This window comes from Tyto alba, unplaced genomic scaffold, assembly GCF_018691265.1.
Source record: "Tyto alba isolate M040663 unplaced genomic scaffold, T.alba_DEE_v4.0 Super-Scaffold_14, whole genome shotgun sequence".
Classification (NCBI taxonomy): domain Eukaryota; kingdom Metazoa; phylum Chordata; class Aves; order Strigiformes; family Tytonidae; genus Tyto; species Tyto alba.
In genome coordinates this window covers 58,971,148-59,093,043 of record NW_024881276.1, presented here as the reverse complement: position 1 = coordinate 59,093,043, position 121,896 = coordinate 58,971,148, and the positions used below count along the sequence as shown (strand labels likewise).

Genomic DNA, 121,896 nt, shown 5'->3' with positions numbered 1-121,896 from the left:
TTTGCATTACATGAGGCTGTGAGGCAGAGTACTGAACAGAGTGAGGCAGGCCCAGGGCAGGCTGTTCGGGTCTGGATGATCACCAAGAAACACATGGAAGCAGTAAAAAGTGCCACCAGAGTTTAGACTGTCTGGAAGCACAGAGATCTAAAACCAGGCTGACATCAGGTGCCAGTAAAATTAAGACACAAGGTAGCTTAATTTCCAACAGCTACTTCTGAAGCCCAAAGTATTTTAGTAATATGGGTTAATTCAGCTGGAGAAAATTTACTCCTAAACCAGTAATACAGAATTTTGAAAAAAATTTTTTTCTTCATGTTTTTAAGCATAGTGTAAAAAGATGATGACAACATTGAAGGCTGAAGAATGAGCCTGAACTGGGGGGCGTGAGGGGTGGAAGTGGATGGGGTAAACAGGTCAGTGATCATGTTTTGACTGGGTGAAATCTGGGTTAGGCATATTACTACCGGCCCCTGTTTTCCCCAGTGCAATGGGATGACAGAAAATGGTAGCACAATAATACAGCCCTTTCTAAAAAAGGCCACGGAGCCAGACTGCTAACCATATTTAGCACTACTAAATTACAATTGGCACCAGCAAGCCTTGGTTGTCACCTCCTGACATTTTGTGCAGCCCTAAAAATGAAAACACAGTTGCCTGCACTGTTTCAAGCGATGAGAGTCACTGGGGACTCTCAGATAGGGAAAGAAAGATAAGGCAAAGGCAACAAGTTCATCGTGACTTAGGATCTCAGAGCCACCACCACCACAGCCAAAAGATGTTGTTCTCTGTTTCTGAGGTTGTGAAAAGTGGTCACGTACAGCAGCAGGGTCACAAGAGGTGTCTTGGCAGCCAGACAGGGTAAGCACCCACCAATCTGCACCCCTGAACCTCACTGACACGTAGTAGTACCCATATGTCTGTACTCGCCATGGGTAGGAAATGCTCACCGTGGAACTCATGAAACTCGCCATGAAACGCTGTGATGGCTCCGTGCTGAGGGTAAAATGTGACCACTCTCTTTGGCTTCCTCAGGTTTGGCTGAGGAAGGGTGACACTGGGGGCTGCACTCTCCAAGCTTCCCCCCAGTGGCTGGTAGAGCCCTTTCACTGCGCAGTGGAGGGGCCAGGGCTGGGGAGTCTCCTGGGGGTCCCTGGGGGACGGGCAGGCAGACCTGCCTGGCTGCTCAGCTCTGGGCCATTCCCGCTCTCTTTCTGCCCACCTCTGCCCAGGCCGATTGGAAACCCACCAGTGCTGTCTGCAACAGTTGGTGACGATGGGAGTCAGGGGGCACAGTGACAATTCCAACAGGAGAAATCATAAACTGCTGTGGGTACCAAGGGGAGTTCAGTCATAAAGGGCAAACCTCCATCAGACAGCAGCAGGGAGTGGGGTTGATCTTTTCCTCTCATGCAGGGAGTATTGTTGGTTCTGCTTCTCATATCTTCCCTGTGAAGCATCACTCCAGAACTGACAGTGTTAATGCAGTGGAAGAGACTCCTCTGTAAGCTGAGCTACACAGTCACATGCACAGGTTTTATTTTTAACATCCCCAAACTACTTGATGTTTCTGCCTGGGCTTGCTCCGTGTCCTCCCATTCTCTCTATGCTTGCAGTTCTCCCTTACCCACCTTACTTCAACCCTGCTGAGCTCAACCAGGAGAGCAAGTGTTTGGTACACAAACAGGGACTCTATGATTAAGGTAAGGCTTTGTAAGTAGAGTTGGAGTCTTTATTGGTCAAACCTTATGCAATGCAGTGGTTACTGTAATGAGCTATGAAAATCAAGACGTCTTCAAAACAGCCTTAGTAATTAGGATGAAGTAGAATAATCAGACACAAGATGTCTTAAATGACACCCTGAAACAGAAGCAGCTGGTAACTGTAAACGCTTCTATGACATGCTCTTCTAAAAAAACCACCCTCCATAATATAGTCAGTTGATTAGCCATAGTCTGCAGCACTGTATCTGGGGTTTTAAAAAACTACAATTCTGATTCTAAGATGGGAGCTTCAGTAGCAGGACAGATGATAAATCAAAAATTCAGTTTCTTTACTTTTCAAGAAACTCTGAGAAAAGTAAGACAAGGAGATACAGTAAGGGTCAGAGGAGAGGCAAGAGCAATCTTCTGACAAAAATGCTAAAAACTTAAAATCTGGTGAGTTTTGTAGATTCAAACTGCAAACTGTGTGTTTGTAAGCCAGACTGAATAATAAGATGATAAAGTAAGAATCACAAGTGTTAGAGATATTACTGTACCATTTAGAGTTGTGGCTGCTTAGTAATTTTTATTCAGGAATCTTTTCTCTTTTGTTTTTATGACTTAGACCTCGATGAATAGCTCTGAAATTCTCTGTGCAGGACATCTGCCCTGGGCTGCTTTTCTTTCATTTTGCTTAAAACCATTCACTTTATTATCTCAAGAAGTTTTCAGAAAAGTATGTTAATGAGATTGTTACCAGGGCGTAAATTAGAACCCAAGCCCAAAGAAAAAAACAGTTCGAACCATTCTTTATTCTTTCCTCAAACTGCAACTAAGCTGGAGCCTGTTAGTTTAAAGCACTTGCTGAACTCAAACCAAAACCAAACTCATTTCCCAGTTATCGGTACAAAGTGAGAGCCTGCCTGCCTGTGTCTCTACCAAGGACAGCACAGGGACCCCTCCCGTGCACGAGGAGCAGCAAAGCAGCTCCATGCCACAGCCTCCCCCTTCTCCCTGTCCTGCCTGCTTCCCACGAGACTACCCAACATGTCCAGCACAAGATCCTGCTGCTGGGCTGCCCTGCACCGTACTGCCGGCCCAGGGGGGCACTTCAGCACCTGCAGCCTTTGGGTGGGTTTGTCTCAGGTGAGCTATGGCCACGTTGCACCAAGTAGGGAAGAGCAAGAGATATTGCTGATCCGGGTCTCACAGTGGGGAGTGCAGTGTGGGGTTTCTACCAGCAGTGCCCTGTGTTACCCATGCCTCGCTACTCTGAATTCTCTCCTCCCGTAAGAGCATTAGTGCGTTGCACTGGAAAGAAATCACACGAGCAAGTTTCGGTGCCACTTTACTGCCTGTATGAAGCACGGATTTACCAGGCGAGGGGGGGCGGGCCTGATGGTGTGTCAGGTTCTCTTGAGCCCCATGGTCCTGCATGCCAGGTTTAGGGAGCTGAAGAGATGCTGATGTGCTGCTGTGAGAACCTGAGCAGCAAGCATGCTCTGGAAGAAAAGCGAGGAATGTGGCTTGCAGTCTTTGCCAGACTGATGCACTATACTGTGGACCTACTGTATCCCTGTCATTTTAAAGCTTTTTTTTTTTTTTTTTTCAGTATAAAGCAATTCCAACCCGTTCAGTAACTCTGAACTAGTAGCTTTTGCCATGAAAAAGCACAGCCTTGGCCAGCTGATCCTCAGCTAGAAAATACAGGGAGTAGCTCCCTTAATTGTCACAGCTTCATCCTTCCATCTTTGGGTTCAGTTGTCTCATGGAAAATCTTTTCACCCCGCATGCCTTCCACTGAGCATTTGGGGTTCACCAGAAGAATTGCCCTGGAATCAAAGTGCCCCTATAAAATCCGTGTGAACTTGTTCAAGGTCTGAGCCTCAAAGAAACTATGTCTTGTACATGCTCACTAGAAGGTTATTAGTGTTATTAATGAAGATTTAATCTATACATTTTATTCTCCCTTTCCACCTACCCTGAGCTGTACCATTTTCACTGAACTCACTTAAACCTTGGTTGGCAACATGTATATGCAAGATCAGTCTGAAGGGCAACTGCAGAGCAGGTGAACCACAGAGGACAGCAGCCAGTTTTGCCTAACACCGAGGCGGTCACTTGAGCTGTAGCTGTCCCTGCTGTGGGCATTCAGATGTGGGGCTTCACTCACTTAGGGGTCACCATGGTTCCAGATGGTAGCATTCTTGGATTTGCTTTTTATTTGGTACTGAAGGACAGGACTTCAGAAAACTTAGGCTCCCAAGACTCATGTACAAATACGGTACAGTATGGTTTCCAATGGCATAGTGTTTTCTTCCTCAGCTCCAAGAAATAAATATCTGTTTAGCAAAAAGACATCCAAGCCTGGTTTCTTGCTTAGGTTGTTAAGTACATAGTGACTGAGGAAGAGCGCTGCATGAAAAGAGAATAAAATCTCTAGTTTAAGGAGAATTAGATGCTTTCCTAGAAAATGTGATTCTACAGCTGGCTCTGCCAGGGGTTTTGTGTGAGAAGCATGCAAATGCAAGTGAAACATCGGAATGTGAGCACCTCTATGCTTGGTGTATATATATTTATTTATCTAAAATATTCTATTTATTTTCATCTTTCTATACTTTAATTCTACACTTGCTAAATAGTATCTTTTAACCTCAAGTGCAGCTCTAGTACTGCAAAGATAAATTCAGTATTGGTCGTGAACCCCCTCAGATATTAAGATAGTAAATATATTGAAAAACCCTGCAAGGAAATTAATAGCTATGTATTCACCTCAGGATTTAAATATTATGATAAAAATTAGATAAACACCATATACAGGGTAACAAGGCTTAAAAGAAATAGAGAATATCTCCTATCTGCCTTACACACTTCACCAAAAGTATTCACATTCCCTGAAAATATTTTCCTGCTGTAACATTATATATAACTTTAACATTCTTGGCTCCAGCATTTGGATGCAAACTTCCCTGAGATTTTTTAAGAGCTCCTTATCATGTTGTAAATCTTAGAAAGATTGTCTTATGTTCATTTTCAATCTCATCTCAGGGGCACTCTTTAAGGTAATTATCTGGGGCTTCTGGTGGCCTCTTTTGACGTTTCTTTAAAGTGGGAGGCATCCCTTGATTCTGTGCGAAGAGCTCAGATATGATGTATAACCTCAGTATGTCATATGATTAGTCACATATAGCAAATTCCAAATAAGAAAACAGTTGTATTGTTTCGGCTCATTGATTGCAACTGAATGAAATATATATTTACTGAAAATAAAATGTAATTGGTTTATAAACAGTAAGTTACTGTCACCGAACAAATCTGCTCCAGACACAAACATAACTGCAGTTAAAATAGCAGCTGTATATTTTTAAACCTTACTTGATTTGCTGTCATGACAGTCTAAAAATAAAGATTTACCAAAGTGGACAGACTGTGGACTGCAATTTGCATCCTTTTCTTTCCACAGTAGCTTGAACATGATTCAAGTAAGCATTTCTGTTTTGATTTTTTTTCTAACCTAGCTCTTAGGAAATTTTGCAAGTTGCAGGGAAGCAAGAAGCGTACAGGTTTAGAGAAATCTTTAATCACCTGACATACCTGTGTGTCACCTGCCTCTGAATGTTATGTATCAAACTTACTGAGGCAAGAATTTGTTAACTTTCTGTTCAGGGGTTTGAAAGTTGTAATATGTGTACTGACAATAATACCATCAACTAAACCACAGAGCTAACTAGATCATCAGTTAAAATACAGGACTCCTGATTACTGGCATGTCAGAATAGAACAAGCATTCAAACGGTGATAAATATCAGAAAAATTCTCTCTTGCTTCTTCCTGTCCTTTAGCTTCACAGATTTCATAAAGAGAAGAGAGGCATAGAAATAATTTGTCTGAAAATAACAGCATATACAAGTTAGAGATAAGGTAAACACAACTTAAAAATACCTGAATAATGATGAAGACTGATTCTGGATCTGAATGGTCTGATATGTTCACTTTTCATAAACAAAGCATATATTTTCTTTCTCTACATGTGATTTGGAAGGGGTTCATTTCAGCATCCATCAGTGTGAAGGCAAGCTCCTCTCCTTTGCGGAAACTTTGCAATCAGCCCTTTCTGTATTTTGGAGAACCATAAGGCCTGTCCCTCTAATTTATCAGTTATTGCTGTCTGAGAGTTACTTTTTCAGTGGAAAGTATTGTTCACACATTCATGTTTTCATTGCAGCGTAATGTACCCAGCCTTCCTCTGACCTTATGCAAGTCATAGCTGGGACTATTTTTAGAGATTATATTTGCAGCAAAATGTTACAAGAATGAGAGCAGCAAGGATCCTGCCAATGTGAAATAAATCCATCTGTATCTCCTGTTTCTCTGAGCCGCATAAAAGTAGATGTACCTAAACAGTCTAAAGCAGGACAGATCCCACCCTAAACCACATGTATTTAAGGGCTGGGTGTGGCTGGAGCCACCCTGGCCAGCACCCTGGTGTCACCCCTGTGCAGAAGCCAGTGCTTCCCAAGATAAGGCAGGGAATATTCTAATGGGTAGTCATGAAATACTGGGTTTCTGCATTTCTGTCTTGAGCTCTTTCCATGCAAACAAAGGTGAAGGTGCATGAGCATTATACTTCAGAGTGTAAGTTTGTCCCTGGGTAAAGGGACCACCAAGGACATGTTCCTTTACTCTGCAGGACCGAGGGGGAATCAGGTTGATTCATTAGGAGGTGTAAACAGGTATTGGTCAGCATTGGCAGTTGCAAGGGATGGACCGCAGATTTGTTGAGCAATTAATGCACATCAAATTCAAACACGAGCGTGTGGTCTTTAGTGACTGCAGGAACCCCACAAGCATTGCCTTCCCCAGACAACTTTCCTTCTCCGCTGTTGTTCATGACTTCCATTGCTGGCGTGGGAAAGTGTGAAAGAAGAGAAGTTAAAACGGTGCCTTCAAGAAGGAGAGGGGAAGCAGCTTCACATAGCGTCTCTTCCCCTTGAGCCGGGGCCTCCTTCCTCTGCAGCACAGTTCTCTGCAGGGCTAGGTCACTTAAGCCTGGGGTTGCAAAAGCACTCACATCTAAGTAAATATACACTACTGTATTTTCTTTAACCGTAGGAAAAAAATGGAGTCTAAATTATTTTACTAACAATGTCTATTTTTTCCCAGAGCCAGATAAGAGTCTGCTGGGTCTGTGGTAGTTCCTGCTGCATAGAAAAGTGTGGAGGGAAGACTTTTCAAAATTCTTTTTCTCATTTTCACCGAAAAAAGAAAGTGCCTTGAGTCCTGTTTGGAAACAGAACTCCAGTTCCTCCTTATCATTAGCTTTCTCCCTTCAGCAAAGATTCACAGTAGGCTGAACCAAGTTGGGATGCAGCCCCTACAGCATGGAGTAGAAAGTCAAGAGTTTTCTACTGCAGCAGTTCTTCTTTGGGACAAGTTACTGATATCAGTTGAAGGTATCCAGGGAAGCAGCTCCAAGTAGTGACTGAGTACCATCTAGTTCTCTAATCCAACAACTGCATATGAGGGGGGAGGACCACAGGGGGTCCTACATGTTCCCCCTAAACAGCATCTCCTACAGATATTGTTGAAGTAGACCGCTGGGCTGGGTGAACCACTGGTCTGACCCAGAACGTAATTTCTTAGATTTTTTACAACAGAAGGGATGCCTCACACTAATCACCATCTCTATGTACTTGCTCAGACTCCGTGCCTCTGTCTTCCCATTTTTAGGTAGGATTAGCAGCTATTGCTGGGAATTATTGCAGGGGTAGAGATATTATAAGCAAGAGGAACTGGGAACTTTGGGAAGCAGGCCTCATAAATGCATGATTTTTACATTTAACTGATTTAATTGATTTACTGGGAAAGAATTAAAAACACAGTAATGAAACCAAAGCCAGTGGTTCATTGCAACACAAAGCTAGTAATCTGGTAGTGACAACTTTTTATATAGGGATCTTCGGACATCATGTTCTTGTACTTCTGATTGCTGCTTTTGGACCTCAGGAAAATTCATATCAAAGGTTTTTAATGGAAGGAGAGGAAAAAATTATATATGTTTTGAAACTACATTAATATGGAAGTGAGAGAACGGAAATGCAGTCTTCCTTAAAACATTTAACCTGTTTATATAACAAAGCTGGTTGAAATTTCTGAAACATTTTGTTTGCCAACCTCAGCTTGTTCTTTTAATCCAGTCTGTCAGTTGCAAAACATTAAATTCATGGAGCTGTCTGGTGGCAGCTGAATTTATGAAACAGAGACTGGTATTGTTTATTACTTGTTGCCTTGTACCACTTTCTCTATTTTCTGGCCCCTAGTGGTGTCACTAACACCTTCAGAAATTGAATCTAAAATATGATCAGCTCAGGATCACCTGTTCAGTTCCAGATAGTGTTTGACACTGACTTGTCAGAAGTACATAGGGTGAACTGAAAAAGTAGAGCAGTGGTGACAGTTTTTTATAGGATCATGCTCTAAAACAGATCCCAAAGGAAGAAAAATGGATCCTTTCTCAAAGAGACCCCTTGTAAAAGGAATGCTCGGGCTGACTTCTCCCCTGCACCATCACAGGAAGGGAAAAGCTCTGTTGAGGTTACACCTTTGTCACTCCGCTCCTGCCCTAACTGCACACATTCCTGTCTACTCAGCACTCACCGGTGACAGCAAGGGGAAGAAAGATGAAAGGCAGTTTGTAAAAAAAAAAAGTATAGGAAAATCGATTGAACTGAGTGAGTATAATTTTGCAACAAGCCTCCACTGCACTCTGGAGTTTCTCTCCAAAACACAGACCAAGGCATCACCTTGTTCCAGGTTTTGACACCTGAAAGTAGATGTAGCAAATAACCCACCTGAAGGAAAGTGCCCCACAGTCTTTGTTCCACGACATGCAGGCATCACCTAGGAGTGTAAGGGTAAATCAGGAAAGCAAAGTAAAGTAGGCCAAGCAAATTAGCCTTTACCCAGGCTGTTTGCCACACTGGAAACTGGGATCAAAAAGATAATCCACACTCTCAGCTTTGCTGGTGTAGAGCAAAGAGAGGTTCATTTGTGCAACGTTCGTATCTTTATGGGCGGGTGACAAGACACATAGGCCAAACAACCAGCTAATTTTTCTAGAGAGGAAAAAGAAATGTCATCTTTCCTACTGAAACAGTGTTGGGGAAGTGGGAATCTTCCTCACTGTGCCTCTGGCAGTCTTGATTTCAGCAGCTTGGTATAGATAGACCCAGTGTAAATATTGGGACAGAAAACAGCTCACTCCCAAACCCTGGCTGCCTCTGCTGAGTAAGGACCTTTTCTATATCCATGCTGCTATCAGGCAGCACTGTACTGCAGGGATCAGTGCTGATACATGACTGTATGGAGCTGGCAGTCACCTTCCCACAGCCTTATTCCTGCTAGAAGTGCATGTGAGCACCCAATGCGCAGAAACCAAGCACGAGCACGAAGAGTCTGGGGCCATCCCTGCTCCTTCAGGCAATAACTCTTGTATTCTTGTCTTTGCTACACACAGCACCGGGCTCAGAAAGCTCCCCCTGGGCAGCACAGGCACTGTGAGAGATGTTTCAGCCGGCACTGCCGCACGCCACTTGAGCCCTCCATCTCCTGCCTGGTGATCAGCTGCCACCTTCACTGCGGGGCCACCTTCCACATGTGCAAGGAGGAGGAGCACCAATTGCTCTGTCCCTTAGAGCAGGTGTCCTGCCTCAACTCAGCCTACGGCTGCCCTTTCTCCATGGCCCGCTTTAAGCTGGCGAAGCACCTCCAGGTCTGTCCAGCCAGTGTTGTCTGCTGCTCGATGGAGTGGAATCGCTGGCCAAACGTGGATTCGGACACAACCCTCCACAAGAACATTATGAAGGAGAGCTTGAATGAAGAGTGTCTGGACACAGCCTTGGCACTCAGAGACCAGAAGATACTTTTCAGGACTTTGAAAATAGCTGACTTGTTTCCAGAGTGGAGGAAAAAGGTTGAAGTTGAAGAGCTAATGGACGAAGCCATGGGTGGGGAAGAAGGTGCTGTGGGAGGAGTAGCCTGTGGTTCCCAAGAAAGCAACAACCAGTTGTCTGAGCTCAGCCAACGTGAGCGTGAAGATTTGGCAAAGGACAAAGAGGGAATGGATCTGGGGAGTTACAAAACCTGGGAGAATATTTTCAGCAAAGAGCTCCTGTCTTGCAAGGTAACAGGCTCAGCAGCCAACACGGGACAAAAGACGCAGGAGGCTTCCAAGAAAACACCGTCAGCTCCTTGTGCTGCCAGCTCCACAGAGAAGGCAAAGGAAGTACCTGATGGTGCAGTAGAGGCAAAAGACCAAAATCCTGAACAAGTAAAACCAAATACAGAGATGACAGGACTGGCTCCCTGGCAAGAAGGGGTCCTGGAGAGACTGAAGAAGGAAGTTGGTGTAGGTGATTACAACATGTATCTGGTACATCATGGGGGAATGCTCATCCGTTTTGGCCAGCTAGCTGCTTGCACTCCCAGAGAGAAAGACTTTGTCTATGGGAACTTGGAAGCTCAGGAGGTGAAGACTGTCTACACTTTCAAAGTGCCAGTTAGTTACTGTGGCAAAAGAGCACGACTGGGAGATGCACTGGGCCACAAGATGCCAACTTCAGACAAGTCAGTGGATACCTCAGAATTGGGAATAAACCTAGAAGAACTACCTAAGGCAAATATAGTTAAGGCCACACTGCTGTGTGCACTGGAAAAAGAGCTGAAAGGCCATGAGATCTCTGAAGCAAGGGGTATCGATGGACTCTTTATGGATTTTGCAACACAGACATACAGTTTTCCTCTAGAGCCGTTCTCCCCCAATGCTGTTCTAGCAGATATTTTGGATGAAGAAAACCCACCAGAACTCCACGTGGAACTCTACACTGAATGTGTAACCAGAAGACACAACAAAAGCAGTTCAGCTTTCACATTCACTTGCAGTCATTTCTTCAGGAGGGATGAGTTTCCGTCTCACTTCAAGAATGTGCACGCTGATATCCAGTCATGTCTGGATGGATGGTTCCAGCATCGCTGCCCACTGGCCTACTTGGGGTGTACTTTTGTTCAAAATCACTTCCGCCCTGATGGACTTAAGGCCAAGGTTATATACAGCAAACCTCTCAAGACATTTGCTATTAAGCCAGAGGTGGACACCCTCCTTGCTGAATCAGGGAAGTGCAATTCCACAGTGGCTAATCGAGGGAAAAATAAGGATTTGCTGAGCAGCCTCCCAGTGGAACTGCTCAAGTACATTGCAGGGTTCCTGGACAGCTTCAGTTTATCTCAGCTATCACAAGTGTCAGTGCTGATGAGGGACATCTGTGCCACTCTTCTTCAAGAGAGGGGAATGGTCCTGCTCATCTGGGAGAAGAAAAGATATTCCCATGGTGGTACTTCGTGGAAAGCTCGCAAAAAGGCAAGTGACTGTGACACTGGGAAAAAGACAGACATGGGCTCTCTCCAGATAAAACACAAGCATAACAAGGGATGCTGCATATAAGCATGCAGATATGGGGAAGATTCATGACGTTGTGAATCTGAGCTATGGTTGTCAGGGGTCAGGGCAGTAAAATGCAGTACATCTAGCAAAGGTAGGAAGGTGTAAATAGACATCTGATCAACTGAAAGTCCTCACCTGAGCTCATCTTGGGTAACCTGTCTGCATGTGCACTGTTTTTAGGTACCAGGAGCTGAGAATTCCTGGTATTTAAGGGTTACACGTGGATTTTTTAAGAACTTGAAGTTCATACTTTGTTCTTTACAAGCTGATCTAGAGTATGTCAAAACCAAAATATGCTTCAGAATGCCAGAAAGGTAAAGAACAAGGAAATGTAGCTGTGAAAGGAGCTCAGGTGTTCACATCAACCCCTGAGGGCTTTCATGATTAGTAGTTCACAGGACTACCATGAGTGTCTGACTCGGGCTGTGACCGCCTGAGGGAGCAGCATGAGGATAGGAAACCTTCTGCAAAACTGATCTTCCACTGTTTGTGCTGGAAAATTACCACCCTTATTGGCTGTTTAGGTAGTCTGAAAGAAATATGTAATCACAGTTCAGTCTAAGTCTTAGTTGAACAATAGTTATTACAGGTTTTTTTCTGCTCCAACATAAAACCGTTTGAAAGAATAACATGAGGGACTCCAGCATGATCAAGCAGACAAGACAGAGATCTAGGAACAAATAATGAGAGATCTAGGGAAGACTCCCAGAAATTATCTAAGGTCCTGGCTTTCAAGCAGACCCCTGAAGATCTCCACCTGTTGATTTTTATCAAATGGAAGCTTAGCAGTTTACAAGTCTTTGTTAAGTACTTTTGAAAGTACTCTTTATTAAAAGAAAACATGAAGCATGGTAAATTCAAAATCTATGTAACGCAGTTTGGTGGCTGCAGGTTGAATTAGCCCAATCCAAAACAGGAATTAGCCACTGAAATAATTTACTAGAGGATGTGTCTTCCTTCAGTAAAAAGAAGAAATTCCAGCTGAGCAATCATATAGCAATTAACTTCAGTTATTGTGGTGCAATTTCAAACCAGCAGCATTGATTTTTAGGACTGTCTAACCCTTTTCAAGCTAGCTCACTGTACCAGCCACACAGGAATCTTGTTTCCAAGGCACAGACTCTGCTTGAAAACATTCTGTTTGTAATTAGTCTGAATTTTTTGACTACCGTGTATAATAGCTATGATTACTTAGAACTAAGACAGGGTCAGGTAATCTTAAGCATAGCACACCCGTATACTCTCCTTCTTCCACAGGAAGAAACATTTTTAGGGAGAAGAAATCTACTATGACTTTAAAAATTCAGTCGATTTAATAGTATACAGCAAACATTAAGGTGACTCAATCACAGTCTTACCACTACATGCTAGTATATCACTAAATGGTACATGGTGTCACTGCAAACAGAATCAGAAAATTTTAACTCCACATTCTGTTTTTTACAAGCTTGTACGTCCTCTAGGAATAACTTTAACCTTAGATTTCCCAGGCTTGTGCTGGGGTGGGGTGAATAACAGCAGTGTTGTAATGTTAATTACTTTGAAGCTGCTGATAGATGCTTTGGAAGGTCTTTATGAAGTCAGGTTTCTTTGAGATATGTATCACACAAGCATGCTGTAGCCATTTAGCTTTATAAACATCTTGGATCACACTGTACATGTGATGGAGTTTTCTGTAGAGGTGTGGTGGTCAGGCGTCCTGGATTTCCTCATGCTCTGCACCGGATTGACACCAAAAACCGTAGAAGGATACTTCCCAATTGAAAATGGCAGGTGATGATTAAAGCAGCAAAACCAGCAAGTACAAGGTACATAACAATACAGACCCTATTTTCACTTGTTATGCCAGCCCTGCACAATCAGAAGTTCACTAGCCTGTCGAGTACAAGCAACGTACACTCACTATGAATATATAGAGTTTCTTAAAATCCTCTTCTAGCTTTACCAACATTCCCGTTTTCTCTCCCCTTTCCCGTGTTAGATCTGGCAATTCAGCAGCCTGTTCTCCAGAGTTAACAAATGGCAGCGCAACGACGTCGCATGCATGTCGGAGCACCTGAAGAACTGTCCCTTCTACCAAGTGGATCACAAGAAGGACCCCGTGCTGCTGACAGGCATGTGCGAATCTCAAGAGCAGACCCAAAAGACTTTGGTTTCTACTTTCAAGCACAGAGTCTGAAGAACCTGCTTCCTCTCCACCATGTTCCTTTCATGGCCCTTGAGAAGATCTCAGAATTTGGGTGCAAAGATTGTTGCTTCCAACTCTCCTTTGGACATACAAAACTGGTTTCTCCCCAGCCACGTTTGAAACATCCTGCATATTTCATTTTTTTTCCTGCATTAATTTAGTTGTTAAAACTTCATCCACTGCTCACTGATATCACGTGCTTTCTGTTTATATTTCTGTTCCTTGCTTAATACAGCATCCCGAAGAAAGCAATAAGGATCTTGTTTGAAAACAGCATCTTCGCAACCTTGAAGGTAGGCTGCCATTCCTGTACCATGTCCCTGAGAGAAGCAAGAGCAGTTAATGTAACTAGCTTAACTAGGTCTGAAACACTTTAGTTTTGGCTGGAAAGCCAAGTTCTAGGAGCACAGGTAGATGCCCTCCTGCCTGGCAGACCTAGGGACTGCTAATCTGTTCCGAGACATGGGCAAAAGGACCCCCCAAAATTAAGTGAATTAATCAGAACTGTGGTGAGGACTCAGGAATTTACTGCACAGCTACAGACCATCATTTAGGATCCCAATTCAGGCAAGCGTGCCTAATTGAGTACGAGCCTGAAGCTGAGCTAATGGGAGCGTTCAAACCAAACCAAGGCAAACTAATTTGCTCTTTGTTAGAAATAAACAAGTAGCAAACAGTTTTATGGGCTCAACTGATTTTTCATATTTTTCAGTTAATAAGTTTCTCTGGTTTATTTAAAAATCCATTAAAGCCATCAAAGAATATTTGAAGTCATTTTTAGAATGCCTTACCTACTCAGTTTTGCAGTTGTAAATTGCAAATTGCAATTGTAAGCAACTGTAAACAATACGTCAAAGAAATGTTATTCTTTTCTGTAAAAGAAAAGGCATTCAGCAAACCATTCAGTAACAGTGTGGAAAATGTTTGCTTCACTTAAATGGGCTGGAGTATAAGATTTTTTTCTTTTTTTTACAGGGCAGAAGAGTGGTTAGGATTTAGTTTATTTTTTAATAAATACACTAATTTAAGAACAGAATGTGCTTGTTGAGGCAATAGATGAGAGGAAGTGGGCACGGTCCCAACAGCGTCTGTCTTATTACACTATTTAAACACATTTCAGAGGCGCTGCTTAGAAATGCCATGGTTGTGGTGGTGGGTGGGATTCCTCTGAAATGGCTATAAACCGATTTGACAGCTTACAGCCGCTGCACAGCCACAGCTGCACCAACTCACACCCTTTCCTTTTTTAAGCTCGTAGCAAGAAGTGCGATCTCAGGACATGAGGTCTGGCTTCATCTCACCGTCTCAGGCAGGAGGACCTTGGCGGGAGCTGGGACATCTGATGGCCTGGACCACCGCTCTCCTCGCCTGGGCTGGCCAGGTGAAAACTGGCCCAGGTGGATGGACATACGTCACACTTGCCATCCCCAGTCTCAGTGCAGATCTGGGGTGAGCCAGCTATGCGAGAAGGAGCCCTCTCTTACCGAGAAAGGTTGCTGATGAACCTGAGCTGAGTGCTCGGTAATGGAAGGCATGAATTAGGTGGAGACTGAAACCATGCTAAGTGCAGCTTGTCCTTGTCTATAGTTGCAGCTTAAGTGGTCCCTGTGAGATTCATAACCATACAAGCGTGTTTTTCTTCTCCAGACTCACACCCTCAGGAGTGTGTCATATGAGCAGTGGAGACAGTGGATTGGACCCAGGAGCAGGAGTAGCAGCAGTTACCTTTTTTTTTTTTTTTTTTTAATGCTATTCTGTTTTTTGTCCCTAGCAGTCCTTTCTGGGAAGTCTCATAATGCTTTACACACTAGAATAAACTTGTCTGTGCAAGTATCCTGCAGAAAACACAACAGGTACATCCCAGTTTTATTCAGAGGAAACTGAAGCAAATGAACACAGGGAACGTGAGCTGGGCCAGGAGGAGCAGTTGAAGCTGGGTGCTCTGATCCTTCATCCTGTGGCTTAAGCCACTGTGCAGATCCAAACTGGCCATCCTTTAAAGTTGCCTACAGAAACTAATCTGTCCTCAAAACATCCCATATAAGATAAATCACCCCATATTATCACTCTGCTTTACACAAGGAAGTTGACAAAGGTGAGAACATACAGTCAGACTTCCTGGACTGGTCTCTACATCAGGGCCTCATCCTTCACATATCACGTACTTGATTTTGAAAGATGCTGAGCACCCAACTGTAGCTGCAGACCATGGTAGCTGCAAATGCACGTCCAAAAATCAGCTGCCAGTATATATGCTGTATACTAAAAATGGAGCCACTCAAAATTATGGATAATTTGGGGAGGGGAAAAAAAGAGATGCTTAAATAATAGGGTCTCAGAGTAAGTCAGTGTACTAAGACCAGAATAAGAGACCATGAAAAAGTTCAACTTGTGAAATGTCTCACCTGATCAGCCACTTAGCTGCTGTAAATTGGTGTAGCTGCCCTGAAACTGTGGCTTATGTTAGGTATGAATTGGGCTCGCTTTACCTTTAGTGCCAGTGTCACCGGCACTGCTGCTATTCCTCTTCTGGCTTCCTTCTGTTGATGCCAGAGGATTTTGTTCTTGGTATCTCCCCGCTCCAGGAGATCGCATGACTTCATTTCTAGCCTTATTACCAATGATCCTGCTTCTTCCCTGTGCAGGAGAGGTGCTAGAGTCAGACTACAGGGAAGATGCAACCTTTGCAAGAGCGGTGGTTAGGGTGCAGGTCAGAGATAGGAATGTTACAACCTCTACCTCTTGGGATCAGACTGGGTGTACATATAGTGTGTAGGAGACTGGATCATTTTCCTTCTGGTATTGTTATAGGGTGCACTGGAGAGACATGGGCTGTTAATTCACAGAGGGAGAAAGAGACAAATTCCCCCCTGTCGATATATATGTATACTTCTGTAAAGTGCAAATTTGGTCAAGTAAACTTCAGCATATACAGTGGGAGCTGAAAATCCATAGTCATCTTCAGGTTAGTCTGGTTAACCTGGCCCTGCAAGAGAGAAAGCTGTACAGGGAAGTGGACATCACCCTCATACCAGTGCATACCCATCTGGCAAATGCCAGCTGGTAGCCACCTCATACTTCAACTCACATTTAACACTAGTGGAGAGCTGTGGGCTGGTGTCAGTTTAATTAATCAGAGTATGTATGCCAAACTGGGTCAATGTTGATGGTCCTGCTTGGTAGCAGAGTCAGCAGAAGACTGCAAGAGAGCTGCAAAGAACCGAAATTGCCTGCTCTATTCATCTTGCTGAGGACAACACTGGCTTAGATAAAAGCCAAGAGGCTTCAATTCGGTTTCAGCAAATCCTTAGGCTCCTAGTTTAAGCTCGAAAATTGACCAATGGAAAGTCCTAAATTTCAGCTTGAGGGATTTGATTAGAAGAAACTGGGCTTTTGATGTTTCTCAAAACAGGTCATTTGCTGTGGCAGGATCTGAATCAGAAAAGGGGACCCAAGTCCTGAGGTTGCTCTCAGTCCAGATCACACACTCCAGACCTTCATGGCTTTGATCCTATTTGTGCTGCCCCCATGTCTTGGGCAGGGCAAGAGCAATACTCCCCATACTCCAGGCAGACGTGTTTTGCAGTGTTTCCACTTGTTGGAAGAATGGGAACAGAAATGATGGCACTGTGGAAATCAGAATGGTCAGAGCAGGGCAAAAAGGCTTGGAAAAGAGAGCAGAAAGATTGGAAACAGGGAAGGTAGCAGGTTTGGATAGAGGAGACATACCTGATTGTAGGTGTCATGGGAAGAGGCAAGTGGAGAATGGTAAAAGGGCACACCAATGAGGGGAAGTGGGATGTGAAAGAGGTGATACAGCTGTAAATGTCTTAGGAAGAAACGGTTCAGACACTAGGAGAATATGAGTGACATTTAGGAGAGCAGAGACATAAGGGGAATGGAGAGTTTCTTTCATTTGGTTTCTACTGATGAAGTAAGATATTTGAATGAGCCTGGTGAAAACAGTGAAATGCAGATTCTGTTATGAATTGTAATTTATATGGTGGGCCTCACCCTGTGGCACAGCCTCTGTTCTGGGTTAGAGTATTCAGCCAGTGGATTGTTGAAATGTGAGCTGAGAGGCCATGGTGGAACCACAAAGAGTCACAAATTTTGATGCTCCTGTACACTCACCATTTGCTGCCAACAACAGACTTTCTGGATAAATACTTCTCCTTGAGGAAGGGGCTGGAAATTCCCAGTGTTATACAGTAACATGGGGCAGATGATAAAACTGAAAGGGTGAAAGAGTAGGTCACCTGCTGACATGTACTGTAAGTCTGGGCTGGAGGGAGAAATTATTTGCAAGGCCTCCAACTCCCAAAACTGAGTGAGCATAGATGAGGTGAAGTTTATCTCAACAGTGTTATTTTGCAAAACTCTGTAACTCCTTGTTGCTTTCTTAAGAATAAAAATTACCATGGCTTTAAAAAATCCAGCAAAATCCAAGTCTTAGCTTGTTTTCTTAGTTTCATCACATTAATGTTTGCTTTGCTTTCAGATCAGCTGTGGTAGTTCCTGTACGTTCATATTCCTTACGCTCCATTCCTCTGCTCCACTATTCACTATAATTTTCCTGGTTGAAGACTATTATTTGTCTTTATTATTTATATTTATTTCATATCAATTTTAACAATTATGCATCCTTTTTGCATAGCCACTTTCTTCTTCGTGGTTCAGTTATTTACTTATATGTAAAACTTTCTCTTTTTTCAAAAATCTGCTTTCCAGATTGATGTTACATTATATCTACAAACATTTGAAGATGAGTTTCCTTTGCTGATTGCTCTCCTTACTCTTCACCTTGTGGCTATTCATCCAGGTAGCTACAGAGGGATTTTTGCTTCTTTACTTATGTTGCAAGTTCCACAGCCGCTGTTGCATCTCTCTCAGAAATTCTGGACATCTTTCACATCCAGTTTCCTTACCACTACAGTCCATGTTAAAGAGTCTTCTTAATTCCATGGGTTTTAATTTCTTTTAAAACAAAACCTGCATGCACTGTACATGCCTGTTCTTATTTAGCTACCTGCTCAATTTATACATAAGGAAATTATGATCACATGCTCCAAATTTATTTTTGATGCCACCTGCTCTATGATTTAACTGCTATTTACAACTAACTAATCTTTTGTAGGTTCAGTGATGGTTTTGTGAAGGAATCTGTCATCTGTCATATTGAGAATTAAAGGCCTAAAGGCCATTATGATCATGAGAGATTATTCTCTGGTCCATAACTCTGAAGCACAGGGCTCACTGGGATTTCTCTCTTTTAATATTAGCTCTCTCCCAACATGAACTTGAGCGGTTCACAGCTGACGCTGAGCTGCACCAGAGAAAAGCCTCTTTTAACTTTCTGAGTTTCATGTAAGCAACCTGCAATATCATTAATGTAATGCACTATTTTTATCTTCCTTTCTATCAGTCCTGAACAGCAGAATATTTTCATAGCAGGTATGACTGCTCTTCTACCCTATTTCTGTTACTTGCATGATAGCTTGTTTACACCCCATATTAGTTGCTCATATTTCTTTCCTACCAATAACTGGAATGTAGTTACAAAGATAATGGAGCCAAAGTATTCTCAGCAGTGGCAGATGATATAACAAGGGGCAATGACAACAAGCTGAAGGTTCAGGCTAAACTTCAGGAATTACTTTTTTACCAGAAGGGTAATGCAGCACTGAAACAGGCACCCGGAAAGGCAGCAGTATCTCCCCGCCCTGAGGGTTTCCAAACGGTCAGACAAAATCATGGTGACCTGACTGAGACACAGGCTGGATCAGAGACCTCCAGAGGTCTCCTCCCACCATCACTTCTCTGATTCCACAGCATCAGCCAAGATTCCCTGTAGCACACAGGCATCTGCCTCTCTGGCCTCACCTACTTCCCTTAGCTGAACTAAGTAGCTCTTTGGCTACCAGTATTGTCTGCTACTGCTTATCTCATCACAATTAATATATTCTTTTCCCTTGTGTCTAGGCCTCTGCCCATCAATACCTCCTTATCTGTCATCACATAGTTATTTAACTGGTTTTCACCTCCCTGTGTAGGAAAACAGATCCGCAGCCCTCTCCCAGCAGTTGCAGCGTCACTGGATGGCTCTCTTGAACATGATACCTGCACAGCAGTTATATTTACTAGCTAGCTTGGTAAATTGCACAACTTTTTACCAAGCTGTTCATTTAGCCAGGCTGATCCACTGTGCAATGGATTGCAGCTCTGGAGAATGGAAGAGAGCCCCAGCTTTAGCAGACACCTGGAGGGATTTGACTACAGAGAACAGTCAAGAGTGGCTTACTGCTCTGCGAAACAAAGTCTGCCACAAGGACTGTGATGGAGCCTCTCCGCAGGCCACACTCATTTTGCAGCCGCAGCACAGGCTGCAGACCTCCCCCAGCTCCTCTGAATAAACAGCTTATGGGCAAATCTGCTGAAGTGCAGTTTTGGCTCCACTGGAGCAGGTAGAGAAACAAATCAGAGAACAGAGCCTTGGCTTAGCAGACACCGCTGCTGCATTTGCCTGGGGTGAAGGAGTTGCACAGACGCTTGTACTCTGCTTCATTGCCCTCTGAGAGCACAGGTAATGCCAGGTAATAACATATAAGGCATGGGGAGTCAAGGTGCGTGCATCTCAGATTGAAGGGGGATGCAGGGGCCCACAGGGTGTGTTGGTAGGTGTGTGATATTACCCTGGTGAGGCATTGGGAGAGCTAGTCAGAGCAGCTGGCCACATCTGAAAGCTCATTTATGCTCCCAAGCATAACTTCAGCAGGAAGAGTTAGTGTTTCTTGAGAGGCTTTTCCAAAAAGGACTGAAGTGGTGAGGGAGGATGGAATTGGAATGCAAGGGGTAAGTCTGTATCAAGAACACGCATCTGGCCAGAACAAGGTGCTTCTTGGGCTGGGTGTCAGGCATTTGTACTGGAAGAGCTGTGGCTGGGGGGTTATCATGGTTTCCTGCGGGTGGGTATACACGATTATAGTAGGCCACAGCAAAGGTGAGTTGTGTTACTGCAGGGCTAGCAAGACTGCGAAGAGAGGAACAGACCAGCAGAGAAGCAACCATTTTCTCTCCATGTATCTGAAAGACAGGGAAAAAGGCAGCAGCTGAAATACCATCAGAGCTCATCCATTTCCTCTCTCACACAGCTTGGCTTTTTTCCCATGATGTTTTTTCCCACGAAGCCAAGCTGACTTGGCACCACACACTGCAAGCCTCATGGGGTCTGGCTCACTCCACCACAGAGCAACCAGCTTCTTTGCAGTTGAAGAAGGCTTCACAGGAGATAAAAATAACCAAAAGAAACAAACCAGCTTCAATCTCCAAGTCTTTCACTAAGACAGTCTTCTAAAAAGCACGCAGACAGAGAGGTGACTGCTTCCAGAGGCTGCTTGGCAGGTCTGGAGGAGATGAGCTTGCATGCAGAAGCATGGTAGCAAAGCACGGCGGATCCTCTATTGACTTAAAGAGTGACCCAGCAAAAGCAGCCCAGCCACAGGTTTGGGGATGCTCCTCGACTGCAGCTGATCGCACTCCGGTTCCCTGCCGCCTCAGGCCTCCTTTGTAAAGCAAGAGTTAAGGGTTGGGTTTGTTTTGGTTTCTGCTTTGCCAGAGCGAAAGTGAAATGAAGCAGCAGCCAGCATGTTTGCTTCCCACAAGGGCTCCAGAGTTTGGGAGCGAGCGGGCAGCAGCTGCAGGGCCTGAGGGGCCTGAGAGCCCAGGAGCTCCTGCAGGGCCTGTGGGGCCTGAGGGGCCTGAGGGCCCAGGAGCTCCTGCAGGGCCTGTGGGGCCTGAGGGGCCTGAGAGCCCAGGAGCTCCTGCAGGGCCTGTGGGGCCTGAGGGGCCTGAGAGCCCAGGAGCTCCTGCAGGGCCTGTGGGGCCTGAGGGGCCTGAGGGCTGGGGAGCTCCTGTGGGGCCTGAGGGCCGGGGAGCGCCTGCGGGGCCTGAGGGGCCTGAGGGCCCAGGAGCTCCTGCAGGGCCTGAGGGGCCTGAGGGGCCTGAGGGCCCAGGAGCTCCTGCAGGGCCTGAGGGGCCTGAGGGTCAGGGAGCACCTGTGGGGCCTGAGGGCTGAGGGGCGGCTGCGGGGCTGGACGGCCGGGGGCCGCGGCTCCTGTGCAGGGCCTTGCTAGCCCTGGCAGTGGGTGAGCGGCGGGGTGGCTGGGGCTCCTCCTGGGCTCACCCCCTCCCCATACCCACACACCTTCAGTGAAGGTCTCCCAGTGAAAACTAGGGTCTCCCTAAAGGTTAATGCTGTTGCCAGAGGGTTGGGGTGCAGGGCTAGAGGGGTCCACTACCAGCAGGGCTGGGAGAACAACCCCGAAGTGGCAGCCAAGCCCCCAAGCCTCCTGATTATTTTTCCCCCATCCCAGAGAAACTCATACACTCTCCTTTGCTTGCAGCGAGGTTTATGCATTCAACCAGCTCTTTTCCCTCCCTACAGGGCCAGCGCAAGCACTCACACCAGCGCCTCCGTTCCGCAGGATGGATATTGCCCTGGGCTGCTCCTACGTGGGGAAAGATGTAAGAGGCTTGCTGCGTGCCTTTGTCAGCTCATCCTACGAGTATCCTGCTACCCTTGTATTGAGGGGAATCAGCGTCAGAGATGATGGGAACTTGGATGATGTAACTGAGTATAAAGTCCCACAGGAAAATCCTGACTCCTCCCATTGTCTTTAAAGCATCAGGTGTGTGAGAGAGCTGGGGTGGGAGAGCTGCTGCTGAGATTTGGACCACTCACATGCACAAGATTTTTCTTTAACTGAGTTTAGACAATTTTTGAATGGCCACAAAAGCTTCATGCATCATTTCCTGAATTCATCAGTTGGGACTTCAATAAAGGAACTTTGTGGAAGATGTTAGCAAACCCTGTTGAGGCACCTCTCTCCTAGATTATCCTAGATTGTGTATCTCTTGGGAAATACTTTGTCAAAAAACCCTCAGGAATTATTCCACTATATAGTATTATTGCACCCATAAAGAACATCTTTAGCCATGCAGATGTTTTTTGCTAGCAGGAAACATGGTGGTGAGTGGGCATGAAGCAGAGCTGTCCTGCTCAGAAGGCCAACCGTGTGTGGCTTGGCTCTCCTTACTTCACTCATGGGTTCCAACCTGCAGTCCAGCCTCTTGTAGCCCTTGATTTGTGCGTAACTTTGCAAACAGAGTCAAGCAAAGGTCTGAGCCTGTACTTCACTATGGACTTGTTAGCTGCCTGCAGTGCTTATCTGTGAGCACGTGCTCCAGTACAAGCTTATTCAAGGCTCTCAGACATTTTCAGAGAGAAAGCTGAAGGCTCAGCAGGATCAATTAGCCTGGGTCCATGCTCTCCAACTGGTGTGGATGGACTGGGCATGGGCGAGTTCAAGCACAGTATAGCCAGGCTATTGTCAGGTATTGCAGACATGGAGTTAATTTCCAATTATGTCCATGAAAAGCGTATAGATCACTAGGATACTTACACCTATGCTTAAGCCCATGCTGTGATCTAAGGCACAGACACAGTATGTCTCTACAACCAGCCACTCCTGCCTTCCTGCCACCCTTTCTTTCCTTACCTGGGATGCTTCAGTGTCCCCTTTGTTTCTGGATTCAGGCTTAAAAAAGAATAAACATTGCAGGTCTTTAGTGTGCATTTCACGTACACAGCTTGCTTTCTTGAGCTAGCTAAAGGAAATCTGTTCTGTTTATTCTCCTTTCTTAACAGCTTCCTTTGCCCAGCATGAACTCTATGAATTCTGGCAGGATAAAACACAACGAATGGACTGAGGGATGTAAGATAGTCGTGACAAACCTCTCATAGCCCTTGCAGGCCTTCATCTATTAAGCCTAGCTTGGCATTTCTGGGCTCTGACTGACCCCCACAGTGGATGATGCTTCTCCAAAATATGTGTCTCATCATCTTGCACTTTCTTTCCCCTTTTGGGTTCGGATGGTTAAACCTTTTCCTCTATCCCCACAGCCCAGTCGGTATCCATCCCACACGCGCAGTCCCTGCTGCACGCGGACTGTGATGGGGAGGAGGTGAGCTGTGAGATGTCCCTATGCAGGTCCCAGCAGGCCATCAACGCGCCCTGCCATACCTCCTGGCTCACGGCCACCCTGCGGCTATCCAGCAGCATCAGTATTGCCCTGGTGCTCAGAGGACTCCACTGCAGCAGCTGGGAGGCAGAGAAGGAGCACAATGCAACACTGCACCCAAAGCTGAGGATACCTATGAGCAAGGAGGGGACACTGCTGACCACAGGTGACCAGGTGGCCTGGGGTGCCCCCACAGCCCTGAGGGACATGAGGGGAGCCTGCCTCCCCAAGAGTTCCATGCCCAACCTCACACCAGGACCTGAGGACTGACGGGAGTTGATCCTTAGGCAAAAAGGGGTCATGCATGTTGCCCCTCAGCCTGCCTCTTCTCAGGGTTTCCCATGCCCCATCCCCTGAGGATGACAAGCACCTTCAAGACCATGATGTGCACTTGGTGTCCACCTGTCTCCCTGCCCCGCTAACCCCACCAGGGGCTGACTTCCTCCAGCTTTTCAGTCCACATGGTCCCTGCGCCATCAATCAGGGTGCCCGTGCCTGCCTCCTCCTCCTCCAGGTGGGGAGTTTGCTGCCAGCCCTTCCCACAGAGGGGTGTCTTCTTTAACCACATCTGTTTAACAATCTGCTTGCCTGTGTTTCTGTCTCTAGTTGAATTTTAGTCGTCTTCACACAACACTTCCCTGCACACACGTCTTGGCGGCTCAGTCACCCTTGACTGCCACTTTGAATTGGCTCCCAGGTCTCCTCTGTCCTCCCTGGAGTGGAGGAGGCAGCACCGAGGCAGCAGCCGTAGCCTTTTCCAGTACCAGGTGGGGAGTACAGGCCCAGAAGTGCAGCCAAAAGTCCACGTGGATGTGGTGGAGCTGCTGGGGAGTGGAGACACATCGCTTAGCCTGCAAGGAGTGAACGTGGGAGATGAAGGGGCATACATCTGTCTGGTGTCCTCCCTGCTGCACCAGACCCAGCACATCATCCAGCAGCATGTGGCCAGTGAGGAAGGGAAATGCCTGGGGGCAACAGGAATTCCATGTCCCCAGGCATTGAAACTTTGCCCTACACCCTTATCCCATTGCTCCCAACACTTACCGTCACAGCAGCTCATCTTGTCGCCCCTGTGGACAGGGACTTTCGTACTCTGCTAACAATAAGTCAATTCCCTGTTTATCTCCCCCACAGCCTCCAAGAGTTCATGTCATTCCATCAGTGGTGTCATTTGAGAGAGATGTGATGTCCACTCTGACCTGAAACATTGCTGGCTATTACCCCCTGGATGTCTCGGTGATCTGGACAGAGAAGACTCCTGAAGGTGACACAGAAATCCCTCTCTCAAATGTACGTTTCTCCAGCCATGGGAAAAGCCAAGATGGCACCTACAGCATCGCCTCCTACCTCGGCATCAGCTCAGCCACAGCGCAGGCTCCAAACACCTACAGCTGCCGTGTTTCACACGTAGCCCTGGCAGAGCCCATCCCTGTGAGCGCCCATCTTAAGGCACCAGGTAGCTGTCAGGGGCAGAAGGGCGGGTTCTCCATCCTGCCCAGACCTCCTCCCACCGCATCTACCCACCACGGGGGTCAAAACCTCTTCAGTCACACCACATGTGCCTGTTTCTCCATGCTTTCCTTCTGGTGTCCTCTCACACTCATCCTCTCCTCTCTATCCTCCTCTTTCCTTTCTCTTTCACTTCCTCAGCTTTTATCTCACTCCCTGAAGCTTTTGGGGAGCAAGTATCTCGTTTGCTTCAGGGGAAAAGAGATTTTATGACTGAAAGTGGAGCAACAGAGCAAAAGTTTGTAGCATGGACCCTGCTGGACAGGCACAAAAGTTTGGACCCTGCTGGACAGGCACAAGCCATGCGCCAAGGAGTTACATGTCCAGCTGGACTTGATGTTCAGCTGGAGAGCGATGCTGCTCAAGAACCACAGCAAAAAATCTTTCCCCTCATTGGAGCTTTTGGGTTTCTCACTTTCCTTACTGATGGGAGATTGCTCCTGTGCCTCCTCCTGACCCAGGAGGGAAAAGCAAGCAATACTGCAGTTTAACAAGTTACAACACATCGGTCCAGCCAGTATAACTGGCCCTGGGTCTGTGTGGCTTTAGCTCACGTGTGTTGTGTCACATCTGTGTACCTGACGAGAGCATGCACATGGTCAGTTGCTGGGGGAGCTCCTTTAACTGTGACAATTCTCTGGCTGTTCAGCTGCTCCAGCCAACTGATCCTCTTCTTCCTCTGCAGAGCAAACAGGATCGGAAGGACTGGTGGGGGTTTTCATTGCTACTGTCATTTTCATCATTGTCCTCTTCATTGTGCTCAGGAGAGGAGCAGGTAGGTGTTTAAAATGCTGAGCCACTTCCCTCATGTGCAAGATGCAGCAAGGAGCATCTTCCTCTCCCCTGCACCCCCCATGCAGGATAAATAGAGGTCAGGATATCCCAGGATCCTGGAGGGAGAGATGGGGAGCAGATGATCTTGGAGACTCATTTCTGGTGGAAGGTGGCATGAGGTGATGTTTTGCACCACTTTGATTTTCTTGCATCTTCTTTTTTGTTTTTTTTTGTTTTTTCTCTTCCCTTTTCAGCGAAACCAAAGTCAAAGCAACTTTGTAGGACTTCAGAATAGAGTAAATCCTTGTCACCCACCTGCAGTCCTTTGTCTCCCATCCCTTGACACATCCTGCTCGGGAGAGCCAGCCCTGTCCAAATATTAACAAACAGAGCTATTGGTCACTATGGGAGGGGTAGGGATGCCCTTGGTGGAGGAGCTGAGTGACCATTCAGAGGTGGACTCACAGAAGAGCATGTCTTTATCTTGGAAGGGCAACATCAATACCCTCAGCTCTTTGCTGGGATGCTGCATTACAGGCAGCATGCACACATTTTTAGAAATGCCTTTTCTCCAGCTTCAGGGAAAATTAAATTGTGTATAGATGAGTGTATGACTGTATATATGCATGCGTGTATACAGATATGTATATGTATATGTACATGTTTTAAGTAGGTATACAACATTTACACATATATGTTGATATGTATCTGTACATGTATATAGGTACATTTGGTTAGTGCCTATGAGGCAGGTCTTTAAGCAAGATATTTATGTATATGTGTGTTTTAACTGTGAAGTCAGGCAAATATGTAGGCAAAATCTGTACTTCAGAATCCCCAAACAGAGAAAGTTATGGGTTAAACTGATCACAAATCAAGCAATCGGGAAAATATTACTCTCCAGGAGAAAGTTACAATGAAAATTTTAATAGAAATGTCACTGCTAAAAGTTTACAAGATCTGTGCTTTTGTAGTTGTGGAAAAGACAGATGTGGTTAAATGCTTTTCCTGCCTAACAAGGAGTTTGAAGGTAACACTTTGCATATAACCAACAGGGGGAAAAAAAAGCAGAAGGAAGGTGTGGATGGAAAGGAGGCATATGGCACCCAATAAAAGTGAGAATTGATGAAACATACAAGGTGATAAGCAGTGTTCAAAATAATGTGGAAAAACTGGATTGCTGCAAGTGCTAATGTCACTTGGAGTTTTTTCAAAATACACTGAAAACCAAGAAATTCTAGCAACAGCCCAGGCTCTTACTGGGTGGGTATACGTAAAACTGTTGATACAGAAGATTTTTGATAGAGCCTTTTTGATAGAGAGAAGATAGTTGTTTGTATACAGAATGAAACACTTGTGTATTCATGCTACATAAGGATGGTAAACAACTTCCTAATCTATTTGAGAACTAAGGAAGGTTTTAATGGTATCTATTAAGCATAAGTATGTTCAGATTGGTATCCAATAAAATTTGCATCTCAGAATCATAAAGACTTATCTGAGGAGACACCTGGCTCAATGGAGTTAGATATTTAAAAATCCTGACATACTAGAGAAATCCCCAGATCTTGGAAGAGTGTGTTGTGCCATTGTTCACAGAGAAAGCAAGATGACACCAACAACTGTTAGATGGTTCTATAGTAATAATCACAGGTAAGAGAGTGTGAAGTTACTACAGGTTAGCTAACAAAGGCTTCAACAATGAAAATAACATTAATACTTTAGTATCTTCTTAAAAAAAAAAAAAAGTTGTGAGAAATAAACCTGACAATTCCTTGATGAAATAATGCATTTGGTTGATAAAAGCACTGGTGCAGATTTAACAAACCAAGAAATTTGTAAATTCTGAACAAAACAAAATAGTGTATCATAATTTGCATTATATGGACTAATTACTAGCTAACAGACAAAAGAGACGTGGCTAGCTAACAGGCAGAGAGTCCTTCAGATCAACACAAGTCACCTGGCCAGCTGAACACACTCAAACAAGATAAGATGCTCAGTAATGCAAGTGGAATCTCCTCAGGTACTGGACCACCACGCTGCCTCAATGCCGTTGATCCACAAATCTCTGTCAGTTGCTTGACCTGTGGGAATACGTAAGAGTGACCATGGGCAGAATATAACTGCTGGTAGAGGCAATTTTTGCTTGTATCCTTTCCTCTTAATTTTTGATGTGTTACCGGTCAATACGTATTTTTAGTTCCAATAGTTGTCTTCTGTCTGTGCACCTCTCACACCACTCTGTGGAGTCCAGCCGACTGCGTGGCTCCGTGACCGGTGAGCGGGTGGGCAGAGCCCCACATGGAGGGGGAAACCTCCTGGGACTCGGGAAGGGGAGCTCCAAGGGACCCTGGGTGTCAATACTGTTCCCCTCGGTCCCAGAGACTGCTACTCTGGAACAGGACTCACAGAAGCTTTTTGTAGTGCCTGCTGGATTCAAAGACACCCCCAGATAACGGGTGCAGCCAGGACAAGCTGTCAAGAGCAAGAACCTCCTTGGCGACCACTGGAGAAATCACTGTCACATGGGACTGACAACGTCAGGCTGGAAGCCCAGCAAAGCCTGAAGCTGTAATACCTGTTGGCAGTGAAGGCACCCACACTTTTTTTTTTATTATGTTGAAGACTTGGAGGTGGTTCAGAGCAAAAGTATGGGATTAGTTAGAAACGTCAGAAAATGCCTTACAGGGGACACTTTGAGGCATTACTCTGGTCTTACTAAACCAATATCTCTCGACCACACCACAGCAAATACAGAGTACTGGTGGCACCGTAACCTGCAGAGATGGGCACAGGGGGAACCAACAGCTGCAAGTTACATTCAGGCATGTTCAGAGTAGAATAAGACATAATATACTCAACAGTGAGGACGATTGTCCTGGTCATCTGCCAGTAGAAATGGTAGACTATCTCTCAAGGGCTTCAAATAAAGGCCAGGTTACTTTTTTCAAGCTGTCCTTTAATAATAATTAAAAAATTAATGTCATCAGTTAAAAGAGCCACTGGGTAAAATTCCAAGGCCTGTGTTACACATGAAGTGAGAGCTAGTGGTTTGCCTGCCTTTTTGGCCCATAAACCGACATAATGGAAAGAAAAATAATGGAGAGATGGAAGAAATGCATTAGGAATATCTATATTCCTCATAAGGAGAAATACACCGTGGCACTTGATTTTATTTGACTACCTGCTCTCTTATGCTCCCCACTGGAGTTGCTATGGGGAGTCCACAATTACTATGTCCTTGAAGGTCTCAAGCTGAATTTTAACCACAAAACCAAGTAAAGCATACAGCCTAAAGCAGAAAAAGTAATACTTACTGATAAACAAAGTGACCTTGTGTTTAACAACAGTGTTCGTTATATTTTAAATATAAAACACTTATTACAGAAACTGCCACTAAGAGACTAAAAGTCCATCAGAGAGAAACTGGAGCGCATTAGAAAGACACAGATAAATAATACTGTATGTTCTGCGCCTCTGGGAGATAGCCGTGCTGCCTTCCAAGGTCAAATGTGCCGTGGCCAAGTGCCACATGGCATCACTGCCTGGGCACGTGAATTGAGAATCAGGAATCCAGTCATCATCCGATTAGCTGCTAGGCAGACCAACCCATTAAGGTATACAGGGTCAATACAAATAAGTATTTCATGTAGGTGTTTTAAACTAGTTCTTTAGGAGGATTGTTTGATCTAAGGCATGAAATTTTACATGGGTTTTGTCAACCTGCAGAAGTTCTTTGCACTTCAGTCAAAATATTTAGGGGCTGTGGCCACATTGTATCGTGGATATGGACAAGCCAAACTTCGAATGTGGTATTGAAGGAACAGTCACTTTGCAAACAGTAAAGCCAAGCACAAGATTATAATTTCTACATAAATTCCCTAAATTTGATTATGCTTCTGCTCATTCAGATTAAACTAGCAAAATAGATCCAGCAGTCTAAATACATTGGTTTAGATGCAGTTGATGAACATAGCTGGAGCTCAGCTGGTACGTGCCTCAAAGAGAACATGCATTAACCTGAAGTATTTAAATAAACTGCCTTTGCTTCAACTTCACATTTTATCATAATCACACATTCTACGGCGCTTCCAAAGCAACTGTGGACATCGCTTCTCTAGCGCTGGTACTGCGGCACAGGCACCTTGTTCAGGCAAAGCCTTTTTCTGGAACACGACAGACACGTTACGTGAGAGGCCACTCTTGACCCTGAAGGCCGGTGTGCAGGCCCTCTCCAGCCACCCAGCCGCTACCCACATGCCACTGGAATTCAATGTACGTGGCCCCGTCGCAAGGCACCACAGTAAGGAGAGGGTTAGCAAGGATTCCTTTTTAACCCATAGCCATGTCATTCTTGAAACGTTTGGAAATGACATTTCTGAAAGTGTCAGAAGTCCTGAGAGCCATGATCAGCCTAACATGTAATTGCCAGGTTCATCGCAGATCAGACTGGGATGAGTTCTTCTTTTATGCCTGAAGGGTTACAACGATACAGCTCCCTACAGCAGGGAAAGCTGTCCTTCAGAAAGTTTGTTCCCACCTTGGTACCATATGCTCAGGCTGAGAACCTCCAAAATCCACCTGTCACCCTCAGCCTCTTGCAGACTCACTGTGAAGTGTCTAATGCATAGGAATCATTCAAAGCTAAAACTCCTATAGTCCACCAGGCAATGATAGACTGTAACTCATTCAAGCCTAGCATGCAACAGGAAACAGATTTCCACACTGACCTTACACACAATAGTAAACTTTCCCACATCTCCCCCTTCTTGGTCAATGAACTGCAAGGAACCACCACAATCTGCTTTGTAAGGGTGGACGGGGACAAAGCATCAGGGTGAGCATTCGTGATCTCTGACTGTACATTTCTTCCAGATCAGAAGCTTGAAGCAGCACGCTCCATTGCAAGAACTTGGCGTCACAGCCCTCGCTTGGATCAGCACAGTGAGCAGCCGGTGGGTCACACGTGTACACAGTAAGATGACTCTCACATGGCTGCAGCTTCTTGAAAGCCCACGGACATCAGGTGGCTCTTCTCATTAGCTGGATACCTCGTTCCATAGAGGTCATCTCAGCTATACAACGGCTGCTTCTCCTCCCTAGCACTGCCTGCAAGAACACTGCCCCCGGGCTTTTCTCTGTGAAGAGTATGAAATGCTGACCAAAGACACGTCTTCGGTAGTACTGCATGTTTGCTTTTCTTAGTATCGGCAATCTGCTGCAGTGATCACTTTCTCTGACCTGTCCTTCATCTGGACTTCACCAACACAAGCAGTGATAAGATACAATGGGTAATGAAGCTCCTGCAACATTCCGCACTCTCTCCCTCTCAACAAAACAAAACAAAAGAACACCCAAAGAGAAAGGAGAAAGAAGAAAAGGGGAAAGAGAAAACAGAAAAAGATTGGGCTTTTCTTTTCTCAAAGCCTCCAGCTCTATTACAACCACCCCCTAACTGGTATCCCAGACAAAAGCATGGGACACGTGCTTCCCTCTAGAGCATGATGCGTCACACTAAGTCAGCCCGGCTCCTACCCACTACTACAACATGCTCCTCCTCCCACATCAGCTGAAAATTTAGTTTCTCCAGGCACACAGAATGGTGGGTTCCCATGTATCTCCTTCAATGAGTGATGAGCAGATGCTGGAAAATGGCAGATGCCCCCCTGGATGAAAAATTAACTGAGAAGCTCAAAAAGCTGATCTGGAGTAGAGAGGGCTGATTTCAGCCTCCAGGACCAGCAGCAGTTTCCAGCAGTTCCTGGTGAGGAGAGACAACAGAGAAATTAGGACCATCCCCACCCATGTCCCCATGTAGACGCAATTGGTTGCAGCATTGGGAGCTCCTTCTGCTCCTGAATCAGGTGAGGAGAAAGCAGGGGGCCACCACCAGCAACTTCATTTCTGGCGCTGACACAAGCACACCCCTCTGTCACTGCTGCTGTCCCCTTCACCAGTAGCTGGGTCGAGGTGCCTGGACCACAATACCCATTATGTCCTACAGCAAGAGCCAACCACTCCGCGGGTCCCCGCCGGCTCTGACGCTACCAGGCAGCACCGATCCAAGCATGCACCCAAAGCCTCAAGAGGTAGACCACAGCACACACCTCCCTTGGGCTGGCAGGTGACAGCATAGATTTCCTAACCCGCTGGGGACATAAGCATCATGGAGTGGTGTGCCAGGATCAGGCATTCTTCTAGTTCCTCCAGACTCTCTTAGACTCTAGCTGTAACTGTCACTGAAATTGAGAATGAGAACTCCTTAACGCTGGGTTTAGCATTAATGAGCAGTCACTACTTTATTCGGCCAGGGACATGAGGGAATCTTTCCACCTAACGTCCACTGTATGTTACAATAGTCAAAGCTTATACCACTCTGTTACATACCTATTCATCAAATTTCCTAAAACTCATTATCATATTTACATGATTATTACACATGCAGTTCAAGTCTCTGAGGGGCTTCCATGGGGGTTGTTGATGGTCTCTAGCAGTCTCTGGTGCTCTTTGGAGGGGAGCCTTTCTTGAACTTTGTCTATACTTTGGAACTGACCTTTCTTTGGTTTATGTCTGCACTTTCTTATCTCCCGCCTAGCTTCAGCTAGTTCATTATTTTTCAGAGGGCCTTAATCTTCAAGGACAAGAACTTCTGATTAGGGGTCTCCCAATTTGCACACGGAGCCTCTCCATTTATGCGTTTCCCGGGAGGTGGGTATCACGCTTGCCTAGCTCAAGGACCTCTGTGCAATGGACAACATGTTGCAGGTGTTTGACTGATTGCTTAAATTCTTATGGTACCCTAAACAATTTTTTTTTCTTCACCCATTTTCCAACATACTTACCTCTCATCTTTTTATTTATGGTGTCTTCATCTGAAACCCAAACAAGTCCCAGAACCTCTTCTACCACCTGTCCCTGACCGAACTGGCCACCTGCAGCTCCAGGAAGAGGATATTTGATTGCAGGGGTGTTCCTGGTCATTGCACAGCCTGTTTCTACTTCCTTATGCTGTTACAACTCTATGCAGAGGATCACGGGGCATCATCCACCACCAGGTACCCTCAGATAGCTTCAGAAAACACTGGGTACTGTTGCAGATGCTGTGCTCTGTAACTCCTCTTAAGCTTCTGGTTTATGTTTTCATCTTACCCTCTCCCGCCACTTTCCTCATTCCTCACCATAAGCATTTGATTTCTCTCTGATTTCTCTTCCTCTAGCCTACTCCTCTGTCCTTCTCAGGGAGAGCTCAAGATTAACAGGGCAAACGTCATACTTCTAATTAATACTCTTCCAGACTTCAAACACTTTCGGGTCAGGGATTTCCTGACTGGATGTGGTTTCTGTGGTTTAGTCACCCTCTGTAGATTTCTTTCCCATGAAGCTGTCCATTCTCCCCTTGAGCCCATATAAAGTCGTTAAAAATTTGCATCACATTCACTACCTTCCCTTCCTTGGGTACCACAGTGGTGGTAAGCATGGGTTACACACTGCTCGGAGCAGTTCAGCTATTTTATTCTTGAGTTCCTTTAAGTCTCTTGGATAAATGCCATTGCTCCCAGCAAGTTGGTACTGTTTGCTTTCTCAGTGTGTTGAACAGCCTTTTCCACATCTGCTTCAATTTCAAACGTGTTCATTGGTGAACCCCACCCTGCTGAAGAATGGTTTCTGCCACAATGACCTTGTCACTCAACACTTAACACAGATGCAGAGATTTCTGCAACGGCCTTATCTCCCTATGCACTTCTCTCATAGCCTGATAACCAAATTGTCCTTCAGAACAGCTGTCAGGTTCCTGATATGTTTCAAGAAATATCTAATATTAGTTTTGAATCCTTTTGCTAGTTGTTCCTTGAAGCTTTGTTTGACCTGACTTACGGTCTTTCTACATGCAACGAGACGAGGTTTACATCCTTCTGTACTTCTCCCACCGTAGACAACTTCAGGTTTTTTTGATAGATTCTTTTTGTGACTTCCCTTACCTCACTGAACAATGGTTTCTGTACTCCAAATAAAAGGTGTTCATCCCATTTTTCATGAGCATGCTCAGTTAGTAAGGATGGCAAAGGGTGACAGAAAGTGAATTCAGATGATTAAGATGAAAATATAAAATGGGTGGCACTTTTGGACAGGCAGAAGAAATCAGTTGTGGTAGGTATTGGTATAGACCATCAGTACTGGGCAACGGGTCAAAACAACAAAGGCTGCCAAAGCAGAATGAGAGGAAGAGAAGTGGCTGGAAAACAACAAGAGGTAAAGGGCAGGGTGTTAGCAGCAGTGAAGACATCAGATGGGAAAACAGGATTATGACCCAGAGCGTTGGGATGTTATACTGAGAGGAGGAGTGAGAAGTGAGAGGGAACAGTGGCATTGCCTCAACAGGTATGGTTGAGGTAGTGATGTAGTGTTACGAGAGGTGGCAGAAGGGATGACAGTGAAGAGTAGTGACAGGGGACTGTATGGTACAGTAACAGTGATATAGTGGGTCAAAGCAATGACTGCCAGTGAAGCAGGGCAGCGCTGGACAGTGCTGATGGACAGCCAAGGAGAAGTCCAGATACCTTGGGCCAACGATGACAAGGTGCAGCAAAGGAAGGGAAAATGACTGCAAAGGCAAGAAAGGCAGTATGTCATCGTTTTCAGAGTTTGTGGACTAAGTTCAGACTCCAGTGCTGCTAACTGTCTGGCATGAGTCATCCTCTGGGAGATAAGTAACTCGCCAGCATGTACTTCAGTGTCACTAGGCAATGCAGACCTTCCCACCACAACCAGGCACGGTTTGTGGGGAAGTAGGCCACAATTTTATTCTCTTTCTGAGTCCATTCACTGATGGTTTTTCCATTCATCTCCTTCTCCTTCCCCTGTTTTCAACAGTATTTTTTACCATTTTCTTTTCCTCTTTTCCAAATGCTTCTAAAGTCATGGGTATGCTTAGTATTGATTCCTTTATGAATTGCTGTTTTTCTCTTCTCTTATACTTTTGTATATACCCAAATGATAGTCACACACCTGCCCTCCCATAAAATACCATCAACGTCTTATTAAGTCCTTAGCATGAAAGATCAATTGCCTCAGCTGATAAATATGCACAGCCTCATACCAGGAGGTACGCTGCAAATACTTTGAGATCCTTTACTGGCAGGGGATTTGGAAGGCAAAATGCCCTCGACTGTTTAGTGGAACATTTTTCAAGCCACAGGGGAAGATTCTTTCTCTCAAAAAACCCCAGCAAAATCTACCACCACCCCAACCCTGTGTGAAGAAAATCCCTTCCTGACCCCAAAATTTGCCCAAGAATATAAACTTCTTGATATGTGAGATGTATCTGAAACAGTTTCAGTCTCGATATAGAGTTAAATGAAGAGGTGACAGAATGGGACAGTGACTATAATGAAGAAATCTCACTCTTCTCAGTATCTCTAAAGTGGTCAAATGGCCTGAGTAAGATTCATATTTTGTAGGCCAACATCTTCTGCTTAAAAGAAATGATGAAAAGCAGAAAAAAAAAAAAATATCAAGCTACATCTTGAAAAACAATTAAGTTCTTTGCCTCATGAACCATTCCAGAGCTTCACGTCACTGCCAGCCTTCTGAGATCTTCTGAGAATTCATAGTGCCTGGGAAGGCACAAGCAATGGAACGAACTGAATGCATCTGAACACTTAAAAAGGAGATGGAAAAGCGGGGTGATGCCTTCTGCTCCACCTTTTGAGAAGGGTGTGGTGGGAAGTGTTCCCTCAAGCCATTTGGCTATGACATCTGGCTTTACCCATAAAAGAAATGGGATTTATGGATTAACTTCTCTTCTTAAGGGCTTAATTCTGTGTGGATTCTCTTTGTGAGGGCGTAACTTCTAGTTTATATTCTAGAGGAGAGGATCACCATCACCAGAGCAGAGCCAAGAAGCAGAAGCAACATGAAACCACTGAGGTGGGAGTGACTGAGGGGGGCACCTGGAGAATTACGTGGGGCAGTGTCAAAACTGGAGGTAAACATCAGCTAGGTTGTCCTAATGTCAGCTCTAGCAAAGCTCCAGGTGTGCAGCAGTGAGCATCTACGTCTCTCAAGCAAATGCCTGCTGTGCTGTGACGGGTGCTGCGTTGGGCTCAGCGGGTGAGCAGGCCTAACCCTGTGATCTCTGTTGGCCGGTGGAGCAGCAGGTGTTGGAAGAAAAACTGGTCTGAGTTAGTTGCATCTGCCTTGAATTTCCAGGAACACGCAGGAGAGATCACAAAAGGGGTGGGGACACAGGCCTGGGAAGTCAGGTGGTTGTGATAGTAGTTATATTGTTAGGGGTGGAATGAGGAAATTAAAGATTTCAGCTGGGGAGAACAGAGAGGAAGAAAATCAAAGAGGCTCCATCTTAATCTCCCCAATCAAAAGCAGCCAGAGGACTCACTGGTTTTGACATCCAGTCCCATAGCTTTGCTCTCTGCCGTTTCAGCTTGGACTGCACACCAAGCTTCCAGACAGGCATTAGTCTTAGCTTAGCTACACCAGTGGACAGGATTTTTCATCTGGCCAGTTCCACAGTTGATCCTATTGCAATAGGACTGGATTGAGGAAATGGCCTCAAGTTGCACCAGGGAAGGTTTAGATTGGATATTAGGAAAAATTTCTTCACCAAAACGGTTGCCAAGCATTGGAACAGGCTGGCCAGGGAAGTGGTTGAGTCACCATCCCTAGAGGTATTTACAGGATGTGTAGGTGTGGCACTTAGGGACATGGTTTAGTGGTGGACTTGGCAGTGCTAGGTTAATGATTGGACTCGATGATCTTAAAGGTCTTTTCCAACCTAAATGATTCTGTGATCTAAGGAGCTGTCAATGTGGTTGAGTGATCCTACATGGGACGCTGAGTTTAGGGAATATGTAGCAGAGGTATAGGTTGAAGGCCCAGTTTCAGTGCCTGGTGATTTTCTCATGAAGGACAGGTAGCAGCAAAGGTGGCAACTCACTGAGACACAAAATGGTATGGCTAACGTACCATAGGGTCTGGGTCACTGGGCTGCTTCAGCACTCAGACTGCTTCAGCATTTGCAGGAAGCGATATCCCTCATCCCACAAGACAGACAACAGATGGGAGTCAGCTACATTTTTCAGGAGCTAATTCATATTTTCTAGATGAGGCAGAGCATGAGTACCCACTAGCCAGGCTCTCCTCCAGGCTTCGTACTGCATTGCAGCACACAAACAGCAATGAAAGAGGATCCATCGGGGTCTTCTGGGGTCCACACGTTAACTTCATTCTCTTAGGAAGAAAGACTGGGTTCCCTCCACACAGTTTCCAGCAGGATTTGCTCAGTCCTACAACACTGTTTTCATGAGCTCTACCCTGTAGTCTCCCACCTCTCATTCTGTAAGACAGGGATAACACACGCTGCTTCAGTCTTCCCGCAGGGCTCCCTTTTGCATCACCAGAACTGCTCTCTGCAGCCACTCTGTTCCCGCAAGGTAAAAATGGAGAAAAACACTGAAAAGCAGCCTCCTCAGAACACAAAGGAGTGGGAGTGTGTGACATGCTCTTGCTGTTGTAGTATCGCTGGTTATTTGGGACAGACAACACTGCTGCATGGCAAGTTACATCAGCAGAAAGGGAGAAGGCATTCAACAGCCCATTAGATGGGTTTGCAAATCCCTGATGGCTCTTAAATAGTGATCCTTTAGAGATCACCACCTCTGCTTCAAGCGAGTCCATGAGTCCTGGGTAAATAACTCCCAGCTGAAGAGCAACAGCAGTACAAAGTGTAGCCTCACCTCTACCCATCTTTATCAGCTGCTAGGCTAGTGCTTCTTTGTCCAAACACTTCAGTTAAACTTATAGCACCATCTGTTTTGTTATTCCTTGACTGTTTGGGTTCCTAGTTTTAATGCAAAAAAAAAAAAAAAAAAAAAAAAAAAAAAAATCAGCTGTAGCTAATTCAGAAATAATCACTAGCTTCTACCTTGCAGCAGAAGGAAAACACAATTGCATGTATGGATATACAAAAGAACTAAACTGAGCGAAGGTCTTCCAAGCAATTCAAAAACGTGCATAATTTGTTACACTTGGAATCCAGACCAGACAGGGAGAGACTTTCTTTTTTCCCACCACAGTAGCAGTGTGTTGTAAAAAGTTTGTTCTATTTTAAAATGTTGTGTGAACCACAGATCATTATCACATTCCTACCTGGGCAGATGACAGACATAGCTGGTAAGGAAACATTTCAAATTTGATGCCATAAAAAAAGATTCATGTTTACTCAAAGGCTGCTCAGTAGCAATAAAAAGCAATCATGCATTCAGCTTGTGAAGATATAAACATACAGAAGCACTGCCCCGAACAACAGGACGCTTCCCATTTCAAAAGAGAAGGGCCTAGTGACAGGCATCTGAAGGAAAAGGATCTTTTTAGTATAAAGCTCCCTGGATTTAACATGTTGTTAGAGGTGAAGTAAATACTGTGAATCAAAACTTGCAAAAATGTTTTGTAGTGTCTGATGGAAGATCTTTCATCCTAACGCAAGACTCGGGATTTCAGAAGAACGTTTATCCCATAATTGCTGAGCCTGAATGGGGGTGGGGGAAATAACCATCAGTGTTAAAACCAGTTCAATCAGGTGTGACTCACCTTGATAGGTCAATACATCAAATAGATATCCAGATAATTTTGGATGGGCAAACTGCTCAGAAGACTCCTGTGGTGAGGGAAGTTCAAGACAGGAGGGTATCTAATCACCTAGATTATCAACAGGAGTGGCTTTTGCAAACTACACTAACCATTCCATGTCACTATCTTCTGTTACACTGAAGTGTGCCTGAGGAAAATGGTACCATTTATGGCTGACGGTCTTGGTCAGAAGGTGGTCGCTCATTGGGAAAAAAATAGAACAAAAGCCGGGAAGATGTAAGTAATCAAAAAACCCTGAAGAGTTAGCAAATTCTGATGTTCCGCAAATGGAGACTGACAACTGAGAAGACAACTGGACATTTACTGTTTGCATGGTTCCTAAAGTATTTGGGGAATCAAGTGGTAATTGTGGTTGTAGAAATGTTAAAAATAAATTTTTGGTTCTTTTGTGACTTGGCAATCAATCTGCAGCACATCTGTGTGACCAGGGGAACGTAAGGACTTTTACAAAGCCATGGCCAAAGTGTAATATTCACATGACTGAAGGGACTGGAAGTCACCTCAGGGCTGATATGTGCTCTGAGGTGTGCCACAATGGCAGGTAACAGCAGTCTGAGCAGCCTACCAGCAGGAGAATGAGGGAAAGGGGAATTGCTTAGATCATGTCTGACATGGCAGCTGGAAACAGCACGAGAGCCAGCACGTGGTTTTTCAGTTCTTCGGGGAAAAAAATACAACATATGGAAAAAGTCTTCCAAAAAGTAAAAGGAATATGTACCTAGGTGTGCATATATATATGATGTACATCACTGATACACATTTAAGTATAAAACATGCAATACATGCACCCACACTCTAATTATCTGCTATTCTTGTCCGAACTAACAAAGGTAAAATGTTGACCCAAACTTTGGAAATTGTCAGCCGTGAGAAAATGCTGAGAAACTTGCTTTAGACTGTCATTCGGATACAGCAAATCAGTCCAGATGTTTGAGGTTTTAGTAATGCCTCAAGTCAAAAGAAATCAAAAAACATAAATTACCTTTGTCTCATACCCAGCAAAAAGGACTGTGTTTCTGAACTCATTTGCAAAGATCAGTTGAAGACAGTTTAAAATGTTTTTACCTATTGTGGAAATCAGAGAAGTCCGAACTATCAGTGCTACCAAATTTGGCTGCAGTTGCTTTGTGGGTGCTGTTAAGTTAAATGAATATAAACCGGGCGTTTTCACGGGCAAAATAATTTTTGTCATTCCAGTAACACAGAGGCACAAATCCAGGGAGAGTCTGTTAGGATGGTCAGTTAATGTAAGTGAGTAATTTCAGGGTAATGTAAGTCAAACAAGTTATAAACGTGCTCTCTGTGAAGTGACCTGTAGCTATATAGGTTACACTGGTAACTGTAAGTGCTGATGCTGTATAATTGTTAGCACCTCTGTGTATGTTCGCAGAGTTTAAGCCATAGGCTACAAGGCTGGTTCAAAAGTTAGATGTGCATCTTCAGGGATTCTCCAGGTCAACCTGAGTGCATAAAACACACCAACAGCACAAGTAAAAAGAGCTCACATCCCTCTGCTAAATGGCATCTCCTCCGGCACTGCCCCAGGTAGGGTATGGAGCTGCACGGCCTGTCAGTCCGACCCAGAAGGGCATTTCTAACGCTTCGGGGAAGCTGCTCTGTAACAGGCATTTGATACACTATTAGTTCCTTCCCCCATCCCTCCCACTTCTTGCAATTCATCTTCGATGAAAGTTCAAAATAGATTACTTGAGATATAATTAAGTTTAGAACTGCAGAAGAAATCATGCTTTTGCTCTGCATTGCTTTTTGTCACGGGACAGAGCTAGAGGAAAGCTCCAAGTTGTGGCTGTAGGTTTGTAACAAGCAGCTGTCATGAGATGGTTCCTGACATGCTGCCACTTAACTGCCAGCCTCAAAAGGGTACTGTTTGCCATTTTCAAGCATGGTATTTTGCAATATGAAGAGGTAAAAGTGGCTGTGTATTTTGAGTCATTAAACAAACCACTGCTAACTCTAAAGATCAAAATTCTGTGACAGATGACTCTGAACAAGGACTGATCTGAAGGGGGTACTCATAAAGAATGAAGTGAAAACCTCAGAGCTGGTTTGAGAGAAAATAATTTGGAGAAACGACTGGGCAAGAGATTCCACTGTTATAAAGGCAGGGGGGCGTTAGGGACCCCTCCTGGTCGTGTTCGGCTGTGGGTGTTCATTTCCACGGTCTGAGGAAATGCCGCAAGGCTTTGGGTAACGCCGGGCAGCCTTGATTTCCCAGGCACCGATCAGTGGGACGTGTCTCCACTTACGGCGGGGCCACGCCGTCCTGGACACGAAAGCTTTCTTCAGTTAATTAACCAGCAAATGCAATGCTACCTCATGCGTGTCACCGAGCCGCCCCCCGTCTCCTGTGCCCCAGCCCCGTCCCTCTTGCAGATCTCAGCCCAGGCTCTCTCCACCTGCCTCGGCTTTGCCCTTGAAAAGCACAATTTGGCGATTAAAGCCACGTACGAGCCCCCACCGCCGAGGTGCGTGTGCCCCATCCGTGGGTAGGGCAGGGTCCGGGGTTGGGGGGGTGGGAGGGGGGTGGTCCCTGCCGGCGACCCGCTGCCCTTGGGCCAAGCGCTGCCAACTTTCTTTCTGCATCGCCTCTGCTCGCTGGGACGCCGTGTCCCCGCCGGGGGGTAGGTTGGGAGGAGGGACAGGCTGTTCCGCAACCGTACCTGGCCGGGGCAGGGCTCCCCTCAGCCAGGACCGGGGGGGGGGGGGGGGGGGGGGGGGGCGCCCTGCTGCCGCCTTGACCTTCGCCGGCGCTGCCAAAAGTCACCGCCCCGACGCGTCCCGGGTCCCTCGGCCGCCTCTGCCCGGCCGCGGACACTTGAGAGTTGAAAGAGGCTTTTCTTCCCCGGGAGCGGCGCCGGGGGGGAAGGGGCAGGGGCCGGAGGAGGAAGGAGGGGCGGGCGGGGAGAGGCTGGCAGGGCAGGAGCCGGGCGGGGTGCCGGCTCGAACTGGAAAGGAACCGGTCGCAGCCTTAACCGGGGAGACTGCGGGAGAGCCGGCAGCGCTCGGGGAGAGCACAGCGGCCCCGGCCCCGGCTCCGGCCCCGGTCCCGGTCCCGGCCCCGGCCCCGGTCCCGGCCCCGGTATCGGTCCCGGCCCCGGCCCCAGCAGCCGCCCCCCGCCATGGGCACGGCGCCCCCCGTCAGTGCCGCGGCCCCGGCGGGGCGGGCGGGGGGGGAGGCGCAGGTGTGGGAGGGCAGCGGGGGGGACGCGGGGACTGTTCGGGGGGGGGGAGGATCTTCCCCGCTCCCCCTCCCCCCCCTCCGGTCACCAGTGGGTGGGGAAGACTTAGGGTCGGGGGGAGAGTGTGCGTGGGCGCTGGGGAGCTGCAGCCTGGGATGAGGGGGGGGTGGGGGGGTGAAGCGGGGGTGAAAGCACCAAGTTTTTGGGAAGCCAGCGATGCAGAGACAGTTTATGCACCAGGCACAGCTTCCCAGAGCCACAGCCTTGCAGGGCTACCCCCTAATTCTGAGTTTGTGCCGTAGGGTGGGTCTGTGAAGACGGGGAAGATGCCAGAAGGGAAGAAAACGGGGCAGTGTAAGCACGAAGAGGAGCAGCAGCAGAAAGAAGAGGAGCGGGAGGGTCTCATCGAATTCTACGGTTCCTACCAGGAGTTATTCCAGTTCTTCTGCAGCAACACGACCATCCACGGGGCTATCCGCCTGGTGTGCTCCAAAAAGAATAAAATGAAGACAGCCTTCTGGTCCGTCCTCTTCTTTCTCACCTTCGGCTTAATGTACTGGCAGTTTGGGATCCTCTACAGGGAGTACTTCAGCTACCCTGTGAACCTCAACCTCAACCTTAACTCCGACAGGCTGACTTTCCCAGCTGTGACGCTGTGCACCCTCAATCCATACAGGTAAGAAATAGCCTCCCAGAGCTGTCAACTGCCTTGACTTTTGTGGGCGTAGGATAAAAGCATGTGCTCTTGTTCTCCTCAGGGTCCATGACTGTCCCCTCCTGTAGCAGTGCCAGTGGAAAGGGCACTTTTCACATGCCTTTGCTGCTGCAGGGCACTCACAGTAAGGCAGCTCCACTATGTGCTGTAAACTGCCACAGGGCAAAAGCAGATTTGCTTCTCTCCTGTAAGGGTGGTAGCCTCCAGCAAGGGATTGCATTTGCAGCTGGCAGCACGAATGTCCTGAATCACCCCGGCAAGCTTTGCCTCGTGTCTTATTCAGAGCTGTTTATGCGCAGCCAGCCCTAAACCTGCAGGCTTCTCTGTCCCCCCCGTATAGATACAGTGCCATCCGGAAGAAGCTGGACGAACTGGACCAAATCACCCATCAGACGCTGCTAGACCTTTATGACTACAACATGTCTCTGGCACGAAGTGACTGGTCCACAGTGTCCACGCAAAAGCGTAGCTCAAGGAGCCTGCTCCATCATGTTCAGCGCCATCCGCTGCGAAGGCAGAAGCGGGATAACTTAGTCAACTTGCCAGAGAACAGTCCCTCAGTAGACAAGAACGACTGGAAAATTGGCTTTGTTCTGGTGAGATCCCTAGATATCCTGTGTCCTACCCACTCTGGTCTCTGCCTGGTTACTTCTGTCTTATTAGATCCTTGGCCATGCCTTTCCCTGCGTGGAATTCTGATTAATCTGCACTAGCTTTTGCTAATGACACGTGAAGGTAGAGCTGAATCCTTTGCCCAATGCGATTCTGCTCCCTAAATCCTGTCTCTGTCCATGTGGGCCCCAGGAGACTTGTCCACATCAATGCCCATCTTTTCCTAGGTAGTGCAGGGAAACCTCATCCTTCCTGAAGGCTGCATCAGCCTTGCAGTTGCCTTTGGAGAGCCAGTTATTAACATCAACCGCAGTGTTGCCCAATAACAGCAAAGAAGAAAGTGTTGGATGGTTGTGGGCCAAGTGAAATGTGGTCATGGTTGAATTTGCTCCTAGGTAGCAGCTTCTTCGCCCTAGGGTATCTGTTTGCATTTAAAACGGCACTAAAGGACTGAAGTTGATTGCTTGCCAGTTAACTGGAGTTCCCACAGGATCACAAATGTTTTTCTCTGGACACACCCTGAAGGAAGGGCTCCCCACACAAGAATTTGAACTTTCTGGTTTTATACCACATATGTGCAGCAGATTACCCCGCACACCTCGCTGTGACTTGCTGCCTCCTGGGTTTTACTCAGCCTTGCTCATGCACCTGGTGTCTCCCTTCCACTGAGGAGCTGCCCTGGGTTTGCTTTCCACGTCCTACTGATCACCTTTTGGTCAAGCGCAAGAGCCTCGCAGAGCTCTTCTACCACTCCCTTGGGTGCATCTCCTGCCTCCGCTGAGCGAGCACAGCTAATCCACGGGCACAGCCTCGCCTCCTGGACAAGACTTCTCTGACATGGCTGGTTTTCTCCTTTCTCTTCTTAACAGTGCAGCGAAAACAACAAGGACTGTTTCCATCAGGCGTACTCCTCAGGGGTGGATGCCGTGCGGGAATGGTACAGCTTTCACTATATCAACATCCTGGCGCAGATGCCTGACGCGAAAGCCCTGGATGAGTCCGACTTTGAGAATTTCATCTATGCTTGCCGCTTCAACGAAGCAACATGTGACAAGGCGTAAGTGGTGGAAAGATCCCACTGAGTCTTCCTGGAAACATCCCTGGTTTGTGCCTGGGTCCGAGGGGAATCGAGAAACCCATATTAGAAAACCTCTTTCCCAAGTTGGGATCACTCCTTGTTCAGTTCCCATTGTCTCAGATGAAGTTTCCTGAGTCTTTCCCGTGGGTTGTGCTCACCAGGGCCACAGTTTCTGTCACCTGAAACTATGGACCTCAGGGGATGGTTTCACCTTTTCCTGGGTTTTACACAAATGAAATAGTTATACTGGTACAAACCCCGAGGGTGGATACAGATGCACAGTGTAGAAGTCTCTTTATTCTTTCTACTCTATACAGTGGTAAAGTGGTACACATCAACCCACACACAGGAGAAGAGAAAGTTGTAAAGACAGTAAAAAGACAGTAAAAAACTATCCCACTTCTCTCCTGCCATCATTGGTCAAAACCCCCCAAAGATGTAGTGGAATGAAACTCATCAGCAAGGGAGGAAAAGGGGTAGGAAGAGCTAATTGTTTTGTCAATATTAGGAAGGTAATACAGTAGTTGGTAGTACTGCTAAAAGCCATTTGGGCTTTCAAGAGTTAGCAGTATGAAAAACCTGGTGTAAAAACCTGTCCAGCTCCAGGACATTTTTTACAACACATTTTAATTGCTTTTCCCCTTCAGGTGAGTTTACATACAAATACTGGCCATCTGCTATAAGTCTCTCTCTGTGCAGGTGATAAAAACAGAGTCGTTCCTTTCAGAAAGCCCTTCCCCTTGGTCTCACAGCCCTTCTCACCACAAGTGAATGTTTCTGTTCCCCTCTCAGGAATTATACCCACTTCCATCATCCCTTGTATGGGAACTGCTATACCTTTAACGACAACAGCAGCAGCCTGTGGACATCCTCGCTGCCTGGGATCAATAATGGTGGGTGAGAGGCACTCTTTGGTGAGTAAGGAGAACAGCTCAGCTCTCTTTTCCCTAGGAGTTACGGGCACCTTGCTCTGCCTAACGCTGGTGGTGGCAGATCGCAGCCCTGCTCCGTCTCGCTCGAGCTCTGTTTTCACCCGCGGGGAGATGGCTGTCTCACGGGCACAGCTGCCCCTCGCTGCTGCCCCACTGAGCTCTTTCCCATCAGTGCCTGATCCTTATGTTTGTTGCTCTCTCTGGACCTGTGCTGGCCCTTCCTGAAGTCCCCTGTTCAGCTGTAGTGTTGTGCTCCCGAGAGCCTGGTCTTTACCTCCTCCTTCCCCATTTTCCTCTTTCCAGCAACTGACCTGCTTGTGTTCCAAACCCCCTGAAATTTCTCTAGGCCAAATCTTCGTGTTTTTCTTCCATCTGGCTCTGAGTCTCTCCATGAAATCTCTCTCAATTCCCAGTTCTTTTTCTAAGCCACAGTGAAGAAATCCAGTTTTCTCTGGCCTCTCCTGAAGCCTCCGATTTTGTCTCTGGCCTCCTTCCAGCCACCCTCCATTGCTGCCCAGCGTTGGTACAGCCCTTGTTGATGTTTCTCTTCCTTTACCTCTTGCGGGCTCCTAACCATTCTGCTCCCTCTCCCCTCCCACATGATGGCCAGCCATGACCTCCCTTGCTCTCTGATGTTTCCTCAGGTCTCTCTCTGGTGGTACGCACTGAACAGAATGATTTCATCCCTCTGTTGTCCACGGTAACAGGAGCCAGGGTCATGGTCCACGATCAGAATGAGCCAGCCTTCATGGATGATGGGGGTTTCAATGTGCGTCCTGGTATCGAGACCTCCATCAGCATGAGAAAGGTGAGGAAGCAGCAGGGCTAAGAGCTGTGGATGTGAGCTCATGGGGGAGGGTTAGCTTGGTGGATAGATACCGACGGGTTGTCATGGGCCCAGTGTGTGGTTAAGGGAGGGGATTAATCACATGGAGTGAAGGGGGTGGAAGAAGAGCAGCTTACTGGACTAGACGAGAAGCACTTGGCTGCAGTTTTTCAGTGAACAATGAAATGGAGGGAAGCAGGGGGTGCTGGCATCCCAAGGAAAGCATAAAGAGCAGATGCTGATGGACAAGCAGCGTGTGGCATGGAAGCGTAGAAAGAGAACAGCAACGTGCCAGTCGTTTTTTGTAATGACTGTTTGGCATTTTAGGAGATGACTGTGCGTCTTGGGGGCAGTTACAGTGATTGCACAGAGGATGGCAGTGACGTGCCAGTGCAAAATCTGTACTCATCCCGCTACACCGAACAGGTAACTCATTATCATTGGTCCTGTGCTGGCTTGTTTCCCTGCTTTCCTGAAATGCTTCAGATCCCTAACAGCCATGCTTGTCCGTGGCCTCTGTTAATAGTATGATGTGATACAGGCGGCAGTGGGGTTGGTTCCCTTGTTCAGCCTCTTCTACCTCATATGCTTCCCAGGTCTGCATTCGCTCCTGTTTTCAGCTCAACATGGTAGAGCGCTGTGGCTGTGCATATTACTTCTATCCCTTACCTGCTGGGGCAGAGTACTGTGATTACACAAAGCACATAGCCTGGGGTAAGTGGACGGAAGGAATAGTAAAGCTCACGCCCACCTGAACCTGTTTGGTCCACCTCATGTCCCCCCACATCTCCTCATTGTCTTCAGTGAGCTTCCTGGTGTGGAACACCCAAGACTAGAATTGTCTGGGATGGTTAGTCCCTCTGACCTTGTGGAAGGAAACTTTCTCTGGATTCCCCTCGCTGTCACACATCACCTTTTGTGTACAGATACCGTGAGCTTACCTGGATTTACTTTTTCTGCTGCTTAGGCTACTGCTATTACAAACTCCTGGCTGAATTCAAAGCTGATGTTCTGGGCTGTTTCCATAAATGTCGGAAACCTTGCAAGTAAGTTTGGTCAGGCAGACTAGAAACTCTTTATTCCTTGAGGTGTTGGAAAGCATTCACAGATGAAGGGTAAAAGCTTGGGTCAATAGCTGAGCTGCAACTAGAAATCATATTTCTCCCATCAGGGAGCCGAAATGGCATAGGAGCATCAGTGCTGGCTTGGGGGTGAGCTCAGTGGGAGGTGGGCAGAGCTTCAGAATGGGAGGGAGTTTCCAGCTGTGCCTGGGGATTGAGACCTGGTCTTGTGGCTCCTACAGCTTCAACAGCTAACACGGCCTCTTGTCTTCCAGAATGACAGAATACCAGCTGTCAGCTGGGTACTCCCGCTGGCCTTCTGCTGTCTCAGAGGTAAGGAGGGGGTGTCCTGCCTCCCCAACACTGCTCTCACCCAGTTTAGTCCTTTCTCAACTGGTACTAAATCTACAGGGTATGAATGTGATCTTGTAACACAATTCATTGCACTTTCATTTCAGGACTGGGTTTTTTACATGCTTTCACAACAGAACAAATACAATATCACATCCAAGAGGTGAGAGCCCCTAAACAGAGCTTGCATCCAAACCAGCAACTATCCCTGCGGCACGTGTGTGTGTTGGGAGGTCAGAGTTAAGATTAAATCTCTGATGGGAAGAGATTAGGCAGGGGACCCACGGACAAGGACAGTAGATTTGAGTCAGAGTAGAGATAAACTGAGACTTCAACAAGGACTGGGAATCCAAGTGAGGAATCTGAAAAGGGTCAGACGCTAATATGAAAATAGTAAGCCCAGGTGGCTGCTGTGTGTTCCGGAGTGACAGCAGGTGCTCGTGGAAGAGTGGGAAGGAGAGCCATGCAGGAGCTTGTATTTAGCCAATGTAGGACGCCACAAACACTGGGTTTCACAGCGCAGTCTGAGAAGCACACTGCAAGTAGCAAAGACTGTATTTAGTGCAGAATGAAGGAACTGCAGAGATGGGGAAAAGCCTCTGGGTGGTATACGTGGGAGGAGGATGGGGAGCAGAAGGGGACAGAAAAGACAATTACGCTTGAAGAAATGCGGGCATTGCAGATTTGGGGGTGCTGAGCCCCATCTTTCATTTACAGGAATGGAGTTGCCAAAGTGAATATCTTTTTTGAGGAGTGGAACTATAAGACCAACGGGGAATCTCCAGCCTTCACGGTACACACTTTACTGCCATGTCCTCTCTAGCCGCCCGTTCTCCCACACTGTCCCTCTGTATTGGCGAGCGCTTGCTCCAGCAGCATTGCTGGCTATCGAGTCTCTGCTGGGGCAGAGTGGGAGGAACCCCTCAACGCCCCGGGGGGCACTGCTAGTGGGAGCAAGGGCTCAAAAAAAGCCTGTCCTCACTGCCTTTCCTCTGTCTCTTGCAGGTAGTGACTCTGCTCTCCCAACTTGGGAACCAGTGGAGCCTCTGGTTTGGATCTTCTGTCCTGTCTGTGATGGAGCTTGCAGAGCTGATTCTGGATTTCATCGTCATCACCTTTATCTTGGCCTTACGCTGGTTCCGTTCTCGGCAGCAGCTCTCCCCACCGGGACCCCCTCCAAATAGCCATGGTGACACTGCTTTCCAAGGCAACGCACCGGGTCTCAGTGCTCCACACCGCTTCACTGTTGAGGCTGTAGTGACCATGCTGCCATCCTACAACAGCCTGGAACCACGTGGGCCAAGCAGGGATGGTGAGGTGGGACATGAGTGAGGCAGAGGCTTATTCCACAGTTTGGATAGGTGGCAAGTGGAGCAAAGGCTGCACACTTTCTCTGTGGGACCTGCATTTCCTTCTTTCTGGGGTGCTCTACCTGGACCATAGCAGAAGACTGCACTGTGGTTGGCCTGGGTTCGTTGCTTTTACTACTGTAGGTGAATCCTTTGGTCTCATAAAATACTACTGCTCTGGGCATCACCAGGGTGAGAGTTGATCTAGTATGGTGGAGATGTCCACTTGGTTTCCTTACACTCCTTGCATGTGCACACCTACACATGCATGCATGCTTTCTTTTCCCTTCAACAAGGATGCTGCCACAGTTCTGGTCTGGTGTTAATTAAAAAGGTTTGGCAGGCATGACTGGCCTTCTCTGTGGTATGACATGGCACAGTGCTGTGGTTTGAGTTCAGAGGGCAACTGAGCACCATGCAGCCTCTTGCTCACTCCTTTCCCCCCAGCACTGGGAAGGAGAAAATAAGCACAGGCTTGGGATTCAAGATAACAACAGGGAGGGATGACTCAGCTGTGATGGTCACAGGCAAAAGACAGACTCGGCCAATAAAAAAATAATGTAAATTTAATACAGACACTAACAACACCACCACTCGACAGACAGAGTAGGACAGTGAAAAGCATTGCCACATGTTGAGAACACCTTCCCCCCACCCCTCCCTTCTTCCCAAGCTCAGCTCTGCTCCCAGTATCTCTCTCTGCTCCCTGCAGCAGCACAGGGGGCAAGGAATGGGGGGTGCAGTCAGCATTGCTGCTTCTTCCACCTTCATGGGGAGGAGAACTTCTCCCTGCTCCAGTGTGGTCCCCCTCTCACAGGAGACAGTCCTCCACAAACTTTTCTCTGACTTGAGTCCCTCCCACAGGCCGCAGTGTTTCCCTAGCTGCTCTGTCATGGGACACCAACTTTCTCTGATTTGAGTCCCTCCCACAGGATGCAGCCCTTCCTGAGCTGCTCCAGTGTGAGACACCCCCGCATATCACAATCCTCCCAGCACCAAATTACAACAACAGGGACTGCTTCTTCCCACAGGATCCCAGCCTCCTTTGGGCACGATCACCCAAGATGGCATGGGGCCTCCCACAGACTGTATGTCAGCATCTGCTCCCCCAGAGACCTCCGTGGCTGGGGGAAGCCCTGCCATCTCACCACAGGATTCAGGGGGATCTATGCTCTGGCAACCCCACCCCTGCTTTCCTCTTCCGTTCTTCGCCCGACCTTACTGTTCACACAGATGTCTCAATTCCTCCTCACAACTCCAACCCCTCCTCCCAGGTCCCTTCTTAAATACGTTATCACAGAGGCGCAGCTGACTGGCTCGGCCTTGGTGCAGAGACGGGTCTGACTTGGAGCCAGAGGAGCTTTGAGAAGCTTCTCAGAGGGGCCACCGCTGTAGCCCCCCTTCCTTGCTACCAAAAACCCCACCACTCACTCGAACCCAGGACAGACAGGAATGGAATCTCAGCCGGAGTAGAAGTCTCCCACCAGGCTGAGCTTTCTTAAGCTTTCCCCAAGGTTGGAAACTGATTGCCCTTTCCTAGTTCTTAATGTCCAGCTCTGATCCCAAGACCAAGCCACCCACCCTCTCCTCCCCCTGAGGAGAGGCTATTTGTATAGCCTTGAGAGATGACAGCCACTGATATAATCTCAATCTATAATTATGCACAATACTCTGGGGAGGTGGTGGATGCTTGCTCTCATCCTTAGGTCAGGACAAAACACCTCTGGTAGAAGGAGGTCTCCCTTTTTATGCTGCCTATGTGGCTCTGGTAGATCTTAGCTCTATAGCAGCCTCCTTCCTTGGGATATACCACACAGGTATGTTGAAGCATTTGACTGTTTGCCAGAGTGTTCAGGATAAACCAATCTCTCTATAGAAGAACTATGGAAACAAAGGGGCTATGTACCCCCCACACCCTCAAAAACATCCCGAGCAGTATCTCTGCTGCCATGAGATCCTGCAAAAGAGGAGCGAAATAGCACAGGCCATGCAGTGTCCACTCAGCCCCACGCATCCCCTTCTCTGGTTCACCCACAGAGGGTCTGCTGAGGATTGTGAAGCAAAGAAGTACTGCAGGCTTTAGCCTAAGATCCTTTCAGGGAAAGCTTTAGCCTATTGATCTCACGGGCAAGCAAGGCCAGGGAAAAGATGGTCCTCATCCCAGGAACTCATTTGGGGACCTTCGCATAAGAGCACACATCTTAATTTCTTGCAGTAAACTTGCCATATTATTTTTTACAAATACTCAGATTTCTGCTGCAATGGTGTTTACGCAGTGCTTTATGTGGTATCAGGAGAGCAAGGCTGATGTCTTTAACAAACAGGATTATCCACTTAACCAGACACACACAGGTACCAGAATGCAAGCATATAGTTTAGGCAAAGACCTGTGGTACCATGCACCCAATCACATTGCAAACAGCCTCTTTTGAATGTAAAACTAGTTAATCATAACCAAAGAAAAACTTCAGATATTTAAAAAATTAAGGTAGATGCACTGACCTTAGGAAGGTGGAGGATTTTACTGCACTGTGCAGACTGTTGCCTAATTCTTTCAAGATGTTAAACACATGCTTCTTGTACTGCTCTTGCCTTGATTACCTAAATGCACTTTTCACTTCCCAGCAGAGAGTGATCTTCTTTCTCCTCACAGATGCGAACATTATATTCTTTTATTACACAAATATTCATGGTTTTTCAAACTCTATCCCAGTGCTCAGCTGATGCCCCTTGTTTGAAAGAGGATATGTCATCTCTCTGCTGGGAACAGAAGCGATTCCGGGAATGTCCTTCAGCAACAGGGGCAGCCTGGCAGAAGGGACAGGCACTTATAGGTGTTGGAACACATATTGCCCCTGGCAGGCTCCCACTAGGAAAAAAAAAAAATCAGAACTTCTACAAACACCAAAAAAAAAAATAAATAAATAAAAAAAAAATCCACTTTCTGTGTTTATGGGATATTTTAAATGAAGTAAAAACCTGACACTGGACACATAAAGCTGTTTGCTTCACAAAAGCACCTTCAAATCAAGAAAGGAGAAGGAGCAGGTGAAAAATCTAAAACAGTCTCTGTATATCATAAATGTACGATGATTCATGCAGTGAGCATAATCTTTGCTGAATATCCAGAGTAAGACACAATTCTTCACATCACATGGAACCTTGTGATAACCGTAACACCGATGTGACCCACTGCATCACACCTAGTTAAGTGGGTAATTAAAGGAAGATTAATCAGAGGCATAACTACTTGGAACATTAAATTCTATTCAATGCCATAAAGAAATATAGCTGCAGAAGAAGGTGATGTATTCCCTAGCTTGCCCAGTATTATCTCTCTCTGCTGTAAAAGCGTTAAAATGCAAAAAAATGAGCTTGGACTGCGGAACTCAAAGTAATGGTTCCATTCTGGGTAGTTGTAAATCAAGAGTTAAAAGCCTGTACAAACACAAAGCTGTTATACAAGTTGGTAAATAGATTAGCCCTCTCTGTCCTGAGGATCAGTGCAAAAATTGCCGTCTTGGGAGAAATCAGGTGATGCTCCCAGGAACATCCCTACACTTCTTCCAGGCTGACAAGACCACAAATCACCAGCTCAACAGATGTACAGTGAGCTTGGTCTGACTGAAAACAAGAGGAGAGCCCAGCAGGGCTGGAACGAGAGGCCAGAACATGGAGTGTTTCACTGAGAATGTGAAATATTAGAGAAAAGGGAAGAAAGTGTGTGTTTAGAGGGATTTGTAGGTCAGCAAAAGGGGAATTAAAAGAACGAGGTGAATTTGCACAAGAGGAGAAAGTTGAGGGGATGTAAGTGCTCAGTAGTCACGGGTATGTTAGAGGCATAGCCCAGCTATTTGGAAGACACAGAAAACATGCAAGGAGCAGCTGTAGGTCATCGGACACTGAAGAAAAATCAAGTTGTGTCTTTTTGGACTGGGAGCATCTGTCATGTAGGGGGAAGGCAGAGAAGTAGCAATGCAAGTGCTTGAAGGAAGAAAAATTAATTTTGTGGATAAATTGGAGTATTAGAGTGGTTTTCAAGGAGTATGCAGTAGAGAAGGGGGTAGTTCCACATGCTTGAGGAGAAGAACAAGGATGAGAAAAAGGTTTATACACTGGGGAAATTATAGAGGAAGAAGAGGGATGAGTGTTTAGGAGCTTAAAAACAATAGCAAAGGATTTGGGTAAGTGTTTGGTACTGCTGAATTACAAGGAAAGAGAGGTGAGCTGTTTTGGGTTGTAGAACAACCTGCAGAGATAGAGTACAAAGGGCCTGTTGTCTGTGGGACCATGACAGTGGTAGACATTTGCAATCTGATTGAGGGTTAAGAGCATTTGGAAGTGATGTGCTAGCAAAGAAAAGGGATACAGACAGTCTGGGAAATGTAGTGACACTGAAGTTGGTGTGCTCCAACTGTGAGATCAGATGAATCTGGAGGACCCAATAACCTCTACAGAAATTTGGAGTGTAGTGGGACTGGGGAAATGGAAAGATGTACTAGAAGAAAGAATGGGTCAGCCTATCCAGGAAGGAGGATAACTAGGCACAGGATGGTTGGGAAGGCAGGGAACACAAGGACAGAGTGCCACAAGCAGGCATACACCGTTATCGGCTGAAAACTTCTTCCTTAAGTGTGACAGTCACAATTTCGCAGATACCAAAATTGTTTTTTTCCATAAGAATTAAGGTAATAGAGGAAATGCGTGGAAGTACAACCTAAGCATCCAGAGAAGCTAGAAAAATGACAAAACCACCACTTCAGAAAATGAGCAGTACACTTAGAATTAAACTCTGCTTGCTGGAGTGCTCAGAGAAGCTGGACAGATAGGTGCAGAGTTTCCCTGCACAGACTTAGATCAAACCTAGAAGAAATTTAAGGATTAGCAGGCTTTTGGGTCAAGTTCAATAAAATCTGTGACAGAGATGTGCTACATCAAGAAATAAAAAGGGCAGCGGTGCTGTTAGTGAAAGGGCAGAGGGGAACCACAGAGATGAGGAACACACCAGAGGGACGGCTGTGCTCAGTCTTGTTCTTTATACTTAGCAAATAAGGGTGTTCTGAATCACTGTCTCTGGCAGAAAAAATAAGTCAAATATTATCTGAAGTATGGAGGCTGAAGTGCAACTTTATTTTGGCCTGTAAACAGGGAAAGTTTTGTGAAGAAATCTAGTTACTTCTTTCAAGAGCAAGTACTGCGGGTAACCTGGAAGAAACAAGTGGGTTAATTCCTGTATCCAGACACAGCTGTTGCCTGTTTTGTAAAACCTATATCCTTATCTGTTACATCTCTCAGTGTAATTATTTGCTTAGAGGTCAGAACAAAGGTAAAACCTCTGTACTTCCTTATGATTGCCTCTATTCACCAAGTTAAGGCTGCCAACACCAGTGGGTATGTCAGAACAGGGACCTCTCTCACTTCACTGGGAAATTAAGTAAGTGTTGATGCTCCATTCCAACTATAAAGAAAAATCTTCTGTCTTCCCCATCATTCAGTTACTCTCCAGCTGAGGCAAGAAAACAAACCCCTCCCATTCCACTGGTAAGAACATGTAGCCTACTTTGATCAGTGCACAGAAATGCCAGGAAAGGCCAAAGCAAGACCTCGGGCATACAGAAACATGAAGGCTTAAGATATATCCATAGAAGAGCGGTATATTTGAGGCTTTTCCCTCACCAAATCTAAGTGTTGGGATGAAGCACTATATATGGGAGCTGCCTGCTTACAGGCAGAGCCTGAATTTCTAATTGAACATTATGAAGAACTACTCTGCCAAAGCCTCAGCCTTGCTTTTAGTGCACATTTAAAGCCATCTTTTGTCCAGGACTCTGCAGGAGCAAGAGAGATGCTGATGCTTTAAAGGGTGGCACCTCAGAAGGCGAGCTCCCGGTAGAACATGCCTTTCAACACCTACCAGAGGGTTTATGGTTAGACATGCAACTCTTTGCAAACATGCACAAGATGACTCATGAGTTGGGGACAACCCTGGGGCAATTTTCAGCGGCATGTTCAGCCCCAGCTCTGTGCTCCAGAACAGCCGGCCAGCTTTGGAAAGTGAGCACTCAAGTGCCCAGGTTTAGCTAGGGACACAAGGTATAGTTCGAGTCTGGAAACACATCTAAAAGTTTTTCCTACTCCCCCCTACACAAACAAGGCTGAGAACCAACAGGAAGACAACACACAACCTGGCAGGAATTGCAGCATGACTAGTTCATTCAGGTTGTGCAGGCCTGATCTGTGGTGAAGTTTCAACTACATGCTGCTTTAACCCACCAGCCAGTCCAGACACCCTCCTCTCCCAGGAAGGCTTTCATCTTTTGAAAGAATTAGCTTATCTGCACTGCTCCAAATTAACCATTGAACATACACCGTTCTGGTGTGATTTTGGTACCGTTTAAGACTGGACAAAGACTGATCATAAGGGAACCACAAGCCACAGCTTGTAACAGCAGGGGCAGGTAAGGGCACAAATACTTCATTTAAAAATAAGTCTGCACTGAACAAAGTTCCATCATTTATTTTTAATGAGTTTCAAGTGTACAGTGAAGCAAAACAAGGGGGCACTTACCTTTATTCCAAGTCACACTCCAAGATATGCTGTGAACAGCATCCTACTCTTGGAGGTCTTCATTTAGATCATGAACATATGTCCCAAGAACAATGGAGAATTGTTTTCTGGGTTTAAGGATCTGAGGATAGGTTATTGAAACACAAAGGCAGCACAGACTGAGGAAGAAGAGCTACCAGTAACACATCCTCCCATTTAGGGGACTACCTCCCCGTGCATTGCACAGTGGCTGGAAGTAGAGTTGGCTTGGGGATCCTCTTCCCACAGCTGCTGGTTCATACATCTTGTTACAGACTTACCACAGAGTCAGTCCAGCACACTGTTCCAGTACAACTGAAACAGCCATCATTGCAATGGAAAACCAGCCACTGCTCCGAAGGCCAGAACTTCAGGTGTATGTGTAGAGTATGGAAGCGACAAAAAAAGAGGTCCAAAACCAGTTTGGTATCCCAAGCCCTCCCCATCCACTGACAGACCAGACAGACTCAGTAAGGTGGTGAATTGTTTCTTAGAGACCATTTAAAGTACATGAGCTGATTACCAGAACATGCCAGAGCAGATTACAGTTGTGTTCATAGAGGAATGAAATAAACTGCACGTGCCTGAGTGGCTGTAATGCTGTGGACAGCAGAGTCCCTTGCCTTTACTTGGCGGGCCTTGCAGATATTTTTTTTTTTGCCCATGCAGAGACACAAAGGAGGAAAAAGGGAACAGAAGAGGAAGCAACATACAACATCTAAGAGAAAGAAATAGAAAAGACAGCCTAGGGGGACCTCAGCCCACAGAGGAACAGGAGGGATGGGGTACCAAAGGCTTGCTTAGAAGAGTTCAAGAGAATTGCTGGTTCTGGGGACCTCAAACTTGTATGCCCACCCCCTAAAATGATAGCAGTAAGTAGTACAAGCAGGCCCTGGCTCCTCTTCAGTAGATGCACTTCTGACCGTCCATCACATCTCAGTTCCACAGGGAATTAGGGAAGTGCTCAGGGGACGAGGGCTGCTTCACTCCAGATCTTCATCTCTGCCCTCACCCAAGGAGAGGGATGGAATTGCAGGCAGATGAACTCAGTGCAAATGAAATGCTGGGGCATGGAAGTGAGCATGCAAAACCTAGTCTGTTCCCAGATGCCATGTGAGGAGGAAAGGGGTTTCCTTGGCACACTCAATGAAACAAAAAGCATCTGCTCCTCACGTCTTTTGTACTTCACTCTCATCTGGGAATGCCAGTGATGTTCTCCCCTGCCTTCCCACATCCCCTTAAGCCTATGCAGACCTCAGGGAATTCTACAACTGAGGTAGAGCTTCCTAAATTAAAGGAGAGTCCTCTTTCCAGTCAAGATTACCGGATACAGCTCAGCTTGTAATAAAAAACGACAAGATGCACATTCCTCATAAGACCCTGCAGAAACTGAGGAACAGGGCAACTCATTTAACCCCAGGTTTGACAACACATTTAAGCAATTCACAGCTCTTGTTATTTTTGAAGGAGCAGAACAAGGGAATTGCTTATAGAAAGCCACAGCATTCCACACTGCAAGTTTACTTCCAGCAGAGACCACCTTGGATCTAAATTCAAGATGACCCATAGCAAGAAGGAGGACTTCAGTTTGATACGCAAGATCTAAGCTGAGAAATTGGGACATCTGATGTCACCTTGCAATACCCATGCCCAAAGCAGCATTTCCCTTTGCAACCCTAGCTAACCATTCCAAGTATTCTCTAACTCCTGCTGAAAGTTATGGCTTTGTGGTAGTAGAAACAGAACAAGTATTCTTAGAAAGCTATGTGGCTCATTCAGTCTCATCTGCAATACCTCCGGTCTCTTTCGCTTCCATCTGCTATGTCGCGGACTTCCTCTGACATTCAACCCAGTAACACAAAAGCAACACGCCCACTCCCATTCTGCCATGACCCCAAAGTCTTCCAGAAAGCTGCAAGATAGAAAGCTGCAAGATAAAAAGCCACAGGGTCCTTGCTTGTGTCTGCATAGATGAAAAATATTTGACACCCCCTACCAGGCTCCTTATTGTTGTTCCTTCTGGCAGGAGATTTTACTCCCACACGTGCCTTTTAGATAGTAAAAAAAACTCCTTTCACTTAGATGTGTTTAGTCTGTTGCACTTGACTGAGAGAATCATGTAGGCTCTCCTTTATAACTGAAGTGGCCATATTCAGATAGCAAGTCATCTGAAAATAAGGACAAGCAAAATAAATTGTTTCCTTAGATGCTCATTTCTCCATGGCTAGAGAATTCTAGATCACTATATCTAGCTCGGTCAGATGGCTCACGGTCACTGACCAACACAAACTAGCCTTTATTTCAGAAGCTCAATGAAAAGCTTAAGATATGCTGCCGCTCTTTTTAGGCAGAACACTAAAGAATCTCACATGCTGAAGCCCTTCATCCCCAAAGGCACGGTGTTAAGGCATTCTTATTTTGCTAGAGTCCACACAGGCACTATTTGACAAGCTCACACCCAAATATAAACCACAAAAATTCCCTGCAGAAGAGCAGGAGCAAAAGCTCACCCACTCCTCCCCTACTTCCCTCTCCTCTAAACTTAGATGACCCTCCCTAAAGCTGCAGCAGCTGTTGAAGAGTCTAACCGTGTTCAGTAGAGTGCTTCAGAGTCCTATACAGACGACAAATTAAAACCAGTAAAGAAATCAATGAAGAAGCTAGGTGGAAGGGAAGGGAAGGAAAGATTCAGGGGCAAGAAGAGACAGGCAAGGTGACAGGGAAGAGTAGGTTGCAGACTGAAGAAGCTACATTCAAGTAAAAAAGTAGACTGGAGACAAAGCAATAGGGGAAATAAAAGAAAAAAAAAGGAAAGAACAGAAGGGCAAGTTACACCAAAGGTCCCCCAGAGACCTCCAAATCCCCCACCAGGGAAAGGACTTGCCAACCCACCCACTCCAAGGTAAATACCCCTCATACTTACAGTTTTACCTGACCCGGCAGACAGGATTGCCCATTTCTACAATGATGGCCACCCCCAGTTCCTCTGTTACTATATAAAGCATACCTCTACCACAATAAGTGTGGGAGTTCTAGCACCACCACCTCCCTTCCCCGAAGACTGAAGTTAACACTTATTCAACTAAGACCCTCCAGATCTCAAACCAAAAAGGAAGAGTTTAGAGCTGGTGCTTCTTCACCTTTGATCTTGGGCTTTTCAGTACTTACTTACAATCACCACCACCACAATGGCACAAATCACTCCCATCATGATCATCATCTGGAGGAAGAGATTGTCAAAGAGTAATACTCAGAACAGATTGACACGTTCACATCTTCCCTGACAGCCAGGGAACAGAAGCCAGACCCTGAAGGTAGGACAGCCAAGGCCTCAAAGTTTTTCCACAGTGAACGAATCCTAAGCATTTGAAATCATTATTAAGCCCCAATTACCCTCTCAAAGCCCTGCATGAAAGGGCTAGCCCAGTTTCCTTCTGATGAGGGAGATCATGGCACTAGGAAACTCACCTTGCAGTTCTTCCACCAGTACTTCCTTTTGAGTTTTGCTGCGCTACTTTCAAATTGCGAGGCACCAGCCTGGAGTGCATCTGCCCGGTCATCTAGCTCTGACAGTTTCTGGTCTCGTTCCAGCACCTTGTCTACATTTACACAGATTATATCAACCACCTGCAGAAGGAAGAATAGTAGCAGCAGTTGTATTGGTAATGAGAGTTGAAAAAGTAAGAGGAGTATCTTGGCCAGTAACTAGCACTGAGCTACTAACAAGGGAAAGCTAAAAACAAGGGAAAAAGGGTCAGGGTAAGAAGCAGCTTTCAAGATATTGCCTACTCTGAAGCAGAGAAAAAAATCCCAGACCCGCCCTGTTAAAGTATCAGATCAAGTACACTTAAACCAGGTCCTCAGCCCCACATTCTCACCTATTTTTAAAAGCTCTCAAATCCAGCAAGCCTAAACCACCCCGTTCCAGAGAGTAATCCTATAGCTCATTCCCTGATAACTGCAGAAATAACTTAGAGCTACATGTTGCTGCCCCAGTGAGGCATAAATGCGTTACTGCATGTCAGCAACCACACTACCAACACTGATCCCGGAAAGTCAGGCAAGTTCCCCACACATCACAGACTGTTCCCCTGAAGCAGCAGGCAGGGATTAAGAGCTGTTCTGGATGCTGTAGAGCTTTATTTCCATGACAGATGCACGATACGAGGTACCAAAAACCTAACAGGCTTACTCCTTAGAAGTCGTATCTGAAATTAAGCAGCTTTTAAACACGAAGCAATCTCTCCAGCCTCTTCATGGGTCTGCCATCATCTTTTGAATACTGAGTACTAACGCACTGCTGGCACTGGCACGACAAGAGCATCCGCCCCCTCAGCAGTGGATGCCTGTCAAGACCATCAGTGCTGCAGAGGAGCAGAAGAGTCCAGACAGCCAAAAGGATGCCAGCACTGCTGGCAGAGCTACTGACCTCCTTCACTTGGGCCTGCGTCTGCTGCAGCCGACGGTTACTGCTCTGATTGGGGGTTGCCCCGGGGGGGCCCCCCTCCGGAGCTCCCCCTTCGGGGGCCCCAGAAGCAGGTTGCTGAGCTGGGTCAGACCTAGGGAAACACACGTATTGGGGGAAGGAGAAAACCTAGTCAGACACTCAAGAGGGAGGACCTTCCCCCCCCCGCCGCAAGCTCCCCAATCCACCTGAACCCCAAGGTTGGGGCAGTGCCGGCAGCAGCCCCGAGGGCACGCACGCTCCCCAAAACATCCCGGACCAAGCGCAGGCCCAAAAGGGCCGCGGGGAGGGGCTGGCGGGTGCGGCCGTGCCCGGCGCTGCGGCCTCCCGGGGGGCGACGGCCGCCTGGCAGCGAGCGGGGGGGGGGGGGGGGGGGGGGGGGGCGGCGGCGTGCAGCAAGCACCGGGCGAAGGAAGGCAGCCGGGGAGGGGGCAACCCCCGGCCGGCTGGGTGCAGCGGTGGCCGCCGGCTAGGAGTGGGGCGCGGCAGCCGGGCCCACGCACCCACCCGTGTACTCAGCGGGTGCCTGCGGGGAGCGGGACCGCCCGGGGGTGGGGGGGGGGGGGGGGTTGGGGGCGGTGCGGGCAGCCCTGCCTGCGGCTGCTGCAATGCGCCACTCGGCCCCACCGCCGCCAGCCGGGACGCGGGCCCTGCGCCGGCCCGTTCCCTCCCGCGCCACGGACCCCCACGCCGCAGCCCCGCCACGCCACGCGCGGACACTCACATCGCCGAGCAGGACCAGGACACCCGGGCAGGCAACAGTTGGACTCGGCCCAGCACGGCGCCGCACGCTGAGGGGAACTTCCCCCCGTGGCGCAGTACTTATAGGAGACAATGCCCCGCCCCTAGAGCCAACAGCCAATCGGAAGCGGCCGCAGGAAGGACGCGCTGGCAGCCACAAATGAGCGCCGGCAGCCACAAATGAGCACCGCCTTTGGGTTTCTCCGCAGCCAATCAGCGCTCCGCGGCTCACGGAGACGACGGCGAGTTAACCGAGCCCCGACCCCTCCCTCCCTCCGGACTTCCGAGGGCATAAGCCCCGCCCCACGCCCTGGGCCGCCCAATGGGAGCAGAGCCCGCCCCCTCCCGATCGGCATGCGCGAGCCGCGCCCCACGGCTGCTGAGGGGCCGGTGAGTGCGGGGGGGGGGGAAGGCGGGTACCCAGCGCGTCCCCCCGCCCCGTACGGCCCCTCTGCCGGTCCCGAAAGAGCCTGGGCAGCCGCCGGGCCCTTCCCGTGGCCTGGCGCTGGACCCTCCGCCCCCGCCGTTTGGGTCACGCAGGGCCAGAACACGGTTACCTGTCCTCTCCGGTTTTCCCCGTCGAGCCCGGCCCATGCCCGCGCCGTTACCGGGGCGGGGGGCGGGTTGCGGAGCGCCTCTGTAGTGCGTTTGATGGCTCTGGCTCAGCTGCTGTCCGTGCAATTAAGAGATGGGATTGCTGGCCCGCTTCCAGCATACGGCAGGGGGGTGTCAAAGGGAACCTGAACAAGCTTCTGAGGCGGCAGCGTTGGAGCCTCTGCTGGGGGAAACAGGGCTCCAGCAGCTGCCCCCAGAGGAGCTGTTTGTTGGGTTTGTTTTGTTTTTTTTTTTTTTTTTCCCTCTAAAGATCTTGAGAAGCCTGCTGGATCAGAACGGATAGGATTATTCAAGACAAAACGGGAGGCAGGAGCCTACTGGAAGAAGTCTCTCTGCACAGCACTGGGTGTGGTGAGTAGGCTGACAAGCGACTGGTTCACACCTATGCTGGACTACGTTTTCCTTTCATGAGGTGATACACGCCATTAATACAAGATTTTAGTGTTAGATCTGAGAGATTAGTAGATCACACAAAACAGATACATTATAAATTATAGACTGTGACTACGAGGAAGGTGAAGCCTTAATACAGGGTTGAGACTAGAGCCAGGTGATTTGCAGATAGGGCTACTGAGGGGAGCACCCTAGCACTAGCCTCGGCAGTACTGAAAGTTGACAAGCTGAGAAGGGACAAGTCACAGAAAAAGCTTCTTTAGCTTGGTGACTTTCCCACTGCAGTGTGAAGACTGTTCCAATAACCATTGCAAGTAACAGAAGATGGAGCTTGTGGAACTACTGGCCCACAGAGTCCTTGCCAAATTGGCAGTTTGGGACTAAGAGGTGACAAAGGGTACAAGATACTTTTCTCTGACACTTGTCCAGCTTCTGACATACTTCCAGCCAAGGATTTGCTACACCTGTGGTTTACATATGTAGTAACTCCCAGCTGCTCTCTTCCAGGTGCTTGCTCAGTCTCCACTTGGACCTGTGCCCATTTCCTGAATCCATAACACCTTCTAGCAGGAGTCCCACAGGCAGGAGTCCCACATGCCACCCTGCTCCTGAGAGCATGGACTTCAGCTGCTTGAATAGAGACTTTGGCTTCACCTTTCTAAGGCTTAGACCTCAAGAAAATTCTTTTCATTCCCTGCCGCTTCCAACCATGTGCTTTTGAACAGAGTAGCTAGCATTGCTTTATAACAAGGTATCTAGTCAGCAGATAACTCCCCAATTACCTAGCAGCCAAATTAACAACTAAGAGGGAAGAGAGGCAAATGCCTGCTCATGGTAAAGACTTTTCTGAAGTATATAATGGTCTTTGTAATGTTGGACTAGAGGGGTGCCAGCTTTGACTCACTGTAACTTCTCTGAAGGAACCAGTAACAGTTAAAGAAAACTAGAAGCTAGAGTTTTTAAAGAAAAGTCCCTGCATTACTTTTGCAAATCCCGATAAAGAAAAGGCCACTTGGTCGGTAACTGCCATTAGTATGTGATTAAGGCATCATCAGCGTGAAACAGAGACAAATCCTGTTAAGTTCTGAAGCATTTCAACTGACATTTGGATCATTCATGCTTGATATTAATCACAGATAAGTGGAGGATAAGGGAACAAACAGTGAACAGGAAGTCTTATTGGCAGACACTCTTAGTGCTAACTTGAAAATTTAATTATGAGGATAAACCTAAGCTGGAGTGTGCTGGAATTGCCAAGTAGGATGTGGGAACCTCAGACTCACAGAGACCAAAAGGATGCTAGGAAGCCTGGCCAAAAAACAGGACTCAGAGGTCAAGTTCGGGGATGCAAGGTAGAATACATGTCTCCGAGTCAGAAATGACTGAGGGGGAAGAACTTGCACAGAGGAGCTCAGGCCAGGAGCAGCAGCAGAACTTTGGGGCTGGGCCAGAAACACACAGCAAAAGCTGCAGAAAGCACTGGGAACCCAACTGTGTGAAAGCTGGCTTTATTCTGACCGTGGTGCCACAAAACCACACTCCATGGACCGAACCAACGCTTGCTCCTAACGGTGTTTCCCGGTGCGATTGAAGCGCCTGTACAAGTACCGGATCCTCTTGTTGAGTTTGTGATAGTCCTCTACAAACATCCGATCTCCCACCACCTGCTTCTTGCGGATGCACCTCTGCAACTCATTCCCCCGCCAGCCTCGCAGCCACCTGGGCCCCACGATGAGCTTCTTTGGGTGGATCTGGAAGTCACCTGAGAACGGGAGGGCAGAGCGGAGAAGATGAAGCTGGGACCGGGAGGAGGCTGCTCCCAGGGCGGCCGGCTCCAATCCCCCCCCCCCCCCGCCCTCTCGCTGCTGGAGGAGCTGCTCGCGGGTGGGTCCAGCCTCCCTCCTGCCCTGCCGCCACAGCGGGGAGTGGAGAAGTGTCTTACCCAGGATCCCCACGTTGTCGTACACCCCGAACAAGGCCCGTTTTTCCGTCCACCGGTCGACCTGCTTGGGCTTCGGGGGCTCCTTGATGCGGATGGCGCGGGTGAGCCCCGCCAGGGGCGAGGAGAGGGGCACGGGGAGGCCGGGCCGCACGGGCCCCCACCGCGGCCCGCCGCCACTGCTAACACCCCGATCGACCCGGAGCAGGGGCGCGGCCCGGCCCAGCAGTGCTCTCCCCGCCGCTCGCACCAGTGCCGCCATTGGGGTGACGCCGCAGGAGCCCCCCGCCGCCGGGAGAGGAGCAGCGGTGCCCTCCGCCGCCCGGCCCCGGCCCCGCCCCTTCCGCTGCCGCCGGGAACCGGAAGGACACGGAGTGACGCCGCGCTAACGGTCGGGGGAAGCAGGAAAGGGAGCCGGCGATTGGACGCCGAGCTGACGCGCGGCAGCGGTCCCTGGGCGCTGGTAGGCCGGAGGGGGAGGGGGCGGGGCCAGCGGGGCCCGCGCGCGCTGGTTTGAGCGCTCGGGGCCCGCCTGGCGAGTCGGCGGCCATGGCGGCGGCCTGGGAGTTCCACCTGCCCCTCGTCCTTGCCGACCTGCTGCGGGACGACGGCCGCGGGGGCTACGTCGTGGAGAAGGTGCTGTCCACCCGCGAGCTGCCGCCCGCCCTCGTGGGTAAGGCCCCCCCCCCCCCCCACCCCCTCCTTCCTGGCCCGGCCCGGCTCTGCCGCCGCCTCACGGCCATGACCGCGTCCCCTCGCTCCTCTCCGTGTTTCCCCGCAGCCTTCCGGACCGCCTTCCGGGCGCGGGGCGCGCTGGCAGTGCTGCAGCACTTCGACTCCCTTTACAGTTTGCTCCAGTGAGTACAGAGCGACGGGCGCGGAGCCGGGAGCGCAGCGGGTGGAGGAGGGTTGTGGAGAGGCTCACGCCTCTCCCTGGTGGTGTTTACTCGCCTCCCTCACGTACTTGCTTCCCCTGCAGCCACTTCCGAGCTGTGGGGACTGCTGTCAAGGAGGATGCCTTGGAGCTGATGATGCACGGTGGGTATCCGCTGCTTCCAGCTGAAGCAGGCATAAAAGAGAGGTTGCTCTCCTTTTGCAGCTCAATGATGATATAAAGGCTAATGTGACTTGACCGGCTGGGTTGCGCCCTCAGCCCATTCCAGTAATACGGGTCTGTAATCTTGGTGGACAACACTGAGCTGTGTGTGTTTGCTGTAAGGGCAGGCCGACAGAAAGTCCCCCTCCCTGCATTCCTGGAAAATATATCTCTGGGATGCATCAGCTCTGAGTGAGTGTTTCTGTGAGCTGATGTGGGGCTGTGGGAATAGGATGGGATAGCGTGTCCAAGGTTTGGATTGCAGGGGGCAGCCCATTTTACAGCCGGTGAGATGTGAGCACACATCTTTGGTAATCTGATGACTGCTCTAATTCTCCAAAAGATAGAATGGATGGGGGCCCTAGCAAAGCGTACTCATGGCTTTCTGCCTCTCTTCAGTGGTGTCCCACTATTCCAATGAACTTCCTGCCATCTTGGGTAACTCTGGGCTGAGCCATGCAGACCGCACTGCTCACCTCAACGCTCTCAAGATGAACTGCTACTTGTTGACTGGCCTGGTGTCTGCCTTTGAACTGGAAACCTGCAATGGTGCTTTGTTGGAGGTGGGTCCTGGTGGGAAGGTAGGTGATGGGACTGGGGGGAAAACAAGATGATAAAAGTAGAAAGCATGTAAGCTTGCTGAACACTGTGGTGTCTATCAGATGTTATAGCTGGGTTTATTTAAACATGATGCCAGCAAGAGCAGCGCATGATGTGGAGTACTGGTATTTCTGTGAAACTGTATGTGGAAAACAGCCAAAGGAACAATATGCTTCTAAACCTCAACAGGGACTCAGATGCCTAGGCTTCTCTGGTCACTCTCCTGTGTCTGGCCATTATTTTCTCAAGACTTAATTTCTGTGGTCAAAGATGACAGCAACGGTCATTTGATGTGGGCATATAAACTTCTTGTACATCTCGCTGTTTGTCTCTTAATGCCATAGAATATAACAGTCATTTTCTTTTTTTGAGGGAAGCAGGGTGGCAATGGTGTTTCTTCTGTTAAGCTGCTGATGTATCTTATTGTGTAATCTCCTTTCTAGAACAAGAAGAACCGTGCCAAGATCTCTGGATCCTTGTGGGAAGAGGAGAGGGAGCCACTCTTACAGCTGCTCACACAGCTGCTGCAGCTGGATCTCCATCGTCTCTGGGGTGGTTTGGTGGAAGAAGAGTTTGTCAGGTGTGAGATGGAGTGTATGTAGAGGTGGGATGAGTTAGTGGTTTTCTAGAAGGGGAGGGTTAAATGTTAAATCTGCCAGTGAGGTGGTATTATAGCCCTCAGCAGAGTGCAGATCACTGGAAACTGAGGAAACCATCTTGAGATAAGTGATGGTTTTAGGGACCACTTCCTTTCCTCGTGTAGGCCTCTAAAATTCAGACATTTGTTGCTTATTTTTTTTAAGGATGCTGGAGGATATCTCTGGTTTGAGAGAAATGTTTGCCTAGTGCAGTGGGCTAGAATGATGTTGTTGCAAGTTGTGATAGTGAGGTTGACTGTCTCTCTTCCGTGGCTTTAGCTTAATAACAGGAAGCGGCTACCGTGTCCTGGAGAACCCAGCTATCAGTCTTCAGAAGTACCGGGCCACACGGGAGACTGTGACACATCTGCTTGCTGCAGCTCTGATTCGCTATGATCACATGTTCAGTGAGTCCTTACTCTTCTGCCTTCTTTCTGAAGCCATTCCCAGTTACTTTCCCTGACCTCTTTCTTCTTTCTCATGTGCGAAAGGTGCCACTGTGAAGATCACACAGATGCTGCAGTGCTTTGAACACGTAGCCTCAGTCTTTGCACAAGCTGTGAGCCTCTGGGCTACAGAGTATGGTTTGAAAAGCCTGGTGGGCGAATTGCTAAGGTGAGAAAAATACCCCAAGCCTTGTTCTTCTATGCCTAGCAACTTGAGGCATCCTATTCCTTGTTTCATCATTCTTGTGCAGGGAAATCGGACAGAAAGCTCAGCAAGATCTGGCTCGTGATACTTCTGGAGTCAAGGGTTATGCTACCTTTATAACTGAACTGGCTGAACAGATTCCAGCTCTGGTGCTCTCCCACATAAGCATTATCCTGTGTCACTTGGATGGGGAGGTACATGTCTGTGTTATTACCTGCCCAGAGAAGTCAAGTGGTGGAGGTGCTGCTCTCTAGTTTTTCCGTCTGAAAACAGAACCTCTTTCACAGAGATCCAAGTAGCCAAAATATGCCCTTTGGAATAACTTCTGCCCTTACCCTAAAAGATGGAAAGAAAACAGAAACCATGACATCTAATGTCTGGTTGTCACTCAGAAATTAGAGAAAGGGAGACTGCTTACTGGTTTGAGATCCCAGCTGTTGTTCCTTCAGTATTTAATAAGTTTGTCACTGTGTTAACTTTTCTTAAACTGCCCTTAAGGGCATAAGTATTTCTTGTGTGAGTTCTTGGCTTCTGCAGACCTAGGTGGATAGCAAGGTTGAATTACTCTTTCTTGCATGCACAACCATGTTCACTCAAGGTTAATACAAAGTCCGTAATGGAGAAATTCACTTAAGGCTGGAGCCTGGGACTTAGAAGGCCGAAACTCTGGGCCATCCTTCCCCTTGGCATATCAAGTCATGTCTTTTGTCCATTCCCGGTTCAACAATGCTTCTTTTTGCAGAGTTATATGATGCGAAATGCCATTCTGGTGGCTATGGCAGAAGTGCTGATGCAGGTGCTGAATGGTGACCAGCTGGAGGAAGCTGCCCGTGGTACTCGGGACCAGTTCCTGAATATGCTGCAGGTCCATGTCTGTGACATCAATGGCTTTGTGCGCAGCCGTGCGCTGCAGCTTTTCACTCGAATCGTGCAGCGCAAGGTAAGTCTGTGCTAGGGAAGTGGCGTTGCTTCAGTCATCCTTTCCCCTGTTGTGCTTTCAAAGGGAATGTCTGTCACCCTGCTCTTCCTTTTCAGAGACTGAAGTTTAACAAAGAAAGGTATTATCCCTGTGTACTGTGTTGTCTGCAGTTCCTTTTTCCCAGACGAGCAAAGATCCTAGGGGTGAGGGATCTAGGGAACAGAAATTAAGTGCTGCTCTTAATGTCTGTGACAGACTAGAAAGGATAGCACAGTACACAAGCTCTTTTTGGATGTTGGGATGGGAAAACATCACCCTTGCTAGATATACTAAGACTTGTCTCAACAGGGCCCTGGATAACTTAATCGAAGTCCTTGTTTTCAACAGAGGTTGGGCCAGAAGATATCCAGAGGTCCCTTCAGACCTAGACTTTTTTAATAAATCTGTAATCTGTGCCTTTTAGTACATTAGTATGTCTGCAGTAAAATAACTTTTCCTGAGTCTATGGGCCTTCTTGGTAACTCTGTCTATGCTCTCATTGTGTGCTAGGCCCTGCCTTTGATGCAGTTTCAGTCTGTGGTATCGCTGGCTGTTGGACGCCTCAAAGACAAATCTGTGATAGTGGTTAAAAATGCAATCCAGCTCCTGGCTGCGTTTTTGTCCAACAATCCCTTCTCCTGCAAGGTAATTCTGACTAGTATGGATATGCTAGATGTCTGTTTGCAGGCTGAATAACTGCAGTGTGCTGTAGGCAGGGCAACAGCCTTTCTGTGTCTTGTGGGAGGGGCGACGTTAGCCTTTGACTCTGCAGTTGGGAGCTTTCTGGTTATCCCAGGTTCAGATCTTCCTTTGCCCAGCTCTCCCTTACTTGGTGTAATTGGTAGGTATGCTGAAGGCCAGGAGCGATGTGTTTGATTGTGGAAAAACCTGCAGCAGTTTGATTTGAATCCGCTGTGGGGTTTCTTTCTGTGGGATCAGAATTAGTCTTTTAGAACATGCTGCACAGAGCTGCAGCTCTGTGTTTAGCTCTGGCTTCTCCTGAGCTTCTGAGCCTCAGACTGGCAATTTACAGCAGTTCCCATTCTAGAATGATGGCCAGAGCCTCCTATTCCAGTTTCCAAAACCAGGCTGATCTGAGGGGATTGACAATTTAAAGCAGCGAGTGGAAGAGAAGGGAGAATTTTAGCATTTCAGCAAAAGGAGGGTAAGTAACACATTTCTTTTTCTCTTCCTGGCATCTTCAGCTAATCTGTACTGACTTGTCTGAAACACTGAAGAAAGAGGTACAGAAGCTGCAAGAAATGAGGGCCCGATCCACAGCAGGTAATTTCCCTTCTTCCTCTTCCCCTTCCCAGGGTACACCAGGGTTTATTCTTCCTCATCTTAAATTTGCTCCCAGGCTGTGGTAGCTTTTATCTCAGATCTTACTCATGTGAGACTATGAGGCCAGATAACTGGGATTAAACTCAACAATTTTTTAGACAGTAGTGTTATAAAAGGACCATATCAATGTCCACATATAGATCAACAGTCCATTTAGCTAAATATCTTATTTTCAGGGTAAGAACTGAAAAATAACTATGAACACCCTCCCACATTTTCATTTTCAGTCATTCAAGGACTGCTTGAGCCATGATTTTAGCCAGATAATAATTTAAACTTGATTAGCCTTGGACCTGGAGCTCCCTACAAAATAATAAATATTGTGTGATGGTTCTCTCTTATCTGTTGTTTTTTTTTCCCTCAGTGGTTTCTTTTTTTTATGCCAGAGAGTTATTGTCTGTTCTTACTGCAGTCTGGGTGGGATCAGCTATGGGAATAGTGCCTGCCTGCTGGAGGAAAAAAAATAGTAGAATTCCTAAATTCCAGATTAGTTTTACCTCCTCATTTAGGTGTCATTTGGGTCTCTGTGTTCTTCATTCCCTCTGGGTTTGTTTTTTTTGTTCGTTTTTTTTTTTTTTTTCTGTTTGTTTTGTTTTTTTTTTTGTTTTAAGTAGCTCCAGCAGTCACTCTAGAGGAAGAGTGGGAAGCAATGCTGCCAGAAGTTAGGGCTGCCATAGAGCAGCTCTTTCAACCACTGCAGGAAGGGGAAGAGGAGGAGCTGGAAGTTGAGGAAACAGTGGAGAGTGCATTGGAGCAAATCACTGGGTTGCTGAGGAAGCTGAATTACAGGTGAGAAGGCTCTGTAGTTTGAGAGTGTTTATCCCAGGCGATGTGTCAATCTCTTGTTCTCTGTTCAAGAAAGGCACCCTCTCCAGGGTAGAGAGATGGTTTCCAGTAACATTACTCTGTAGGAAGAGATTGACACAGATGCCCAGCATAAGATGCTGGCAGGAGCTGCTTTCCCAAGTGTTCAGGGCAAAGTTAGATGGTTTCCCTTGTGCCCTGCCCTAACGGGTTGCTGATGTTCTTCTCTTTGGCAATGTCATTGTCCAGGAGTGCAGCCCGCCTTACACAGAAGGCCCTGTGTCACTTCCAGGGGAAGGAGCCATTCAGTGGCTCCACGGATGAAAATGAGGAGGCAACAATCCTGGATGTTCTGAAGAAAGTTTACACAGGTAATTACTTCAGATCACTCTCTTCCCTAAGTGAGTGGTGATGCCAGAGCTAGACCAAAATGCTCTGGAATGGCCTGTCCCTGCTTCTGACCTGTGGGGCTTTGTGCATACTTGACAGCTCCTGTAGCTGCGCCATGTCTGGATCATTTGCTCGTCCAGTGACCTGGTATTTTGGCCAGATCACATTAGTCGTGTTATTTCATTTCTGGCCAGAATAGTTCCATGTTCCCAGTAGAAATGCATTTCTGATGCTTTAACTCACACGGTATCTCCTGAGAGGAGTGAAGCCAGTGTTATTCATTCACACCCTTCAGTCCTGCCTGAATTTGTTAGGAATTCTGCTTACTGAACCAGGTGGTGGCACATAATGTTTACCCTTAGCAGCCTTCACCAAGTATCTGGTTCAAGAATTGTCTCGCTTATCTGGGGCTTAAGCCTCTGGGCATATTTTTAAGGCTCCACATGTTTTATCTTTGGTGTTGATTCAGAATAAGGTTTCCTAATCAATCCCCCTGAGCTCATTTATATCAAAAGTCTATCATCTAAAAGCCTTCCTAACTTTATCATCTCTCCACACTCACAGAAACTTTGCAAGGGAGTAGTAGTGCTTGCCATCTCCCTACTCTGCCCTGATTCCCTTTTAGGGCCTCATCCATCTTTGGGGAGCTGTCAAGTTCAGATTAACCCTTTCAGCATTTTAATGGAGTTTACCCCAACCGGACCATGCCTTTCTCCACCCCTTTATTAAGTTGACATTTCTGTGGTGCATCACACTGTAGTGCTAGAACTTACTCTACAATATGCTGAGATTTTTGTAGCTACGTCTGATGGCAGAATTTGGATTTTTGTCTCCTGGCTCTTGGAAGGTGTCACTGTAGGGTGGAGAGAAGGGTTAAAATGCACTGGATCGTGTCTGTTTCTCTTGTACTTTCAGTACTGCTTACAAATAAGTGTTTGTGCTGTGCAGGTTCACGCCCAGGTGAGAACAGCGAGGATCCTCCGTGTGACAACAGTAGTCTTAATACTGAAGAAGTTGAACGGGAAGAGCAGTCTCAAACAGAGCTGGTCAAACAGAAGAAGTTGGTGCAATACCTGCAAGATGCTTACAACTTCGCAGCAAAAATCACAGAAGCCTTGAGCCTGATTAGCAAGATGATGTATGAAAACAGTGTCTCAGGTGTGTGAAATAGCCATGGGGCGCTTTCTATCCCGTTCAGCGTTTCTAGATTTTTCCCCTTTCTGGAGAGGAAATGTGGGAGTGGATCTCCAGGGGAAGGGGATAAGGTTGGAGTGGCTGCTCTTCACTGAGCAGGTGCCACAGCCATTTCCAGGATATCGGAAAAGCAAGCACCACTTGGGTGTCATGAAGGGGTTGTGTTAGGGCATGAATGGGCTTTTTAGGAATCTGATTTTTAAATATCAAGGTTAAAAATGTTTTTAAAAGTTAGGTGACCAAAGTTACTTAATTTATGGAAGTTCCTCTGTCTCCTGTGTGGAGGGGATATATGTTCATTATCTCAGCCAAGGCTCTCCCAAAGTGTAGCTGGGTTCTGTTACCTGCTCAGTGCCCTGATGAAGCTTCAGGTGTTATGCTAGACACAAGAGGGGAACTGAGCAGCTTGTCTTGTCCACATCACTTTTCCTTAAACTTTATTCTGTCACTAAAAGTGATCCTGATCAACAGGTTCTATGGCCTGGTCCTCTTCAGTGCTGTAGTGAAAGGTGGTGATGAGTAGGCCTTTGAGTTAATTCAGCGATTCGTATTTAATATTAGAACTACTGTAACCTGTTAGACTTTTTTTTAAGTGCTTATCATGAATCAGCACATCCAGGGGGCCTGGGGCATAGAGGGACACAGCTCCCTTCTCTCCCATCCTCCCTGGCACATCCACTTGCCTAGTTCTGGGGTGCAGATGGGTCTGGGCACCACAGTACTTCATGAAAGCACTTCTGAGGCTTCATCTATATTAAGAACTTGTATGTTACTCGTGGTGAGTATGTGGGCTTCCCCAGCAAGGTTTGGATGTCGTTAGCTGTTTGAACACACAAAAATGAACTCCCGAGTTCAGTGTCTTTACAGGTCATTTGAAGTTCAAGGCTGAGAGGGTGCCCCTCACCTGATACTTAAACACCTGGGGGTTGGTTTATTTTTTTTTTTATGGCTGTGCAGATTTTTACTAAATTTCTACCTCCCTGTTCTGTGCTGTAGTGTAAAGAAGGCCAGTTGAGTGTCTGCACAGCTGATACATTTTGAGATGTTGTCTCCATTTGGAGCCAGTATGCTGCTGGGTGAGGGGGGGTAGTAAGGGATGTGTGTGCTCAGACTTAGGTTTATTTTAATTAAGGATTTAAAATTTAAAGATTTATTTTTTCTGTTGCAAATATGTATCTTCTGGCATGAGTCAGGGCAGGGAAAGCATACTATCTTGATTGATACAGGATCTTTATTCAGATTTACAAGTTGGGGCTTATACTGGTGTAAGCTCCCAGTTAACCAGAGGTCAGACTCTATGAACTGTTCATGTACAGTCCCTCTAATCATTACTGTGGGCCTCTTGTGAATGCTTTCCAACTGAATGTTTTTTCTTGTCTTATGAACAGAAGACTGGGAAGTATATTTCAGGATTAGTCAAGCTGGAATCAAATACATTATTCCTTTTATTCCATTTATACATCAAATAGCTTAGTTCCTCTGGTTACAGCACTGCTCTGGGACTTACATTCAGCTGCTCTTGTCTGCTGTGACCACAAGTTCTTTTTTGTCCAAAGCTATGGTTGCCCAGAACAGAATTTGGTTCTTTCTCAAACATGGTCTCTGTATACTTCTAAATGTATCACATTAGATTTAGCTGCAATATTGGTCACCTGTGTCCATTTTCTCCAGGACATTACATCTTTGTACTAGTGATTCCATTCTGACTTGAGCCCTTTGCAGATGGTAGCAGTGAGCTTAGGTACCTGTAGGGCTTGCTGTGAGAGCAGTATGCCTATGAATTTTTTTGAATGGCCTCTCTAATGGGGATTAGGAAAGAACTGCACTAACACAACTGTTCTCTCTGCAGTGGTGCAGGAAGCCATTGAGTTCTTTGTGACAGTCTCGAAGTTTGGTATGCCCCAGGCACTGCTTGGAGTCCGCAAGATGCTCCCCCTCATATGGTCCAAAGACCCTGGTATTAAGGAGGCTGTGCTGAATGCCTACAGGCAGCTTTATCTGAATCCCAGCGGGGATTCAGAAAGGTATGGCTCTTCCTAAACAGAAGAGTTTTTTCTTTTTGTTTTTTCTTTTTTTTTTTTTTTTTTTCTGCTCTCTCTTCCCCCAAACCCCTCTTCCTATTTCTTCTAGGGAGCTGTTAGCAATGGGGTATGGACAGGGAGAAAAATCAAAGTTGCTATACTTCATGCTGAGCTGAGACATAAGGTTATATGTCTGAGTATCCCAATCTTCCTGTGGGACCTACTGCTGAGCTTCTGCTCTTGGTTTGCCATAGTGTTCATGTGTAGGAAGTTCATGCAGCAAAACTCCATGTGAGATGTTATGGAAGGAAAAGCTGAGTATTATTTTAAATTAAAATGTTATCAGGCACTCACGTTTAACATTCTCATAAACTTCACTCTTTTACAAAGCACTGCACCAAGGTACATGTGCCCAAATGATCTCGGTAGGGTCCCTATGTGATAGGAAACAAGAGGTGTCAGTTATGAATTTTCCTCTTATAAACAGGATTCTTGATTGGCATCAATGAACTGATTTTTTGGACAGCTATTTCAACCCCTTTGGGAGTCAGCTGCTGTTATGGTGTCATCCCATGTCTAAGAATCTTGCATACTTTACCTTCTGTGGGCAAAGCTGTTGCCCGGTGTCTCTTCCCCCATTTTGCATTTCTTATGGCTGTAGTCACTCATCCTGTTGGGATAAGAGGAACGGTGTACAGTGTGGTCTAAAGTTGGAGCTATCTTTCTGTTACCACAGCTCAGGTGTTTTTTGCTGACAAGTCATGCATGCTGTGGCCTTATCTGAGTGTAGGCATTCTATTTCTGATCTACACAACACATTCCTTAGTGTTTTGTGGTTTTCTTACTGTTGGTTGTGTCCTTGAGTTTTCAATATACACTGTTTCTTTATCCTTCACACAGTATAAGGTTAGTTCTTACTATTATCATTGGGGTGTTTTCACACACATTTTTATTTGTATTTAATTCAGACCGATCTTAAATGTTTTTGTAATCAGTCTCTACACATGGCAGATGAGAGGATGTTAATGGGGTCTTTGTTGCTGATCCTTTTTGAGGATTTGGGGGTGGGAGCTGGGTACCACATGCATGCTTGCTTCTTCCACACTAGAGAGGAGCTGTGTCTCCTCTCTGCTGTGGCACTTGCTCTTTTTACTTGCCCACATGTAAATCCTGTTGGATACACATTCACTCAGATAAGTGTGATCCCTGGTGAGGCACACCATACCTCACCCTCATTTGTACCATTAGGGCAATAAAAAGCACCCCCTGCTTCTGATTTCTTTTTGATAGTGTTGCCTGGAGATGACTCTCATACAGTTTGAGTTCTGGCCTTATTCATTCATAGAAAAATTTTCAGTTTCTTATGCTCTAGGGAATGCTACTTTGACTTGTGGTTGAGAGCAAACTGGGAAGTGGCTGGTGAGTGCCTTTTGCTGGGTCTCTGAGCACTGGGAGGAGCAGCAGTGCACAAGGCTGTGCACTTCTGAGTCCGTGTCATGCTCATTGGCACTTGAGCTGGGTGACTTGGAGAACTCCAGCTTGTGGAGGGGGAAGTTTCCCTGTTCCCAGGGATAAGCTCTGTTATCTAATAGATGTCCTCAACTCTGAATAAGGGAGTAATTCTGATGGCTGCTTTAATTATTTTATTTTTTCCCCCTTCAAAGGGCCAGGGCCCAGGGCCTGGTGCATTCTCTCTTTCTCATCATGGTGGATGCATCGCTAGGAACAATACAGTGCTTAGAAGAAATAGTGAGTACTTGCCTTGCCTAGGCTTGGATTGTATTTGTGATCTTAGATGTCTGTTCTATTAAAATGGTAGTCATTGCAGTTAATACCTTTTTTGATTTGAGGTCCATCCTCCTCTGCCTCTCCCTACTTGTTTTATTGCATTTCTTTTCCAGATTTCAGAGTTTGTGCAGAAAGATGAAATAAAGCCTGCTGTGATCCAGCTGCTTTGGGAGCAATTTACAGAAAAATCTCAGTGCTCATCACTAGAACGGCGTGCTGCTGTGATGCTGCTGGGGATGATGGCACGGTGAGCCCAGGGGCTTGTCTAATCCTGTGAGTGGGAGGATGTACAGGGAGTTGATTTGTAACAAAGAACTGTGGTTGCTGCATCAGCTGACCATTTTTTCTGCAGCTTCAAAAACAGTAACCACATTATGGGGTAACGAAGCCTGAAATTAAATACAGTTGTGCTGGGTCCCACCAGCACAGTCTCTGAGTATGACGACATTACTTTGTGTTCTGAATGTCCATTCCTTCTCAGATTTTACCATGCCACAGCTCTGCAGCTTTGTCTGTGTTTGGATAAGAACAGTGAGAAGCTGCTGAGTAGAAATGTCCTTTAGCACTCAGGGAAATGAATCTCCTTCCCTTTCTGGGGGCAAAAAGACTGTAATTGCACTATAAGATTTTCATTTCCTCAGTTTCCCAGCTCAGTAAACCCTTTGGCATTTAGCTCACCTGCTGATTTCTTGCTCTTCCTACTTTAATCCTTCATCAGTCAAAAATAGGCCTGCATGATGATGATCTTAAAATTCTTGGCCCGAGAGCTGGAGCCACTTCTGGAGCTTCAGCCAGTTCCACAATTTGAGTATTAGGTATTCCTTACAAGGTATTTTTACCACCCCATCCCATGTGCTTGTGGCAGAATGGTAGACATAGTCTCAAAATTAATATCCTTCCCTAAAATCATGTGACTTAAAGAAAACTGTAGGTGTCTAAGGTTTTCCATGAGACCCTGTGTTGGGTCTGTGGGGGGGTGTGAAATAGGAACAACATTGCCTTCTTCACAAATCTGCTAAGGGAGGTGATTTTGCTTTTGTCCGATAGATCCCCATTATAAACGTGTTAGATTATCTTTTTAAATACTTTAGATTCTGTTCTTGCCTTCTTCACCCAGTTAATTCTGTATTCCTCAGATCAGACCTGGTCTGAGGAATATACAGTTCTACCTTTAAGAGATAGAAAGAGGAGGGCGGTTGGTGTAGGTTTGGGGGGTTTTTTGTTGTTGTGTTGTTTCCCAGAGTAGGGGAGAAGGTGGTACGTGTCACCAGTCCTGAGCTGCTGGATTCCTTTCTATTTTGAAACATTTTTCTTTCTCTTACCCTTTTAAGTTTTGCTCATTTCTGATAAGAAAGAGTCAAGAATCTTCTTTCTTTACAAAGAGACAGCATGCTCAGCATTGTTCACTTTGGAGAAATCTCATCTCTTAGGGGCATGTGGATTATACTGGCGTCTGTGGAATATTGCTTACTGCTCCTGTAGCTGTATCTTGAGTCATTGGATGGAATTTTTTTTTTTTTTCCCCTCTTACTCAAACTACTGCTTTCTGCAAAACACAAGGAGTATTTCTCTTGGTTATCCATTCTTCTGTAAACTTTCACCAGTGACTCGTGCAATACCCCCATCCATTTCATTCCATAGAAGGAAGCCAGAGATCATAGGTAGCAACCTGGATGTCTTGGTGACAGTAGGGCTGTCTGAGAAGCTATGTGAAGACTATCGCCTGGCTCAAGAAGTATGCAATGCCATCTCCAAACTTGCCTATAACCCTAAGGTAAGACTTTTGGTTTGTTTTTGAGGTCATCCAGAAACAAAGAAGGGGAAGTGTATGGTTTGTACTGAGAAGGGAGAGAAGTGAATAAATTTTTACCAATTTTGAAATTAAGTAGGTTTGAGACCATTCAGCAGCACTGTCTGGAAAGCTTAGCACACATCAGTGAACATGTAATAAAAGAATTTTCATTAGGCAACAGGCTGAATTCAATTACTAAAGAGTTCAGTGCACAAGAAAATCTGTTTTCCTTTCAATTCTCTTCCTCAGACTCCCAGTTCTCAACTGATTCGTGTTTCCTCAACCATAAAGCCCTTTCCTCTACTGATGTTTTCTGGTGTTGTGACTCTTTTGCCCTCCCTATTAATTGATATTTGGGAGTCGTCAGCTGTACAGCTGAATATAAAGCATGAGAAGTTTTCAAACCTGTCCATGTTGTACTTACAACAACATGATGGTTGATGGCTTCTTTGTCTGGAGAACAATTTACACTTTTTTTTTTTTCCCCCAATGAACTTAAAAAAAAAAAAAATAAATAAAACCTTTGCTTTTTGACTTGAGCATTTAGGGCACCTTGGTTCAGAAGTTCCAGCATGAAGGCAGCCCTCCTTCATACAGCACTGTCATTCTGTGTTTGTCCCTTGCACTGGGGATGTTACTGCAGGACCTTCAGAAATTAACGGGTACCACAACATTCTTAGATGTTCTGAAGACAGCTGTAATTCAATTTTAGATTGACTTAACTCTGCAGTTAAGTTTGTATGTGAAAAGGGACTGAACTGTAGATACTTGAATGACTATAGTAACTCTTCTTTCCCACTCAACCAGAAATCCGGTACAGAGGGTAGGATTGTGAATTGAGAAATTCTGTTTCCAGCTACTGAAAGCTGCTAAATCCCAAAGAAGTAGCTTGTTCTGGTCAAGTATATATTGATCAGACAGACACAGGTGTGCTGGGATATTTCAGGCATTGTCATATTTGGTTTAATAGTTCTCTGGGTTGTTTTACTCCCAACCTAAAATGTGCTGGGACTAATACAGTATATATGCAACAGCCTATGTGTGAGGTGGTATTGGATCCAGAGATATTCTCTGTTATTTCTACTGATGATATTTTGCTTTTGAACAAAACTTCATGGTTCTGGAGTACCCCCAGGCAAGGGCATCTAGCTGACTTACACTGTTGATAACTGAAGATGCTCTAAGAGTTTCCCTGTTTAGAGCATCTTTAGAGAGGTGCATTGTGGATAATGAGTAAATAATACCAGATTTGAAGAGTCATTTTGAGATTTTTGAAAGAGTTATTTTGGTTTCAGGAGAAATAGTGGAATTGGCTGGGTTGGCCTGGGATCATCATTTGGCCAAACTTTAAATCCACCCAGTGCTGCCTGCTGCTGTGCCTTCAAAAGTGACAGTAATGTCCCTACTGCATGTTCAGTTGCAGCGCAGTACTCCATGTCCCCGCCGCGGGCCTAGCAGGGGTTGGATTAGCATTGTGCACCCAGGAGGGACAGGGGTGTTTCTTAGGGGTGGTAAAAGTAACTCATCTGTTCTCTCTGCAGCCCTCACAGGGGAAGAACAATGCACCTTTTCGACTGCCACAGAACCACATGCTCTTTGGTCGCCTGAGTGAGACTGTGAGTAAAGGTGAGCTAAAGTCAGCGGTGGGCTTGGAGGAGATGGGGTTGGGCTGTGAGACAACCTGTGTTGTTGCTGGTACGCGTGGTACATGGCTCCATCTCTTCATCAGGCTTTGCCCAGCCAAGTGGGCATTGGATCCCCTTCATGGAGGCAGCGGTAGCACTCATCTACCAGATAGCAGAAGGGGCAGAGGAGATATGTGCTCACATCCTGCAGGTGTGCAGTCAGCAGGCTCTGGAGAAGCTGCAGGAGGCAGATGGGCAGAAAGCTGGTGAGGAAAAAAGCTGGTGAAGGAAATCTGTACCCATGGTTTGTAGTGCTGCGATTGGGTGGCCTAGAGTAACTACAGGAGGAGAACAGGGCTGGGGGGCTGGTGGAGGTGTTGGCATGGAAGGGTGCAAGTGCTGTGAAGGAGCCTGTGGAGCGTGGAGATGGGTTATACAGTGAGACTTGGCAGTAACTGATGGGGGAAGAGGTCTAGATCAATACTGAATCGTAATTTTTCTCCATTAGATCCAGGAGTTTCTCCCAGCAGAGTCTCTGAGAATGCTAGCAGTCTCCCCACATTCCTGCTGACGCACCTGGTGTCCCTTGTGGGTCAGGTGGCAATGCAGCAGGTAGCGTATTTGGAAGTGTCAGTGACTGCAGAGCTACGCAGGCGCCGCATCCTCAGAGAGGAGAAGACCAAGATGCCTTCTGACAGCAGCATGAAGAAGCAGAGACTCCGGGTAAGAACTGAGGGGTTTTTTCCTAGGGGCAGCTCTTCTAGTGTCTCAGCTACTGCCACAGAATGCACTCCTAAGGATGCGTGAGGTCTAGGGTAATGCATGCTTTGGGAGTAGAAATAGACATGTGTTGGTTAGAATTGACAGGGAGAGCTGAGGTCCTCAAATGACAGTGTTCAATAAAACTCTCACACTGGTCTTGGGTTTTGAACAGAAGAGAGGGAATGAAGGGTGATGTCCTGGCCATGCTTACCTTCCTGCTTCAGGCAAACACTTAATTTACGCTCATCACCTCCTTTCTTACCAGTGTAATCTTTTGCAGTTGCTGCTAGTGGTGAAGAACACCCATTTGTGCCTTGAGTTTTGGAAAAGGGCTTGAGGAACCTTGTTCCAAAGGGCTTGAGGGGTCCTATCCTCTCTCGGGTAGTAATGAGGAAAGTTTAGTAGCAGCCTTCTTAATAGGTTCTGTATAATAGAAATGCTCTGTTTGGTTAGGTGTACCTCAGAACATTTTCCAGAGTGTAGTGAGGCTGACTTTCTTGGGTAAGAATAAAGCGTTGTGTGTCCCTAGGTATGCAGTCTCTATTAGATGCATAGACTGCTACGTCCAGAGAAATTGATTGTTCATTTCCTCATCCACCCTGCTTATCAGTGTCACTACCACTTCCCACACAGGAGGAGATTACTATGAGATTTTCCAAGAAGCAGCAGTTGAATGCAGATGTGGACCCCATGCAATGCCCATGACTCTTTTCTTCCCTTGTGCTGCTTTTGCCTTGCTATAGGGTTTCCCATAATCTTGCTCACAAGAGCAGCAATTCAAAGGCCACTCTGAACTTCATGCTTTTTAGGATTTACATGTCCCTTAAGTTGTGTCAAACTTGGGCATTGATGCCGGATGTGTCCTGTGCCTGTCTCAGTTTAGTAGCTTCAGTAGTTTCAGCTTTCTTTTCAGTGTTTTATCTGTGCCATGTGGACTGGCAAATCCTGGACTACCCTTCTCATTCAGTTCTCAGGGGAAAGTGGGTTATAAAACTCTCCGTAAGTCTGTTCTCAACTCCGGTCATGCTTCTGGTAACATGCATGCACCTCTTGCCTGAGAGAAGAGTACTTCATGAAGGAAGGGGTTATTGTTGCCTGTCATCTTTTATTACATTCTTCCTTTCTGTACAGAGCACAGGAGAAGAGACCACTATGGAGGAGGATCTGGGCCTCGTGGGAGCCTCAGTGGATGACACAGAGGCTGAGCTCATTCACAGTATTTGTGAGACAGAACTTCTAGATGGTAAGTGTGGCTGCCACCGAGGAGCACTTCCCTTGTGAAAGAACAGGTGCAGTGGGTAACAGATCCAGGAGGAAGGCTGTTCCCTTCAGAAGGAAATACTGTCACTTTTTGTCTGGTGTCAGTCTCTGTGTAGGTTGTCTGTTTCTTTGCTCTGCCTCTGGGGGTGGTTTTTCAATGGTGAAAGTGAGTCAACCGGTTTCTGTAGTTTGCAGGTGTTCTGGGATAAATTGAGTATTTGTTCTTAGAGCGATGCACTGGTGCTCTCGTACTTGTTGTCTTTATCCCCACTCTCTAGGCAAGCACCTGTTCTCTGCCTTTGTTCCACTGCTGCTCAAGATCTGCAACAACCCTGGGCTTTACAGAGATCCAGCGCTCTCGGCTGCCGCAGCTCTGACTCTTGGCAAATTCTGCATGATCAGGTAATGCCTAGCTGTGCCAGTGTTCTCTTGCCAGCCTTCCCGGTACTAAAGCAGAAGCAAACGTTGCAACTCCTTTCCTGTGGAGAGCACAAACACAAAAGAGTGTTCATAGATTTTTTTTTTTTTTTAATCTCTATTCTCTGAGAGGTGGGATTTTGGTATCTATGCCTTCTTTTCTGTCCCTTACCTTATCAGCTCTGAATTCTGTGACTCCCACTTGCGCCTGCTGTTCTCTATGATGGAGAAGTCCACTCTGCCTGCTGTGAGATCCAACCTCATTATCGCAGCAGGCGATCTGGCCATCCGTTTCCCCAACCTGGTGGAGCCTTGGGCATCACATCTCTATGCCAGGTAACGCCACGCTCATTGCTCAAAGAGGACAGGTGATGAAAGCTCTGTGGAGGGGTAACACTGGGCATCCAGAAGGTGAGAATAACCCAGGAAACCAAATTTGAAGGTGGTGACGCAGGGAGACAACAGACCTGGGCTGTGGAGTAGGCTGCCATGGGTATCAGTAACTTAGAGATACTCACTCAGCTGCTTTCTGTGGTAACTGTATGCTTTTGTCAGGTTGCGGGACCCCTGCCCAAGCGTAAGGCTAACAGCTGGACTGGTGATGACTCACCTCATCCTCAATGACATGATAAAGGTGAAGGGCCAAGTGAGCGAAATGGCAGCTCTGCTTATAGACCCAGAGGAGACAGTCATGGGAGTGGCTCGGAACTTTTTTAGTGAACTCTCCAACAAGGCAAGTGGATGCTCAGGGGCCTTAGTTCACAAGAGTGGGGAAGGGCTGGTGGAGGCTGGGTGAATGACAGAAGAGTTGAGTCCTGGAGAAGGTGTCAGTGGTGTAGAGCAGCTGTCTGACCCTTTTTCTTGCCTAAATGAGGGTAGATAAAGGAAATTTTGCAACACGACTTTTGTTTCAACCCTGATGTTTCTGAATTTGGCCTCATCCATTCACATCAGAAGGTAAGCCCCAAACGAGTGCATTGTCTCTTTGCTTTCTTATCTACCCCTAGCACAAGGTTGGGGACAGTTTTCTGCAGTTTACCTTTAGGCCTTACAACAGAATTCCCTGACCTTATGGCTCAGGCAGTGCATCATCTCTGAAGCCTTTCAAAGTTCTTGCTGCCTTTGTGACATTGAGATACTAAAATTGAAGCAGCTGCAGAATAGTAGCAGTGTGAGCCCCTGTACACTGTTCATTCAACAGGAAGGGTGCTGCGGGCCCTTTGGAATTTGAGTTACTGCCTGAGAAGTTGCCATGATAGTGGGGCTTGGCTATCTTGGCTCGCTCTGTTAAAAGCAGAGCCATCCACCTGACTGCACTGACCTCCTACCTCTGCAGTGTCTGTGACAGAACTGTGTAAAAGCCAAAGGGAAGGGGAATCTGGATTGGGCCTTTTCAGGCAAGGTGGGAGGGAGTTCCTTGAGCTGAACTGCGTAAGCTTCCTTTATCAGGAAGCTTTTGTGTTGGGTTGTGGCAAGTTTTGAAAGGAAAGAAACTGCATCCAGATCTGCCAAAGACCAGAGCTGTTGCAAACCAAGGGTTGCAGTTGTTGTTAGCTTGTTGGTTGGTTGTTTTTCCCCCCCCCTTAGCTTCAGCCAATAAGTCCTGAATAGGTTTGGCTGGCTGTTCATAGCTCATTTCAAAAAGCTGATGTTTTCAGTCAGTAGATCTGGGGTGGGGAGAAAGGAGGTAATTTTAAGTGGGCAACTTATTTGAATTGACTCAAGCTGTCCTTCATAATTCTGTATCTCACACAGAACCTTGTATTCTGCACAGGAAAATGCCATCTATAACCTGCTTCCAGACATAATCAGTCATCTCTCAGATCCTAACTGCAGTATAGAGGAGGAATCCTTCCACACTATTATGAGGTATTCTGGGATTAAAGAAGCCTCTCTTGACCAGGACTGTTTATGCAAAGGGGGTGGCAAATCCAGGGAACAGAAACTACGGTGACACATACAAAATGCTTTTTTGGTTGTTCTCCTTGATCTGAATTTTTCAGTCTGTATCTGAAATGGCGTCATGCTGAGGGGAATACATTCTAAAGCCACATAGTTGGGGGTGAGGAGGGACTCTACAAAGAGTTTCCACTAGCTCATTCAAAATTACTTTCCCTCTAGAAAAGGAAAACAGTTAGCTTTTATGTATGGGAACATGGATATGCAACATTAGGAGAGCACCACAGATTTTAAAGACTCTGCTGCCTTTGTCATTTTGGCGGCCTACTGGATTTTTGTAAGCAATTTTAGTAAAGCTGTAGCTAAAGTAACAGGTTAGGGGGTTGTTGTTGTTTTAGTTTCTTTTTTTTCAAGAAAATCTTACTCCACAGTATAGCAACATATTGGTATATTTCAATCCGAGGGTATGTGTTGCTCATAGCACAGTGTCTTTAGTGGTAAATTTTCCTCTCATATCTGAAACTTAACCACATGAGGGTTTTTCTGAGTTGCCTGAATCCCTGTGGATTACAGAGGGGAGTGCTGGGCATAACAAAAGTATTGCTGTTGTTGAAGAGAACAACAATAAAATCTTCAGTGATTTTTCAAGTAGTCTTTCTGTCCATGAGAATCCAGTGCATTTAGGAAGAGGGATGGAATTTTGTACAGGTAGGAATTGCAAGGCATGGAAAAAGTCTATTGGTGAGGCTGAAATTGAGACTGAAAGTAATTTATGGCTGCAGAAGTTGATGGATGTTTTGCTTCAGCTTTCACTAAGGAGGGTAACGTGAAATAATGGGAAATACAGCATGTGGCTATTGACAGCACAGGTAGAAGAGGAAGTTAGTGTCTGAGGTGGAAGCAAACCATCACAGAGAAGTAAGGAGGCGTGTCTAAAAAGAATGGGACATAATTTTGGAATTTTCAGTACAATTTTTAATAAATTTCAAACTGGAGGTGTTACCACAGACCTAGAGAATAAGAAGTGTAGCATGTGCATAAAACTGTGATTAGTGTGATTAAGACACTAATGGATGGACTTTTCTGACTTCCAACAACATACAGGGAAAGACCTGGAAGTGCCTGGCAAATAAGAGAAAAGGCAGTATTGATTCAACAAAGTAGACAGGTACCAAATTAGTCTAAAGCTAATTAATTTTAAAGACCCGATCGTCAGTTAGCACACCACATCCTATCCTTTAAATGGGGAAAAAGGGAATAGTGGTTGAAACTGAACTATTTCCCCACGTAGCACTATACAAAATGCTTACGTTGTGGATCAGGTTTAACTCAGAAACTGTGGTGGACAAAAGCCCAGGCTAGGAAGGAAGCAGTAGCTTATGTTCCAGGGATACTTACCAAACTGGAGAATAGGGAGGTGTAAAAAAGATAAGGGTAGTGGGGGGAGCATCACTGTTAAAGTACTAACTCACTGGGAATGAGAGGGGGGTACAGTAATGACTGAGATGGAGACTAGCAGAACAGCGTAAGGTTGAATGTTTAGAAATTGTTTGATTTCTGTTTCTATTTAGCTATGGCTAAAGTTAGAGACGTATTCTGCTTGCTTTTTTAGCAGTCATTTCTGGTTTACATATAAGGAAGCATTGCTAGTGCTGGCGAGACCTTGCCTGGAATGCTGCTGTAGTTCCGGCTGCTCAAGTTAAAGAAAGATGAACTGATGCTGGAACAAATGCAAAGGGAGGACTCATGAGGATACAGTCTCTGTTCCACATCTTAGAAAAGAAGCTTGATGTGGTGGCTGTAGACATAACAAAGACTGGACAAGGATGTGCTCAGAGCAGTTACATCAAGGCCAGTGGTAACCTGACTGAGCCTAGGTTAACAGAAATATCGGTACAAGAAAAAGGGAGGCCAGAAAGACCTCCTTAATAAGTAGAAGTTATTCAGTGATTTCTATGAGGACATCATGCAAATTGTAGAAGTACTTAACTGAGTTAAAGTCCATGTCTCTTCCTCAAGAAGGAAAGAAAAATATGGGATTGGGTTAGCATTTAAGTTCTGACAGGCTTTGCTCCCGCTTTAGCACGAATGCAGATCCAAAATACAGCAACACCCCTTCAGCAAATTAATTAAAAAGTCACAAGAATGGTTTTGAAGGGGGGGGAAAAAATACTGCATGCCACCCCACTCCCCTCAAGGTCTGCTTGTCACACATCCTAGTCTGCCAGCGCAACTTGTGAAGTGAGGAAATGGTCTGGAGGTGTTGTATGTTCTTGCAACTGGCGGGAAGGAGTGGATGAGAAGTCAGAACTGCAGCCTTTTCAGTATCCCTCCTCCCTCAGACCCCACGCAGACATAAGCATTTCTCACTCCAGACCTGCAATGGGTTTTGCTTTAGCTGGATTTCTTGGTTTCATCTGAAGCAGGTGCAGTTTTAATTATATGTTATGTCACAGCAGCTGTCCCCCAACAGGGACTGCGATTACTATTTGAAACATATATATGCTTATAGCTTCTCCTGAACCAAGTCTGAGGCATGCAGAGCCCTCTTGTCTTCTTTTGAAGGACCATCCAGCTGATCACTGGATAGGATAGCTGCAGGCATCCCACAGTACAGGCAGAAATGAGGTTTCTTCTCTGGGCTCTCAACTTTGCCATTTTTTTTCCTTTGCAGACAGCTCTTCTCATATATTACAAAAGACAGACAGACAGAGGGCTTGGTGGAGAAACTGTGTCAGCGATTCCGGATTGCCAGGTGGGTTGTAATCCCAGTTTTCCTGACAAGCAAGTCTGCTTCTTGGGAATTCTTAGAATAAACTAACTTGTATACAGTGATTGTAACAGGTTCCCATATTCTTCACATGGCAAGGTGACAAATGCTGACATAAACTGGACTAGGTGCCTTTTTATTACTTCTTTTTCTCTTTTTTTCCCCCTATCTTCCTCCTAAAAACACATGAATAAATATGTATTAATTAGGGCTTCTGGTCTTATTACACTGCGATTGGACCCTTTCCCTTCCCTCTTTTCTTAGGGAAAGGTTTTGTGGCAGTTTAGGTCTGCATTGCAGTTACGCAAGGAGGCATCCCACATGTGAGTTTTATGCACCTTTGTGGTACTTTTCCACAGATTATTCCCTTGCATGGGCACTTGGAGCAACCTGATCTAGTAGAAGGTGTCCCCACCCGTGGCAGGGGGTTGGACCTAGATGATCTTTAAGAGCCCTTCCAACCCAAACCCTTCTGTGATCTCGGCTAAGAAATCAGTGTGTTCAACCCAAGTTGGGAATCTCCCCTGCAGTCCTGCCTGGGTCAGTCTCAACTATCGTGTTGATACAGGCCTGTCCTTGTTCTGTGTGCATGGGCTACTCAGTACTAACTGGGACTCCACTTTCTTATTCAAGGGCTTGTGCCGCTATACACTTAGGCCTTTGCTCTGCACTCTCTACAAGATGTGTACGCCTCGCTCACGGTGCCGATTACGGAGTATATAGTGCAGACCTAGCCTCTGAATCTGGGATATCATTTTGCTTTTTTGTTTCTTTTTTTTTTTTTTGGTTGCTCCTCTCCCCCTGCTTCCCAAGCTGTAACTTTACTAACCCAGACATACGCTTTTTTTTTTTTTTTTTTTTCCCCCCCCCACAAAGAAAGACAGTAGAAATTTATCTGCCTCTGTCATATCAGTGATATCTTCATTTCACCTTCCACTGGATTTCGTGCACCCTGCCTTCCTCCATTCCTGTGGTTTTCCTTCTCCCTTGTTGTGGCTTTGCCCTTGAGGTTTAAGCTGTGTCTGCTTATCTTGGCCATTTCTGCACAGTGCCTGGGCATGTGACCTGCTCAGCTGCCTCAGGGAGTTGCATGTTCCCCAGAAATATTTGGATTTTGTTTCGTGAGCTGGAGTGGAGTGACCCCTCTCTCAAATTGCTTCCCAGGAACACTGGTGAGCTCTCCACACCGTATCTGTAAAGAACAATCTGTGTATAAGCCATGTCTAGCCCTTACTAAAATGCCCTAATGTTTCTGTACCACAAAGATGATCAGTTTGACGCACACTAGCGGTAATGATAAAGCAAGACTCTCACTTCAGGCTAAAACAGGAGTTTATCAGAAAATATTTTGCAGCCACCACCAGCCTCCTCAGCATTTCTGGAGTTCTAAACATAGCAATGTGCCAGGTATTGTTCAGACTTTAGATGTGAAAACACCTGGATGCTGCAGCTTTGTTCTCCATCTGCCTGCAGTTGGACAATGCATTCTGAGAGAGTATATGTAGGACAGACTTCTGGTCTTCTGCTTCTTTATATGTTAATAACAGGGGCTTTGGCCTAGCTTTTTTTCCTCCCATTCCATCACAGTGAGCTACATTAAGGATGTTAGTTTGGGGGGGTTTTGCCTTGATTTTTTTTCAGTAACTTGCTAGAATTTGAACATAGTCCTCCTCTGATACATCAGTTGTTATTTGTTCACTTCAGATCTTTATGAAAATGGCCTTCTTCATGTAACTGGCCAGGAAAGAGGACATCTTCTGCTTGAGACTCTCTAAAACATGTAAAAACGAGCCGCCAGTATTTTTTTATTATTCAGTTGAAATAAAGGCCCTTCAGGAGAAGTCCTCACCTCACCGAGTGTATTTTTTTCCTCATAGCCAGCAATAACTTCAAACACTTTTTGAACAAGTGACTGTGTTCTTTAACAGTGAAGCCTTCGTGTTTTTCTGACAGACACTAAGTCGGTGTCTTTGGAATACAGCGGTGGTTGTATATGGTGTGGCACAGCCCTCTGTAACTGACCTGTAAAAAAACAACCGGAATCTCATGTTCTGCAGGGCAGAGAAGCACCTGCAGGAAAGACTTTATTCTCATGTACTGTAGTTCTAGGTAGCATATTCTCATCCTTACACGTCCCTTTTCAGAAGGGCTAATGGCAATCTTTGTCTTTCCCAGAACTGAGCGTCAGTATCGGGATCTGTCCTACTGCCTTACTCTGCTTCCCCTCTCAGAACGGGGCCTTCGCAAGCTGCAAGACAACTTTGACTGCTTTGCAGACAAGCTCCAAGACCCAGCTGTCTACAGTTGTATCCAAACCATGCTGGTTCGATTCCGCAGAGCAGGCAGCAAACCTGAGACTAAAGTAAGGATGAGGGGACAGGTGTCCAGACCAGGAAAACAATTACTTTTTACCCACAGTGATTGGAAAGCCCTGCAGTTCTCCATCTTAAGCAGGCTACTCCTCACCCCCAACAATATCAGAGAACTTGATGGCAATTCTGCTATGGATGTCATACTTCTCTCCCCTTGTGTTTTTTTTTTTGTTTTGGTTTGTTTTGTTTTTTTCCCCTCACTGTGTTACTTCTCCATCAGACACTGGCTGAAGAGCTGGAGCAGAAGCTGTCTGCCTCCCATACCCGAGGGCTGGATTCAGCAGAGACATGCCAGGAAGGCAGTGGAACTCTGATGCCAGAGCCAGCCAAGCGGAAGCCAACAGGAAGTATGTTCCTTGTTGAGACTACAGCCTTCCCCCTGATCCTACAGTCCAGCAGAGACACCTAGGGACTTTTCCTCACCCTTACAGATAGAGTGGCTGCTACCTTTCTCTTTTTTTTTTTTTTTTTTTTGTGTGTGTGTGTGTGTTGTGTTGGGGTTTTTTTGTGGTTTTTGTTTGGTTTTGGGTGGTTTTTTTTTTTTTCGGTTTGGTTCTTTTTTTTTTTTTTTTTTTTTTTTTGCAGGTTTACGCCACCAGCCCCTGAGGACAGCCAACAGGGATGAAGATTTTGTCACATCCCAGCCTCGCACCCTACGAAACCATAAGCGTGCTCAAAAGCACCCTCCACCCAAAAAAGCAATTATCACCTTCTCCAGTGATGAAAACAGCTCTGAGGATGGTAAGGCATGCGTATAGGTACGATCGAAAGGTGAAAGTAGAGAAGTGGAGAAAGACTCTAGATTTGGCCCAACAGGGTTGTTCCTTTGGTAACGGGCAAAAGGCATATAGGGCTTCAGAGAGCTGCCTAGGTGGCCTGTAGATTTCTGTGGTCAAGGCAGCGGAGTGCTGGTTATTCACACGTTTTACTCTCTTTAGAGCTACTGGCAGAACTAAGAGAGGAGGAAACCCCCACCAAAACAACTCCCATCACCAGATCTTCAGCCCGCCGGCTGCGCTGAGGGAACCATCTGCCACTTTGTTTAACTAAAAATAAAACTTGTTTTATACAGCAGTTGTCTTCTCTCGTCTGAACTACCCCATAATATGACAGTGCTTTAAAAGAGGACAAAATGGAAGTTACGCACCACGCTAAAGCAATTCCCATCCTGTCTTTTGGTATCTCCACAAAGACAGACAGTGGTGAACACAGCAGCTGCTTTCACTGGTTTTGCCCTGGCTTTGCAGATGAAAGCAAGCTGCTCTGATTTAAAAAAAAAAAAAAAAAAAAACATCTTTGGAAGAAATTCTTTCTAAGAGCTAAACTAACCACCCAGTACAAAATGTGCATTCCCTTCCCATTTTGCATGTGGCTGTAAGTACACCATTCAGCTTTTCTTAACACAGGACCACTGTGATTTTGCTGGCTCTAGGCCCTTTTTTTGAAACTCTTGCCCTGCAAAGTCCAGCAGGGCTTTGAGGGGAAGTTACCTGCGTCTTTTTCTTGTACAGATCTCAAAGAAGATTTGAGGGACTTGGGGGCGAGGGGAGAGAGAGAAAGGCTAGCTTAGGCTGTAGATAAGAGTGCTTCAACAGAGAATATGCAAAGTGAGTAGGAACAAAATACAACTTAAAAAACCAAAACTTTTAAAAGCAAACATAAAAACTTTAGAATTATCTTTGGCGAAGTGCTTTGCTCAAGTTACCAAGTATACTGGTAACCTTGCTGTGCTTTTTGGAATGTATTTGCTGCAAATCCAATTACGTTTCAAGTAAGACTGACACTTAAGCTCTTTCTTTCAAGGAATAGCACGTCAGTGTTCAAGTCAGTCCTGGCACTCCTTAGACTGACATGCGAACATGAAGTGCCCTGAATGTGAATTCGAGTTAATCACAAAAACAGCCTTTAACCTCCTGTCTCACAGGCAAATTGGCATTTGCCCCAGAGCTCTTAGTACAGAATTATTTCCTCTTATCTGTCAGCTGCCTAGAAAGCAGACTAGTCGCTAGCTGGGCAGGAATCGGGAGGGTCCTATCAGCAGGTTCTGGCAGATCTTCCGCATTCTCGGTCTCTGAGGACCCTACCAAGTTCTTGCAGTTGTGGTCACCCTTGGTTTGCCACCAGGTAGAACCAAGTAGATCCTGCTGCTCGCTTCTCTGGCCTGGCTGCATAAGCAGCAATAAGAGAACACCAGAACACCCCAGCGTCACAGGGACAATCGTGTGAAATACCAAAATCAGGAAGCTGCAGCGCTCTCGTCCCCCCTCTCCCATCCTCCCTGATAAAATATTCAGTGAAGGCTGTGGGAGACAGGCAGCAGCTACGGCGTGAACAGTAAACACAACACAGTGTTGTGCATGCTGTATGTGACTCCCACCACCACCACCCACAGGGTATGTCACTCACAAACGGGAATAAAAGAAAAAGGACCTCGTATATAAATTCCTATCCGGGCTCAAGGCTTTACAAGTCTGTGCCGTAAATCTGTGCGACAATATGTTGACAGTACTGCAGTGAGGGAGAGATGAATGGGTGGCTGGAGGAAGCCAGGTGGTCATAAAACTAAGCACTGCCTTACCTTCAGGCCGTGCTTTTCCACAAGTAGCTAAACATTTTCCTTCAGAAGAGCCGCACAGCTGCTTTTCTGAGACAGAAGGAGAGTTTGGCAGCCTGTGACTGGTCTGACACGGTGGCTCCTTCACTGCTTTGCATTCCACCTTTTGTTCTTTCCTGGCCACAGCACTGCCTGGTCAAGTGAGAGTGGAATGTCAGTCAGTGGGAGCTGCTGCTGTCGGTCCCTTTCTGCGAGCTGTTCAGGTGGAGCATCCCCCTCTTCTTCCTGGCCTCTCCCACCCAGCATTGGAGGAATCAGCAATCCCGTATCACGGACAAAGGGAGTCTTGCAGAAAGATGAAGCAAAACCCAGGAGGGGTTTGAACATCGACGCAGTGACTGCTCCTTAAGCAGCTGGTTGCTGCCCTTCTATTCCTTGCAAGCAGCTACTTTGGTGGCTGCCGTGATGACCAGGAATTGCTACTGAAGGAGTAATCCCACTCCCTTGCTTCTGAGGCAGTGGGATTACTCGGTGCCAAGATCAGTGGCGTTGTCCTTCTCTGAGGGACTTCTGACCATGGTGGGCTCCCAATGCCTTCACATGGTACCAGGGTAATGATGTGAATATTGTCCTTGCTTCTAGAGGCTGCAGCAACCATCGGCCTTTCCATCACCGTGGGCTAAGGGGTGTTCCTCCCAGGGTACTTCACCCAGTTCCTGGTCCTCCCACACTCCAGTTCCCTGCTCCTTTCCTTTACAAGCACCTGTTAATAAAAGACTAATAGTGATTTAACAAGAGACCACTTTTCTAGTGGTCTCGCAAGCTCTAGAATCAGTGCCCCAGCATCAGAGGGGGAAGGGTTTTTATAGAAGAAACTTGTTAGCACCAGAGAGGAAAGAAGGACAGTGACCTATTTGAGTCTGAGAAAACTGGGGCAATTGGGGACTTGTTGTCTGCCAAAGCCTTTTCACTTCATAGTCATTGTCAAGACATGTCAGAGTGACTATTCAGTTCTACTGCAGTCCCGGCAAGTATCTGGGACGCGGAGCAGCTCCAACTTCACAGCACCTCAGTCACTGAGCACCTAAAATTTATCCAGGCTTTGCTGGATTTACAAATTTGCAAGAAAATGTGCACATTTTCTACAGCCTCCAGTTTCTTGCTTGGTGTGGGAGAGTGATGACTTCTTCCCTCTTCCTAGCCTCAGCTTTTGCTGGAGCCAAGGAGCGGACCCATCACTCAGGAGCTCAGAGCCTGTCCATCCCTGCAGGGCTCAGTCTGCATGCAAGGAGGCTGGAATTTGGAGAAGTCGCACACACATTTCTGGCATTCTTCTTGCAGTATGGGGGCCACCACATTCAAGGGATGCCACATCAAACCACACCTACGTTTCCTATCAAAAACAAAGTGCCCTGGCTTTTATACTTACCTTTTGCTTAGGAAAGAGCTGACTCCTGGAATGGGTGTGTTCAACCTGAGATGCAGCTGTCTTGCCCAGAGCATGAATGCTCTAGCAGGCTGACTCAGCTGCTAGATGTGACCAGGAAGTACAGAACATCCTCTGAGATATCCTGTGTGTGGGATGAACACGTGCTCACTTACCATCCCATGATGCTTTTTAGTTTTAAAAGCTGGTATGAAAGTAATCCTGTTGCCTACCAAATGTCTGGGGTCTTTTTTTTTTTTTTTTTTTTTTTTTTTTGGCTGGCATGCCCTTGGATAGCTGGCCCAGGTGTGGGGGTGGCAGGGGACTGCCAGACAGGATCACCAGAGCATTGCTCTGGAACCAGCAGGACCCACAGGTCGCAGGTATCAGGTGGAGCTAACATACTTGGATTACTGGGATGTCCCCACCTGTGCAAAGTCTCTCCTGCTTCCAGCATGGGTGCTCCAGACTGAAGACCCACACTCACTTTTAATGGACTGGATGCAAAACGGTTCGGAAAACTTCCTGGCTCCTTGGGCTGGGAAGAAAGGGACACACAAATCTGCAATGGCAAGTGCAAAATACTGGGAAGGAAGGGACGAAAGGAGGGGAAAAAAAAGACAGGACAAATATCTGAACTGTGACTTTTGTTATCTATGTCAAATACCTTTTTTTTTTTTTTTCTAATTTTCTTCTTTCCTTAAAAAAAAAAAAATAAACAAAAGCAGGCAGCAGAACACTGCCTGTCAAGTTTTGACCCAACTGCTTTGTGCAACAGTACTGAAGAAAGGGAAGTTGAAGGTGTTATTAAACTCACCCAGCACAGCCACTACTAATCCTGTACTGGAGTACAGTCCCCCCCATTCCTCTCCCCTGAAAAACTTTCCTGATTAGTTTCTGTCTTCACACCCAGGCTGACTTCTGCACCCTGATCTCCAAACAGTGACCTCATTGCCTTGTTCAACTGGTGAGAAACTACAGTAAAATGGGAGAGGTAAACAAAGGGGGGGGGGGGAACTAATGGCCAGAAGATTTAGGAGGTAGGAATCTGCTCCTTGCTGTCCGGCTTCCATTGTGCGCCCGAGCTTGAGAAAGTGCAAGCTGAGCCTCAACAAGCTCTTTTCTGTGCCGGTTCCTCTGGAAACTCAGCCCAGCCCGCCATATGGTGACTCAGGACAACCAACCCGCAAATTATATGCCCACTAGTACTAGACCCACACTCCTGCCACCGCTACGAATTCCACCGAGTTAGTGGTGGAACCCACATACCTGCAGCAAGAGCTCTTCATTCCCAGGCCAACCAGCTCACCAAGGTATAAATATTAAAAAAAGAAAGCCTGTATTGTCACAGAGTCGAATCTGTGTCAGCTCCACGCAGCCAGCAGCGTGCCTACTGCTAGCTGAGCTGTAGTTCACACTCATGCTGATTAGAGAAGTAGCATCAACAGCACTCTGCCTACAAGGAGTATCTTCAATATCACTATGCAATCCAGCCTCCAAGATCCTTGTTTGGGACGTGTTTCAAAGTGTCACCCCATTCCTGACCCTGACAGATACCTCCAGGTCCTGGCCAGCAGCAGCTCAACTCGCATTTGTCTTCCCAGACACTCAGTAAATACCTTTGTGTCCTTTTTCTTTAGAGGAAGGGGTCTTGCTGAGCTCACCCTGAAATATATCACCCTGGACAAAAGGGCTGAAAGGTTAAGGAGCTCCGGGGGGGTAGTTCAGCAGAGAGCAGGGGGCCAGGAGCCTGCCAGAACCAAAGCTATAAAGCCAAAGAGGGGTTGGGGACTGCATCTGATAGGGGTGCTGCAGGTCCTGCCTCGCCTCCCGCCAGCCCTGGGATAAGAAGATGCCGGGGCTTCAGTCGTGGCCTTGCTCGCTTTTCCTCCTCTTAGTTCTGCTCTCTGCCAGCGTTCAGACTGTGTCCCTACCAGGACAGAGGCTACAGGTAGGAGGGACAGGGAGAGAGCTGAGGGAGGTTTCAGGAGTGGGATGGGGCAATTTGGGGAGGTTCTGTTTGAACCTGGAACGAACGGTGGTCCCAAATTCCAGCTACTGGAGGAATTCCTACTGCTCCCTCCTGTTCAGTTCAACAGCCTCAGCTCTAGGGTGACCGTAGCATTAGAACTCAGCTCCCAAGGAGCACCAGCAGTACAAGACAGCAGACAGACAAAAGCTTTTTTAGTGCTCTCTGGTCTGGGGCAGGCTGCCTGTGGGACTTCCCAGGTTGCCTGGAGAGGCTTTTAGTGGTAGACTGGTACTGTCTAACTCTTCCCCGTGTCAGCAGCCACCAGAAATTACAGTCATGGTCACTGCCTGGTTCTGACGTTTCAGAGGGAAGGAGCATCCCGTTAGACCGGGATTTTCACTCCTAAGCTCAGTACTACCCCCCGGTAGCCCCTCTTTAAGGCCAGGAGCCCCTGTCAGTGTACCAGCTAAGGGCTTCTTCACTTGGGTAAATCTTTTATCCTCAGCAATTACAGCAATAATTATTTTGGCTTTCAAATCTACCCGGCTCCTTCTTACCCAAACCCTAACCTGAGCCCGATCACCTTTGCCTTCACGTCACCCTGGGAAAGCTACAGGGAAGTAGTTAGGACGTGAACTAAAATCACAAGACTGCTCCTGCTATGACTCACCACTTTCACTCCTCGCTGAAGATGCCCGTGTCCACTTCAATTAACTCGCTACGGAAAAGAGCTGCACAAAGACGTCTTCAGCCTTAGCTCAGCACCCACGGGAGGGACAGATACGGAACGGCCACCTCAGGCTGCTTCCCTGGGCAGCTATGCCATGCCTCCACTGCACCCAGTGCACCTCCCAACCCCTGCCTCCCTGCCGCAGGAGGCTGCCAGCAGTGCCCCAGCTGTGCGATCAGCACATGCCCGCCTGCACAGATAACCTAGAGGATTCCCAGCAGACGGGGGGCCCCCCCTTCCTCGCACCTGCTCTGCTCCTGCCTCCCCCTCATCTTTAGCAGCAGGTATGCGGGGTAGGTCCGTCCTCCCCACCGGCCCTCTGGAAAAAAAAAGAAAAAAAAAAAAAAAAAAATGCCATACGGCAGCCTGAGCACACAGAGGTGCTCAGCATCAACAAAAGGAGCAGGGGCTGAAGCCTGTTACCTTCCAAGTGTTGGGGGGGGGGGGGGGGACGGGGACGGTTTGACAAAAGCAGGACAATCTGCACGCAGGCAGATGCTCACAGCAGCTGCCTGCCTGCTGTTTTGGACAGCAAAATCCTTTCAGACTGCAGGAGCTGCTGGTCTAGCCCTCCCCCGTGTCTGGATGCAATGTCACAGGCACCATTTTATGTCCTGCCCGAGCCTTAAGGTAGGTGTGGGCAGTGGGGTACAAGGGGGTACGAGGCTGATCACCACGAGCACGGGCAACTCCGCTCTCACCCCACTCTCCTGTTTATCCCAGATGCTCCTTTCCCAGTTGCTGCCCCTGAAGCCTGAGTCCACGCTGGCTGAAGAGGACACGAAGGAGGGGTCCAGCTTTGGCCCCCCGTTGCTCTCCTCCACCCTCCCCTTCCTCCCATCTGGGGCAAGAGCTGCCCGTCCCTCTCTCTGGCGCAAGACCCTCGCCAGCCGCAAGTGGGCACTGCCTGGGGATTGGGCGTGGAAGGCCGTGCCCGGGGGCTGCTTTGGGCTGAAACTGGACCGGATCGGGACCTTCAGTGGTTTGGGGTGTTAGCTTTGGAGGGGCCCCAAGGTGAGAGGGCCAGCAGGGAGGGCTCCAACAAGCGGGCAGGGGAAAAGTAAGGGGAGACCTGAGAGCGCGGATGGCGTGGAGGACCCGGGGGGGGGGGGGGGGGGGATGCAGCGGCGCGGGCTGTGGGGTCACCGGCTGCCCGCAGCCGGGGCAAAGGCTGGGACGCGGGACCACCCGTGCGACCGTGGGCCCGGCCGGGGCGGGAGATCGGGCAGGCGGGGCCGCTGGGGGGGTGGGATGGGGGGGGTCAGCAGCCCCCGCTCCTCCGCAGCACCGGCCCGGGAACCAGGCACGGAGCGGCGGCGGCCGCGGGTCCCGCCCCGCAGGCGAGCGGCGGGGGCGGGGAGCCGGTGCGAGGATGCGCTGCCCGGCTCCGCGGCCGCCAGACACCCCCCCCCACCCCAGCTCCGCGGGCAGCCCCCCTCCCTCCTCTCCGTGCGTGGGGACTCGCTTGCTAATTAAACACAGAGCTGTAGTAATTTCCGCGTCCGAGCTCGGCGCCTCTGCAAGAAACCCGTGGCTGCCCCCCAGGCCGGGGAGGGGGGGGGGGGGGGGCGAGGGGCTGGCAGCGGGGGGGCAGGCCGGGAGGTGGCGGCAGAGCCCACCGCCCCCACGCGTGGGGCCATGTTGGGTGCGCGCCGCCATTCCGGGTGGGCCGGGCGGCACGCGCGGTTGCAGCGCGGGGCTGGGGGGGGGCGGGGAGGAAAGGGGGGGGGGGGGGAGGAAGGGGGCGGGCGAGATATCGACCGGTCCGTGGGGGCAGAAGGGGCCGCGTTGGCTCATCCCGGCCGCACTCTGCCCGCCCCGGCACAGGGCGCCCAGCGCTGCGGTGTTTGCCGAGCAAACACAGGGGCCTCCTGTTTGTGCAGAAGCTGCCCCGGAGAACCCCCCCCCCCCCCCCACCCCCCCCCGGCGGGCTGCGGCTGGGGCACCGCGAACCCCGGCAGAGGCTCGCACCCCTCCGGCCCTGCCGCTGTGCCACGCGAGCCATCACCCCCCTGGCCTTTAAAAAAAAAAGGTCGTAACCTCGGCTGGGTCTAAACTTAGCCGCTGGTCCCTCGGCAGCACCGGGAATAGCAGTGGTATAAGAAGAGTTGGGTTACGTTCGAGCTGCATGACCCCCCTCTGCCCCCCCACGGCTCCCCCTCTTCCCTCCTCATCCCTAAATCCACCTGCCCGCTCTTCCCTCCTCATCCGCAAATCCCTGCTGGAGGACAGGTCTGCTCCCGCCCCTCCCTGCCAGCCCTGACCTGCATCCCCGCTGCTCCCACACCTTCCTCCGGGACCCCCACCCCAAAGGACGGGGGGCTTTGGGGCATGCTCTAGGTCTTGTGCCTAACGTGGGTTTGTCCTGCTGCCCCTTGGGGCTCGCACAAGCCCCCCCCCCCCGCGCCAAGCTGGGGGGGGGGGGGTGGGGGGGGGATGCAGCCCTGCACAGCTGGGTGAGGGAGCCCAGCGCTGGGGGGGGGGCGGTGAGCTGGGCAGCCGCCATGCAGGCAGCGCTCCCTCCTCCCGGCGCGGCCGGCGCGGGCCAGCGCACGGGCAGGATTTCCGCCGTCACGTCCCGCGGGCAGCGGCGGTGCCGCAGTTGCCTCACTGACACGGGTGGGGGGGGGGGGGCTCCCCAGCCTCGGGGGCGAGAGAGCTCCCAGCCAGCAGCGCTGGGGGGGGGGGGGGGGGGAAGTGGGAGATGCTTGGAGAGCCGCTGCTCCCTCGGGTCGTCCCCAGCATCTCTGCAGCCCCCCCGCCGCCGTGCTGGGGGAGCAGGCTGGAGCCGGCGGGGAGGGGGCGTCTCTCCTTTGTTACCGGGGGAAAGCGGCACACGCGCCTGTGCCACGGGGCGCTGGCGGCCACGAGCCCCGAGGAGCCAGTCGCGCACTGGCCATTACCGGGGGGGGGGGGAGGGCGGGGGGGCCCTTCGCGCCTCCCCCGCCCTGGGGACGACACCGCGGGGCGAGGACTCGCACTCGGCTTCCCCCGGGACCGGGGCATCTCTCACCACCGCTCCCCCCTCCCCACCCCCGGGGTGGTGCAGGAGGGAAGGTGCAGCGCGCACCCCCGCCCCGCGGGGACCGTGGCGGACCCCCCCCCACCGGCGCGGGGCCTTTGTTACGGTGGGGGGGGGGGGGGGGGGGGGGGCAGCCGCACCCGCAGCACGGCCGCACGTAGCCCGGTCCCACCCCCACGGCCCCATTCGCCGCCGGCGCGGCGGGGCGGGCCCCAGCCCTCCCCCTCCGCGGGTATAAAGAGCGGCGGAGCGGCGCTGCGCCACCTTCTCACTGCGTGACGGGGCGGCTTGGAGGCAGCAGGTAACGGTGGGGAGCGGGGGGCGGTGCGGAGGAGATGCGCAAGGAAAGAGGGGGGGGGCGGCTGGTGGGGGGGGGGAGAGGGAGCGGGGACGCGAACACGCGGGGACGCCGCACCGCCAGCGTGGTGGGGGAGGAGGAGGGCGGCAGCCCCCGGGCGGAGCGGGGCCGCGTGGCGCTGGGCCCGCCGGGCACAAAGGCGGTGCGGAGCCGTGTGGCGCAAGATGGAGGCGGTGAGGGCGGAGTGGGGGGGGGGGGGGGGGGGGGGCGGTGAGATTTGGGGAGGGGGGGGTGCTGTTTGACCATGGGGGGGATATCGCCCCGGGGGGCGGGTTCGGACCGCCCCCTCTCTCTCTCTCTCCCCCCCCCCCCCCCCCCCCCCGGTGGCTGGCGACTCGTTCACGGTGCCCGGGGCGGGCAGGGCGAGGCGCGGCCGCCGGGGGCGGTGGCCGGTTGCCCCCTCCACGCGCCTCACCGGCGATTTCTGCCCGTAGAAACATCCCGAAGAGGCGAAGATGGTGAAAGTCGGAGTCAATGGGTGAGTCGCCGGGGCAGGGCTGCGGCACCGGGAGGTGCCCGGGGGCGGGATGGGAGCGGGATGGATGAAGGAATTGGGGAGCGAGGTCGCCTCGGAGAGGCGGGAGGGGGATGAGGGGAAGGGGGGGGGGCAAGGTCGCCTCAAGGGCGGGCGGGAGCTGTAACCCCCCCCCCCCGTTGGTCCTGCTCCATCGTCGCCCCTCGTGTCTGGCTGAGGGACTGGGGCAGGGAGAGCTGCTGAGTCACTTCCCCCTGCAGATTCGGGGTGACTCACCCCGGAAGAGCCGCCGCTGCCGGCCTGCCCGCCCCGGCATCCCCGGGGGTCCCTGCACCCTGCCGCCTGCAGGCTGTGGTGCCCCCCCCCCCAAAAAAAGGTCGCCTGATGGATCATGTGTCGGTGGCGGCCTGGGGGATGTGACCTTCTCTGAGGAGTAACCAGATCCCCCGGGCCCTCAGTAAATTTAGCAGTTGACCTTTGCGGTGCGGGGGTCGCTCTTAATCTTTAACCGCAGTACCTCGGCCTTTGGACATGGCCGCTGGCCTTCCTCCTGCCCTGCTGGGCGAGGGAGCAGCAGATGATCTCGCAGGGAGGCAGCGGGCCGTCCCCAGCCCAGGAGGTTTGCTGTTGTTCACCTGTGTCCGTCTTTCCCCAGATTTGGCCGCATCGGTCGCCTGGTCACCCGGGCTGCCATCCTCTCTGGCAAAGTCCAAGTGGTGGCCATCAACGATCCCTTCATTGATCTGAACTACATGGTGAGTTGCCTTGCAGTGCCCCCTCTGGGCCTTTGAGAGTAGGGCTGCTCTGGCTCTGTTCTAGTAGCTTCCCAGGAGGAGCTGGTGTGGGGGGGTAGGGGCACGGGGGGGAGGGCTGGTGGGTTCGGCAGAGCCGATTACATTGAGGTAGTTGGGACAAGGTCACTGAGGAGGTGGGAGGTGGGGAGCTGAGAGCGTGGTGTAGGCAGAGCAAGGGTTGGGGAGATGGCAGCTGCAGTGCCTGACCTTCCCCCCCCTTCTCTCCTCACTAGGTTTACATGTTCAAATATGACTCTACTCATGGTCACTTCCGGGGCACTGTCAAGGCTGAGAATGGGAAACTTGTGATTAATGGGAATGCTATCACCATCTTCCAGGAGTAAGTATCTCTCCCTCTTGCCCCTTTGGAGGATGAAAGCAGATGTCTTGCAGAGCAGCTCTGACCGTTTTGCCCCTCCTCAGGCGTGACCCCAGCAACATCAAGTGGGGAGATGCTGGTGCTGAATATGTTGTGGAGTCCACTGGTGTCTTCACCACCATGGATAAGGCCGGGGTGAGTATATGCCACAGTGGCACCCAGGAGAAGGGACAAAACACCATGTGTGAAGTCGTTCAAGACAGGGAAGAGGTTATTGGGAGAAGTGAACTATTGGAGGGATTCTAGGTTATCTAATCTCTTTTTCTTTTTCCAGGCTCATCTGAAGGGTGGTGCTAAGCGTGTTATCATCTCTGCCCCCTCAGCTGACGCTCCCATGTTTGTGATGGGTGTCAACCATGACAAGTATGACAAGTCTCTGAAAATTGTCAGGTAAGGAGAGAGCGCTCTGTCCTGGAGCTCTCGCCAGCTATGTCGGGTCTCATCTCACCTTTGTAGGCGTGTTGCCTCTAGTTGACCACCTTTCCTTTCTCTTCCCCAGCAATGCCTCTTGCACTACTAACTGCTTGGCGCCCTTGGCCAAGGTCATCCATGACAACTTTGGCATCGTGGAGGGTCTTATGGTAGGTCTGGAGCTTGCTGCTCAGGAGGGTGCCCTATCCCCAGGTCCCCTCACGTGAGAGGAAAAGCATCTGTACTCCCTGTGTCCCTTGGGATGCTTTTTCGGGAGAGCATTGGCTGTGTTCTTACCCCTGTGCTCTCTTTCCCCAGACCACAGTTCATGCCATCACAGCCACGCAGAAGACAGTGGATGGGCCCTCTGGGAAGCTGTGGAGAGATGGCAGAGGCGCTGCCCAGAACATTATCCCAGCATCTACTGGGGCTGCTAAGGCTGTGGGAAAAGTTATCCCTGAGCTCAATGGGTGAGTGTTGTCCCTTCCTGGGTGTCAGAAGCAGGCAACGAGTGCCTGGCCAGCTCTTGATGCTCTCTAGCAGAAGGGAGGGCTGGCAGAGAGGGGTGCTTGGTGCTGTTGCCTGCTGACTCGTGTCTCTCCCAGGAAACTCACTGGAATGGCTTTCCGTGTGCCAACCCCCAATGTCTCTGTTGTGGACTTGACCTGCCGTCTGGAAAAACCAGTAAGTGTTGTGGACAAGGCCCTAACAACCTCCAGCCTGCCCCTGCTTCCTCTAAACTCCTTTTATCTGGAATTGCCCTCTCTGCATCCATCTCTTCCCTAAGACTTGATATTTGTGAAAATAGTGCCTGCCACAGTGCTGCCATGTGTCTGTCCTCCCTCCCCCCAGCAGACATTTTGTGTGAGTTGGGATCTGACCATTTTAAATTCCTCTTCTCAGGCAAAGTATGATGACATTAAGAGGGTAGTGAAGGCTGCTGCTGATGGGCCCCTGAAGGGCATCCTGGCGTACACAGAGGACCAGGTAAGCAGCTCCTAGTCTCAAGTCTGTGGTTCTTCATGTTCACCTTGTTTTTCTGGTGGTAGCAGCCTTACTGGGGTCCTGATTCGGGTTTCAGGCTGTGAGTATCTGTATTACAATTTTCCCTCTGTTCCAGGTTGTCTCCTGTGACTTCAATGGTGACAGCCATTCCTCCACCTTTGATGCGGGTGCTGGCATTGCACTGAATGACCATTTTGTCAAGCTGGTTTCCTGGTAGGCACAGCCTGGGGGGCGGTGGTGGGAGGCTGTGGGGTAGGGCCTGGCACAGACCGCTTACAGGCTTCTGTCCTGTACATCACTGCTGACTGGCAGTGCAGGGTGATGCACAGAACCCAGCTGAGTTGGGTGGCTCCGGCATGTAACAGTGTCTCTAGAGTGAGATTGTTTCTTACCTGGAATTCCTATAGCCTTCTTCCCCTGCTGAAGGGTGGATGGAACACTTTGCTGGGAAGTGGGTGGGAAGCTGCCTGGTTCAGTTGCGTGGAATTGGGGGCAGAGGAGCAGGAACAATGACTGCAAGAAATGGGTCAGTCCTGAGAGCACTTCTGTTTCTGTCCCCAGGTATGATAACGAGTATGGATACAGCAACCGTGTTGTGGACTTGATGGTCCACATGGCATCCAAGGAGTGAGCCCAGCACACAGCCCCCCTGCTGCCTCGGGAAGCAGGACTCTTCTTTGTTGGAGCCCCTGCCCTTCTTCACCACCGCTTAGCTCTGCATCCTGCAGTGAGAGGCCAGTTCTGTTCCCTTGTCTCCCCCACTCCTCCAACTTCTCCCCGAACCTGGGGGAGGTGGAGAGGCTGATAGAAACTGATCTGTTTGTGTACCACCTTACATCAATAAAAGTGATCACCATCTGAAATGCTTTGTCGGTCTGTCAGTGGGAAGTGGGAGCAAGAGGTGGGGTGTAAAGAGCAAATGGAGGTGCTTGCTTAAATTTAAGATGGGCCCTGGCTGCAACTGAAGGGCTGGCCCAGCAAAGAGGAGGGTCACAGAGACACAGTGTGGTGGCTGTGACCCCAGGCAGCAGAGACATGAGAAATGGCAGAAGAGCTGTTCGGGCAGAGTGGGTGGTGTGTGGATGTGGTGCAGCCCTGGGACACCTGACTTGCAAGAACAGCTGAGTGCTGGGCTGTAGTGAGCAGAGCATCGGTGTGTGCTGCCTGTGCAGGAGGTGAGAGGCAAGACTCCTGCCTGCGGGCTAAAAGAAGGTGTGGTGCAGGGCTGCCCTCCCAGGAGTGCTGTGTGGTAGAAGGGAAGGCAGCTCTGCTCTTCCACCTTTCTGGATTTGCTTGTCTGATGGGTGTGGAATAAAGTGCTGAGCAGATGACTTTTTGTTCCTTTTGCATTTGGTTTGGCAAAGGGGGACAAGAAACAAGAATTATTTCTCCTTCTTCCTGCCTTAGTAGAAGTGTTACGAGGATTTTTCATTTGCTTTTTACCTCTTCAAATGAATCAACTTGCCCTAGAGGAAATGGCTGCCTAGGGACGTGTTGGAGGCCAGTGTTACCATGGTGCTAGCTAGTCTTAATTCTGGTTTAATTCTATGCGGAAGGAGGGGTAGTTGCAGTTAAGCTCCTGAGCAGCAAATCTCTGCAAGGTGAGTGTCAGCCCTCTGCCAGGGACTGTGTTACCTCTTCCTGCAAGCACAAATGCTGCCATGCAGGGGCTGAGCCTTCTGTGACCTGTGAGTGCTGGGGTAGATGAGCGTGCAGCGCGCCAAAACTGTGCCCCCCCTCTGTTTTTAGCAGTTCAATTTACTGTCTCAGGGGTGATGTGTCATTTTCCCTCTGGCAGGCAGGCTTGGAGCTTTTGTCTGGACCCCGGGTGCTTTAGACCCTGACCTGGAGCAAGGACTTAAGCTGGAGGCCTTAAGCTCCCAGGATCAAGGTATGTTGGAGATAGTTTCCTGGAGCCGCTTATCTTCAGCGGTTGGACTGCGTAAAAATTAAATGTTTACTGGACTAGAGGGCAATGACTCAAAAGTTGCTTTGCAAAGAGAAAAAGGTTGAATAACCTGCCTCTGGATAGGAGCTGGGACTCCAAGAAGCTTGTTAGCTTTGGGAACAGCAGAAATACCTGGCTTACCCCACAAAGGGTGGTGCAGGAGCTTTAGGTATCTATGGAGTTATGTGGGAACTGCCCGATGCTGAGGCTAACTGGAGGCAGCCCTCCCGTGGAGAGGTGTAGCCTGCAGGCCCCTCAGCCTTACAAAGGAGTCTTGGGTTGGTCCCATCCTGTCCTTGATTGCTCTGCTTGGATGCTTCAAGTGGCTGTGCTGTGAGCTGCTGCCTGCGTATTTGTGTGTGCGCCAGCAACCGTCTTGCTTGATAATCTGGAAGTGCAGAGAGGCTACTGAAACACCTTGGGGCGGGGGGTGGGGGCTGTTTTCCCATGTAAACCAAAGGTACTTTGAGCTGTGTTTAAAGTAGGAACATTTCAACAAGTCACCTTTTACCTCTGAAAAGCCATATGTTTCCTGAGCAAGATGAGGCTGCCTGAAAAGTCACCTAGAGCAACAAACTTTTGTCATTTAACAAGAAAGAGTCCTATCCAACCTGAGGACAAATCGCTGTGGGAATGAGAAAATCCATACAACCTGGAGGGTGGGGGAAGAGTAGGTGCTTGCAGACCAACAATTGCTGGGAATGTGTCAGATAAAGGTTCACTGTGTTTTAAAATATTATTTCAACTGGTTTACAACCTTGCTTGAAATTCCTGGAAAAAATATGGTATATCTAGGTGAGGCAAGCCACGAATCACAATTTAAAACACAGTTGCTCTTGTATGGAAACAGGGAGAGCGAGTGTGGCAGACGAGTTGTGCAGCCTTTGGAGTGCCTGCAGGGCTTGGTTTCCTCTCTCCTATTACAAGCTCTTGAAAAAGCACAGCTCTTCTCCTAAATCCTCATTTTACATCCAGCCACTGTGCCTGCAGATGGCACCACTGCAAGGCCCCTCCAGACAGATGGAAAAGCTAGCTTAGTGACCAGCCTGTCCAAGAACAGCAACCCTGTCCTAAATTTTTTTTTTTTTTTTTAATTTGAAAAATTGACATATATGACTGCGGATGGCACTGGGATAAAGATGAGAGACCTGCCGTGGCAGCTGCTTCTCTCTGGAGATTTTTCTCTTAGGTAGGGGAGCTCTAGGTTTGCTCTTAAAGCATTTCCAAGGAAAACTGCTAGAAATGCTTGGTCAGGGAAGGCAGGTGCTCAGACAGACATAAAGAGGCTCTTGTTCAGCAAAGGAGCTAAAAGCGATTGTGCCGCTCTGCCAGGACAAACCGGCTTTAAGAGCAGCTGCAACAAGCCAGGATCCATCCTGGTTTATGAATGCCTTGCAAAGGGATTTTGGAAAGACACTGATCCTGGCCAAAGGCTTGACTCGGCCTTCCTCAACTGGCCAGTGACCAGGGCTCGCCGTGCCGGGCCGCCGTGGGAGAGGGGTGCACCTGAGAGGAGTGTTCGCTCCTTCGCAGGGCTGTGCTGACATAAAGCTCTCCGGCCAACTCAAGGGACAAATCCTCTGATGGGCAGCCAACCATCTCTAGGGGTGGCAAGGTGCAGCTTTTGTTTTCTTTTTTAAGACAGCGGAAATTCAAATGATGCTGCGGTATGGTAATTAGAAATGGTGTTACAGGAAAATTCCCCCTTATGGCAACTTTGAATGTTTAGAAAAAATGTTTTATACTCCATTGGCATTTACACACACTACCATGCATGCATTGCTCCCCCAAGAAATGGCTAGGTGTCCTCAGACCAAGATGTCAGCACGAAACTTCAGCATTAAGGAAGATGCCACATAGTGGAAATCATCTTGAGCAGATGTGGAAGCTTGCTTGAAAAAAAAACCCAAAGCACACAAAAGTCTAACAAAATGGTGACAGCACAAGCACGGTAAAAAAAGTCTTGGACATTTAAAACATACTCTGTCCACTTCTGAAGTAATTAGTCTTCGAGCAAAGCAATCGACAAGATCTGTGCAGGGAAGAGGAGATAGAGGTCTCTGATAGGAAAGACTGTGACACAAGACATATACTGGACAGTCGTGTAAGACAAACATCTTAAATGATAATGTTCCAAACTCCTTTGTAACAGACATTCACAAAATGCAGGTTCATGACTTAAACTCAGGGTATGCAAATACCCCTGTGGGCACCAGCAGTACTCACAAAAAGCAGGTATTTCATCAAAACCAAGCTGCCTACCTTTGGGCAACTGTAGCATATACGCACTGCAAAACCAAGTAATTTGTTATTTACTCTTCTGAGCTGAATGTAATTTCTTACTGCAGGCCAGCTAACTTACCTCTGTGTATCATCTTACAATACAAGTGTTACCTTCTTCGGGGAGTTATTCTCAATTAAATGTTCCTAGAAAGAACAGCAGTACTGGGTTATACTTTACTGCGTAAGATTTGAAAAGGTAGCCATGAAGAGCTGAAGCTGTAATCAAATGAAATTAGGCAAAACCCTCATAAATACTATCAAATTAAAATTAAGAGCCTAAAACAGGGCAGATTTTTAGGAAACTATGTGACAAGTAATAGAAAAGGTAGTGCGAAAGCCTTTTTCAAATGCATCTTGGAGGCAAGAAAACTGCCAAAGAGCTGTAAGATGGTGTGGGAGTCATTAGGGAAGCTAAGGCCGTGGCAGAAAAGTAAAACTGATGTTTTGCCACCAGAGGAGCTTTGGGGTATTCCCAGACAAGGTATTTTGTCATCAGCAGCAATAAGACAAAGAGACCACTGAAAACTGAAGTGTCAGGACTCGAGAACCTGCGTGTCTGTGACATGAAGGGCAGCAAAGCCTCAGTACCAGGTGCCAGACTCAGATGGTCTCCAGCAGGAAATGCATGAACAGGCAACTGTGCTGTAAGTAGTTCACCACTCACTTCAGCCCCTGCCACGTGATGAAAAGCAACTGGATTTAGGAAAAAAACAGACTGGCAAAACCTTTCAAAGAACCTGAACTGCGCTAGGACCGGGAAAAAACACCCTCTCCAGGCTGAAAACTAGTGGCAAGGCTGGTGGTGACCTGAGAAAGAAAGTGCAAGTGGCCAGCACCTAAGGACAACTGCCCCAGGGTTGTTCCCATTCAACACCTCCAAAACAATCTGGAGCATGGGCTGCCAAGATTTGTTGACTGTGCAAAATGCTGCAGGACACTCAACACTGGAAAGGTGCGGGAGGATCTTGTGACCAAGTGGCTGGGTTATTGAAATGGTGGGTGACACTCGAGGTTGCTAAACGAGAAGTAATACATGTAGTGTGTGTGTGAGGGGGGACATGCACAACTCTGACATTGCAGGTCTCAAAGCCCTCCTGTAATGTTGTCCAACTCCACCAAACAAACGAGCAACCTTTGTTGGTTTTGCTCTGAGTTGCGGGACAGAAAAAAAGTGGGTCATTTGTAATCTCTGTAACGTCCATCATTTTATAGTTACCAAGTTGGGCACTGGTTTAGGTGCTGGACCTCAAGCAGACACTGAAATCTCACCGAATACACATGGCCTCCAGCTTCTGCATTCCCTCAGACTCCTAGCATGACTTTCTCAGCCTGACTAAACTGTTATCTAGACCATCACCATGAAGTGACTTTGGGCACCGGGCACCAATGCTCACATGCCTTTTTTTTTCAGGAGCACAGTAACTCAACTTTTCACTCTCAAAACACTTTTCTCCAGCCTGGAATCATGGTTAGGAGTCTTTGCTCCATCTACTCCAACTTGTGATGCAAAGCAGGACAAAGAAAACCAATGTCATATGTGGATAAAATATATTTAAAGATGTCATCAGCTTCAGTGTCTGTCTGAGAACTCACAGGAGGTTGCTTGTGAGCCCTTAGATGTGTCTATGCATAGCTTAAAGACTGGCTATGTATGTATGGGACCAGGACCTATGCTTTGACTCTATTGAAAAATATATTTTAATGCCTCTTTGCATGTTTGACTGAGCTCATTTCTCATTTGGAGAATCTGTATCATTTCTACGTATCAAAAATGGTGTCAGCTTTGTCAGTTCCTTGTCCCTCCATAGATCTGTGCAGGATTTTTCCATTCCTTCGTGATTTCTACTCTCCTCCCCTCTCCACTGGTTTCTCATTGGTTTTCATACATGGCCTGTCAGACTAATCACTGACGTCATTTGTTCACCCGTCCACACAGTCTTTTTTAAATGTCTTCCCCCGTGCATTTAAAAGTTTACATCTGCAAACCATGGATTTCAGCAGCCAATGCTTTTTCATCACCACTGAGGTTAGAGCACTCTGCAAAACACCATTTGCAGCAGTGCAGCGACAGCACTGTGCTTTTTTTTTTTTTCCCCCCCCCCAGCATCACTTACTCCATCTCCCCAGGCAGCCTGAGGCTTTGCGCGGTGGCTTGTTCACTGCTATAGCACCTGGTGCACCTCTCTGCCTTTGCATGCTCTAGGTCATCTGTGCCTGGAAATGTAGAAGTGTTTATTCTGAGAAGATCCTGTCAAAGATCCTCCTTACTCACTAATGGCCTGCAAAGTGCTTCATCATTCCCCTCTGACCACATTCTGCTCTTTCCAAATACAGAACAGCCGTATCTGGTGAGTACTTCTGGGTTTTCTGGCTCATTTTGATTTATTTTTTTTCCAATTTCAGCCAAGAAAAAAGGTTTATTTTACAGATAGGATTGATTTGTCTTTAAATATAGCTAGAACAATTTGTTAGTGTCCTCAGACACCCAGCTATTGTTATTTTTTTCTTGAGGCGATAGGAGTAGCTGAAGACCTTTTTTTATACAGCTGAGTTATTGTGCTGTCCCTCTATTCTTTTTTCCCCCGCCCACAGTTGGTGTAATTGTTACAAGGTTTATTTTTTATTAATTAAGGTCAGGCTTCATTATTATTTTTATTAGTTATTCTTATTTCTGAGTACTATTGTCACATGGTCACTTATTCAAGGAACTAGTTTACTGAAAGCTGTCTTCTCACGTGTACTGAATCACAGGTTTTTGGGTAACTGGAAAAACTCTTTCCACAGATCTCCCACTTAATCATACTTTTTAAATACTTCCCCTGAACAATTTCACTGTAAGAAAAGGCTACAGAGCACCATGCAGTTATGTCCGGGGTGCTATCTTGCTTTGTTTCTCAGTTGATGCCTTTTCTTTAGGCAACTGTCAATCCTAACCCAGTCTTCATCTGTCGTACGGACATCTAAAGTCACTACCTTAACTTGGCCATGCCATCATTTGCAGGTTGACGAGAAACTCTCCCTGGCACAGCATATTCTTCAGTATCCCCAGCCAAAACCTCCCATGACAACGTAATTTTCACACAAAGCAGAGAGGTTATAAAATAAATCACTGTTTTTTTTCTTTGGGGATTCAGGAGTATATAAAAGACCCTTCAATGCCTTGATGAAATTGTGTGCCAGAGCATGTTGCTTGGCCCTTAGCTCTAGAGTGAATGTGCTTTTTAGCACATCTTGCAACCCCAATTCACAATTGCCCTTGCCTATTCCACCTTTACCCAGTGGGTTAGACGGGTGAGGTAGCAGTTCTTCGATGTGGCCACGAACATTAAAAATATCAGTTAACCACATTTCTTCCTACCTTGAGGATTTCTATTTCCTCGTGCACCTTGCCCAGATGCAGTCTGCTGTTGAAGCTGAAAACGTTGCCTCTTCTCATCTGTTGCGTTCAGCTTGATCACGATGCCTTTCGGGGACCGCTTGAGCTCCTTTTCCACAGTTACCTTAGTACCTTCCCAGCTCTTACAGCTGCTCTCCAAGCTATGAAATCTATACCCCCCTCTACCAGAGGGCCTACATCATCCTCTCCTCGTTCCCATCCCAAAAGAAAGTGGCCCAAGCATTTAGAAAACTCACACCTAAAACACCTCTCACAGTCTCGTACATCCAGTAGATTTTCAATGGTGACTGGGCTTCCCTAAAGCCGTCTGTAGCCCATCCAGCTTTCCAAGTTGTCTTACTATCACTCCCAGCATCGATCACCACGTATAGGGCTTGCTGGATGGTTTCAGGAGCCTGCCCGTGCATCATCCAGGTACACCTCCAAGGAGACAGCACTCCACCGTGTTCTGTGTTAATTCTGACCTCTCCTCTCAAAAGGAGGTTTATTATCTGTAACCAGAGTATTTGATCATTATGTGCAAGTTCTAGGACACCATGGCACAGGTACCCGATAGCAACAACCATAAACCTATAAAGAGCATGGTCTTCTCCAAAACAAATGACGCTCTTGTAGCAGAAGTATGAGGTTTAGGAAAGCCAATCTCCCAGCTCACATCTAGAAACAAGAATAACTTTCTACGCAGCTTTGATCTCTCCTACCTCTTGGCTAAGAAACAAGTTAAACAGAATAATAAACAGGTTACCAGGGAATCAAAATTTGCTCCAGTGAAGGCTGTGAGCATCACATTTAGGTCCATCTAAGGAATCCTCAAATGAGGAAAAGCTAACTCACACGAAGCTGAGTTGTGTGGGACAGGTGACAAAGCACCTTCAGCAGAACAGTGCTGGGTAGAAAATACAGGACCTTAACTGAACGGACAGACAAGTAACTCTTTCAGTTCTTAAATACAATGTAAAATAAATGGGATCCAGGAAAAGGCAAAGGCAGGGAGTGGGCTTTTTTAACACAGGGAAGAAGATCTAGGCTACTTAGTGGCTAGGTTAACTGAACCCTCTCTAGAGCCAGTAAGAACATCCCACAACTATGTGGTAAGGTGCAAGGGGGGAGATGCTCCCCACCCTCTCCGTGGGGAAATCTAGTAGTCTTCATCAAGAAACTCAGTGTACGTGGTCTCAGAGCTACTTTGCCAGACAGGGTCTCTGAGGATGAGAGCTCACCTTTCAGATGAGTCCTAGGGAACTTCGCAGGGGGAAGGCCATTCTGCATGCCACAGGATCAGAAACACATTCAGCAGGGAGGCAGGGCTCACTTCTGCAAAATTCCTGACACTGTTGAAGCCCCTCGTTGAGAGGCTGATCTCAGCGCAGGGAATACACAGCACAGTGGCCCTAGCAGAGAGCTGCATCTCTCACCCCAGCTCACAGGCTGACTGTGTCCCTCAGCACCTCATGGAGGCAGGATGCTCACAAGCGGGTCAGAGCAATCACTAGCATGTTTCCAGACTGCCTGAGTAAATCTCAACCAACGTGGACTTCTGTAGGGTGGGGGAGCTGAGCCAGCATGCCTACATAGGGGAGGACCTCCCTGCCAATCCAGGGAGACATTATCCTAAAAGGATTGTCTTGGACAAGTGTTCACGGAGGCCACGAAACAGCAGCCACAGTCCCAAGAGGGATGCTGAGAGAGGGACTTCCCAGATGCCATGGAACCCCATTCAGTTGGGCAACAAACATTCACATTAACACGTGGACCCTGCGTGAGATAGGACTGTGTCCCCTGCATGCCAAGATCTGCTCTGGTGTGCTAAGAACCAGACTAGACTCAGCTGCAACATGCTCACAGGTGAGCATGGTCAGCTGGAAAGAGTAACTGACCTGTTCCTCCAAAGTTCATTTCATCAATTCATTATCTTGGTCAAGAATAGGAAAAGGCCCACTCCATCCATGGCCAAGCTGCCCCTGCAACCAAGTCCTGCAGAAAGTTTAGGCCAAACAAAGATTTTTGAATGGGCTGGGGTCTAAGCGTAAATGAGATATGATTGTTGCCTCTGAGATGAATGTGGACCGGCAGGTGTTCAGAAAGATCAAGCAGCCAAGACTTGGGTCTTCGCTAGACAATTTCTTCTGATACTGCTTCCCGAGCAGACGCTGCCGAGAGGTGTCCTGGAAAAGGTTAGGGACACAAGAAGCAACAATGAGAGAAGTGCAGTTCCTAGACACTACAGTTCCCACCAGGGCTCATGGTGGAGAAAAACAGGCTAGATGCTCCCCAAAGAATGGGAAGGAGCCCACAGAGAAGAGTTAAATAGATTGAAGGTCCGCATCTCCTCATATTCAGGGCAGACGGCCTGGCTAACACTGGAGGCTTTGGGTTGTGCTTCCCACGCTGAGACATTGCTGAGGCAAAGGATCAGCGTTGCACGTCCTACAAGTGAGGTCTCAGGGGCTGTCACACTGGTGGGGGACTGGAAGCTATTGCTGGTGATACAATTCACCAGAGAACGGCATCTTGCACACATGGGTGGGGGAAGAGATCTCAGTTTCACTGCAAATGAAGTTCTGACAAGCAGTGTGGGACTGCGATTCCCCACGTGTCCCGGTACACAGGTGTGTGGCTGCTCTCCTGAGCAATGACTGCTCCAGACTGAGATATTGGTCCTTCCGCTCTCCGTCCTTGAAATCTCTCAGCGTACACGCTGTACAGTCCTGTGGGTTTTTTAAGCAGTACCAAGAGGCCAAGGCACGCATGTCATGGACTATGCACTCGGGGAAGCCAGACTTAGCTAGCCACTCATGGAGATTTCTGCATCAGCGAAAGAGCAGAAAATGCTGCAAAGACATGTATGGGAAAGGGATTTGCATAAATCAGAAGAGCCTCCAGGCAGGATAGAAAGCGATCCCTGATCTACTGCATGTGAGGCATCATCACTCGAAAGAAAAAGCCCAGATTAACATACTTCCTCTGGCTTTAGCTCTTTTAGGAAGAAAAATAAAAAGGAAAGCAACAGCAAGGGTTGGGCAAGGTGGCATGGAGGCGAGGCCCGCGACGAAGTCCCTGTCTCGAGGCAGGCCCCGAGGTACACACGTCCCGTCTGCCCCAACAGCCGCACAAAGCCAGGGTGGGGGGAGCACACCTCCGCTGCTCCCGGGAGACGCTCTCCCCGCTTCCCCCCGAGAGGCAAGGATGGCACTCACCAGTCAAGGGTCCAGCCCCAGCAGGCTATCGGGGGAGGAACTGCCATTTTCTGGCACCAGCGGCAGTGCCCCCGCCGTGCCCTGGCCTGGAGGTTTCCTCAGCTGCTGACTTCTCCTGCCATTTGCAGGGACTCGCCTCCCTCCCAGCTCTGGGCAGCCAGCTGAGCCCACGCTGAAACGCCAGCACGTGCCTTAACACATCTTGTGGGCACAGGCAGAGGACCTCACCCTGCCCAAACGCCGACCCCCTCCCCACTGGGCACGCTGGTGCTTGCAGCTCAAGTACACAGCAGCGCTAGCTACCCAAGCCAGCATAGGGAGATAAACTGTTGCACCCCTCGGCCCCTATTTTATCTACTTCACCTAATCTCAGGGATGATCCAAAAACTGTACTGCCACCTGCTTTCTCTTCTTCCCTTCAGGATCTTTTGAGAGAAGCGTTTTTCTCTGGAGCTTCACTCGCCTTGGCTGTGCAGCCTGGGTCCACTGCTCAGTGGACGGTCCTGCAAAACACCGCGTCTCAGCAGGCTGCTCACCCCCTCCTGCCACCCTGCCGGGCCCCAGCCTCCTGTCACCAGAGGAGCATCTGCAGCGGCCAGCCAGGAAAATGCTGCAAGAGAGGCCGGTCCCGTCCGGCACGCCCGAGGGGTGGGAATGCCCCGTGGGAGGCCCCCATCGATGTGGGCTTGGGGATCCCGTGGAGGTCACCCCCCCCCCCCGCCCGCCTCAAGTCACGCAGCACCCGCGGCAGCACAGGGAGAGCCCACACCCAGCGAAGCTGTAGAAAAGGAAACTGTCCCATTTAATGACCCCCTTGCCCCTGTAACACAGACGTGAGCGCACCGCCGACGTGTGGCAAAGCAAAGTGCACAGTGAGCGGGACTCGGCCCCCATCCCCAGGTGAGACAGGGGGGCTCAGGGTGCCCGACGCAGCACAGGGACCAGGCGGGCACCCGGCCAGCAGCAAGGACAGAGAGAGCCTCCAGGCTCGGTCCAGTTGGCACCAGTTTCAGGTCCAGTTTGCAGGGAGGGACGGCTCTTGTTTGGCTCCGTGCGGCGCAGGGAGGGCAGGGGGCAAGTCAAGCATACCAGGACGGAAAACAGATGAGGTGGATCTGGGGGTGCCTGGGGACAGGTCCTGGAGAACGGCACCGTGGCGGGTTTGGAGCCTCCCTGCCCAAATCACGGTTTAACCAAAGCAGGGGAAGGGAACAGAGAAGGGGCTGGAGGCTGAGCATCCCAAGGGAGGGCACTCAGGTCTATCTAGCTATTCCCATTTGCAAGATATCCGGTGGCGGAGGGGTGTGGGATCTGCCAAGCACCCCAAAATGGGAGCGAGCCTGGGCGACAGACATTTACCAGTGGCTCCACGTCCCTGACAGTCTCTCCCAGGTGCAGATCAGGCACCCCCGTGCCAGGAAGGGGGTCCAAGGGAGCGGGGCCTCCCCTCATTATCTGATGGAAGCGTCGCTGGGGGGGTCACGGTCAGACTCCTCGCTCTCCTCGTTCGGGGCTGACTCGCTGTTGGAGGCTGGGGTGAAGGCAGGAGACTTCCTGCGGAGAAGAGAAAAGGGCAGTGGTCACAGCACGGCCTGGGGGGGGGGGGGGGGGAAGGACCCAGTTTGGTGTTGGCAGGGGGCACCAGTGCAAGGAGGGGAGAAGCTGAAGTGCCCCTTTTGCTCCCCTGGGGCATGCGTGGGTCTGCAGGCATCCTTGGGTGCTGGGGAGGGTGTCCCAGAGGACACCAGCCGAGAGGTCCCAAAGCATGAAGGAGGGCTAGGGGAGATGCCTGAGGAGCCTGCCAAGGCATATGAGGCTAGGGGTCAGTGAAATGGGGAGCTACACAACGTCCCTGCACAACAGCAGCTTCTCTCTCCGTCAGGGGTGTCGAGCTTCACCTGTCAAACAGCCTCCTGTGTGCAGCTCACCTTCTGCGGAGGCGGCACCAAGACCTGTGTGCAGGCTGGTCGCCAGGAGTCCAACAGCCTCCGGGAACTGCCCCCTCTCCGTGCCACACCAGAGCAGGGCAGGGGTACTACCCCACGCCTTCAGCTCCCTCTCACCACCACCCTGGCTCCAGTCCTTGCCCAGAGCACAGGTACCCTGGCCCTCCTGCCGACTCTCACCTGTCCCCAGACTGGGTGATGAGCCGCCGGCAAGTCTCCATCTGCACATCCAAGCCTCGCTTCATGCTGCACATTTCCATGTACTCGTGCAGGTGCCGGTTCATGTCGTTCTTGGCTGTGGCCAGCTCCAGCTGCACAAGGGAAACGGTGCAGAGATGAGCCTGGGGCACGGTGCAGGGCGGGGGGCATGGCCAGACCCAAGGCTGCCACCTCCCACTACCAACTACCTGCCCCAGCATGCTGACTCCCTCCCCCGTTTCACCCCCTTCTGTGCCATGTCCTCCCCACTTCCCTCCTCCTCCCACCTCTATTTGGTCGATGGTTTCCTGGTACTCCTTCTCACGGCTCTTGAACAGTGACTCTGTGTCCTTGATCACCTTCTCCAGGCTGTCATCCTGCTGTTGGGGAGAGCAGACAGCATGTTTAGAGGCAGGGAGGCGGCCAACATGAGAAACCAAAGGCCAGAGGGAGAGAAATCAGAGAAACAACTAGCAGAACTGGGAAAAGAGGAAGAAAACCAGGAGTGGCGCAGTATAAATAAGGCACAAGTCAGTCCTGCCAACACAGGGTAGAGACCCGGGACTCGCCACACTGGGCAGTGGGCACATCAGCCCAGAACAAGCTCAGCAATGCCCAGAAGTTTTGGAGAGCACAGACCATCCCCAAGCACGACGCATCCCCAGGGGACTGCCAAGGGCCAAAGATGCAGAATGGCGAGGGCTTTCGCCAGACACTGGGACCTCCGTTTGGGCAGTGTTGCTGCACAGCAGGCAGGTGGGCTGGAGACCCTGAGCAAGGGTCCAGAGAGAGTCTTCTCTTCTGGGAGGGCTGTGGCTCCCCTCACACATGTGGACCATGCACATCTTTCAAGCTACAGGTCCCTGGTCTGTCTAACAAGGAGACCTTCACAAGGATGCGGTAACGTGTTCATGTAGAAAAGATCAGGTGTAGAGGGGAAGCATCTGTACAGGCCTGCAAAGGATGGAGGGGCCGAAGTCTGGTCTTTGAGGGAGCATCTTCCCAGGCTCTGGCAGGACCGACCCAACCCAGAGCTGGATCCCCACGGGGATCGGACACCACTGTTACCTCCCCCTGCACCTCTGCGGCTGCAATGGCGTATCCAGAGAAGTCCTCCCAGAGAAGCAGCGTTTCTTCTGTCTCCTCCCACGTGAGGCTGTCGCAGTCATCCTCAAAGTCATACTCCCTCCTGGGGGCAAGGGAACAGCACGTCAGCACCCAGCAGGGAAACCCCAGCAAGGCCGGGGGCTGTGACGGTGCCGAAAGCCTTGCCCTTCCTCACGGGCAGGGCGACAGCTCTCGGAGGTCTGGCCAAGGTGAGTTCAAGCGTGCCCAAACCCAACAGTTGGTGGGAAAGGGGCTGGCTTTATAGTCAGGAGCCCCGGCAAATTCAAGCAGGGACTCCTGAAAGGCAGGAAGGTGGAAAAGGGGGGGAAAGAGGAGGGGAGCTGGACCTGCTCCCACCCACGGCACGGGTGGGCTCAGGTCTCCCAGAGGGCCAGTCCCACCGCACCACAGAACACAGGGTGTGCGTACCCTGCAGCAGCACCTCCCATTTTGCCTTCCCCGGGGAAGGGGATCCACAGCCCACTCCTGCCCTCCCCATCCCAGGCTCCGGCAGGGAGCCCGGTGCTGGAGCCTCGCTCAGCGCCAACAGCAGAGGTACAGAGCAGCCGCACTCACAGCTGGTTCAGCATCCTCTGCATTTCCTCATTGATACTCATGGCTGTGGTCTCATCCTCCTCTTCCTCTTCGGGTTTTCGGGAGGCATCGCTCTCCGACAGTGACGTGTCTTCGTCGCTGACCTGCTTGCGCTCCCGCTTCCGCCCCACCGAGGCTGGGACCTTAACGGGAGACAAGTGCAGAGACTACAGAAACGAGGCCGGGTCCGAGGTCGGGGGCAGGTAGTTGGGAGAAGATGGAGGGGAAAAGGAATGGTGGAGGGACAGAAAGGCAGGGAAAGAGCGAAAGAGAGAAAGAAAGAAACGAAGAAAGGAAGAAAAAAGAGAGAAAGAGAGAGAGGGGCTTATTATGATCAGGCTAAAAGATGGTGCAATGGATAAAACATGGTTTTAGCATTTTCTAAAATTAAAACTAAGCAACTAAAGATGGAATCTATGAATCCGATGAGAAAAAACAACGTGGTTTTACTGCAGAATAACTCAAATTGCCCACCACCCCAGTCCAGAGACAGGGAAACACAGTGACAGAAACAGGAAAAAAGAGGCAGAGTCTGAAAAAGGTGAAGTATGTCAATATTTACAGTCCGACCTTACTTATAGAAAATTTAAAATCTGTACACTTTCCCAACTGAATGGAACTAACCAGTTGCTTCTGTAGGGACAAAGAGAGCAAGACAGAAAGGCAGCAACATCCAGAAAGAGAAAAAGAGACAGAGACAGAGAAGAGAGACATAGAGAAGATGACGGAGAGGGGAAGGGGAGGGAGAGAGATGGAGTTAGAGACAGACACTCAAGCAACTCGTCTCCCTCCTGCAGCTGCTCCCCTACCACTGTGGGGTCCCCGGGCTCGACGCAACAGGTCAGCGAGAGGTTGAGGGGACTCTTGATGCCCAAAACAACATCTGGAGATTTCCACCTCCTCTCCGTGCCCTTCTGCCTGGTCCTCCCAAGAGAGACAGAGAGCAAGGGACCACAAGGAGCAAGGGTGAGGGTGACCAAGTGTCTCCCCTAGCAGGGGCTGGTGTTGCTTCTTCTACCTCCTCCAAGAACTCTCCTCCCCGGGGCTGGCAGCGGAGCCGGGAGCAGCAGCAGGCACTTCTCACCTGAAACATCTTGATCATGTCCTCGCAGTTCCGCTGCTGTGCCACATCGCACAGCTTGGCAGTGATGTCGATGCGCCGGCAGATGTCCATGTCCACCTTCATGGCCTTCTCCTGGATCTTGGTGTCCAGCTCCGTGATGTTCTGAACCCACAGCACCGCAGGAGGGGGGAACAAAGGAGGAAGATTAGGCAAGGGGAACAGCAGTCAGGGCCCCCCCCATTCTTTCCTTGTGCTGCAGGACTGCATCCACATCCCCGCTTTGCTCGCTGCACCCTGGACCAAGCCTGCCAGACCACCTCTGCACTGCACGTGCCCCACCACGGAGCTGCTTTGCTACGCAGCCCCAAAGCTTGGGTAGACACTGCTGCTGGGTGGGAGAGGGGTTAGGGACTCACGTTGCTCATCAGTCCCTTGAAGACAACCAGCTCGGCCTTGAGCTGCTCCACCTTCATGGCCAGTTCCTCCTGGCAGGCTTCAGCCTCCTGGGCTTCCTGCCCCGCGGCAGAGAGAGATGTGCAAATCAGCATCAGCACGGGGCGGGGGGCAGCCGGGGGTCTAGGGGAAGGGGGGACACAGCAATGCTTACCTCCTGCAGCTCAGTCACCCGGTCCTGAAGCTGAACGCGCACCGTGTACTCCTCTTCCCATCTAGGGAAACAAATGCACGGGTCAGATCCCACCGGCCTCACCTCACCAGCTGCCAAAGGGAGAGGAGGGAGCAGCAGCTGCTCGCCCCAGAGCTATCTGAGAGCAGGGGGATGACGGCAGAGGGGTTGGGAAGAAGAACATGCCCAGGAATGCCTTGCCGCTTCTTTCCAGACAACAGCAGCTGCCAAATGCCCACCGCGCCCCCCGCCCCCCAAGCCACGAACCCTGCCCCACCACGCTCTCCGCTGTCCCTGCTGTGTGCTGGCCAGGGCTGCCTGCTCCACAGCGGGGCGAGCTGGGGACACCAACCGCAGGCTCCACACGCCCTGCCACCCTGGGGCTGGCCGGCAGGCTGACCAGCCTCTCCACCCGCCCCTAAGACCCTTGGGTCACATTAGGTTCAGCTCCAACCCTCAATAACGGGCTTGCAGATACCGCAGAGTTGCCCCCCCACCCCCGCCCCCCGCGTCCTATCTGCGACAGCATCTGCGTGTCTGCAGCGTTGCAGTCCAGGCTGCCCAGAAGCACGAAACCCATCTTAATACTCAGCGCGAATGGCCATGATGTGTGCCAACACGACGGGCTGCTCTCTTGCTGCCTGTACCCACGCCCTGCACCGGCCACGCTCCCCAGGCAGGGGCACAAGCCCCCTTGGCCGCATGACAGGTCGTACTAAAGAACACTGTTTCACCCTACAAGGAAGCAGGGTGAACTGCCCCAAATTTATGCCGCGATGGCCAGCGGGTACCGTATTAGGCTCTGCAGCTCCGCAAAAAGGCTGAGCTGCAAGGTGCCCGGCCTTGCTATACAAAGACACATCGCCTAGCAATTATTATATTTTGCTGCATGAGATCATCATCTTGGGCCACGCCGCGGTGTTGGCCCAGTCCGTGGTCTGCTGGGACGCCACCAGGCTGTGCTGCTCTTTGCTAATGACTATCCCATCGAGTAGATGGTTTGGCACGCGCTGTGGCGCATTCTTACCCGCCCCTGGCTCTTCTGGGAAAGCCAGATTTCTCCGAGAAAGCAGAATTTCTCTGGGCCCTGCCTGGCGCTGTCATCTCCAGTTTCTATTTAATGCTTATAAGCACTAACACAGGCACTGCAACTCTGCACAAGGACGTGAAAAATCTCTCTTCTTGCTCACTCACACCAAGTTTGAAAAATAAATCCTAAGGTTTGGGAGACCAAAAAGCATATGAAAAGCCCTCACACTTGTTATCTCAGGGTATCAGGACAATCTGACGATGTGGGAGAGTCCTGGCTCACGAATTTCTAAGCTCTTAACGTTGGCAACGCTACCCATTACTCAAACAAGGACAAAGCGTGCAGTCCTTGTGTTGGTGTTGGCTCCATACCACAGCTACAGAAGGGGAGTCAAAGGAAGTTCCCATCCCTTTGGGGGAAGAGGGAGACAAATAGAGAGGGAAGGAGAAAGTTAAAAAGTAGAACTGCCCTAATTGCCCTTATATGGGAACTGTTCAAACAAGGCCTCCCTCCCTAGGGAGAAAAACGTCTTCCACCCTTAAAAAAAAAAAAAAACAATTTTCAGCATCTTTCTCGGCATGGCACTCCCTCTCCTTTTTGGTCCCCGCCTCCTTCCGGGTCTCTACATAGCCTGGACTTACTGGGGAAGTAAAGCACAGCTGCAAATCCTTGGGAGAATTCATTTCACACCAACGCTATGGAAAATAAGCGCAGATCGGATAAACACCAGTTCAAAGGCAGGAGGCCACAGCGATTTACGAATCCGCACGCCCAACCGTTAGGAACCTCTCTGCCGCTCGCTCGCCTCCTGCCTGGCTCCTTCTTCCCCGCTCCCTCCTGCAATGCACCACTCCTAATAATAACCTGCCTGCAGCACCGCACCCGCAGCCCGGGGCGGCCAGCGGACGCTGCCAGGTCACTGCTGGCTAGAAGCAAGGCTGCCCCACACCACAGCCACCGGTGCCCGCCAAGGGGAGACGCGCATCCTTCCTGCACTGCCACGAGGCAGCAACCTGCCCGAAGGCTGAAATACAGAGGGCAGAGAGCGAGGGCGGGGGGGGGGGTGGGGGTGGTTCCCAGCAGCAGACAGACCCGGCCGTCTCCTTGCTGGCCACAGGCCAGCCCTCCCGAAGCTGGGGATGTGACAAGCTGCAGTGCTGTCCCTACAGCCCAGATGTGTCCCCTCAAGAAATTCACTTAGCAAAACAAACCAACACCACCCCACCCCCCCCCCCAATCTTTAAAAATCCTGTTCACCGCAAAAGGCACTGGGGTACCCGAGCCTATGGTGCACAGTTAGCGCACGCTGGTGCTGCAGGGCACACTTGGGGCTGCCCAGGGCTTGAAGCTGCACGTTTCCCTCTCTTGTCGTGTCTGAGCTATGTTTGAGCTTCACCTTAACGGTGAATGCCCTGAAACCCAGCGCACCTCCTTGGAGGGCAATTACAACAAAAGACGCAGACTTTCAATACATAAAGGAGGCTTATAAGAAAGATGGAGAAAGACTTTTTACCAGAGACTGTAGTGACAGGACAAGGGGCGATGGTTTTAAACCAAGAGAGGGTAGATTTAGACTGGATGGAAGGAAGAATTTTTTTTTATGATGAGGGTGGTGAAACACTGGAGCAGGCTGCCTGGAGAAAGGACGGATGCCCGATCACTGGAAGTGTTCAAAGTCAGAGCGCTGAGCACCCTGATCTGGTGAAACCCCATGGCAGGGGATTGGACCAGATGATCCTTAAAGGTCCCTTCCGACCCCAACCATTCCTGTGACTCTAACGCACTGTGCCATAACACCACTCGCCCCACACCTCCAGCGTGTCCTTGCGGCACCCCAGATGAAAACTACTTGGGAATACAGACACAGCAGACAGCACAAACCTGAGGAGACTCTCAGATTCCCTAGTGCTTGGGTCTGTATGATACTCGCAGGCACCCTTTGCCTCTCTCCATGCCACCCAGCCTCAGCCTGCTCCTCCCAAGCGCGGCTCCTGAGAGCCTCTCCCCTGCTGCTACACCTCTCCTCATCCCTCCCTATTGCCCTACACCCTTCCCAGATCCCAGACACGAATTTCAGGCCCTGCATATCCAGAAAGAAGCTCCTCCTGCTGCACCACTCCAAGCGCCGTGGGGTGCACGGTGGCAACGCGCAAGAAACGCGCAACACGGAGAAAACGCAAGCTCAAGCACCCAGGCCACAGGTCAGAGAAATGGGAAGTCTTGGGTTAACACAGCCTCTTCCCTCTGCCCCTGGGCAGGTGGCAAAGGGGTGACACCAGTCACACTGGCCCCAAGGCAGATCCAGAGTCTGCCATGGCAGGGAGGTCTCTGCTCCTGGGAGATGTCGGTGCCAGGCCTCAGCATGGGGAAGGGTGTGGAAATGGGATCCTCTTGTCCCATTCCCCTGTTTGGGACCTGGCTGCACCCATCAGAAAGTTCCCGGTGCCGGAAAGGGTCTGGGGGGTGGGGTCCGCTTTCCCCCAGCTCCTGGCAACACAGTCCAAAAATAGATCCCACCAACAACATTGGCCCGCAGCAGTTTGTGGTGCCACCCTGCCTGCCCCCAGCATTCCCACGCCCTCCGTCACCCACCCCGCAGCCTGCCCCACAGCCTGCCGGCCCGAGCGGGACAACCCCAAAAAGCTCTCCTTTCTCCCAAAGTTTCAGCAGCACTGACAAACCCAACTTAGTCCTCTCTGTGGCTGACCCACTTTGAGCAGGTGAGGCTCGAGCCCTCTGGGCCAAAAAGGTGGCTCCAGCTCCCCACTGTCTGAGCTGAAAATGCAAGGCAAGGAGAGCTGGCTGCCCCTGGAGAAGGAGCCCGATCCCTGGCTCAATAATAAAAGGCCTTCGGTACACACGGCAATCAGTGGGAAAGAAGAGATGCCAACTCTTCCTTTCCACGTGCCTTGCTCAACGCCTTTGGAGAGTCTGACAGACAAGTCTGCTCAGCCAAAGCCTTATAAAGCCAAAAACTTAAGGTGTCATCTTGGATCCCCAGCCTTGATCTTGGCACCAGAGCCCCTGGCTGTGAAGCACAGGTCAGTTGCATGGCTCCAGTGAGTAGAGCACACCATTTTGCTCCTTCGGGTACGTAATCAGTTACTTTCTAATTGCTTCTAAAGCATCACAAAGTGACTTCTGGAAAAAAAAAAAAAAAAAAAATCATCAGTCATTCGAGTGGTGTCGGTCACCAGCGATGGTCTCGCCCAGCCCTGTGCCCTGACCCAGCGACACCAGCCCCCTGACTGATCGCACCCTACGTGCGGATCTGGGAGCGGCCTCGGAAACGGGCGTGAGACAAAAGCACCGCCGGTGCGATGCGAGAGCGGCAGCCGCCCCGCACGGGAAAGAAGAACCGGCCAAGAGATTAGCTTTGCATTCTGTTTCGCCCTGCTCCTAGGCACACGCCAAGTTGCTGCTATTTTGGGTCGGGAGGAAAGCCCCTGAGGAGTGGGGTGCTCCTGCTTGCCTCGCTGCTGCTGAGGCGCTGGCTGGGAGAGCACTGGGAAGAGAAGGGGCCCAGGGGAGCCAGCCACCCTACCGAAGGGCTGCTCGGCACCTTCCTACGTATCCAGACTACTCTCCTACCCCAACAGCCTTTTCCAACCCAAACCTGCTCACCGCTGCACGTTCCCGTTCCTTACCCACCTTCGGGCGGCTCCTCCTTCCCAAGTGTTTCCAGATCCCCTCCCCTTTCAAACACCAGCTCCCGG

At 48.8% G+C, this 121,896-nt stretch overlaps 9 protein-coding genes, 1 long non-coding RNA gene and 1 other non-coding gene across 26 annotated transcripts in view; 8 read left to right on the top strand and 3 right to left on the bottom strand.

Moving 5' to 3' along the window:
• Positions 1–1,668: 1,668 nt before the first annotated feature.
• FBXO40 (F-box protein 40) lies at positions 1,669–13,743 on the top strand. Its single transcript, XM_032995641.2, has 3 exons — positions 1,669–1,703; positions 9,220–11,118; positions 13,184–13,743. Exons 1-3 carry the CDS (start codon positions 1,695–1,697, stop codon positions 13,379–13,381), a joined length of 2,106 nt encoding a protein of 701 aa, XP_032851532.2. The 5' UTR covers positions 1,669–1,694; the 3' UTR covers positions 13,382–13,743.
• Positions 13,744–20,222: 6,479 nt separating this feature from the next.
• On the top strand, positions 20,223–26,312 carry TAPBPL (TAP binding protein like). The gene is given in 8 exon segments (XM_042788344.1): positions 20,223–20,242; positions 21,763–22,044; positions 22,046–22,077; positions 23,352–23,636; positions 24,077–24,411; positions 24,605–24,926; positions 25,665–25,754; positions 26,008–26,312. Coding segments are annotated over 8 exon segments (1,407 nt in total). The 3' UTR covers positions 26,049–26,312.
• A 15,052-nt stretch (positions 26,313–41,364) lies between these two features.
• On the top strand, positions 41,365–48,892 carry SCNN1A (sodium channel epithelial 1 subunit alpha). Of its 5 annotated transcripts, none has more exons than XM_042789039.1 (13): positions 41,365–41,510; positions 41,925–42,298; positions 42,678–42,933; positions 43,819–44,006; positions 44,820–44,920; positions 45,604–45,767; positions 46,113–46,211; positions 46,382–46,499; positions 46,753–46,831; positions 47,122–47,179; positions 47,305–47,360; positions 47,915–47,990; positions 48,203–48,892. In XM_042789039.1, exons 2-13 carry the CDS (start codon positions 41,949–41,951, stop codon positions 48,527–48,529), a joined length of 1,872 nt encoding a protein of 623 aa, XP_042644973.1. In that variant the 5' UTR covers positions 41,365–41,510; positions 41,925–41,948; the 3' UTR covers positions 48,530–48,892. The 5 variants fall into 5 exon arrangements, with proteins under 5 accessions (XP_042644973.1, XP_042644970.1, XP_042644972.1 ...); XM_042789036.1 differs by having other exon boundaries at positions 41,395–41,486; XM_042789038.1 differs by lacking the exon at positions 41,365–41,510 and adding an exon at positions 41,527–41,580 and having other exon boundaries at positions 45,667–45,767.
• A 6,711-nt stretch (positions 48,893–55,603) lies between these two features.
• Positions 55,604–60,425, bottom strand: VAMP1 (vesicle associated membrane protein 1). The gene is made up of 5 exons (XM_042788281.1): positions 60,322–60,425; positions 59,562–59,691; positions 58,601–58,759; positions 58,301–58,352; positions 55,604–57,902 (listed from the first exon to the last, which is right to left on the bottom strand). Coding segments are annotated over exons 1-5 (360 nt in total). The 5' UTR covers positions 60,324–60,425; the 3' UTR covers positions 55,604–57,885.
• Positions 60,426–60,672: 247 nt separating this feature from the next.
• On the top strand, positions 60,673–62,197 carry LOC116962313. Its single transcript, XR_006164904.1, has 3 exons — positions 60,673–60,728; positions 61,204–61,304; positions 61,854–62,197. It is a non-coding gene; the product is annotated as an uncharacterized LOC116962313 (long non-coding RNA).
• A 641-nt stretch (positions 62,198–62,838) lies between these two features.
• On the bottom strand, positions 62,839–63,645 carry MRPL51 (mitochondrial ribosomal protein L51). The gene is made up of 2 exons (XM_042788280.1): positions 63,289–63,645; positions 62,839–63,108 (listed from the first exon to the last, which is right to left on the bottom strand). The coding sequence occupies exons 1-2, from the start codon at positions 63,545–63,547 to the stop codon at positions 62,912–62,914; spliced, it is 456 nt and encodes a 151-aa protein (XP_042644214.1). The 5' UTR covers positions 63,548–63,645; the 3' UTR covers positions 62,839–62,911.
• Positions 63,646–63,737: 92 nt separating this feature from the next.
• Positions 63,738–88,740, top strand: NCAPD2 (non-SMC condensin I complex subunit D2). Of its 3 annotated transcripts, none has more exons than XM_042788279.1 (31): positions 63,738–63,958; positions 64,067–64,142; positions 64,265–64,323; positions 64,781–64,944; positions 65,425–65,561; positions 65,899–66,026; positions 66,111–66,234; positions 66,317–66,464; positions 67,013–67,210; positions 67,739–67,873; positions 68,434–68,512; positions 69,184–69,361; positions 69,626–69,747; positions 70,715–70,924; positions 72,810–72,984; positions 74,646–74,730; positions 74,883–75,016; positions 76,411–76,543; positions 78,103–78,187; positions 78,291–78,452; positions 78,695–78,909; positions 80,080–80,191; positions 80,487–80,610; positions 80,806–80,961; positions 81,181–81,358; positions 82,400–82,494; positions 85,199–85,279; positions 87,470–87,656; positions 87,887–88,013; positions 88,252–88,407; positions 88,605–88,740. In XM_042788279.1, the coding sequence occupies exons 1-31, from the start codon at positions 63,835–63,837 to the stop codon at positions 88,685–88,687; spliced, it is 4,170 nt and encodes a 1,389-aa protein (XP_042644213.1). In that variant the 5' UTR covers positions 63,738–63,834; the 3' UTR covers positions 88,688–88,740. The 3 variants fall into 3 exon arrangements, with proteins under 3 accessions (XP_042644213.1, XP_042644212.1, XP_042644211.1); XM_042788278.1 differs by having other exon boundaries at positions 64,781–64,962; positions 69,187–69,361; XM_042788277.1 differs by having other exon boundaries at positions 64,781–64,962.
• LOC116962321 lies at positions 64,384–64,706 on the top strand. Its single transcript, XR_004407521.1, has one exon. It is a non-coding gene; the product is annotated as a small nucleolar RNA U85 (small nucleolar RNA).
• Positions 88,741–93,498: 4,758 nt separating the features above from the next.
• LOC116962319 (C-type natriuretic peptide 2-like) lies at positions 93,499–95,556 on the top strand. Of its 2 annotated transcripts, none has more exons than XM_032995703.2 (2): positions 93,499–93,597; positions 95,072–95,556. In XM_032995703.2, the coding sequence occupies exons 1-2, from the start codon at positions 93,499–93,501 to the stop codon at positions 95,342–95,344; spliced, it is 372 nt and encodes a 123-aa protein (XP_032851594.2). In that variant the 3' UTR covers positions 95,345–95,556. The 2 variants fall into 2 exon arrangements, 1 of the variants encoding a protein (XP_032851594.2); XR_004407519.2 differs by lacking the exon at positions 93,499–93,597 and adding an exon at positions 94,850–94,978 and having other exon boundaries at positions 95,072–95,186.
• A 2,024-nt stretch (positions 95,557–97,580) lies between these two features.
• GAPDH (glyceraldehyde-3-phosphate dehydrogenase) lies at positions 97,581–101,655 on the top strand. The gene is made up of 12 exons (XM_032995663.2): positions 97,581–97,671; positions 98,163–98,206; positions 98,859–98,958; positions 99,231–99,337; positions 99,421–99,511; positions 99,651–99,766; positions 99,876–99,957; positions 100,106–100,257; positions 100,393–100,471; positions 100,691–100,774; positions 100,908–101,005; positions 101,354–101,655. The coding sequence occupies exons 2-12, from the start codon at positions 98,184–98,186 to the stop codon at positions 101,421–101,423; spliced, it is 1,002 nt and encodes a 333-aa protein (XP_032851554.2). The 5' UTR covers positions 97,581–97,671; positions 98,163–98,183; the 3' UTR covers positions 101,424–101,655.
• Positions 101,656–107,662: 6,007 nt separating this feature from the next.
• The window catches only part of IFFO1 (intermediate filament family orphan 1), a 15,492-nt gene continuing 1,258 nt past the window's right edge, over positions 107,663–121,896 (bottom strand). The window contains exons 2-12 of one of the 9 annotated variants that reach the window (XR_004407515.2): positions 117,133–117,193; positions 116,942–117,037; positions 116,547–116,687; positions 116,087–116,095; positions 115,445–115,629; positions 114,830–114,950; positions 114,049–114,141; positions 113,744–113,874; positions 112,977–113,171; positions 109,641–112,120; positions 107,663–109,077 (exon numbers count right to left, since the gene is read on the bottom strand). Coding sequence is in view for 4 of the 9 variants with exons in the window: in XM_032995661.2 (XP_032851552.2) it covers positions 113,069–113,171; positions 113,744–113,874; positions 114,049–114,141; positions 114,830–114,950; positions 115,445–115,629; positions 116,087–116,095; positions 116,547–116,687; positions 116,942–117,037; positions 117,133–117,193 (940 nt within the window). In the remaining 5 variants the exon portion in view is untranslated. Of the gene's footprint in view, positions 112,121–112,396; positions 113,172–113,743; positions 113,875–114,048; positions 114,142–114,829; positions 114,951–115,444; positions 115,630–116,086; positions 116,096–116,546; positions 116,688–116,941; positions 117,038–117,132; positions 117,194–121,896 lie in introns of those variants that run through there. The other 8 variants (XR_004407514.2, XR_004407517.2, XR_004407516.2 and 5 more) reach the window with 8 other exon arrangements.

What these genes read in the sequence shown, in the direction of transcription:
- FBXO40 (XM_032995641.2), top strand. An exon ending in CGTGGAAAGCTCGCAAAAAG is followed by an intron (nt 11,119 to 13,183) that starts GCAAGTGACTGT and finishes TTCCCGTGTTAG; the next exon opens with ATCTGGCAATTCAGCAGCCT.
- SCNN1A (XM_042789035.1), top strand. An exon ending in CATCCCGCTACACCGAACAG is followed by an intron (nt 46,212 to 46,381) that starts GTAACTCATTAT and finishes TATGCTTCCCAG; the next exon opens with GTCTGCATTCGCTCCTGTTT. An exon ending in GGCCTTCTGCTGTCTCAGAG is followed by an intron (nt 47,180 to 47,304) that starts GTAAGGAGGGGG and finishes CTTTCATTTCAG; the next exon opens with GACTGGGTTTTTTACATGCT.
- VAMP1 (XM_042788281.1), bottom strand. An exon ending in CGCAGGCCCAAGTGAAGGAG is followed by an intron (nt 58,760 to 59,561) that starts GTCAGTAGCTCT and finishes TTCCTTCTGCAG; the next exon opens with GTGGTTGATATAATCTGTGT. An exon ending in ACTGGTGGAAGAACTGCAAG is followed by an intron (nt 58,353 to 58,600) that starts GTGAGTTTCCTA and finishes CTCTTCCTCCAG; the next exon opens with ATGATGATCATGATGGGAGT.
- MRPL51 (XM_042788280.1), bottom strand. Translation starts at nt 63,547, where the DNA reads ATGGCGGCACTGGTGCGAGCGGCGGGGAGAGCACTGCTGGGCCGGGCC. An exon ending in CGACAACGTGGGGATCCTGG is followed by an intron (nt 63,109 to 63,288) that starts GTAAGACACTTC and finishes TCCCGTTCTCAG; the next exon opens with GTGACTTCCAGATCCACCCA.
- NCAPD2 (XM_042788277.1), top strand. Translation starts at nt 63,835, where the DNA reads ATGGCGGCGGCCTGGGAGTTCCACCTGCCCCTCGTCCTTGCCGACCTG. An exon ending in TGTGTCACTTGGATGGGGAG is followed by an intron (nt 66,465 to 67,012) that starts GTACATGTCTGT and finishes TTCTTTTTGCAG; the next exon opens with AGTTATATGATGCGAAATGC. An exon ending in CAAGCGGAAGCCAACAGGAA is followed by an intron (nt 88,014 to 88,251) that starts GTATGTTCCTTG and finishes TTTTTTTTGCAG; the next exon opens with GTTTACGCCACCAGCCCCTG.
- LOC116962319 (XM_032995703.2), top strand. Translation starts at nt 93,499, where the DNA reads ATGCCGGGGCTTCAGTCGTGGCCTTGCTCGCTTTTCCTCCTCTTAGTT. An exon ending in TACCAGGACAGAGGCTACAG is followed by an intron (nt 93,598 to 95,071) that starts GTAGGAGGGACA and finishes TGTTTATCCCAG; the next exon opens with ATGCTCCTTTCCCAGTTGCT.
- GAPDH (XM_032995663.2), top strand. Translation starts at nt 98,184, where the DNA reads ATGGTGAAAGTCGGAGTCAATGG. An exon ending in AAGTCTCTGAAAATTGTCAG is followed by an intron (nt 99,767 to 99,875) that starts GTAAGGAGAGAG and finishes TCTCTTCCCCAG; the next exon opens with CAATGCCTCTTGCACTACTA. An exon ending in TGGCGTACACAGAGGACCAG is followed by an intron (nt 100,775 to 100,907) that starts GTAAGCAGCTCC and finishes CCTCTGTTCCAG; the next exon opens with GTTGTCTCCTGTGACTTCAA.